Here is a 127,122-nt window from a genome sequence, read left to right on the forward strand (position 1 = left end):
GGAGTAGCAAGTATAATTTGAAAGGCATCCTGATATCCTTTCTCCAGGTTTGCCATGGAGAAATAACAGCCCAGGGCTTTGTACAAAGAGGAATATTCATGCTGATGAACTGATGAAGTGCTCAGGAGAGCTGGTGCACTGACCAACTCCATGCTCAGCATTTTCAAGATCACTAATCCCAAACCAAAGATTTAATCCAGAGGTTTAGTTGGCTCCAAGGGAAATTTTCCACACATATCTCCAGACTCAGATCTCTTTCTACACTGAGAACTGAACTGCACTGTGGAAACCCAGGGCACCACAGGGAATATTTCTCTGTCTGCTCTGGGGTGCCCTGACCCCCAGGGGAGCACTGACTTTGACCCTCATTCATGGAGAAAGTTTCCCAGACTTCATGATAGACTGGAATCCACAAAAGTGTGAAATAGATTATAGAGAGTAGTGTAGGTTTGTCACTTGGTGAGAAATTGAGGTTTTTGGGATTTTTAGTATGTTGTGAATGGAAACAAGATGGAGGGCACAGGGTGTCATCCTGGGTTTCTTCTTCATGCTTCTTCTTCCTTCTTCATGGGTTTGGGTGGCATTTTGTAATTGGGCAGAAAAGTCCCCATTGCAGCTCTGTGGGATCAGTGATTGGGTTAAAAGGGAAAATAATCCAGGTGTCAGCTCTTAATTGGATAGTTTAGTCTTAAAAGCCCTTGGAACAAGAGATTGTTGGCATTTTGTGCCTTCTAATGAAAAGCTGCCAAACTCACAGCAGTGAGACTGTTTTACTGATAAGAAATAATAAACACCTGAGTCTGAACATGAAACAGCATCTGAAGTGCCTTCAATCCAGACCCAGAGAAACCCACAACTAATACTGCCACACTGCACCAGAGCCCAAGGCTTGGCTTTTCCTTCTGCTCCCTCTTGTGAAACTGTTTGCACAGTTCCTGGTGTGTTTTTGCCCCATGTCAGCCACCACTGTCCCAGACAATACTTGGTCATATTTTAGAGCATAATATGGGCCAGGAATGATTCCAGTGGGCAACTGGGTTGCCCACACTCTTGTTTAGAGATAAAAGGCTTTAACCACATGGACGTGAGATGTGTGTTGCCAGCTGAACTCAGGAATAAATAACGTGTGCCACCCCCTTTTGTTTACTAATAGACTCAGAGGGATTTATTCATCAGCTGAAACCCTCTTCAGATGCCTCCTTTGTAAGCCTGATGCTGTTGCAAAGTGTTGCATTAATCTTTTCACCCTCAAGTGTGTGATGAGCAATATCACATATTTTAAAAGTCTGGATGCTGTAAAGCAGTTGAGCAACAGAGTTCTCTACTCATGATCGTGGTTCTGACCCATGGTAAACAACATAATTCAACCTAAGACCAGAAGATAGTAAACCAATATCCTAATGAGGATTTTCAATAAATAAAATAATTTAATAATTATTTTATTAAATTATTTTATTTATTGAAAATAATAACAGTGTCTGAATGACTGTGTTCAAGTTTCTCAAACCCTGAGTGGTTTCCCAGCCTCCTCTAGTCTTTAATAGTAGCAAACAGCTATTAGGAAACTCTGCCCTTGTAATATTTTTAGATGGGTTTTGGTATTTTAGGGTAAGATGTTCACCTGCAGCAGTGGCAGGTCCTGACTGGAATCTCTTTCCTGCCCTGAGAAATCCAAGGAAAAGGATTGCAGAACTGAACTGTGCAACTCCAGGGTGGGATGCTGAACACTTTTAGCTCTGGGGTAACAGAGCTGACAGCTTTGTACTGAACATTGTGCTGATGCACAAAGGTGGGAATGGAAAGGAAGGAGAAAATGGCTTTGACCCCTGGAACACAAACTCAAAATGCCTGTTTTGGTGTTAAAGGCCATGCCAAGGTCCTCAAGCACAAAGCACAGGGTACTGTCAGTACTGCCAGCTGCTGAAAGGCTCGTGCTGTTCTTGAAGAGCTCACAGTGACTGAAGCAAAGAGGACATTGTGAGTTTAAAGGAGCTGAGGACACAGTGGCACATTGTTCTCTCCCTGGAGAGTAACAGGATAACTCCTTGGAAGTGGTGAACCAAATTAGTCCTTTTCAAAGGGTCAGAACTTGCTTCAAGCACTGAAAAGGACTGGACAAATGAGTTCTGCACTTGACACTTAAATGAAAATGCAAAGGAAAACTTCAGGATAGCAACCAACCTTCCTTATAGACAGCCCTGCATGTGTACAAATGTTGGATTTGATAGAGACAAAGCTTGGGAACGGAGCCTTATCCCAAACAATGGAAGGAGTGGTTAAGTTCACCAGAGCAGAAAAATCCCTTCCAGGAGTTATAAACAATCTGTCAGAGAAGTTGTGGTCCTATTCCACATGAAGAGCCAAAACCCCAGAGGATCTGGACCAATCTGAAGCACACTGTTCATAGCTCTCTGTCCTTTCCAGCTTTTCCAAATTATCCAGAGCTTGATTAGATTGTCCATGAGCCTATCTGGAAAAAACAGAGGCTGACCAATCTTCTCAACATGAAGTTTCCATATTTACCTATATAAAGCACCATGAAATAGAAAAGTTATTTTACAAAAAAAAAAACCAAAAAAGAGAATTTTGAAATATTTGCAGTAAGCATAGGTCTGCACATAATTTTATAAACAATAATGGCATGTTTTTTTTCAGATAGATGTCTAACTTTTTACAATATATTGATGAATGTACAGGTTTTCTCATACATATGCCATCTTTCACATGCCATTTATAGCTTCACAGTTCTTACAGTTTTACAGATCATGTGCTTGCCAGTTCTGATGCACAGATTAATGGAAAATCAACTCTTAAAAAAGAGACAAATCAGGCACTAAGCATATAAACCCTGCCAAGGAAGAAGTCAGCCTGGGAGGAAAATTAGTTTGTTTACTTTTCCCCAAGTACCACAACTCTTCCATTGAATCATGACAGCTTAAGTACCTTGTTTCTGATTATATGCTTAGACAAGGAGTGCTTCTGCAATTAATGAAGTACTTCTGTCAGGCACTAAATAAATTTAAACTCTGTCAATGGCATGTGTTGCTGGAAAGCTGCCAATCCAAATCTCTCCCTGGGACACAGATGCCTGCATTTCTCCAAACTTCTCCCTGAAATCTCCAAGCTGATGCTCCGACTCTCACCCTGAAATCACAGCACACCCCTGAGCTCTGACAAGTGCACAAAGCCCCCTTTGTTTTTTATGAAAATCTCATAAAAAAGGAGATTTTATGGGTCGTGCCAGGTGCTAACTGAGCTGCTTAACACCATCCACAAAGGGACACCTGCATGGCTGTGATGGTGACAAACAAAATCCAGCTCAGTGTTAATAAAGAACAGCGTTTCTTTAACAACTGGAAGGAACAATCCCTTGGAGCAGCTGGGGAGGACAATTTATTTATTTATCAGAGGAGCATGAGGGCACTGGCTTGTGGCTCTCCATTTCCAGGTACTGATAAGTGATGATCAGCTGTGCTGGGTGTGCTGAGCTGCTCCAACAGCTTGTTGCTGCAAAAAGAAGTGACTTGTTATCACTCCATTCCTGGCAACCGATCCCTCTCACTTGCCTTGAGCTCTGGAGTCTTTCCTCTCACGGGGTGAAAGGATTTGATTCACTAAGCCAGGGAAAATGTATTCCTACTTTTGCTGGTTGTTTTTGAAAGCTGAATCAGGTGCAGAATTAGAGACCCTGTGAGAGAATTAAGGCTGGAGGAGGAGCAGGACCTCCCCATTTCAGCACAGCAAGTTCTTGAGGGGCTTTTTAGTTGGACATCAGTGTTTACAGAAGTAAAAATGATGTACATCTAAATAATGAACATTTTACTGTGCTTTTCATCCAGTGCTGCCAGTGCCATGCAGGATAAAAGATCTGTTCCATCCACTCTCACACAAATCCCAGCCTGCAGGGAGCTGCCCTGAGCAAACACGAGGAAATCACTAAAGATGGGAACAGATTCCAGTTACAATCTGGGTTACAAACTGAGCCTTAGAGCCATCACACAAACTGCACACAAGTGTTGCTCTGAAAATCCCAAATCCACAAACATTCCCCCACATCCCTTACCAGCAATAGAGTCCTTTGAAGTAGTTATAGCTAGATTCCAACATTTATTTTTTCTTCAACATGTATTTTTTCTTCAACATTCCAAATAATTAAAAAAAATTCTTTTCTAGTTTTATTAAGGTTGCTACTTCTCAGAAAATTTAATATTTCCAGGGCTGAAAAGTTACCAAAAAATTTTAAGGCATTAAAGTACATCTTTACATTTTATCACTACCTTACAATAACTCAGATTATATCAGATCTGGAAAAATTTAAATACTGACTTAAATCATGCAGACTTAATTTTGTTTTGTTTTGTGTCTGTAAAAAATCAGATAGAGCAATACTGCTTTTCTCTTGGGAAAAGAGTAAGGTTTTTAAAAGAAATTATGGCAGAGCCACAGAGCCAAGAGGAATTCAGATGCTGCTGACATCTCCAGCTTCTAGAAGTAGAAAGCTCTTCCAAAACTGTCAAATCTATTAATTCTCCATGTCACACTACAGAAATGCCTGTGAAATTTACCCAGAAGGGGAAAATTTTGTAGGTAAGATTAGGAAAACAGAATTTTCATCTTTTCATAAGTTGGTTTTGTAAAACTTGGAGTGGAAATCTGACTAAAATCACAATCTTTAAGCTTATTTAATGTTATATATTTATGATTTCTATACAACATTCTGGTAAAAGTTTATTGCTTGTTCATATTTCTGTTTCTTGAACATGAGATCTCTCCTCATCTAGAATACAAAAACTTGTGAAAATGAAAGGAGATGAACAAATAAAAAGCCCTACACATGCATTGCTATTAAACAATATTCCAAATTTGTTTACTTTTAATTCTATCAGAATAGATAATAAATTAACTAATAGTACCATCCCAAAGAGTGTGTAGGACATTTCCCCTTTTTAGGAAGAGTTCCAAACCCATCCTGAGGTGTCACACTGTAATGGAGGGATGGAGCAGTGTCACCACTTGGGTGACAACGACCTGAAAAACACAAACATTTCTTCTCTTCTTAGATGTGTGCATTGAGTCAATATTTTTCCTCTCCTACAGAGACAGGATTTAGGGGATACAGATCTCTCATTTTCATAATTTCATTTCTTTACTTCTTTTCTATGACTTTCTCTGGAAAAAAATTAGTGATGCCAACCTATCTCATGGAGAATTTCCTGCTTGGTGCTTTTATGTAAAAACAGTGTGCTGGTGTGTAGACTGGAGAAACAGTTATTGCATCTTGACAATCAATCACCCAAATTAAAAATAAGCCAACTTCATTATTGTCTGAGAAAATAAGAAGTAATTAAAAATGAAGTATTTAGATAACAATTGTAATAAGTATCAAGAGCCTCTTATTTTCTCTCTGCCTGAGTTCTATCACAAAAGACAGAAACAGAGCAGATCAATTTTTTTCCAAAACAATTTCAATCTAGTTTTATAATTAAATCAAAGATAGATTTCCCCATTAGCACAACTATTGCAGTATCTGAGTAATTATGAATAATCAGCCAAGGGTATTTTTTACTGATTTTCCTTGTGCATCATTAATTATCTGAAGTGACAGGCCTAACATAATTTCTATCATGAATAAACAAGTAGAGGAAACACAGAGGAAGTCAAGTACAAATAACAAGAAGATGGCCTCTCTTTGAAAATCAGAGCAATCCTGCAAAATGTTAATGGCTGTTCTATTTAAATGAAGCTGCAAGACATTAAAGCTTGTGATATGTTGCATATCATTAATTGTCAGTAAAAGTGTAGATGGAATTCATACTTAATTCAATGCAATTTTCTGCCAGTTAATGGCCCTGAGAATCAAACATTCACAAATGTAAATGGGAGTTTTTCCATACCAATACTTTATGGGCTTTAAGAACTGGCTTTTACTGTAAGTAGAAAACTATACCTGAGCAATTTCCTTTCTTGAGTGTGACCTGATTTTTATATTTGTAATATGATGCTCTCTTCTGATGATTTACTGTATTACATGTGAAGTTTAAAATATTTTTCAATTTGACTAATTTTTTTTAAATGGATAAATAAGCACAAATATTGCTAACGTGGCTGGACTTCCTTTTAAAGTTCATGTTCCTTTTTGCTTGTTATTCCATTTTAATGCCAGAAGTACCATTTAAGAATGCCCCCATGGTAATTCCATGGTTGTGAAAAAATTAAGGCAATATTTCTTTTTATACATTTTTGAGGCTGTGACACCAAAAGAACAATTTCTCTCACCTTGTATAGTGAGATACTGCTTGAGATTTTTAAAAATACTTTTTTTACTATCTGTTGGAGTAGAGATTGATGCATCTTTATAGCTTTCAGCAGCTCGTTCATTGTCCTGGTGCTGATGGTTCTGGACATTAATCAGTGCTGCCAAATTCTGCTGGGAAGAAATTGGTCCTGGCTGCTTTGAAGGGTCAGGGCTCTGTGTCCTCTGCTGTGTTTCAAAACTCTGCAGCAATGATGAAAAGTGCAAGAAAATGAAGTAACAACCACAACAATTCCTGAAAGTTTTTCAGAGCAGTTTCACTTGTGTCTGTGTGAAGGGGAGGGCACATTGAAATCTCCTTTTCCTGGTCCAAACCAGAGCACTCAATTCAACAACTGGCTGGAAACTTCACTCCCAAAGCTCTGAGGTGACTTATCCCAAAATCCCAGTAATCCCAGTGTGCTGATGGCTGCATTGCTGACTGCTGCCAACCCAGCTGAGCAGCTCCTGCATCCATCTTAAATGCTGGAACATTTCCAAGGGCTCTGTTTACACAGGAAATATCTTTGCCTACCAACCCAAGCAGCTCTGATAGCACCAGGACAGTGGCACAGTAAAGGAGACTAAAGAATAAGCTGGGGAGTCTCTGCAAGGCTTTGCCATAAGAAAAATCAGATGTTAAACTCATAAAATGCTCTATACAACTGTAATGAATAGAGCTGCACTGCATTTGGAAGCACCACAACTTCCTTTACCATCAACATCTTATTTCTGTGAAATGGAAATTCTCTTTTGTGAATACAAGAGGGAGCTTGAAACACACCAGAACAACAAAATCCACAAAAATGGACATGGCTGAGCCCTTGCCTCTGCCTGGCAACTCTTAAATGTAGAATTATCTTTCTTTATGCTTCTTCAAGGTTAAAAGATTCAATGTTTTATAAGTTTTGAAGAGGTGATATTGTTAACGAGGTGATATTGTTAACAAGGTGATGATAATTTAATTCTTTATGTATGATGCATATATGAAAATGTTGTCTAATCACTGTTAGAATTCCTCTTTATGAGCATCCTGTTCATGCCTTCCAAGAGGTATAAATAAATCTGATTGAGGATTGTGACAGATTTATTAATATTTGCCAGTGAAGTGGATAATTCCAGCAGATACATAATTGTTCTGGACTAAATTCAGTTGTTCACATGATAAAGGTCCTGCAAATCATCTGCACAAGTGGAAGATGAAATGAACCTCCTTAAGAAAATGCAGTTTAAACTGGTTTGATCTAGGAGGTGCTCTTCCTTTTAATTTTGAATGATGACTTTCTGTAAACATTATTGTCCTCTGTAATGTTGAGTTCTTACTCCCAGTTATTTTTACCACAGCATTGTTTAGAGTCAACTTATTTCATAATCCTAAAATTTATCATAGGTGTATCACTGCATAAATATTTTCCATTGATAATGAAGGAAGAACTAATATTCTGTTAATATTTTTCATAATTCTTAACTAATTAAACTCATTCACAGATTTTCCTCTGCATTGCAAGCTTACTTTTGAAGCTTACTGATTTTAGGCAATCAATATTTGAAAACAATAGTCCATTGAGATTTTGAATGTTATTCCTTTATAATTTCTGTTGAGTTCTACAGTAAAACAGTTCTGAAAGAAGCCAAAATCTTTCTATTACACAATCCTTCTGCCATACTGAAAAATTACTTGTACAATGGGCTTGAGAAATGTTTAATAACAGCTCCAGTCAAGAATTGCCTGTTTTTCTCCACTGACTGAAAAAAGAAACCTACAACTAGCTCAGCTGCAGCTTTTTATACTGTATCTACAGATCTAAATGTAGAGCAGTCAGCACACATTTCACATTTACATAGGAACCTTTAGAAAAGACTGATATTGCAGGCAAGCTGTAAGTGCTAAGCACACAAAGAGCTTTGAAAAATAAGCATTTAAAGCGTACAGTTCTCTGCAGGATCTGCCAGCTGTGTGTGACATTGTTTTAGTTCCATTGCCATGAATGATAAATGACATTTCTTTCAAAATTCAATACCTGCAAAAGCAAAGACCTGATGTAGATATCATTGTGTGGAAATGACACAACACTGAAGTATTTGTAGTGGGTTAAAGCCCTGGAACAACCACAATATATTTCTGATTTCCTGCCAGTTGTTATGGTTTTAACCTTGCATTGCCAATTACCTGGTTTTTATCATGGACTGATTTTATTAGAAAAGGAAAATCTTCTGTGGACAAACTCTTTTGGACAATCCCTAAAATATTAATTTTAGCTATTTATTACCAATAATACAATTCTATTTTCACTGTCTAATACACAATTAACAGAATAAAATTTTAAAAAGTTAAATTTCAAAAGGTGTTTGCTAAGAAATTTGGCAAAAATTGTCAGCAACCAGTTAAGGATTTACCAGTTTTTATGACATGAATGTGCCACCTTTGTTCAGTGTCACGTGGGACCAAAAATTCTCCTTTGACTGTTTTCAGAAACGTTTTAAGGTGCTAAAACTTGAGCTTTTAAATGAAGACTGTTTCCTGTACAAGAAAACCAACAAGGAAAGAATAATTACACACACACACAAAAAAAAAAAAAAAAAGAAAAAAAAAGAAAAACAAACAAACAAAAACCCACTGGGAGAAGAGGCTGAAAAATCTGAAAGTCCTTGCACCTTTTTGTCACTAGGTCAGGATTTACCTCTTAGTGGAACACTCAGTAAGATCTGTTCAGAAAGCTCTTTAATTCCAGCTTCCTTGCTTCTGGCATATAATTAAATCAAAGTAATTCCAAAGTTGCAACCAGAAGTAAGTAGACATGATGAAACAGTGTTACCCCCAACAATTATTTTATTTTCCCCCGTAGAAACAAATAAACTTTCTTCCTTGTCTGAAAAAGTTTTGGAATAATATAGAAATATTTACTGAAGAAAAATAAAAATCAGTGAATTATCCCAGATTTTATAGTAAACAAGAAATGTAATCTAGATAATTATAAACTAAGGTACAGCATAAATTAGATTTTGCATATTAATATTTATTCATATTTGACTAAAAGTCTGATGATCTCATTTTACTTTTTAATCAGTGAGGCCTTCTGCCTTGCTATGGGTGAAATACCATTGATACACTCCCTCTCAAGATCCAGGAAACATTTTCAGCCTTCTGTCAAGTCCTTCATAATTTTTATCCATTAGCCATAAAAACATTCTTGTATAATATAATTAACTAGTCCCCACATTCTTCCTGTTTCTTTGATTTTCCAGCTCTAAGCCAGCCTCAAAATCTAAAAACTAAAATATTCAAATTCTAAAGACTGAACCAAAAATGTGCTAAATGTGTAAAATTTTGAAAAGTGATGTAACAGCAACAAGACTCAAACAAACAAAGAAAATCCTCCCAATGCTTGAAACACATGTGCAGGGCTTCTCAGATTGTGGTGCTGAAAGCAAAATTGTTCATCATTTGCCAGATTGTGAATGATGTAAGTAAAGCAGTAAGTTTTCTCCTCTAAAAAGTATATTTAAAAAAAATTAAATATTTTTTGCAAAAAAAGCCACACTGAACAAACAATATATATATACATATTCACATACATATTATATATATAGTTCTCCAGTGACAGATCTTTGCTTTCCTAAAATTTATTACCTCTAATGGAATAAATATCTTCTTTTTCTAGTGTCTGAAACACTCTTGAGCTGATGTTCCAGAAACACCCATGCAACCATTTAAAATAAATCCTTAGTGCAGCACGGAATCATCCTCGAGGGAGCCACATGAAAATAAAACTTGGTTTCTCTCTGTGAGAAGACACAATGTGTCACTACAAATCCTGCTATGCAATGCTGCTCTTTAATAATTTATTGGAGTCTCTTTGCCCTGGCTAAGCTGACAAATTTAATATGGAAGTGCTGCTCAAGTGTTGAATAAACATGAGCTAAAGTATTTTTCCAAACAAACAAAACTGCTGCAAAAGAGTGGCACAGGGCAGATTAGGTTTTTCCCAATAATTTATTGAGAGCAGCACTATTTTTGGTGCTAGTTTCTTTAGTAAATGAGATAAAATGCTACTTAAAACATGCCTACATTTACCAAATCACCCCTAGATTTCTTTGGTCCTACAGCTCCTCATTGAACCTGCAGAGGTGGATGAAACACTGGGCTAATGGATCATCAAATTTCAGAGGGCTGGAACTTGTGACAAGTAAAATGTAAAAGCAGAATTTTTTTAAAAAGACCACCTTATCCATATTTTTACACCTTTTGTCATGTCAGTGTGTATCTCTCTTTTCAGACTTTTAGATTAGGAGGAAAACCAGTGTTTTGGGATTTTTGATAACACTTTGAATGATCTTCCAGTGATCATTCACTTTCATAATCTATTTATCTTTTAGCCACTCATTGATATGAATATAACTCAAAGCAGTGCTGCTTAGTTTTCTTAAAAAATACCAAAAAATCTTTGATAAAGCTTTGATGAGGGAGTTTTTGAAATCCAAGCCAGCAGATTGCTCCTTTCTGTGTATTTCCAGATGTGTGGGACAGGGTATTCCTTTATCAGAGCCATGTGGGCTCTTCCTGTGGCATTCACATTCTCTGATAAAATCCCTTCACCCAGGATTTTTCTCCTGGGGAGCTGAAAAGCCTCAGAGAAAAGGAAAACAATTCTTATCTCATTTGCTTCTCCTGTGCTGTGCTCATGTGGAATGTGTTTGGAGATTGTTCACCCACAGGTGATTGTTTCATTGGATTCTGCTGTGAGTTGTTTTCACTGCTTGGCCAATCAGGGCCAAGCTGTGTCAGGACTCTGGAAAGCGTCAGGAGTTTTCATTATTATCTTTTTAGCATTAAGTATCTTTTCTGCATTCTTTAGTATAGTTTAGTATAGTATTCTTTAATATAATATAGTATTATAAAGAAATAAATGAGCCTTCTGAGAACATGGAGTCAGATTCATCATTTCTCTCTTCATTGGGGCATTCCCTGCAAATACAGTATCTTGCCAAGAATATAATACTCAGCTACCCACTAAAAATATTACTTATTGGAGTTTCTCTTATTTTATTAAGGCTTGCAGACCTCCCCTTCAGATCTCTGCTAGAATTTCTTGTGTCTTAGGTTGGAAATGGGTGTGTGCATTCTGTTCCTATCTGATGGGGCAGTTTTTTCTTTCTCTCTCCCACAGCCAATCCTCCCTCCAGGAGATCTCTGCTGTCCACGGCCACTGAGTGTCCCTGCAGGGCTGATCCAATCCCATCATCCCATGGGGAGATGCTCCGCCCAGGGGAGGAGCCAAGCATTCCTCCCTGGATCCAATCTGAGGCCTGGCACAGCCCAGCAGCCTTTGCCCAGTGCATTGCCAGAGGAGCAGCTTGTGCTGCCCTGCATTGCCAGAGGGAGCCCAGGCCCATCTCCAGCAGCCCTGGAGCTGCAGAGGAAAACTCCCCCGTTGTGCAGGATCCCTGCTCCAGCAGAGCCACAGCTGGCACTGCAGGAGGGCTGAGCCCCCATGGGATGGGGCTGTGCCACCCCCTGACACACAGGGGGACAGGGACTGCTCTCACTCTGGCAGTGGTTTGTTTTCTTTTTGTACTATTGCATTTGTATTTTTATTTTTCCTAATAAAGAACTGTTATTCCTATTCCCATATCTTTGCCTGAGAGCCCCTTAATTTCAAAATTATAATAATTCAGAGGGAGGGGGTTTACATTTTCCATTTCCTGCCTTCCTTAGCAGACACCTGCCTTTCCAAACTGACACCTTGTTAAAAATTTGGATGTTTAGAACTTCCCAGGCCCCTGCAGCCAAAGTGCTTGAAGGAAGCAGTACAAAACCTCTGCTTGTGGTGTGCCAGCTCATTCACCTGCTCCTCCAGAAAGATGGGGTAAGTGCCACCTATTCCTGAAAATTTCCTGCTTATTTTCTCTCTTCATGGGCTCTTTCACCTCCACCTTAACACAAGAAAATGCAAAGAAAGTTTTGAGGATGGGAACCTCCTCACTGCACTCTGTGATAAACACAAATGCAAAGAATTCCTCTAGATTACCTTTCTTTCTTTTTTTTTAACTTTTTTTCCCCTAAGTACTAATTTAGTATTGGAATCAGACTCTCTCCTTTGGCATCTACTTTTGGTAAGTCTGAAGAAATGTTTCCCATTTCTGTTGTTTGTAAAAATACAATTACATGGCCAACACTGCAGCTCCTCATTGGCTCACCTGTTACAAAGACACAAAAAGCAGTTTAATACAAAATAGAGCTATGAGATAAGGTTCCCAAATCTACACAGCAAAAAAAAAAAAAAAAATCAGATAAACGTTTGGCATAATTTTTTTTTCTTCTGAATACTTTTATTTCCCATCTGCTCAATGAATGTGATGCACAGATCTGCAGTCACAGCCTAGAGACAACTCCAGGGAAAAGTTACTTAAAAAGGCTCCTGAGAATATCCTGTGCTTTCTTTGGATAAATATGAACCAAAGTGTGTGGATTTTCAAGCATAAATAGCTCCTGAAGTGATAGGGAATGTAAGAATTTCACTTGGAAGCAAAGGCACAGAATGGAAAAAGCAGCTTTTTTTTTTTTTTTTCTTTTTTTTCCTGTTTTTGTGCATCACACTTGAACCACAGAGATTATGTGGATAGATCCTTTGAAAAATGAAATCTTGGAAGTGACAGCAGTACTACCAAGGAGTTTTAATGAAATCAGTACTTTTATACTGAAATGAAAATGTTCATGCAGGAAATATAAGAAACATTTTAAGGAGATTAATATAACAACACTTCCAATTAGTTCTGCTACTTTGAAAATTTTCAGAACTTTTCTATTCATGAGTTAAAGGCAGAATCAGAAGGATCCATCCGAAGTAGAACAGAGTGGGGTAGACATGAAATGTCAGGGAGGTGCAAATACCTCTTAAATAGAAAAAACCCTCTTAAATAGAAATACCTACCCACTTAAAAATACCACAGACTACCACTTGTAAAACAGCAACATTGGACTATTGATTTAATAGTATCAATTAATGCTAAAATTTGTCTCAGCTGGTGGAAACACTATTCTTGGGCACAATTCTCTGCCAACAGAGAGGAACAGAAACACAATATTGGTTAAAAATTAGCAATAACATCTTTTTGGATTATACTAATGGGGATGATTTTTAAAGGCTGTTAGAATGAGAACAGTAGTGGGCGAGTTTGGGGATTTTTTCACAGTTTTAAGCTGTGCCAGGGGAGGTTTAGGTTGGACATCAGGAGTGTGAAAAATGCCAATCACTTATTTTTTTACAATTTTAAAAGTTTAATAGTAATAAAATGGTTATAAAAATAGTAATACAATTAGACTAATAATAATTTGAATTAGGACAATATGAGACAATAAAAACAAAGAGTTTCAGATGTCTGGGTACCTTTTCTGGGCAGCACAAGCCCGAAAAAGGACCCATGTTAACAAAGAATTAACCCTTAAAAGCAACAGCCTGTTGCATATTCATACACCTCATACACGATGCATAAATTCCATTCAAACACAGGATTCTGTCTGGTCAGTGTCAGCTTCTTCCTCTGAATCCTAACAGCGCCTTTGAGGTGGGAAGAAGTTCCTTTCTTCTGGTAAGAGGGCAATAAATTCTCTTTCTCTGAAAGATTCAGGTGTCCTGTGGCTGCTATCTCAGTGCAAGTCCTTTCTTTAAAAAAAGTATCCTGCATAGCATAAGTTTCTATTTTAACTTTTTTTAAATAACTTAAAACTATATTTAACACACTTACATAAGAGAATTAATACAGCATTACTTTCTAACACAACACATATAATATTAATTTTAATATTTGCAAAAAGCCAATCATAAAATACGCATTTTTCACAGGAGGAATTTCCTCACAGAGAGGGTTGATGAGACATTGGGAAGGGGCTGCCCAGGGAGGTGGTGGAGCCACCGTGCCTGGAGATGCTTGAGGGGACATTGAAGTGCCATGGGCTGTCCCCACGGTGGTGTTCGTTGATAGGTTGGATTCAGTGACTTCAGAGATTTTTCCCAAACTAAAATATTCCATAATTCAGCGATTTTGTGATTCTGGGACTCCAGCGCTGGCCTCGCCCCTCAGGCCTGGCCCCGCCCCATCATAGGCCCTCCTCCATCCTTAGCCACGCCCCTTCTCCACCCCCCGCAGCAACGCCTCGCTTCTCCCGCCCCGCTCCCGTCGCTAGGGGGCGTTCCCTGCCGGTCACGCGCCAGGGCGCGGAGTCGAGCCGCGTTCCCGCATCGCTCCGCCGTGTCCCGGCGCTGTGTTCGGCGCTCTGCTCCTCGGGCCTGCGGGGGCGGCGTGAGGGCGCTGCCGGGGGCCGCGGCCGCCTGAGGGCCGGCTCCGCTCGGGTCCGGCGGAGCGCTGCCGGGGCGGCCGCCATGGGGCTGGGCTCCAGCTCCGAGGGCCCCGGCGGCGGCGCCGAGGGATTCCACGTGCACGGGGTGAGGCGGCCGCGGGGAGACGGAGGGAGGTTGGGAGGGCCGCGAGGGGCGGCGGGCGCTGGGGCGGCTCCGGCGGGGTCGCGCCGCCGGTCCCCGCCCGTGCTGGCCGGGCCGCCCCGGCTCCCGGCTGTTGGCTCCGTCCCGGAGCTGCCACGGCGGCAGGGGCGGGGCGGGGCGGCCGCGCCGCTCCCGGTACCTGCGGGGGCTGCAGCGAGCTCGGGGCCGCGACCTGGCGGGACTTGGGTGCCGAGCAGCCCGGGGGAGCCTGTGGGGCTCCCCTCGGGGAACCTGAAATAGTTCGAGAGCAGAGCAGCGCTTCTTCCCTGCCTGTTCCCCTCTTTTTCTCCTGGCTCCCCTCTATCTCTCCCTGGTCTCTGTCTCTCTGCTCTTCTCCTTCTCTCCCTGTTCCTCTCTCTCCCTATTCCCCTTCTTCCCTCCTTTCCTGTTCCCTTCTCTGTGGATCCCCACAATATCACGTTAGGGGGTTAATTCCCCCTGCAGCGGTGTTTCCCCCGTGGCTGCCTCTCCCGGATGCAAGTTTGTTGTAACTCCTCTCTTTAGCAGATTGTGTGCCCGTACAGAGGTGTAAATGCATATCTGGAAGTTTAAGGATGGGCAGATAACCGCTGTTTGCTTGAGTTATCGTCTCTTTTAGTGGGTATTTTCCCTTCCTGGAATAAGAATGGGAGTGTTGCTGCCACGTGCTGTTTCCACTTCATGTGCATTCTGTGTTTCTCAGCATCAGTATAAAGCTGCCTGCTTGCTTTTGATGCTGTTCAGGGCTGTGATAAAAGTTAATACTTCGACTTCAGCTGTGGTTACAGTGCTCAGTGTTTTCTGTTTAAAAATAAAGCATGATTTTTTATTCTTATTTTTGCTTTAGAAACTTTAACTGAAATAACTATGCTATTAAATTTGTTTTTATAACTTTTATAGACAATTCTGCCAGCAAAAGCTCCAATACCAATACAACTTTATCTATTAAAAAAAAGTAAATACATATATATAGCATTTTGGTAACACCAGACCAAATATAAGATGTAACTTTCCTAGCAATGAACTTCCCAGTTTAGGTGATGCCTGGCTTTTAATTTTGTGCTTAAATTGTGAGGTGGCTCTCAGGAGTCAAACACATCTCAGGTTAAGGGCTGCTTAACAAAAAGGTAACAAAAGAGGTAACAAAAAATAAAGTCCAGAGCAAACTGTCAGTAGGTTTGCAGCGATTCCTTAACACCATCTTGCTTTGTCAGTGCACCTTGAGGTGGGTGGATTTAATATAATTGCAGACTTTTGGAAGGGTTTTTCCTGGTATGAATGTGTTTTATGAGTGTTCCCTCTAGTGATGGCATCTCTTCTATGACAGCTTTGGTTCTAATGAAACTGAGATGTCCCAACTCTTAATCTTTTGTAAGTGGTGGCAGTTTTCTTGACCAGAACTTGTGGGCAGGTGTGTGCTTGTGTAAATATTCCTGTTCCAGTGGGCTGGAAATGTGGGAACCCAGCTGTCACTTGTGTTCATGGAAAAATGGCTCTGATGCAAGTGGGGACTCTCACAGTGCTCAGGTTGTTAGAACCACAGGAGGAAATCCTGCAGCAGCACGCTGAAAACCAAACCTTTCTGCAAAGTATTCAGTATTTAATAATTCCAGGTTGTGAATTCTGAATTACAATATTTATGTCTTATATGGGATTCAAAACCTACTTTTTACAGCTTGATTTGGGTATCTGTTCATAGTTATATAAAAGTAAGAGCCTAATTATGGGCTGCTGCTTGAGGGTGCTCATTTGGTGCCTTATCTCTGGCTCAGCTCAAAAGTAAATATTGAATCAAGTGTAAAGATTAAAACTTTCCCTTATGTAACTGGAGGTCAGTGTGGAATAACAATAAAATCTGTGTTCTGCAGGTTCAGGAGAACTCCCCAGCCCAACAAGGAGGACTGGAACCTTTCTTTGATTTCATCATTGCCATAGGACACACGAGGCTTGTAAGTCTCAGATGATTTTGTTTTCCACCCTACATGAACTGTGGGCACTGTAGTGATGATGAAAGGTAAAAACCAAAACTGTCACAAGCAGAGAAGCTTTTCACATTGGACATTAAAAGTAAAGTAAAACTTGCAGTTATTCAAAGTCTCTTTGGCTAGCCCCAAGTTTGAAGGAAAGGTTTTGCTTATGCCTTTACTCAGCTTAACTTCTTAGCAGGTTAACACAATGTTTTTGTTATTGCTCATTTGTACATATTTTCTACCACAAGGTGAATACTGAACTGGTGAGTCAATAGTCAGAGCTCAACATTTGTTTAAACAAACTTGTTTCAACATTTGATAAAACATGGAAAAGAATCAGTGTGTCTACTTAGACTTCTGAGACCAAGAACACAGTTCCTGTGTGTTGAGTTATGAGAGAAGAGTTGAGTTTTGGTTTGATGGGGTTTTTTTGGGTTTTGGTTGGGGTTTTGTCAGGGCTGTGCCTTGTGTGCTCCACCATAACCGCGTTCAAGCTGAATTCATTAAGTTTGTCTTGGTTTTATGAGAGGAGATGTCTTTTTTGGAAGTGATCATTATCAGAGCAGATTTTGGGGGAAGATCATTTCATCTTGTAACATGACAGAAATGAAGCTGTTTTTTCTCAGTCAGTGTGCAGTGACTTTGAAGGGCTGTTGAAGAGGATGGGGCTCAGAGACATGAAGTGAAATGTTGCTGCTCACTGTTAGACTACAGCTGGCATCTGATACTGCTGGTATTATGTAATAGCAGTTGTGAAGGACAGGAATGCCAGTGATGAAATGGAATAACAGGAAGTACTTATGTAAAGGGATGTGTGTTGACAGTACTGACTGCCTTCTAGTAAAAGAAAATTGAACTGGAAATTGCTGGGATTGTTTGTGAACCACAGAGTCTAAACTTTGATAGTTTTGCTTCTTTATATTCAAATTCTCCCACAGATGTTACAGGTGCAACTGGAAATAATGTTAATCCTGCATCTGCTTTACAGAACAAGGAGAACAATATGTTGAAAGACCTGCTGAAGGCAAATGCTGAGAAAGCAGTGAAGCTGGAGGTGTACAACATCAAAACAATGAAAATCCGAGAGGTGGAGGTGATCCCCAGTAACATGTGGGGAGGACAAGGCCTCCTTGGGGCCAGCGTGAGGTTCTGCAGCTTCCAGGGAGCCAATGAGCACGTCTGGCACGTTCTGGTGAGCAGCAGTGCTTGGCTGGCTCCTTATTGCCTGTGTAACCTTGTTTTACTGGGTGGTGTTTAGCAGTAATGTACAGTGGTGCAGCCACACAGAGGAAGGGAACACTGTCCTGAAGGTTTGTCTGAGCTGTTTGAATAGGGACAAGGAGTGGGTGGCTGTCAGGGCTCCCAGTGACAAAAAGAACTCCATCCCAAGCAGACCAAACAGTATAGGTGGGGAGCGTTTTTGCCTTTTTATGTTGAAGAATCAGTGGCAAAAGTAAAAAGATTCTGGCCTGATTGGTGTCTCTGTGTTGGCTAAACTTCACTGAAGTAATTTTAGTGTTACAAAAAGCACCACAAATTTATTTTAAAATTAAAGAGGAAGAGCTGAAAGAGTAGAACTGAATAGGAAAGAACATGTATGTTTCTGGTTGTTTAAGTAAATGCAATTTCTCAGCATCCTCAGAGGATGTAATTTTAAATGGGTAAGATTTTCTTACTCATCATGTTCTACATCGTTCTTACTCAGCATGTTTTACAGGATGTCACAGGTAGATGTAGACTATCTGAGAACTTCTTTTTTATCCCATTAACAAATTGTTCTTTCCCTCCTTGCTCTGGGAGTTAGTTCTTTTTGACCTTGCTAGTTAACCCTGCTGGAGGTGCAGATGACTTGTGTCACTCTTCCACAGGACGTGGAGCCTTCGTCTCCTGCGGCTCTGGCTGGTCTCCAGCCTTACACTGACTACGTTGTTGGATCTGATCAGATTCTGCAGGAGGTAGGGTGCACGTTCCTTCCAGCAGGCAGTGGTTGTCTTTGTGCCTGCCAACTGTTTATTGTTTTGTATAAATCTCATCAAACACATGGGGGTGGCAATGAGGGATTTTGGAAGGTTAATGTTTACCTTAACAATCTTACCTTCTGTCAAAAACATAAACATCATCTTTCTTTTTAGTCTGACAATAAAAAGAATATGCCACTTAAGATCAAACTACATCGGTGATTTTTCTATCTCTGGGTGTTTAATATCTCACATTAAGTAAATAACTATGTAAAATGTTGACTTGCACATATGGGTTTATTACTACTATTTTTTATCTTTTTTTTTTCCTAGTCAGAGGATTTCTTTTCCCTGATCGAATCCCACGAGGGGAAGCCTCTGAAGCTGATGGTTTACAACACTGAGGCAGATTCCATCCGAGAGGTAGTTGTGACTCCCAATGGAGCTTGGGGTGGAGAAGGAAGGTACTGATCTCTCTTGATGACAGGTTTGACACTTGCTGTAAATGAGATCCTGTTAGGAGTATTACTGCTACCACTTATTGGTGTTTCCATGTTAAGCCTTGTTTCCTCGCACTTGTCACCCAAAACTGTTAACCTTTACATTAAAAATAAAAAAACAGCTTAGAGCTAGGAATTGGGCACATTCAGGATCTAATCCTGCCCAAGCTGAATCAAATGGCAGAACTCCTGTTTTGAGTTCCCCATTAGCAGACTCATTATCTGCTTTCTCATAGTCAAAACATTCAGCTAAAGCAAGAACAAAACCCACATCAGGTCAGATTAAATATTTTGTAAAGATATAAAATAGTTCACTGATAGCTAAGCTGTGCATGTCTCAAAGTTGATTGCAGAGCATTCCTTGAGTACTCTTAAGTGGAAATTCTTGCAGGTAGGTGTTTCCTGCTATAGATAAAAGACATAAACTATTCTTGTTTAAAAAAGTCAAAATTTAAAATATTAGCTTTGTTAAGAGCACCTTTTTGTGTCTTGATTTTTTTCTCTTGTACAGTTTAGGATGTGGTATTGGATATGGCTATTTGCACAGAATTCCAACACAGTCCACAACATCAAAGAAAAAGCCAGAAAGCAAATCACCTTCACCCTCACCAGAAACTGGAACTCCTCTGCCATCCACTAATGGTTACACAGAGGTAGGAAAAAAATAAATTCCAATCTCTGCCACATTCTCTGGAGTTTCAGAAATTTCTGCTATTTGGGACAGTGGTAATACAGAATGTTTGAGTACAGCATTCAGTTTTGTTGAATGAAATGCAGTTGGGTGAAGGGAAGGGGAGAGCTGATGCTGCTGAGCAGGTGCCAGATCACTAGTGGCAGCTGCTATAAATTCTTGCCAGATATTCTCTCCCTATTTTCAAGTCTTGCATCCTACAGCTGTGCCAGTCAATGGGGATCATGTTAAAACACCTACTTCACTAGGAGAAAGATACACCTCCAGGAAGCAAGTTCTGAGAACAGACTGGCTGTAAAAGGCTGAGCTGGAACATGTCCTGAGTGGTGTTTGTCTTTCAGTTTCAGCATCACAGCTTCTCTCTTCCACTGGTGCATGTGGAGACAGGCAGGATGCTTTCATTGCAGGTTTAGCTACAAGTGAAGCTTTTGACATAAAACAATGTTTTTACTTCTTGCTGTCTTACTCCAGACTCCACTGTTGGCACCTACCTCTCAGAATGACAGCTCTGAAGCAGTTATGAACTTGGATCATTCCACAGAGCAGGAAATGAGTGGTTACTCACCAGAAAGCTCCCTTTCTCCTCCTCCCCCTCTCCAGAGAGTTATGGATCCAGGTATGTTTTCTTGGGTGCTTTTTTCACCAATTCTTTAAAGCACATCTAAATAAATTAATATGGTCTTGAACAAGCTAGAGATTTAAATCCAGAACTCTGAGCACTGGTGGTGGTTTTCCTTGAGGTTTTTTGACTTCCTTGTATTTCGAAGCTGTAGAATTTGGGTACCAGGTAAGTTAAATTTATTTGCCTTTAGTAAGAAGGAGACTTCACTGACTTCAGTCTGGATTGAACATGTCCTTTTGAATCTAGAATTTTGTGTTGCATCTAACTAATACTTGCTTTCTCCTTCAGGATTTCTAGATATGTCTGGAATTTCCGTTTCTGAGTTCACAAGCTTAACAGAAGTGTCAAACCTGTCCTCATCTTCCCCCTTCAACATGCCAGCAGCAGGGGCTTCTGTAGGCTCTGAAACATTAATGCCAAAGAGTGAAGCCTCTGCTTATTTTGGTAAGTGCAGTCAAGATTTCCTTTGGGTCTTGTTTCTGGAATGGCACCAACTCATGCTCACTTAACATCATCACAGTTTTGGAAACAGGCAGATTTTAATAAAAATCAGCAAGAATGGGATGGAAAAAGTAGCAGAAATCAGGTTTAGAAATGGAAAAATTGAATGTGCTTTTCCTTAAGCTTATAGCATGTGGGTCTCTTTCTTTAAGTGAAAATGCTGAGGCACTGTCTGTTAGCCTGCTATGTTTTGGTTTTTTACCAACTCTCTCAATTTCCCAGAAAACACCTCAGCTTTGGACCCTGAAGGTTTAACCCCATATCCTGAAGGATCAGGCAAGCAGCCCACCCTGGAAAACCTCCTGCCTTCAATTCCATCTTTACCTTCTCTTGATCTTCCTCATGACATTTCTTCAAAAACAACACTAGGAACTGATGCTGATAACCAGGAGCCCAAGATGCTTGTGAACAGCATGGAGAGCTCATTACCCACTGCTCCAGAGACACCAGAGCATGAAGCAGCAAGTGAGCAGAAAGGAGAAGCAGCTGCACGAGATCCTGAGTGAAATGGACCCTGCTGCTGTTTACAGACTGCTGAATATTTTTCTGATCTTGAAAGAATTACAGTTACTCTATTTTGTTAGTGTAGACAATACTAGAAATCACATGAAGTACAGAGCCTGTTGTCTTTTCCAATCACTGTTTAATGCATTGATCTATGTTCAGAATTTGAATGCTGTCCAAAATGACCCAATCAATAGAGAAATTGATGCAGAAACAAGTTGGACACTGGCAGAATGTCAAGTTCAGGAATTCACATTTGCCTAAAAGTGCTCCTGAATGTATTTACAAAGGCACTGTGCCTGAAGAGTGACACTTAGTGATGATTTTTATCAGTATGCTTGATGGCATTAAAAAAAATATTTATAGTTTGGAATTGTTAGAAAGCTTTTCTAATGGTACATCTTGGTTAGACTGTTTTTGTGATTTGCAAGGCATTTCTTACACTAAGATACTTTTACTTACTGCTCTAGTACTCTTACTAGACTTCTTTTTCCTGGTTTAATTCCCTTCTCCGCAACAGTCCTTTGTGTACCTTCTTTATCCCTACTGGGCAGGAAAGAAATACAATGGGGTTTGAAACTGCAGCCTCAAATGGGACAAAGCCATGGTGGTGGGTCCTGTCATTCACTTCTGCTCTTGAGTGGACCAGGTGGGGGCCTTGCAGTTAAATAAACAGTGAGGGGCAAGGGAATAATGGAGGTTACTTGGAATAAATTGAAGATGATTTTAAAGTAGGGGTGATGAATCTTTTTGGTGAAGATTGAATGTGTTGGCTCTTGTAGTGACCAAGAAATAGCTTTCCTTTGTGCTTTCCTATTTACTCATTACTATTTTTATACAAAGTATTTTAAGTTTAAAACAGGGCTGTTGTGCAGCACCAGCAATTGGTTTTTGTAGCCTTTTTTTGTTTGCATTTGCCTCCAAATCACTTCTGAATGTAAAGGCAAGCATGACATAAACAATGGAAGACAGGGATGGTTTTATAATCCTCAGGGCAGTGATTTATCATGGACTTTCAAAGCTGCTGATAGGCAATAATAGAGCTAGTGCAGTGAAAACCCTTTGTAAATGAAGAGAATGGGGTACAAGGCTGGTGTGTGTTTAGGCTATAAACTAAAGTACACTTATTAGCACAATATTGCCTGACTTCCTTTGCCCTGCCCTGGCTCTTGCTCTGTTTCTGCAGTGTCAGTAAGTGACACTGGTACTGCTGCAGGGGGGACTCAGGGTCCCACAGGTTTGCTTGTGACAGCTCAGCTTCAGCCAAAGGGTGCAGGCAAAGTCACAGCACATGAGGGCTTCAGATGAGTCCACCCTGACAAAAAAATCTGTCCTTGATCTGTTGTTAGTCTGAAATACTGCAAGCACAGTAGTTCTGAACAGGATTGTCAAAGTACCTGTTGCTTTAAAGAATGTATTGACTTTTAACTAAAGGCAGTAGAATTGACAGTGGATTCTAGTCTGCTAAAGGGTCTGTTAATTGTGGGCCAGTTTTATTTCCTATGTTGCTAAAATAAATTTCCTATTTTGTTCCCCCAGCTGTTACAAGGGTGAACAGCCAAACACTAAAAATAAATGTAATTTAAACTATTCCTAGGTTTGTTTGATCTTGGAGCCTGATGCCTGAAGACACCTAGGTGGTGTTTTATTCATGTTGTTTATTTAGGACTGTTTCTAGTCCTTAATCTTTCTCAAAAATGGCCATGACATGGTAATTTATTTAAGTGACTCTGTACCATAAACACCTTTTAGAAATCTAAGAGCAGGGAATGTCAAAACTCATGCTAGATTTCAAATGTCACCATAATAAATGGGTTAAACTTCCTTCAGTCTGTGTCCAGCCTCTGCGTGTCATGTTAACTGGCTCTGGGAAGGGGTTTGGAAAACCAAGTAGTTAAACCTTGAGCCAGAGAATGTTGTGTTCTCCAAACCTGAAACCTGATCATTCAAATGCTAAATGAGGTGAAGAGTTGGACCTCCTCATCAAATTTCTTTCCTCTTGGATACTCCCTCCCAGCTGCAGCCCAGCAAGTGAAGAGTATTCCTGTTTGTGAGTGCAAAGTGAGAAAAGTGACTGTAATTTTAGTTTTGAAATAAAACCTAAAAAGAATGGGAGAAGCACCTGAGGGTGGCTGGATTCAGAGCCAATAGCAAACAGCCACTCAGGCTGCTGCTCTCCCAGAGATCTGTTTCCAGGTAAGCAGGAGCTGGATGTGACCGTTCTTCCACTCTGTAAACTTTGAGAGCTCCCTAAACCCGACAGCAGCAGCTCTTCTGCAGACAGAGAAGGATTATCTGGGCAGCATCAGGAGAAGGGTAGAACAAAGGCAGGAGGAGAAGGAGGTCACCTCAGATGTTACAGCAGCAGGGTGGTTTGTATGGCCAGACACAACAGGATGAGCTGCCAGACCTGAGCTGCTCCCTAGAATTACCAGTTGAGCCTGAGGACACAGGCCTGGCAGACATTAAATCCACAGAGGCTCCCAGCAGCTCAAGCATTAGAGTGAGGATTAGACAAAGCCCATCTCCCCTGAGCCCTGCTGCTGCCAATGCCACAGCACCCAGGGATGGCTGATGGGGCTGAGCCAGGAGGAGCCTCTGAGCCCCAGCATTCCTCCCACCTGCGTGCTCAAACCTCTGCTCAGCAAAGGCCACAGAGAGCTGGCCCAGCCCTGCCCCAGCTGAGGCTGACCTGATCCATGGGAACTTTGCATACAGCATAACCCTGTATAGGAATGATTGTAAACCCCCAAGATCATGATAAGGAAATAGAGATAAACATGCAAATCTCATTATTAACAGCAATATGGATGCTGAACTAATTCTGGCTGAACTTGAATGAGTGAATGTGGATGTGTTTATTGTCTTTAAGTTAAGCACCTACTGGTAGAACTATTGTAACATCAAATTCAGGCACTGTTGATTTAATTTTCCCTCTTAAACTTTCAAAGCAGGCCTGACAATCTACTGAAGCTCCTGCTGGACTGCTCTAGGCTCTGTGCAGAGGCTGCTCAGCCACACTTGGCTGAACTTCTCTGAGCTGTAAGTCAGAAATGCTGCAGGAAAATGGATCTGTGCAATGCTGAGCACAGATCACACCACACACATTCACACATGCATTCTCCATCTTCCCCCAAAACTGGGCAAGGATCTTCACCTCCAAGCACTAACACAAGAACAGGCTCTTAAGAGAAAGCAGCTACAGGTTACTCATTGCATTGATTAGACTGTGTTCCATTTCTTGGGCACTGCCCACACAACTTCCTTCTTGGCTTTTGCCTTAAGCAAACACTAACTGGCATTGCTTCTGCTGTAGCAAAATTTCAACTGTTTGCTCAAAGTTACATTTCTAAGCAACAATATGTAATTATTACATGTGTAATATGTAATTAATATGTAATTAAGCATTCAGAGTCCCCCAAAAAAGACATTTAGAATAGTGTCACAATATCCTCAGAGAGAGATCAGACATGTCCCACCCAGGCTCTAGTCAGCACATCTCCTCTGCATGGTGTTTGCACAGCTCTGGACAGAAAAACCTCCACTCTATTACAGGGAGCTCTTTCAATCAACCACTTTCCTGTTAAGTGTGTGTGCTCCCAACAGCTCTGTTATCCAGCTGGGAAGTGACTTTTCCTGGCTCTGTTCAGGAGCCAGCACCACATCTACAGTGTAAGAGCATGTGCTTAATGATTGATTCTAAATGTCACGTTCAATAAATTTCTAGGGATACATTTTGCATCAAGCAGGAGCTCTGTGAAAGGAAAAATCATACCTTGGTGTAATGTCTCTACACCAGTAACTGCCCTGCCAGTCCCTGGCTGCCCCTCTCCTGGGGAATACATGGACGATCCAACTAATAAATCCCAAGACCAAGAGGTGGAATTACACTAAGATCCCTTCCAACCCAAACCATTTATGATTCTGTAATAAACTCATCCAGTTCCAACCCCCTGCCATGGCCAGGACACCTTTCCACTAGGACAGGATGCTCTGAGCCCCATCCAACCTGGCCTGGAACACTTTCAGGGAAGGGGAGTTCACCACCTTTCTGCCTAGAGCTTATTTTGAATATTTTTTCAGTGTTTCTTAAAGTTACTGGTAAATCCTTCAAGCAGTTCCTCTCATCCTAAAATGATACTTACACTTCAGCTACAAGTTCTGAGCCAAGCTCTCCTGTTCTCAGCCCCACCCCATCTAAAGAGAATAAAAAATTACCTGTCATACAAAATTTAAATGCTTTTCTGGGAGACAGGCTGCACTACTAAACACCAGATTTACAACTCCTTCCCATTATGAACTTGGAAATTAATTCATTTCTGCAAATCTGCAGCCTTCTCTATGATTCTGGCATTCTTAAACTCTCTGCTCACAATGTTCCCAGGGGCTGTGACTCTCATATTAACACTCTCCTCCTTCTGCCTTCAGGACTCTTACAGACAGCACAACTCCAGAAAAGGTAACAGAATTTTAAAGACAATAGCAAAAAAACCCTTCTCTCACTTTATACACCATGTAAGTCAGAGCTGGGAATCTGGGAGCACATTTGGGCTCTGAATTACTGTGTGCTCTGAGAGAGCAGCTCAGCTGACAATTCCCTCAGCAAAAGCTCTGAGCATTCTGTCCTGGCATTTTCAACATCAGGAAACCCAGCTGTATTTCCCATGTGCCTCTTACAACCTTTCCACACCCAGACAGCTCAGCAGCAACTGGTACAGGTCACTTGTTAGCACAAAATACTTCCATGGTACAAAAGCAGCACTGCCCATGTGACATTGTCCCCTCAACAGGACTCAGAGCTCACATCTGAAGGTCTGCTCACCTCAAAAATTCTTACATTCAACCACATTTTAAGATTATCTTCACAGGATTCTGCTAAGGCATTGCCATTTCTTCAGTCATTGCATTACTTGAGGCTTCAAAGCACTTTGAAGCTCTTTGTTAAATTCAAGCTCCAAAATCACACAATTTATCTAGTACACAAAACAACTTGAAAATATTTTAACTAAAGCCTTTTATTCTATACAACTGTGAAACATCATTTACCCTTCTGGCATTGCAGACTCTTCCATTAATCTTTCCTGTTACTGTGTTTTGGGATGGTTAGAAAGAAAAAAAACAGAAGGAAAGTTACAACCTTGGGCTGATTTCAAACAAAAAATTACTGTGAGCAACTCCAATGTATACAATAGGACAGGAAGACAACCAGGAAACAAAACATAACCCAAACAGTGCCTATTGGAACAGACAAAGACCCTTGCTAGTAATAAATACAAGTCAGGACAGATTACCAATAAAAGTTACAGTTCTGTTTAACCATTTAATTCACAAACAGCACTAAAAATGTGCAGTTAAAGCACAATTGTGTCAAACTAAGCATACACAGAAATGGGGATAGAAAACTGAACCTGATTCTCAAAAGATGGGAGAAGACATGCTAGCTTGATTCTGAACCATGGTTTTGTCTAAGCAATGAATTTGTTTTGCTGGGTTTAAAGTGCAGAAGGGAATGACTAATTTGACTGTATTTTGACTATTTTTTCAAATAAAACATGAGGAAAAATACTTTGCTTTTGTCTGACCAATACAATCCCAGTAATATAATTTATTGGGACTTTCCTTAGGCCTCAACCTAAATCTTGATCACAAGATACAGGAAGGGCTAGAGCATGTGTCTCCTGAAGAAACTCCAATAAAATACTGCCCCTTGAAGGCACTTGTGCTTCTGCTTCAGACAAGAGTAATTTTTAAACCATTTCTCTATGAGGATTTGTAATTTGCTCAAATCTGGCTACAAATGGTTTTCTGGGATATCCCCACATTTTCCTCACAAAAAGCTGAAAGGCCCTTACCCTCCCTCCCCCCAATAAGTTAAACTTCTATAAAAGATTACCATGAGCCTATGACAGTCACAGATTTTTAGAAATAGCAGTGAAAACAAGATCTGCATAAATCTCTAACAAAAGAATAATTGCATATAAAACCTCAGAAAAGAAGAATCAATATTTTTATCTCATGAATATGAAATCTGCTAAGAAGTTTTTTAAGTTTAACATTAAACATATGAAGTTATAATCAGAATGGTTTGAAGTTTTAACAAAATGTCACATACTTTTGGAGCACAGTTACCAAAAATTAGACTAGTGTGTCTTTAGAACACCTAAGACACAGTGCAGGAAGAAGTTATATATATTTAGAAAAAAAAAAACTCTAAGTTGCTGCAAAGCATGTTCACTCTATTATGATGCACAGCATCACTGGACTCACATTGCTCTGATATTTTTCTAGTGTTCTTATTTTGCATGTCAACAGCTCTCTAAAGCAATTAAAACAATTCTCATGTTAACCCTTGGTTTGCAATTAAATGGGCCCATTCATTCAAGTATGCAATACCTATTTTCTGGTGGTTTTTTTTTCCAAATTTCTTTTAGTGGTAGAAATGCTTAAGTAACCTGTGAGAAATCATTGCTGGAACTTCATGAATGGAATGTACTAAAAACACCTCATGTGCAGTTCTTAATTACATTGTGAAGAGTGACTAATACGGCCAAACCTGTTTGATACCGAACACGAGCAGATGAGGGGATTATGTTCTGGAAAAAAAACCAAAAGCAAAAAGGAGGAAGCAAAAGTCTGCACTGGGTTATCATCCACTCTCTGTACACCTCACACAACACAAACCACTCAGGGACCTCCCATCTCATTGACTGAGACTAGGACAGACTTTAGTTTAAGTCATATAGATTTTTCTTTTCCTCTATATTACAGGTCTATTAGTCACTTCAATTAAATGTTTACTTCCCATCCATACTGAGGCATTAGAAGTCTCCTCTACCTTAGGGGTTCAGGGCTGCTCTAGAACTACTCTTGGAACCAGCACAGCAAGGTCAAGTCAGAGATGGCTGCTCTGGGTCCGCGCTGCCCTCACGTGGATTTCTGGCGGTAGTGAAGCGTCAGGTCCCCGCCACTCTTCCAGATGAAGTGCTTGACAGTCCGAAGGTCCATGTTGGGGTCCAAAACCTGCACAGCAAAAAGGCAGCTTTTACTCAACAATTCTGCTGGGCTGGCAGAAATTAAAAAAATACAAAGCAAACCAAACTGAAAACTGATACCAAGATGAGCCATGCTGTCACCATCACATTTTCTGAAAAATCCCTTTACCAGGATTTCTTCTCCTGGGAAGCTGAGAAGCCTCAGAGAAAAATGAAAACAATGATTTTCTGATTGCTTCTCCTGTGTTTTGCTGCTTTGGAATGTGGTTTGGACATTGTTTGCCAACTAGTCATTGATTGGTTTCATGTGAATTGTTTTTACTTCATGACCAATCATGGTCAGGCTGTGGCAGGACTCTGGAGAGACTCACAAGTTTTTCATCAGTATCTTGTTAAGCCTTCTATAAGTATCCTTAGCATAGTTTTAGTACAGCATTCTTTAATATAATATAATACAATACCATAAAATAATAAATTACCCTTCTAAGAACATGGAGTCAGATTCTCAACTCCTTCCTGCCACAGGGGACACCAGAAAATACCATACCATGCAAAAGCTCAGATTTTTCAATTAGCAACTGAGCCTGAGGCATTACTGAAAGATTTTAGCAGAGTAACATGTAACTTCAGATTACTCCTCAGTGCCTAATCTCCATTACACTTATTAGGCAATTAGTGGTTTCAGACCAATCTTGAAAACTGCCAAAAAAGCAGAAATCAAAAATTCCAGAAATGTTAAAAATACAACTGTATGGAATTGTATTAAGGCCATTTGTTGACTATGAGCAAGTAACCCTGTAAGGGCCCCATGCCAGACCAAATTAAACAGGTTTTTTATGAAAATTTCTTCATCTGCCTATCTGCAACTGTCAGAAACTTGTGTCAGCACTAAGTTAACATTGTCAAGACATTTACTTAGTTTTAAAGTTAAGAGGTAATCTGTAGCATATTATAAGATCAGAACTCAAAAATGCACAACCAATTCACTGCTAGAGCCTGGTTTTGATCGCAGGGAACTTACCTGGTCCTGGCACAGAAGTTCAATCTTCTCCTCTGCTAGCACAGCAATGTCCTCCTCCTTTTCTTGTTCTCCTGCTTTCTCATTGTTGGAGGAGCTCGTTGTCTGAGACTCATTGTCCAAGTTGATGATTTTCTCATACACATGTTCCATCACCTTTCTCACCTGAAGCATGTCACTGGCTGACAGCCGGTCTCTGCAGGAGTTAGAGGTGTTTGTCAGGAAAAAACTTGAGAAACAAACTGTGTTTCTTATCTTCACAACCTCTTCCTTAGCTGTAGCAAACTATGTAACTACATAGAGATCATCTCTATGTTGTCTGGTAGTAAATTATCAGGATCATCCAGAATGCCATGATCATAACAGCAATTTAGCCAAAGAGTCACACAGCAAATAACTCAAAAAATGAGTTGAGATATTCAAAAGACCAGATAAAAATCTGCATTGATTTCTAACCAACCCAGCTCCCAGTTACAGCTCATGTGACTGCAAACTAGTTTGCATTCCCTACTGGCAGTTTTTGTCCTTTTCCTTTCAAAAAGCAATTATTCATCTCTGTTGGCAACAGGAAACAAAGCTGTGGTTCTGAACAGAGCAGCAATCTATAAATTCATCTGTTTTCCAATTAAATACCACAAAAGACAAAGTCCCATTTCAGTAGGCAGTTCTTAGACATTTCTTAGCATAAACTTGAACAACTGCCTGTTGAACCCAAATCCACAGTGCTTTTAAATATTCTGATATAACTTAGTGCTTTAGAGCAATGCTCCTAAATGACTAAGAACTTCTACAAATCCATCGAACACAAAACAATTCTCTGGAAAAATCAGTGAATTGGCTTGGTGTTTTTTTTGCTGTTTGTTTGGTTTTTTTTTTTCCCTTGAGCTTGCAGTTTTTTTCTGCAATTTGCATGTTCAATGTTAATAGTCTTATTTGCATTACTTACTTTTTTAGAGTTTTTGCCCCTGATGATGAATGAGGTTGGAGGTAGAAGGGAATCTTATTGAACTTGGGCATATTTTTCTAGAAGAAAACAAGTTTTAGAAGTGTTAATTTAGGATGAACCATTATCAGCTCCTATTTGCAGCAGCTGCTATGTGAAGTATATTCAGCTCCTAATTATCAAAACTCATGAGAGATTCCTAATCAACATCCCCACCACAGCTAACTTCCAAATTACTCATACTCCTGAGACACTTCAATTTAGATGATGCACAGATCATCTAGCTTTTGAATATAAATTATCATTTATTTCAAAGGCAATTAGATAGTATCAAAAGACAGCAGCAATATGAAGTGTATTCTCTATTCCTGAGCTCCTCACCAGGAAAGGATACCAATTATGCACAGGACTTTGAATTCTTTATCTAAGACAGTCTGTCAAAAGAAATTGAGCAAGAAGTACTTTAACTAGACACATCAAAAAATGATGCATCTCAAAGGGTCTTGATTACAGACCTTGAGACCACTTGTTTTAAATACAAACACAGCGAAAATTTAAAATGTCATTTTAGATACTGCAAAGTTAATTGTACTACATCTTAAAAAAAATTAAAACAATCCAAACTTATACACCCAATACTCACATCCACAGTGATGTCAATTACCCATTGTGGCACTGTTTCATTAAGAAGCATGGATTCAGTTTCACCACCTGAATCCCGACATAGCAACCTGAGACACACAGAAATAACCTTTATTGTAACAACAGTTATTGCCATTTCCATTAAAAAGCTTTCAGGAGAGGTTCTGCCCTTTTAATGGGCAGAGAGCCTGAACTCTGTTAGGATCATGAACTTACTGGGGAAGAGATTATTTATTTTCTGTAAAGAGCAGAAGGAGCTGTAGGAAGACAAATCCCAGAAACAGAGAGTAGGATCTCAGGAGACTACAGCTATGACACAGAAAACAGATAAAAGTACTTTGCTCTGGATTGTGTTATGGTTGTGTGTTAAAATACAGAACTGTCAGGAGAAGGGGAAAGGCACCTGGCATAAAGCAATTCTCTCCTCTTGAGAAAAATGAGCTTTGCATGTAAAGCATCTGCTAAGCTCTCACTTGAAGGAAAGAATAAAACCAGTTTTAGGAAATGTGCACATGCAATGATGGAAAAAAGACACATTTCATTTTATAAATTGCAACGAGGTATTTTGGCAGAGTCCTGCAAGCCACCTTTTAGGTCCCATAAATATGGCTTGCTCCCTCTAATGGGGCCTTTCCAGTGTTCTCTTGAGGAGGAGGAGCAGCTGCATCAGAGGGAAGATCCACCAGAACACAATGCAGGCAAATACTAAGTCCCAGGTATAACATAAATACATTGATACTGTAGGGAAAAAAGTCAGTTTTCCAAGCTGAAAATGGTTTCCTTGTTTCACTGACTAAAAGTTATATCATTCTGGGGCCTGTTCAGCCTGGGAAACAAAACCAACAAATCAAACATGCCCCACCCCTTAAATTTAAAATCCACTATGTCGGTAAATATCAAACAATTCACAGTGTTGCAAGATCAGCACTTGTTTTGCAGCACTGTTAAAATGTCTCTGATGTATCACATATCACAGTTGGGTTTTTCAATGTAGAACAAGAAGAAATAGAAGGGTAACCAGTACACATGTTGCAATACAGAGCCTGTGTTCCTGCCTGCCAGAGATTAGGACCTTCTACTGGATTTATCAACTAATTTTCGGAGCAGAAGCCAATTCTCTAGTGAGTAGCAGCTCCTGAATAATTCATCCTCAGAGATCAGCACAACACACAATCTAAAGTAGCACAATTTCATTCTAAAACACAGTTTAATTTATCAGTTTGCAGAAAGAGGGCACCCAAAAATATCACACACAACTAAGGACTATACACAACTCTTACTGCTTTAAATCCCCACACCTTGCTGATGCTCAAACTCACATGCTCAGTTGGACAAATCATCATCAACAGCTGCTTATTTTGCCTGGCAAAGTTATGTCTTAAATGTACAGAAGAGAGCAAAATAACATTTTTGATAACATTCCTGCTTCCACTAAGAAAGGGATTGCTCAGCCACTGAATTTCTAAGTTTTTATACCTGAACAAAGTGCGTCCTCCAGCCTCACCAAAAATAACTGGTGTATGTGGTGGCACTTGGAAGTATCCATTTCCCTTCTGGACTCTGTTCTCCTGCTCCCCATTCACTGTTGGAAAAAAAACCACATAAAACAGCAGTGAGACTGCACTAGGCCTTAAAACTGGGCACCCATTCCACCTACAGCAGGTGCATTTTGTAAATTAATAAACTCATAACCTCATGAAAACCAAGAAAATCCCCATTTCCAAGATACAGCAAGTATATAAAAAACCACTAGACAGTAGCAAGATCAATACAGGTTTGTGGCAGGTCTGTTTCAAAAGCCTGTGAAAAAAGGAAAAAGTCCAGGAGTCAAAACCCAATTATGAGTTTTTTCCCCCATTTCTTTTGTCAAACTGAACAATAGTAAAATTAGGAATCAACTAATGAGACTCTGCTGAGACAAGACTGTTCTTCCCTCTAGAGTGACAGTACAGAACTCTTGAAGGGTTGTTTGCACTGCTCTTCTACCTGGATTTGCCAGATGTCAAAACACTGTACTAGTAAAGCTCAGACTCACAGTGCCTTGAACTTCCTGTGTTATAAATTCAATTCATTATAGCTAATTACAGCAGTATGGTCTTCAAAGACTGAAAAACCTGATTCCATATCAGGTGGATAGGACAAGATTAAAGAAAAATCAGCATTATTTATACACCTCTTGAACAGTGCAGCTTCTAATCAGTAGGTATCTTGAAACAATGTAGAAGAATTTGGATGCCTGACTTGCACTTGGGAAAATCATCTCCATTACACTGTAGCACCTCATTACTGTATTTGAAGAGATGTTGAATTCAAGCGACATTAAGAAATTTAAATGGCACAGACTGATGAGATGAATGATTCCTCAGCTTTCTAACCAGAAACATGTAGGCAAAGAAAGGTCAGAAATTGTAACAAGCAAAGAAACAAAAAAGAAAATCTGTATTGGAAGGGGTAAACATGATACTGAAAACTCCTATAGTTTGAAAGATTTTTTTCATAACACTTCTCTGAACAATTGAGAGGAACAACACTGCACATAATTTGTGTTTATTTAAATTTGTATCTCTACAAAAATGCCAGCATCCACTTCACCTTCTCAAGTCACTGCTCAGTGCCAATCTCGTAATTTTTTTCTTTTGGAACAGCAAAGAAAATATTCTGTTGGGTGTACTCCAAACATTCCACTAATCCATACCTCTATACAGGAACAAGCAGTGTGGCATCAATAATCCAACACTACAGAAGCCTGTGAGTGACACTTCTCAAACCTTGTCTGGCTTTAAGCTGCCAACTGCCAATCCACAACAGTCTGAGAATCAGCAGCTGGATCCAGAAGAGTCTGCCAAGAGCTCTAAACCTCCTCGGAGGCCAGTTTTGAAAGAAGAAAGCAACTAATTCTTGGCACAGTCTTGTCACAAAGCAGTGAGATATGCTGAATGTGCAGTTTTCTTAATTGCATCATCTATCTATAGAAAGTAATTTCTTGATCACCAAAAATGAGACTTAGTTAACTCTGACCTGGGCTGAATTGAGCTCCAACTCAGGACTTACAGAGTCTCTTATTTTGCCAAATTCAGCCTCTACCTTACATTTGACATGGCTTTCATCTAAGGCCTGATTAGACTTGGCATTATTACCTTAAACACGACTTTAAGGAGTTTTCTATGGAATTACTTCATGCATTATTACACTGAAAGTATTTTTTCCAATAAAGCTTTTATTTTGTTCACAATACCTAGAAGAAAACTGGAATTAAGTCAAGAGAATACTTGCTAATGTTGGATAACTGAATTATTACTATTTACTGCCATTATCTAGTGTTTCTTTTCCAAGTCAAGCCTCAGTTTGCCAGTAATTGTTTTTCATCAATATTTTTCATCATGTTTCTATAACTTCAGAATCATTTATTCACCTACTTTTTTTTTTTACAGAGAGACCTAAGATTTTTGCTGATAATTTCAGAAGTACAATACATTTCTAGTGTAAAGCAAATTCAGAAGTGCTAATAAACATGAGGTCTATAATGCACAGAGAAATAGGTGTAAGACAACAAATGTCTCTGTTTAAGAAACATATAAACAAACAATGCATGGACAAGTAATAAAAAAGGAAAATATTAAAATACTAACCATGGTTTATTTCATTTTCTTCTTCATCCATTGGATTGATATGTGTTCTAGGCCAATACTCCAGAAGTGCTTGCAGCAGAAGCCCTCCAAGGTTTACTGTCAACACACAGTGAGGCAGAACTTCAATCACACAGAAAAACATGGGCAATACAATAATGTCCATTTGATCCACAGCTGAAAATTCCCCATGAGTTTGAGCAGGCCTGTTCCCAAAGCAAACTATTTATGGGCACTGAAATCTGCTTGTCACAATCTGAGAGCTGCATGTTACAATGTTTCAGGAAAAGCTGATTTTAGAATCCCTGCTGTTGGATCACTCTTGTGCTTTAGCATTCTCTACATTAGGTTATAATTACTTTTTCCCTTTTGCATCTTAAAAGTTTAAAACAAAATTAGATGTAAACCCTGAACATGACTGTTTCAGAAAAAAAGGAAATACTTTCTTTGGAGAATATGCTACAGAATTTAATATTAAGAAAGTAAGCCTCAAAATCCAACCAGATACTGACATGGGTGGCACTGGAATACTTCAAAACATATATACTGGAATTTGTTCTGATTTCTTTGTTAAAATAAAACTTTATTATTAGTTAAAACTTACATTTTGGATCAGAACCATCGGGACTGCTAAATCCAGCATCCTTTGCTGAAACCCAGGCTGCAAAGCAGTCACTTTCATCCAAAGTAATTGTCAACATCTGTTGGCAAAAGACCATGAGGAATGTAATAGTTTGGGATTAAGTAAATCTATTAATCTCTAACTTTGCTCCTACAAATCAAAGAATTTCTGAAAGCATGACAGCACACTTTGTTTACCAAACTGTATTAATTCGCAATTGGTATTGGTGGACTATACCACAAATTAATTAAAAGGTATGTTACTCCAATTATTAAGAAATAAAATTTGCTGTTTTATTTGAAAATAAATTTAATCCATCAGATAAGCAATGAATGTTCTTCTAAAGTTAACAAACTAAAACCTTTTTGAACAAACAATACATGAAAAAAAGCGAAACATGACATTAAAACAACAGATGTAGGAGCTGTATCTCACCCCAGTTTTCAAATCCACTGAGAACCAGTTTGGCACATAAACCATTTTAAATCTCTTCTTAATTTCTTCTTCAAAATCTACTTTCCCAAGGTCTTCAACTTTACATGCCTGTTCACCAAAAGAAATGTACAAGTACTGAGTAATATCAACACTCAAGACTTTTCCTTGATTTTCATACACACATGGAATGATTGTGACTTATGATCTCTCCTGAGCACTGCAGTCCAAAAACATCCAAGTTAAAGGTTAAATCTTTTTTAAAAAGTCACACAGTTATTTATATTTTAAGTAATTTTTTTTCTTCATTTATCTCTGAGGGAGTGGAATCAAGCCAGTAGAGAGGTCTGGAAATGTTACTTCAGATTATTAGAAAATATTTTCCCTACACTGAGTAGAATGCTGTCTTCTAATAGCCCCTGTCATTTCTCTCCCCATCAGTACCAATACTTCAGTACTCCATCAAACACCAGTATTTCCAGCACATCTAGCAACTAATTCAGCTCAACTACTGCAATGGGAACAGCAGTGAGTGAATTTCTGTGCAGAAGCTTTATTTCTGGTTTTATCATACTTTTACTTTAAAAGTCCTTTAAGTAATTCTGTTAAAATCCAAATTATTATCATCCACTTGCAAAGTCATCCTGAAATACTTGTTTTAGGCAAACACTAAGGACTGCAACCTTGGAATTTATTCCCTCAAAATCCAGGAAAAGTTACAGGAAGCAAAGACTGAAGGGTGCAGCTTCAGGTAGGAAAACCTCCCTCTCTTCCTCCTGCACCCTCAATAAAGTCTCAGCTTTCAAGTGCAGGGAGCAACACTGACCTGGCAAATCATCTCACCTCTACAGTGAATATGTATTTAAACATATATCAAGTGACTTCTCACAGCCTTACTAAGAAAAAAATACCTGAATGAAAGTAGAAATTACCATTACCATTTGACTTTTGTCAAACATTGCACATTTAAATACAGACATAAAGAAAACTTTTCAAAAAATAATCTAGATAATTTTTAGTATATATCTATATCCTCCAACTTAATTTCTTTTTCACTTCATTTAACAACTCAGTAAGTTGGCTGAGCATGCTTTACCTCATTACTGATCTTGGCTGCTGCACTGCATAGCTCAAGAACAAGAAAATATTTAGAATTTAAACAGGCTTTTGCCAGAGAAGAAATTGCTGACCACCTCACTGATGTGGGATTTGAGTCCTTTCTCTCTGCACTCTTTCCCCTCTCCTCTGAGCAATCATTGGGTAAAACAACATAAAGAAATGTGACACCAAGTCTCCCCAGGCAACATCAGGCTTCCTTCTGTTCATTTTCCTGCCTTCCTGAGTTACCAGCAAACATAAGCCCTCTTTGAAACAAAACTGCATGAAAACATACATTACTATTTCCTGGAACAAATTCAAGGGTCTGAACTTCAGGAGAATGCAGATGTCAATACTGGATTGAATTCAGGTGAATGCAGATATCAACCTCACCCCAGGGAAAGCTACAAAAAAGCTCAGAAATGCCCCTCCTTTTTCAAAAGGCAAACCTTTCATGAAATCCTGAGACAGAAAGATGATTTACTTTCTACCACAGAAATCTCAAACAGTAAAAGTGGATAGATAAAAAAGTGGCACAAAATAATCAATGATCCAACAGTAGAAAATCTGAAATTACATTCTTACCTTCAAGACATCCCAGTATGCCACGTTATTATTTGTGTCTTTGGTTAATATGTGCCTCTTGTCATTAAGAATGTGGCACTGAATAATACTAGCACCCCCTGGCAAACAAACAAGAATTAAGGTTACTGCTGTCATTTTTATCTAATATCACATTAAATTAAATTGCATGACATGACATATGCTGTTCTTTGGTTTCAATTTTTTGTGTAAACCTTGGATACCACCAAGGTTTAAACATGATTTTAACTGTAACCAACAGTGGATAGACAATAACCACATTGTTCTAGTTGAAATCATAGTATCAAGCTTTTAAAAAACTGAGTCAATCTTAAAGCTCGATCACTTGTGCTAAAGAAAACAGATTTTACAAGGTCCTCTGCAAAACAGCTGTTTACCTTTTATAACTTGGTCAGGCTGTGTACACAGGGGTGGTATGGGATTGGTACAATCATTATCATAATCTCCTGATGCTCTAAAATTATGGATTCCCTTCAAAGTCTAAAGAAAGAAAGAAAATAATGACACATTCATAATCATCACATTCAAAATCAAACTCTGCTTTTACCTGTGAGTAACAACTGCCAGTTCATGCTGATATTTAGATGTTATCTACTCAGATCCAAGGAATAGAATTTATTTCTAAAAGCATCATAACCATAGAGCAAATAAAGTAATTCTAAGCTTCATACATTTTGAGCAATTTTAATATTAGTATTTTATGATTTATTCTAAAGAAAATTTACACATCACAGTACATCCAAATGCCATGACTACTCCATTGTATTCACAGACTGTAAAATGTATCACTTACCCATTTATTCACAGAGGATTTAGTTGTTGCTACCCAAAGTGCTGGAGGAGGATCAGCTGATCTATCCAGTTCCATCTAAATAATAAAACAAATTTTCAGTCATGCTTAACTTAGCTTCCCTTTGATAATTTGTATTGTCTTGTATAGACCCACTCCTATAACAGAGTATCTCAGAAACAGCATGACTTTCAGTTTATTGCAGAAATACAAAGTTTAAATGAAAAGTACCTAAAATGAAACTTTGAAAATCCAGAGGAATTATTACAAGTATTCAACAAATGAATTCTAGACTTGGGCAATAATAGTTGCAATGTGTATTAACACAGTAGCTAGAGTTACTTCCAGCATGATGCAGTCTTGCCTAATGGACAGCTTCCTAAGTACAGGATTTTCTGAATTACTTTGTATTCAGACACTTCATATGGTTAAAATGAGAATGTAAGAAGTTCTAATAGAAAAAGCAGAATTTTATATATTTGGCTCTGCCATTACATTTCTCAGATCACTGTAGCCAAGATTAGAGGCCCCTTCTGACCTTTGTACAGCTGACCAGCACTTTCATTTTCCATTTTGAACTGAAATCTCACATCCTGACTTTTCCAGAACTAAATTAATGTATCCAGGATTTTATCTTAACACTCTAAGCTAGAGTTCACTCCCAAGGAAAGCCAGGCTGCTCATATCTATTAGCATATGTTTCAATTGCACACTCCTTATACACCTGCAGGTTCTAAAGTCATGTCACTAAAGTCAGAGACAGCAAAAAAAAAAAAACAAACCAAAACCAGCCTCTTTGAAAGATTCAGACATGTGCCTGCAAATATCATGCTTAGGTGCTCAAAAAAATCCACAAACAACTTTACTCCTGGTTCCCATGAGTATGTAAGATTCTAAAACAGTCCTGTGCACATATGCTGCTGCTAAGAAAAATCCCCTTTTGTATAAAACCTTGGCAATGCCAGCTGAGTTTCTTAAAACTGTACTAGAGCCTGATAAACCCAACTTCTCATGTGTGAAGCATATTCAATTTCAGTAATGTTCAAATTTGCACATTTTCAGTAGCTGCCAGGCATCCATCTTCTTCAGGCAATTAAACTTCAGATGCAATTTAGGAGACAGAGCCAATCTGCTGAAGATGTGGTGTAGTAAACACTTGTTAGCCAATGTGAATTCTTTAATCAATTTATACCTCAAGCCACTGTTTCACAAGAAAACACGCAATTATCCTTTTATACTATGAGAGTCACAGAACACTGGCACAAGTTGTGAATTCTCCACTCTTGGAAATACTCAAAACCCATCTTGATGGGGGTTGAAAACTGGTCGAAAACTGGTTGAAAACTCATCCAGTGCTCTTGGGCAGGGCAGAGAAATGGACCAGATGATCTTCAGCCATCACTCCCAAGCTCAGACGTTCTATGATTCACTGAATTAAACTCAATTACCTTAAGAACTGGTGCCTTTTCTTCACAGATCAGCACCCTGATATCAGGATTTCTTAGATCTGTACAATAAATCTTCCTGTCTCTTCCTCCTGAATAAATATGAGTGAAGGCTTCATTGACCTGCAGAGCCCAAACACCCTCATCATGGACTCTGTACGTGGCTATGCACCTCTGCTGCCCAAGGGACCACAGGCGGATCGTCCCGTCAGAGCTGCCTGAAAGACACTGAGCAACAACCAGCAAATTTCAATCAAATAGTTATTTCAGTATTTCAAAATATTTTTTCCCCATAAAAAGATTTGATCACTCATATATTTATATTTTTCCTCGAAAATGGTGCTAAATCCTAGTCAGGATTTCCAGTATTTTATGTAAACCCACCGCACACTTAAATGAACAGTGGTAAAATCAACTTTCACCCATCAGCCTCCCCCTCTTAACCACTAAATATCTGTAATCTATGACATTAAATAATTACATTGAAATGGACTAATGACTTTTTTCTACTCTGTAAAATGCCTTTGTCTCAGGTTAAAGCACGTACCTGGGTGCCATCTCTGTTCAACAACAAAGCTTTGACATTGTCTGTGTGCCCTTTGAGTTTCATTAGTTTTGCACAAGTCCTTGGATCCCACACCCTTAGAACCTATGGGAACAGACATTGGATAAATGACATTAACACCATTCTTCTCACCAATGTGCTACCTCTGCAAAAATGAAGCCTTTCCAAATGAATCAACCCTTATTCCAAACATGTGGACACCCATCACTGAAAATATATGTTTGAACAAGACAGACATAACTATATCTCATGCAGCTCTAATAATCAGATGTGATCTTCTCCTAATTTAAATTAATTTGTTCTGGCTTCTTTTGTCATAAAGAAATTAAAGAATGGAAGTGACTGGAAACAGGACAGTGTCATGTGGGCATAAACTATGCTTCTGAGAATCTCTAAGATGCTCCACTGGTGTATCCTATTTTCTGTTTTATATTGTCTTGGAAATAAAATTCTCTCAAGGTTAGATTAGGTAAAAAAAACCAACTCAGAGATATAAGCCTGTTTTACCTTCCTTAACAAAGAGCAAGGGCTGTCTCTTGGGAACACTTGAGCTTCATTAGCTTCTTCATTTCCCACCTCCTGCAGGGATCTTGCAAATTGCTGGCACCTTCTCTCCTACCTGCAGCAACTGCTTCAGTTTTGATAATCATCTGAGTCATGTGTCCTCAAAATCAGAGCTCTTGTGGGGAAATGTAATGATCCCTGACAAAGAGGGTTACACAAGATGATCTGACTGTCTCCCCTATGTATTAAAGCTCTATGGATACATCACATCTTCTGACTGAGGCAGGATTTGTATCCTACACTTGCACTCCCACTTCAGAGAAGTGTCTGCCCTCGCTATTGAAAACACAAAAGCTGCTACAGACATGACATTGAAAATGAATAAAATTGTCTCTTTATACTGAAATTGAACTGAAGTGAAATGAACCCCACCAAATTTTGCTTACCTTTTCAGTGGACCCTGATACAATAACTGTTCCCATTTGATTCATTGCAAGGCTGTAGATTGAGTCTTTGTTCCCACTCAGGGAAGAAGCTATTTCAAAATAAAATTCACATTTTCAATTTTAATGCTGTTATTTGAAACACATACTTATTGACTCAAAACTGGTATTTTAATACTCCTTGACTCATGAAAATAGTGCCACTCTGCCCCATATAAAGAGTTGCTTTAAGAAAGACTATAGTCAGCATAGTGCTGGGAAAACCCTTTTCCAATTCTTAATCTACTGCTGCATAAAAACAAAGTAACCCCTCAGATTTATGGTCATTACAATTTTGGTGACCTTTTGGCACCACAGTTCCGTGCCAGGGCCATCAAGCTACTCTTGCTCAACTGTGTCATTGGAATATGACACTTTGTGATCTTGTAACACACAGCATTTGGATTTAAGTGCAGAGATTTTTTTTCCAAGCCAAGTAACAGTAAAATTCTACATTTTGTATTAAAGGCTCTTCTAATTCAGCAGAAATGCAGAGAAGTTACACGGCAGCACTGAAATGTGTTATTTGAGCAGGGATGCTACCTCTGCACTTGTGAAAACCATATGGCAGCTCCTTAGCATCACACCTACCATCAGAGCTGAGGAATTCTATACCAACCAGCCTAACCCTCTTTTGGAGATTAAAGTACCAGTCCTTCAACTCAGAAAAGCACAGACATAGCAAATGAAAATCATCTATTTAGAGAGCACAATCAGGCATTTCATCAAGCCTCAAATCCATACCATCAGTATGCCAAGAAGGCTGAGAATAGCAGCAAACTGCATGGCCAGTAAAAATGAGAAACTTCACACAATGATTTATTTATAAGATGGAGCCAAGTTTTCAACACAGGATTTGTAACCTAATATCATAATTTAATATCACATTTTGTCACAATGGAGAAGCCTGTGTCAGAGGGGTTTAGGTTGGAAATCATGAAGATGTTCTTCCCTCAGAGGGTGGTGGGACACTGAACAGGCTCCCCAGGGCATGGTCACAGCCCCAGGGCTGCCAAGAGACCCAGGAGCATTTGGACAACAGTCTCAGGCACAGGCTGAGATTTTTGGGGCTGTCCCATGTAGGGCCAGGAACTGGACTCAATGATCCTTGAGGGTCCCTTACAATTCAGGATATTCTATAACCCTATACTCTATATATATTCTATATATTCTACAATGCCTTTCTGGGAGAGAAGCAGAACAGGTGACTTCCTAAAAGATGAGGGTGACATTGGCCATTAACCCTGATGAGTAGAATTTTCAGTTTCTGCTTGCCTTCCACTCTCAAGTGAGTTAGATCTCACCTGTCAGTTATCCTTACATGCAATCAGTGCTTTGTGTTACTGTGTGCTTTTTAGTCTAGTTTATCTAGTAACTTATTCTTCTGACAGATTTGACAAATGTATCAAGTCCTGCTTTAGGAGCTGTACTTCCTGTTTTTCAGCATCTATACCAAGAAAAAACCAACCTCAAATCACAAAACACAGAAAAATGTAGGAACAAATAAGCTAAGAGAACATTTCTATAAAAGGCTGGTTGAGAGGTTAAAATCTTCCCAAGTTAAAGTTCTATCAAGTTTCAGAGAAACCAGCATGTTACAGTTCAGGAGAAACAGTTCACAGAGACTTGTCCTCTATTCTAAATGCCATGACTGTTGGCTGCTCTAGATTTCCAGCTATTACATAACACAACAAATGGACTCAATGCATGCAAACCCCTCCTTCAAATTTCTTGCCCATGTTTTATGTACAGACAGAAAAAGGCATCTGTGGTTTTAAGCTGACCTCACAGATTATGCTACTCAATAAAATGGATTGCATTTGCCTCCCCTCCCCAGGTACCTACTTGTGACAGTATTATTTGAGGCAGTCAGTGCTGTGAGAGTATTTACATCCCAGAGGAATATCTGTCTGTCCAGCCCAGCAGATGCTACCAGCTCCTTATCTTTTGCATATGCTAAGGCTTTCACATAGTCCTACAATAAAATAAATACAACAATATGAATCAATGTTATCCTTTTGAAGTCTACATCTTAATAATTGTAAGAATGGCACTGATCACACACAGTATTTACAGATAATGTTTTTCACCTTATGCGTCCTTAGTGTTGACATGCAAAATCCCTTATGTGCATTCCACACTTTAACAGTAGTATCTGAAGAAGCAGATATCACTAAATTGGAAAGAATAAAGACTAAATTTTAATGTCTTATATATTACTTTAGAGCATATTTGTACTAGTCTAAGTTGTTTTTCAAAAGAGATTAAAAAAATTCATGTAACATTTCAATTTTCATTAGAACAGCTGCTTAGACTATTTACCAAAATTAAAATATACATCAAAAATTAATTTTACATGCTAAGAGAAGATGCAAAATAATTAAAGCAGCAGATAATTTACTTGTATACAGTTTCTAAATACTGCAGTTCTGAAACTTTTAAGTACTTACATGTTTTGCCATTGCAGCAGAGCACAATGTCATTTACCCAATCTGTGTGATGTTCCATAGATGCTATATAAGGGTCTTGCTGCAAATTAAGAAAAAATAAGCTCATCACCAATGGAGAAGATTGTGACTATCACATCCTGTTGTGGTACCTTCTTCAACCTGCATATGGATTCAAAGTTTCCTAGTGCAGAGTTGTTTGAAATCACTCTCCCAGAACCCTTTTTGTGAGAACTACACAGTTATGTAACATGCCACAGTACAACCAATACCAAAAGGATTCTGTGATCACAATAATTGGCAGCTGTTAAGAAACAGCATCAGGTACAGCCCTGTAGGCAGCCTACCAGCAGAATAACTTGGAAAAAAAGTAGGTTTAGAGCCAGGGAGGCTGTCCTGACTGACCTTGTGCTGATTGACACTCCATATCCTTATGATGGAGTCCCGCCCTGCCGTGAAGAGTCTGTTTAATGCTGGGTCCAGCTGAAGCGCATTTACCCCGTTCCGGTTGTACTTCTCCACTTCATCTCTAATCACATAGGAAACCTAAAACACATTTGCACAAATCCAATTATGGTATTAAGATATTGACATGGCCATAAAATCTGAACATCTCATTTCATCTTTGTAAGGTTCTTGAGCAGAAAACACAGAGAGTTTTACAAGCATTGTCTGTCAGTTTGAGAGTTACCAGCACCACCAAAGTTATTTGCCCCCAAAAATGGGTAACAGTCAGAGAAGATTTAGCAGTGATACAACTGGAGCCCAGTGGATTATTTTAATCATTGCAACTTAAGCTGAGTTAGACCCAGAGAATCCTCAGTTCAATTCCCTGCTGGGTGTGCATATTCTGGATGATCTTACACAACACACTGAGTCTGTGTGTCACTTCCCAAGGGGGTTCCACAGTTTCCATAGCTGCAATGTCAGTATTTCCCAGCCTCACAAAGGAGAGGATGTGGTCACCATGGCCGACAAAGCACTGAAAGACTGCAGATACAAATTCAATAGGTGTCACTACTAATTTTAAACCAATTTTTTAAGAAATGCCTACCTGCCAATATAATAAGAAACTCAAACTCTTAGTGCTCTTTCAGATAAATTATTCCATTAGTTTCTTTCCTTCTGTGTTTGACAGCACTGTGTGTAAAGGTTATTTCATGGGTTTGCTCAGAAAAACTAAAGGGAAATTTCAGGAGACCCTGAAAGACCACAGCAGTCTCCATTATTAGTGTTCAGTAAATACAATTCTAAGACACTGCAGTTTCTTCAGAGCTCCTGCACTCACTTTCCTGATCCCTGGGTTTACACACTGCTCTGAGGAAAGCCCTCACACTGAGAGAAAAGGAGGGGAAGATGCCAGTTATGCATCCTGCCAGATTCTATAAAATATAACCAGAACAAGGTAAAATTTCATGCTTGGTGTAATCAAACCTGCTCAAAACAGGAATCCTCTGGACACATAAGCACCAGTGTTTTGAAAATGCTTACAAGGAGTAGTCCTGGGCTAGAGATCTGAAATCAATTTTTCACTCCAGTAACTGCATTAAAGTAGTATAAAGAAAATGTTTTCCAGATCAGATCTCAGGTGACACCAAATAAATCCAATAAATTAAGCTGTTCACTGGTCCTTATCACAGAAGTATTTTACAGCAGCTCAGATTCTGTACCATGAGAGCTGACAGGTCCATTTGGTGAACGTGGGAAACACCTCCATCAAATTATCCCATCCTCAGGCAGCACAGCCAGAGCACTGATGCTTCCAGAAAACCAGTCCAGTGCTATTCTCTGGTTGAGAAACAGCTGCAGCAGCTTTACAGACCAGCACTGAAGGACCAAAATTAAGAACCTCCTTTATCCTCCTGCCTCAACACTCTCCATTATCATTCCACAAGTCCTTCACTACACTTAATAATGTGATGTACATAATACATAATTGTATATGTGTAATACACATAAGTATATTATTATATCCCCAATGCTCTTAAAGACCTTCTGTCAGCCACTCTCAGCCTTTTAGTACCACAGCTCTGCCAGTTTTAGACTGTATCCTCATTTCCAATACTTTCAGCTTCTTTCACCCATCCCAGACTCATCCATAACATTCTCACTCTCCATGCTCAAGTTTCCACCTACACACAGCTCCAGAGATGCTGCTGCAAGGAGACACCATCAGCCACACAGAAGTGCTCTGTTAAAGCACTTCAAGCACTTGAGGTATTATTTCTTTGTGAGATGCAGGGAGAAAGATGTGTGCCAATCCTTACCTGGGCTTAATCATATCATGGCTCTATTGCTGAAAGACCCACACAGATTATGTGCACAAAACTCAAGGTTTAACATGATTCCAACACAAGGCAAAGGGATGCCCATCAAATTCATGTTGCTATCAAACTCTTATAAAACCAATGAATACACTCAGGTAAAAATACTATATGTGACCAGCTAAGACACAAACCAGTAGATCAAATTTAATGTTATTCATTAGAGAGAGCAATATTTTCCTGACACAGTATCAGGTTCAAGATCAGCAGGGCCCTCCACCTCTTGTTTTCCCAAATGCTACCAGGATATTCTTGAAGAAATCCTCAATTTTTGGATTTGTTCCTCTTCTGTCAGTCACCTCCCATATTTGTTATATGGTAGGGCCCTCCATCTCTCATTTTCCCAAATGCTACCAGGATATTCTTGAAGAAATCCTCAATTTTTGGATTTGTTCCTCCTCTGTCAGTTGCCTCCCATATTTGTTATATTTTCAGGTATAATTTAAGAGCTCTTCATTCCACTCATAAGTTAGATTGTCAAACTATGTTAGTCACCTAAGCACGGTAACGCCGATGCTTTCTGCACATAATGATGCTACTTCTTTTTAGTTTAAAGGAAGTCAAGAAAAACACAGGCATAAATATTTAAAAATGCAAAAAAATCCCCAAATGATGGCTTACTTTAACAAGTAAGGTACTTTTCATGTATGATTAAGACTTTCACAGGACTTTGGAAGTTGAGTCATATTTCTACATTAATCTTGATGAAATTAAAGTCAGCTCAACCAAATGCTGTTTTTCCCTCACAAAAAGACATAATCAGAGGAGACTGACAACCATTTCTCATTATCAACAGCACTGAAATAGTCAAAAGTTAATTTGCCCTCTATTGCCTTTAATGACTTCCACATATTAATTCAGTCACACATCTCTTGGCAAGTATTGCTTTTATTTTAAAAGAATTGGGCTAAAGAGAGGGGTTATATTGTTTCAGTGTTATTGTTCCCTTCTAGATCTGAAATGGATCTCAGCAGAAGCTGAGCAGGAAATCCAACATCATCTTTCTTTCTCCCTGTGACAAACTTGGGTAAATAACTCTGCTGTAACAACTGAATTAAACAAGATTAAAATACTGTGTTTCTTTTATTGGCGTAAATACAAGAGATCTTTGATGCAAAAAAATATAGCAAAACAACAAAAAGAGCTTGATACAGAATTTCCCATCAGTGACTGCTACTGTGCACAGAATTCAAACAATTATTTTTGTCTCTCCTCAGAATTTTACAGTGTTATTTACTGTCCAGAGAAGGAATATATATATTTGGAATATATGTACTTATCAGGACAAGTATACTTGTCCTGATAAACTTTCTTAAAAATTGAAGGACTAACAATAAGAAAAAGAAATTCCTATTTTATTAGGTAATGATAACTTCTTCCGTGTCATGGGGAGAAACCATGACAGACATTTTTCAATCAGAAAAGTAATTCTAATCCACATTAAATACAGACTTCCTTTTTTTTTTTAATTATGATACTACAAGGACAAACAAAGAAAATGAAAATGAGAGAAAATTATTCTGTGGTCAGCAAGTTGATGGGACAAAACACCAACACTTGAAATGAACGCTGCAATTTCAGCAGCTGGCTAAGGACAAGGCAAACCATCTGTCCTGAAAACAGTATGAGCTGAAAAGGACTACAGCAAAGAATGCACTCTCCAACTCATTTTGGAGACCAAATGATATCCAAGAAACTGTCAGCTGTTTACACCGAAAATACTTATTTATTTGCTCATCCAAAATAATAAATATTGACTGGTCTACTCCTGGTAACCAGTCACTGGGGCTGAAATAAACATCTTGTGTATTAACAAAACTAGATCAAGACACACAGCACATGTGGCTGAACTAAAAACAACCCCATGAGACATTTGTTGCACACCACATGGAACCCTTTGGAAAGGGAGGTATAACACCAGAAGCATCCAGATACTTGCACTTAAATGCATTAACTCCATATTAACATAGAAGGAAAAATTAGGGGCCCCACAAAATCTGTTGAAAGGTTGCTGAAATGCATGGGGAACTTGTGTAAGAGAGGTGGACACACAGTCAAGTCAACAAAACCAAAACATTCACTAATAAGAACAGAGGAAGATTGCTGAAAACCCACATGAGTTTGTCCATTATGTTCTTATTTGAGGAGAAAAAGGTGAGAAAGTGATTTTTTGTTTGGTTGGGTTTTTGAGTGTCACTTAGCATAGACTTAAGAAATATTAGAAGATTTAGTAAGTATGCAAAAATACAAAGTATATTTTCAAGTCTGTGTGTACACAAACATATCTAAACAATAGAAATGCAGTGAAGTTGTGTCTGAGGAGAAACTGCTGTGAATAAAATTCACCTCTGCTCCTGAAGAACACAGATCTTATCACTGAAGATAAAGCACTGGAAAGGGGTGTGGAGACCCCAGAAGTGAGGGCTCTGAGACCTCAGGGGCATTGCTCCTTGGAGCAGGCTGGAGCACATCCCTGCTGTGCCCTTCCCAGCAGAGCACAGAGCCAGGGGCAAAATCTGGGATATACAAACAGACACAAAAACTGGGATATAGATCAGCATTGCTTTACTGCCACATTGGCTGGGAGGAGCAGGCCTTGTGGCATGTGAAATATTTTACTAACAACCAAAGCTTTGCCATGGACGCTGCTGCAGCTTTTATAAGCTCCCAGAATGAGTAAGAATCTTCCACAGCAGCAGTGCACAAACATCCACTCATTAGAAAGAGTTTATGGGATTCAGGAGCCTAAATGGATCAGGAGTAATCATTTTAATGACTACCTAAGAGCTCCACACATAAAGCTACTGCCCACAGATACATTTTGGCACACAAAGCCAAATGAATTTCTTGCAGGACTTACACTTATCCGTGCAGGAAACACTTGTATCAACTGATGTGGGATCATGTTACCCTTGTTACATTACATGCATTATAACAGACTTTATCTTCACAGATGGGTAAAATCTGCTTTTAAAACATCCCACCGAACCACATGGAGGAAATTGTAACCAGCTGAGCTCTGAGGACACTCATTCCTTGTTTCTAAGTGAGCAAAAAACAAAAAAAGGTATTTCTCCAAATAATGGGAGGGTTCTATGAGAGGGTTCTGAACTGCATCAAGAATGAGATAAACAGCAGTGAAATACCCAGGAAAAAAAAAGAACATTGCTTTAATATCTTAGTGGAGCATATGTATTCCTAAAAACATGGCTTTTAATTAAGAAGACTATTTGAATTTTTATCTAGGTTCCAGAATAAAAGTAATGGAAGGCATTAAGAAGCTCATTTTATCTTTTTACAAGGGAATCAACATATTGGCTATGAGTTTGCTTAAGCATTACATGAAATAAATAAATATTCAGAATTCTAATTTTTACATTTATTATATATGAAATATAAAAAGACAGATATCACACCTACTAAGCTGCAGTATTAGTGCACAAATATGACAAAATCAGTTCAAAAAGATCACAATGGTTTGGGTTGGAAGGGACCTTAAAGATCATCTCATTCCACCCACTGCCACAGGCAGGGACACCTGCTACTAGACCAAGTTGCTCAAACCCCCATCCAGCCTGGCCTTGAACACTCCCAGGAATGGACAATGAGATTTTCTTACTCTGTACAAGATGTGAAGCTAAAAAGTGCTTAAAATTCATGCAATCATATTATAAGGATGCTGATCCTTATATGGCAAAACTCTCATGTTGTTTCAACTGTGGGGGTAAATTTATTCTGGCCAAGGAGCAAGTTTGGGAGAGCAGTCACAATGCAACTCCTCCAGGGTAGCTCCTTCAAGGCACCTGCTGGGAAAGCTTCACCTTGACTTGACTGCCAGGACAACATCTGAAACTGCAGCACACGGCAAACAGCAGCATCTGACACAGCCCTGCACCCTCACTGCCTCCCAGATCAGTGCCTGACAGAGCCCTGCACCCTCACTGCCTCCAAACCAGTGTCTGACACAGCCCTGCACCCTCACTGCCTCCAAACCAGTGTCTGACACAGCCCTGCACCCTCACTGCCTCCAAATCAGTGCCTGAGACACCCCTGCACCCTCACTGCCTCCAAATCAGTGTCTGACACAGCCCTGCACCCTCACTGCCTCCAAACCAGTGTCTGACACAGCCCTGCACCCTCACTGCCTCCAAACCAGTGTCTGAGACACCCCTGCACCCTCACTGCCTCCCAAATCAGTGTCTGACACAGCCCTGCACCCTCACTGCCTCCAAATCAGTGTCTGACACAGCCCTGCACCCTCACTGCCTCCAAATCAGTGTCTGACACAGCCCTGCACCCTCACTGCCTCCAAATCAGTGTCTGACACAGCTCTGCACCCTCACTGCCTCCAAACCAGTGTCTGACACAGCCCTGCACCCTCACTGCCTCCAAATCAGTGTCTGACACAGCTCTGCACCCTCACTGCCTCCAAATCAGTGCCTGAGACACCCCTGCACCCTCACTGCCTCCAAATCAGTGTCTGACACAGCCCTGCACCCTCACTGCCTCCAAACCAGTGTCTGACACAGCCCTGCACCCTCACTGCCTCCAAATCAGCGTCTGACACAGCCCTGCACCCTCACTGCCTCCCAAATCAGCGTCTGACACAGCCCTGCACCCTCACTGCCTCCCAAACCAGTGCCTGACACAGCCCTGCACCCTCACTGCCTCCCAAATCAGTGTCTGACACAGCCCTGCACCCTCACTGCCTCCCAAATCAGTGTCTGACACAGCCCTGCACCCTCACTGCCTCCAAATCAGTGTCTGACACACCCCTGCACCCTCACTGCCTCCCAAATCAGTGTCTGACACAGCCCTGCACCCTCACTGCCTCCCAAATCAGTGTCTGACACAGCCCTGCACCCTCACTGCCTCCAAATCAGTGTCTGACACAGCCCTGCACCCTCACTGCCTCCCAAATCAGTGTCTGACACAGCCCTGCACCCTCACTGCCTTCAGAAAGGCAGGGCTAAGCTTCACAAACACCTGCCACTGGACACTTCAAATGCCTAACTCCCATTTAAAGAGTTTAACTACTCTTCTTTTTCTATGCATGGAATTTATTTTGAGGCCTAAAACATCCACTCTGACTAAACCATTAGAAACTAAAATGATATGCAGAAGCACCCTAAACTGACTATTTTGGATGGCTTTGCTTACCAGTAGAACAGGTGCATCCAAGCTAATAATAGTTCTGATTTCCATAAATTTCAACCAGCTCTCCTGCCATGTAAGGAATCAATGTTCCCTCATGCCTGAGACGTGTCTTTTGTAAAAGCCTCTTCTTCCATCCTCAGAGGCTTGGAACAAATTTCTCCAACTCTGTCTCTCTCCCAAAAACTCTCTGTAGAAGCACCCTAAATGCTCAGCCATTGGGAATTAAAATAAATCATGAGTGGTTTTATTTTTTCATTTGCAGCTGATGGATAAAACAGCCACTTAAAACTCATTTACTTGAGCAAAGTCCTGTTACTAATGAAGCAGGTGAAATAATAAGAGTCAAGAAAAAAATCCAGCTTCTAGTCAAGCTTTATAAATGTTTATCATGGAATGGTTTGGGTTGGAAGGGACCTTACAGATGCTCTCATTCCACCCCCTGCAATGGGCAGGGACACTTTCCACTATGCCAAGTTGATTGGAGCCCTGTCCAAGGTGGTCTTGAACACTTCCAGGGCTGGGAAACTACTCTGGAAAACACAACCAATCTGGATCTAAATCACAGTGCACTGCTGAGACACAGACCAGTGTCATGTACATCAAGTGTCATTAGTACATAAGGTGAAAAAAATACCACACAGCACAATGAGAACAGACAAAACATCATAAACCAGCACAAAACCACCTGTAAAAACAAACTTTTGAGCCAATCAGTGCTTGGAATACAAAAAATAGTAGTGACAAAAGGAAACAGTGAGCTCTTTGATGCATGCTGCTGTCAGGGAAATACTACTTCATAAATAGGAGTGTATCAAACAAATATCAAGGTATAATAAAAACCCCCTGCTTAGGGGTGTAACCTGCAAAAACTTGTTCACAGCACAGGCATTCTTTACATTTTAAATCATATCCGGTTTTTTTTTCTGTCAAGGCAAGGGAATTCTTTATATAGAATTGAAAGAGTCCTTCCCTTAACCACAGAAAACACTAGATGCTCTATAAGATGCCCTCTGTGATAAATGATATGTCAAAACTCAAACCCACCTCTGTTTTGAAAGCTCCTAATGCTATTTCAAGCCTAATCAATATTTCATTTGATCACACTGGATAGGTACAGCTGCAACTGGCATTTGCCACTAGGCAGCTTGGCACACTGATAATGCATTAAATCTTTTCCATAGTGAAAGCTGTAAGAACATCTAAAGGGCAGGCAGTATCACAAACAAGAAGAAAAGCATTGAGAACCATAAAATAAACCTATTTTAATGACTTTAACTGTTGAAGTCTTGACTTTTTATACGCACTTTGTAAATTCCAGTCTCCACCAAGGCTACAACAATCCATTTGTAGCTACAATTGGGCCCAAACCACAGGGTTTAATTCTTCCTCAAGTGTGCTGAGAAAGTCTACACCCACCTGACTGCCTGTGCCACGGGTTTCCTTCAACAAATGCTGCCTGGAGCTGGCAAGGAATATCTCTGAAACTTGAGAGGAAAAAAAATCCTGCTCCTCGCTCACGTGTGCGAAAGGACAGAGTGTTTTACAGAAACTAAGCAGAAACATGATGCAAAGCAGATCACAGAATGATGGAATGGTTTGGGTTGGAAGGGACCTCGAAGATCACCGAGTTCAAACCCCCTGCCCTAGGCAGGGACAGCTTCCTCTAGGCCAGGTTGCTCAGAGCCCCGTCCAACCCGGCCTTGAAAAATTCCAGTGATGGAGCATCCAGAGCTTCACTAGGAAAACTATTTCAGCGTCTCACCATGCTCACAGCAAATACTTTCTTCCCACTATCTAACCTAAAAGTACTCTGGCACCGGACACAGCCGTGACAGGAACCCGCAGCTCTGTCGCTGCTGGCAATTCCCGTTCCACCCAAGCAGGTCTGGGGTCACCGTTCTCTCGCTCTCCCGCCGTGCTCCGCCGCTTTTGATCCGAGCTGGTTCAGCTCTGCCTCCTGCGGGCTGCAGAACCCGGCCCGGTTCGGCAGCGAGCAGCAGCTCCCCCCCCTTGCTGCCTCAGGCGGCCGCTCGCCCCCTCGGCCGGCGGAGGCGGGGGAGAGACCCCGGGGGCGTGCGGAGCTGCCTCCCCTCAGCGCAGCGCGGCTGTGCGAGATGAGGCGACTGCGCTGCCATAGAAACCCCCAAAGGCTGACACCCTGCAGCCGCTGGCGCGGCCCGCGAGGCCTCCGGGCTCCCTTTGAGCCGTGCCGGCCCCGCCGCGCCCTCACCTGCACTTTCCGCCGCCCCGCCGTGTTCTGCCGGTGATGCGCCGCCATCTTGCATGTTGACACTGTGGCGTCATGTCCGACCGGAAGTGCCGGCCCCCTCACCCGGCCCGCGCGACGGTTTTATACGCGAGCAGTGGTGGGCGTGACCAATGGGGCGTGGCCAATGGGGGCGCGGCCAATGGGGGCGCGGCCGTCGTTCCCGCCCTCACGGGGTGGCCGCCATGTTGCCGCCTCATGAGGCACCGCCTCAGCCCGGCCCCAGGGCGGGTTAGGTTTGTCTCCTTCCCGGTCCTGCTGCTCTTTCTTCGTCCCTGTTCGCGTCCTGGTGCTCCTGAGGTGTGTTCGTCCCGCTTTGCTTCGTCTCGAGTGGTGGCGAAATGTCTATGTTGAAATAAGAAAGGCCCACTTGAATAAACTAAATCAGCAGTTTCAGCTGTCGGTAATTGTGAAAAACGCCAATTACTTGTTTTTTTAAAATTTTTAAAGTTTAATGATAATAAAATGGTTATAAAAATAGCAATATAATTAGAGTAATAATAATTTGGACAATTTGGATTGGGACAATATGAGACAATAAAAACAAAGAGTTACAGACGTCTGGGTACCTTTTCTCGGCTGCATCAGCCCAAAAAGGACACACATTAACAGAGGATTAACCCTTAAAAACAATAGCCTGTTGCATATTCATACATCTCGTCCATGATGCATAAATTCCATTCAAACACAGGATTCTGTCTGGTCAGTGTCAGCTTCTTCCTCTGAATCCTAAATGGTGTCTTCATGGCTGAGCAAGGCAGGAAGAAGTTGGTTTCTCCTGATAATGGGGCAAAAAATTCTCTTTCTCTGAAAGATTCAGGTGTCCTGTGGCTGCTATCTCGCTGTGAGTCCTTTCATTAAAAAAAGTCGCTTACGTAGCATAGTTTCTATTTTAACATTATGTTATAACCTAAAACTATATTTAACCCATTACTTAAGAAAATTAATACAGCATTACTTTCTAACATAACATATAATATTCACTTTAATATTTATGAAAAGCCAATCATAAAATACACATTTTTCACAGTAATAATCAGACAGTCTTTTAGCAGTAGTTTTATACTCAATAATAGCCAGAGATTTCTGTGTGTGGGATATTCTTATCAATTAAGAAGTAGGGATGTTGGTTAGAGCATGGTGCTGATAACTCACCATGGGTTTGATCCCCATATGGGGCACTCTCTTAAAAGTTGGACTGATCATCCTTGTGGGTCTCTTCCAACTCAGAATATTTTGTATCCTTCTGTATCTTCTGGGTGAGGATCTGTATGAAGTTGTGTGCAAGACTCTATTCTCAGCACACTATTTCTTAGACCAGCTACTTTGTGGTAGATCAGTGAAGGTGCTAAGAGTTAATCAGTGAAAAAAAGAATGCTGTGAGAGGTAAAATGTAAGGGGTTAGGGATGAAATGATGCATTCAGGTATTCCTATTCTTCAATGCTGTTTGCAAGGCTAAGTAGAAGATAAGGATATTTATCACTTCTGCTGATTTAAACTTTTGTTTTTATGCAGATCGCTTTTGCTAGCAGTGCAGAACGCAGTGTCCTCATTGCAGTTGCAGGTGGAGTGTGGGGTTGTGACATGAGATCTGCTTTGGCCAAAGCCCTTCCTTCACTGCAGCGTTTCACAGAATCATGGAATGGTTTGGGTTGGAAAAGACTTCAAAGCTCATCCAGTACTATCCCAGGCTGCTCCAAGCCCCATCCATCCTGACCTTGGATAATTCCAGGGACCCAGGGGCAGCCACAGCTTCTCTGGGCCCCCTGTGCCAGGGCCTCACCATCCTCACAGGGAAGAATTTATTCCTAATCACTGAACTAGAATCCAGTATTTACTGGTGAGATTAAGCAAATTTAAGACAAAGTTAATGCCACAATAGTAATTTCTCTCCTTTAATCCAGCAGCAAGAGTTGCAGTTACAGACACACCACTTCCAGAGAGCCACTGCAAACACTGGGCTCATTGTACATTGTTATGTGAATGTATTTTTGTGGCTTTTACAGCAGACTTTGGACATGATGGAGTCTAAAACTGTGGGTTGTTTTACTCAAATGCCTTGCTTATGCAGACTAGAATATGATATCTCAGGAGATTTTAGTCACACAAAACATTTAAATCATATTTTAGATCACCAAGTTTCTCATCCCATAAAGCACAACCTAAATACAGTATTTTCAAACAGTTGCATCTGAGTCATGCCATAAATTATATATAGCCTACAACACTTTTGGTTTCAAGCTATGAAGAATCTACCATTCCTTTGGGTAATTTTTCCATGATTATCTGATCTTAAAATGCATGTCTTATCTCTTGAATTTGTGTAGCTCTTATCCCAAGTAGAGAACCTATTACAGCTTTTCCTGGAGGATTAGAGAGGTCTTTTTTATGAAAAATATTTTCTACTTGTAGTTGTATAATTATGCCTTTTAAAAATGGGTTTGGGAGTGATGTCCTAAAACCAATTAGTTCTTTTATCCCAAAACAGCATCAACTCCACTGATGTAATTCCTGGAGATATCTGATTAGTCCCTAGTTGCAACAGATGGTGATTCCAATACTTTCATCTGCAATATATTCTATTCCTTCACTGTTCTCACTGCCAAAAAAGGCTTTTCTTGTGCTTCATCTGAATTCCTGAGCTGCAGTCTCAGCCTGTTACTGCTTGGTTCACTCCTTGTGGACATGAGGATGAGTTTGTTCCACATTTCTTCTTAATTATTTGTCATGCTGTTGTGTTTCCTTCCATCTTCTCTCCACTGGATAAAATCATACTTCTCAGGCTACAAATCATTCTTGCAGTGTATTTCTAAAATCTTTCAACATTTTAATTCTGTGACTGTCAAGCTTTATGAGAGAGAGTGCAGCAGCACACAGAGGAAGCTGGGAAATTCCACAGCGTTCTAGAAGTCACTGTTATTAAGGAAATATAATCTCTGTACTCTTACTTACATTGCTTGCTCTTCATTACAATGTTTATTCACTCAATGCTGACATTCTGGGCATTTCCATTCTTCCTTCTCTCCCTGTCTCAACATCCTGGCTTCACTCCTGAGACCTGTTTGGCTCTCCACCACTTCCTTTTTGACTCAGCAGCAGTTTGCTCACTGCAGTGTTCTCAGAGATTCACAATCTAGCCTAAGAAGATCAGATTTTCATGGTAATTGAAAAATAATCCCTAGACTCATATAAACATCATATTCTTTCTCTTCCAAAACCTAAAGCAAACAGCTAATGTTATAGACCAGCTCATCTTACCCCTTTCCTACTAGGAAATGACACAAACATGATGAAAGGCTGGAAGGTTTCCTGCATAACAAAGAAGTCATTACCCACCATGTTTTTTTAATGTAATATTGCCTTTAGTTGGGGTTTGGTAAACATACACACAGAAACCAGAAAATTATCACTATTGTGATATTCATATTTTTAGCTGCCCTCAGTAAAAATATGAGTATCATATTTTTTATGTGATCTTTGTTGGAGCAGGCAATCCCCAGAGATCTCTTCTGACCACAATGGTTCTGTGATACAAAGGCATCACTGTACATTTTTTCTTCTCCTTAAATTTAATGGCCTGACAAGTTGAACAAACACTGCATTATATACACTAATAGCAGCCACAACATACTTAAAGTTCCTTGATGCACAAAAAAAAAAAAAAGAGGAAAGCCCATTTTTAAATTGCATAGAAATGTAAAAAGCAAACTTCTCTATCTATAAACAAAGTCAATTTCAGATCAAACGTGCAAAAGATGCTGACTGCTCTTAAAGACACAGTATTATCTTTATTAAATGAATAATCCATTGGTGATTATGGATAATGAAGTTATGGTTTATGAATGAAATTAGTACTTCATTTTATCAAAGAACAACACAAAATTAACATCAGAATTTCACTACCTCTAAGACAAGACAAGAAATCACTTAAGTGTATGCATGAAAATGACTGTTATGAGAAGAAATAATCTGCTTCTTAATGGACTAATGTGTAGTGAAATGTAGTCAAGCAATTTGCTCAGTATTTAGGGAAAATTTCACTTTGCCTCATTCTTTTCCATGCCAGAATCCAGTAAATCTCCATGCTTTGTGCATGACAGCATCTGAAACACTTCAGCAATTACCTTTAGCCTGAAGCCAGCACATGTCTAAATTGAAAAAAACCAAGCCTTCATTTAATATTTAAAAAAAATAAACAATAAACACATTTCAAGTTTGTCTTAGGAGATACTTTAAATCATAATCTTCCCACTGCTGTAACAAAAATGCTTCCCAGTGTGAGTAACAATCAGGTTCATGACACCTGAATGTACCTAAGTCTATGTGACCTGATGGGATACCTCCCAAAGCCTGAGGGATTTGTCTGCTGTAGTTGCCAAGCCTCTCTCTAATTATTTGAAAAGTCCTGGTGAAGTCCCAGCTAACTGGGAAAAGGGAAACATTTTTCCCCATCCTTAAAGAGGGTGGAAAGGAGGCTGCTGGAACTCCTACCCTGTCAGCCTTCCCTGTGGGCCTGGGGAGATCACAGAACAGATCCTCCTGGAAGCTGCAGTGAGGCACACAGAGGACAGGGAGGTGACTCAGGACAGCCAGCATGGCTTCACCAAGGGCAAGCCCTGCCTTGTGGCATTCAAATTCTCTGGAAAAATCCCTTCGCTCAGGATTTGTCTCCTAGGAAGCTGAGAAACTTCAGAAAAAAAGAAACAATTCTTATTTCATTTTTTTCTCTTCTGTTTTGCTCATGTAGAATGTGTTTAGAGATTGTTTACTTACAGGTGATTGTTTCATTGGATTCTAAGTCAGTTGTTTTTACTCATTGGCCAATCAGTGTCAAGCTGTGTCGAGACTCTAGAAAGGGTCATGAGTTTTCATTATTAGCTTTTTAGCATTGTGTAAATATCCTTTCTGTATTCTTTAGTATGGTTTAGTATAGTATTCTTTAACATAGTATCATAAAATAATAAATGAGCCTTCTGAGAACATGGAGTCAGATTCATCATTCCTTCCTTCATCAGGGCACCCTGCAGATACAATACTGCCTGACCACCCCAGTGGCTTTCTGTGATGGAGTGACCACATTAGTGGACAAGGGAAGGGCTCTGGATGTCATTTCTGTAAAGCCATTGACATGGTCCCCACAACATTCTTTTCTCTGTTATGCCTCAGGTTTTAGCTTTTATATTTTCCAGATTCTGTGCTGCTTTAGAGTGTAGTTCTGAGCTTCACTTCAGGGGATGGTGAGCTCTCTTCACAGAGCAGGGAGACAAAACAATTCCTTCTCTTAACTGGGGACAAGGACAAATGATCCAAATCTCAGGCCCAAGAGCACAAACAACGTGGACTGAAGAGAGAAAAACAAGAAGGATGGGACTGCATGGGCTAAAGCTGGAATTGGACAATTAGCTCCAATATGCAAATGTAGCAGAACTTATAAAAGTGAGACATCCCATGACTGGGCATCCATTTTTTGTGACCATTTTGGATTCACCTGGGGTGTAGCTCTGGCTGGGCTGTTGTGCTGCCCAAGGTGGATCCATTGAGGCCTCCTAATAAATCCCTACTTTATTCTTTAGCTCCATCTAACCTCTGTTCTAGGGCAGCCTTGGCAAGGCATCATCTGAACTGGAGAGAGATGGATTCAGTGAGTGGAGTGTTTGGTGAATAAGGAATTGTGGTTTCACCCCAGCCAACAGCCAAAGCCCCTCAGAGCCACTCGTTCACTCCCCCACCAGCAGGATCAGGGAGAGAATCAGAAGGATAAAAGCTGGGTTGAGTTAAAGACAGTCTAACATGGAAAGCAAAAGCCATGCACACAAGCAAGGAAAACCAAAGCATTAATTCCCTGCTTCCCATGGCTGGCCAGGTGTTCAGCCATCTCCAAGAGAGAGGGGCCCCATCATGTGGAACAGTGACTTGGGAAGACAAATGCCAACACTCTGAATGTTCCCCCCTTCCTCCTTCTTCCCTCACTTTTTCCTGAGCATGATGTCACATGGGCTGAAGTATCCCTTATCGCCGGCTGGGGGCTATGTGCAAATCGTGGATGGGATGGGACTGCTAGGAACGTGCCTTGAGATGTTTTATTTTCCAGCATCAGCCTCATTACATGATTATGACAATGGGAAGATGCCAGCAGCTCATGTCCCAGGCAGCAGACCAAGAACTTCATGTTACAATTTACTTTAAAAGTTTTTTGACCAATCACATGAAGCAAAAGCACATTGACAGTAGTTCCATCCAACCACTATAAGCACACGTACCTTTGGTTAAACAATGCTTGCTTATTCTGAATACAATACCTGCTTGTAAGCCTTAAAACACAATGCACAGAGCTCCATTATCAAGCTTAGAACTTCCTAATATCTTGTTAGATAAACTTTTCTGCAGCTTAGGGAGTTATTCTAGACAAGTGTTAATACACAGACCATTATTCTATTTGTCCTTACTTTTCTACTTCTTACATAATTTTTCTGCTGACCTATCTCATGGCTACTGCTTAGCTCTAACCACAGTCCTGCTGTCTCTGAGGCCTGCCTTTTGCAGCTCTCCCAAAACCCTCTTGATTTTTAAGGATTCCTACAGCCCTTCGGCCAGTTTGGGTCACCTGTCCTGGCTGTGTCTCCTCCCAACCTCCCATGCATCCCCAGCCTCTTTTGCCAGTGCGGCAATATGAAAAGCAGGCTCTGTGTAAGCCTTGCACAGCAATCACAAAAACATCTCCATTTTAGTTTTTTTACAAGTTGCACTCTTGACATGTTGAAGTTTAGACTTTAATCATACAGGGAGGTACATTAAGAAATAGATGTGAAACTAAATATCTCAACCTTTGCTGGCCTCTTGGTGTTTCTCATTTCATGGTTGTGTTTGGAGGCCATGCAATAGAAGGGGAGACTTCATAAACTGTGTTAACGAGACTACATCAGGAATGCTGGAAACCTTTCAGAGGCTGTAACAGCAGTACTTTGCTCTTAGCATCTGACTCTAGAGAAATGTAAAATGCTTCAAAAATACTAATCCTGTTTTTCAGAACACAAAGAAGAAACAGATGGAATAACTCGAACTTCAGGCACTGAGATCATTTTCAGACTTCTTCAGTGTACATTAGGTCATTAGGCAGAAAGCTATTTTGTGTAACAATGCCTTTAATGTGTACTTACCATAAAAGCTATTTCCTGTTGTTCTGTAAAGTCAATTAGCTATTTACCAAATACCAAATTTCATGTCTGTCGATTTCTTATTTCATTGTGCAGCATGAGAAAAGGGAAATGGCAATCATGCAAATTATTGTCTAGATAAATACAGCATGTCCTTTAGACTCTTAGATTCTTTTCTAGGAAAGATTGAGTTGCACATTTTGTTTATCTCACAGATAATTTGCCAAAGCCCCTCTTTTCTGGACTTGTGCCTTTGGAGATTTTGTATGCTATTTTCTCTGTGTATTGTTTTGGTTTTACTGTGTATGTAATATTTAGTAATTCTGTGTTCAAGTGTAACAAAGCAGATGTATTTCTGTATTTTCCCATCCTTTTTTTTTCCCCCCTGATGTTCCCTATTACTTTTGTTCTTGTTCCAGGGTTATGATGTTTTATAAGACATTCCAGGAATCTCCTCTACATCTTGAAATTAGTCACCCTTGAAATTAAGGGGAATCCTGAAGCTTCTGGCCAGCAGCTGAATTAGTTCAGCCCACAAAGGATACATTTGAGTTTGCATTGTAACAAATGTGTGTGCATTACTAAGAGATCACTCTTAATGTGATATTCCAGAGGTTATAGTGCTTCCCAAATTGTGGGCTCTGCATTCCCTGTGTGCCAGTTTCAGTTACAGACAGGAAGGAGGATTGCAAACTCTCTGAAGCTGCAGCCAGAGTAAACAGAAATCTCTGCAGATAATTTTCATTGCAAGTGTCTCCAATGCAAACCCTTGAATTACCAAGGAGTATTTAAACATAAATTTGTAATAAATATAATTTATGAGCTGTTAGCATCAGAGTTAGCAACTTTTACACTTGATGCCTAAAGAGGCTACCTAGAACAGAGGCTAGACAGAGTTAAAGGAGTAAAGTAGGGATTTATAAAAGGCCTTCAAAGGATACACCTTGGGTAGGACAAGAGCCTGTCCATGGCTCTACCTAAGATGGACCCAAGATGGACTCTGAGTCATGAGTTTTTACACTTTTATAAGTTTTGGTCCATTTCCATATTGGGGTTGATTGTCCAATTACAGCTCCAGGTTATGCTGTCCCATCCTCCCAGTTTGCTCTCCTCAATTCACTTTTGTTTTTACTTTTTGGGCCTGAAGCTTCAACGGTGTCCTTGGTTCTGGGACTGGAAAAGGATTGTTTTGTCTGACTACACTGTGAGGAGAACTTGCTAACACTTGATATGAAGTTCAGAGTTATATACCAATGCAGTACAGAATCTGGAAAATATGAAAGCTAAAACTTAAGGTACCACACTGCTCAAGATCTGTGTTATAACAAATTATTGCCCTATGAAAATCAGCTGTGAATTCCTTGTCTACATAAAGCAAGGTGGGGATGCAAAAACAAAGGTCTACTGACACCATCAGACACCAATGATTTTGTATTTGAGTATTTGAGAAGGCCACGGGTGCTCACAAGCTGTTTTGGTAGGAAATGATCCATCCTGTTAAATACTGGTGCCATTTTACTGGTCTGCATTGACTAGTTTTAACTTCAACTTGAAAAGCCATCCAATATTAAAGCTCTCATTCATCTGCAAGTCTTTATGATTTTCTGTTGAGAAATTCTGTCTGTCACAAAATCACTTGTTCAGGTTTACAGCATTTAAACAGTTCCTCCTCTTTAATGCAGCTTTCTGATTTTTACCTTTAAAGTTACTTGGAAATATTTTTTCCTTGCATTTTGTAAGGAGACAAAAATAACAACTGATTTTTGTTAATAAAAGCTTTTTACTATGATTATGATTTGTGTTTATTTTCATTATGCCCAAAAAAGACAACTTCTATTCCTGTGGTGGATCTATCTTTAACAAAACTCAGAATCTGCCTGTGCTTGCTCTGACTTGATTTCCATTCCCTGCTCTCCAGAGTCTGAGATTTTGCTTTCAGGAGACTATTTTGGTGTCTGTGTTCACACCTCTTTGCTTTTATGTGCACAGCTGAATTTTCTGTGTTTTGAGGGGTTTTCTGTGTGAAGAGTGATTTCCATTTGCTGATTCTAATGGAGATCATTGGCATTGTTGTGTTTGTCTCAGACTCACTTGTGGTTGGTGCTGGCTAATGGACAGTGAACCATAACCATAAACTCATAACCATAAACTGTAATTAACAGTTGTGATTTGCCTCTGTGAGAATCTTGACCTAAATTAAAACACTCAAAATGATACTTTATATCAAATTTAATAGCATTCTTTGTCAATGGATGACATGATCTAGTTATGGATTGTATGATTTTGTTTTGCAGGAGCCATTTCTTCAAAATATGAAATATGTTTCTCAGGCTTTATTAGTTTTCCTTCCAGCTGTTATGGTCAAAGTTACTGGATGTTTTTAACTTGCAAGTGAAGGAATGTTGATTTCTCCATTAAATCTTCGGTAAATGTATTTATTTTGTCTCTGTAAAACACTTCTTTACTCAAACTTTCTGTGCTTGTATGAATCATACAAAGAGACTCTTGGAAAGGTCAGTGCACACATTTCAGGATTAGGTTTACAGGTACATCAACTGATGGCAATGATTTTTTTGTTTGAAATTTTTGTTCCATTCCCTCTGTTATCCATCTGGGATCTTGTGTCCAGCTTTTGATTTTAGCCAATTTGAGACAGAGTATCTTAATAATACAGATATATCTTGGAGGATAATGTAGTGATAAAGAGATTTTTGATGATCTGAATTTCAGGTGTCCCATGGTCAGCAAGCTATTGAGGGAAAGTCTCAAACACACAGGAAAAATGATGGAGGTGGCTGGATGGAACCTAAGGATGAGAGGGTCATGCAGTGTGCATGAGCTGTCAGATGCCTTGAAATCTTTCATGACTGCATTTCTGATCCATAATTTAAAGTAGCAACTAATGTTTAGAGTTATGGCACAGTTACAAGATACATTTAATTATGCAAAAATCTGGTTTATTCAGCTCTTGACATCTGTACGCTCTTAGTCATTAAGCTAATGGTAGTGTGCTAATGCTACCAACAAGAAATATTTGTCTTGTGCTCTGGCAATAAAAAGGAACAAGAAAAGTGCTGTACTTTGCAGTTAATGGAGGAAACAGATCCACGTCAAGAGCATGGTGAATAAATTAACAGTAATTTCTGTAATGAATTTAATTTTAGTAACTTATATGACAAACATTATCTTTTTGTTGTTAAACGTCAGCTTTTTTATTTCCTCAATTTTCCTCCTCCTATTTCCACAGGAATAATGAATGAAAAAGGGAAGAAGAGAGTGTTGTTACTCTGAGGCTGGTTTTCTGCCCTCTCCCACTGTAAGAAACTGTCTTCCTAATGGGAGAAAGGAAATTTTCCACTGTAGCACAAGAGAAGTAACTTGTCTGAGTGTTTTGTGGTTAGCTGCAAGTCCTAAGCTGCTGCAGATAAAAAAATCTTCTTCTCTGAGCTCTCACTTTTTGGATTTTAAACATTACAGTGTCCAGAAGGAGTGGAATCCTTTTTGCTGTGCTGAGGTCTGTGTTGATCCCCTGTGCCCCATTTTTCACAGGGCCAGATGGATGGAGAAGATACAGCAGAATAAATACATGCAGGTAGGGATCTTTATTGCATTTAGTGGTACAGCACTGTAAATGTAGTACCTTTTATAGAGTGATGCTTGAGTGATCTTGAAAATTTTGCTCTCTTAATTGAACTTGTCTTGAGAACATAATCTTGCTTTCTAGAAAAGCAACTTACACTGGCACTTAAAATGTCCTGTTGCTGCTTGCACCACAGAACACTTGGAGTTTTATTTCTTTTAAAACTATCTGCAGTTGTACTTATCCAGAAAAGTGTTTAATCACTGTTTGTTTCTTTGCGTGCATTAGTGCTGCCTGGTTTTTAAGGACAGCGTAGTTCCTCCAGTAGAATTCTTCATGCAAAGCCCAGAGTAGCTCTCTAATCATCAGGAAAGATGATAGGAAAGATTTATATTCTACTTAATAAAGAAGAAAAGAAATTTCAGACAGTAATGGGTTCTGTTGATGTAATTAAGAGAAATAACTGTACTTACCATTAGGGCTTACCATGAATGTGGGTGTGTGTTACTGTCCAGTACTTGTTGCTAGCAGGCTTTATACATCACTTTTAAATAAATAAGTAATTTCAGATATGAGGATAAATGCTGTGATTTTCATTTTGCTCAGACAAGGTTTGTAGGTTTTATTGGAGGTTATGACATGATATTGAATGTATTTTGGGCTCTGGTCTTGTGTATTACAGATAGTATATTTGAATTTTAGATTTTGTCTGTACAAGATATAATGAACATATATCAGAGACTGGGAATAATAAAAAAGTGGAAATTAATGAACAAAAAATAGTAATACATACTCTAATTTCTAAACAAAAGGTTTTAATGAAAGATAAATTTTGTGCCAATATTTAATGCATGACTGCATGGTTAAAAGCTTAGAATGAAATGTGAGATAGGAAACCTTTTGCTTTCTTACCATTTTACACATATATTTCCAATTGAACAAAAATCCATCTTTGCTTTTAATAAATGTAACTATGATTTCAGCAGAAAGAAAATAATTAATTAATATTTAAGTGGTTATTCTTCAAAAGTATCACCCAAACACTTTTCCCTTTCTTACAGTGTTGTCAGTGAGAGCACAAAATTTCATTTACTGTTTTCAGAAATGCAACCAAGCTCCTCCCTCCATCCCTCCCACAGGCATCCCACTACAAAGAAAACTTTCTGCATGGGAGCTGGCTCAGGAGAAATGATGTTGTTGGGAATGGAAAGGTGAAGGTGAGAAAAACCAAGACTTTGTGTCTCCTTGGAGATAACAGCCAGCCAACATTACCTTCAGAAATCTGTGTGAAGGCTTGTCTAGTTTGAAGGGGATATTGTAAGTATTTCGTTTTTGCTAAGTATTTGTGTACTAGAGAAATCTCAATTGCTGATTATCTTAATTTAATTCTATGTCTAGTTGATCAAAATATTTGGGGATATATGTATACATGTGTGTGTCTGTATATAAATAAAATATGTGCAGACATGTTTCCAAGTATTAGATGTGGTTTTATTTTAGGTACAGGGAGCATCTATGTAAGAAAATCTGTCATGAATGTAAAACCACTACATTGCTGTGAACATGTAGCCCTTCCTATAATTAACATGTCTCAGTGAAACATTTTACTGAACATTGATATATTTGTCATATTAATTACTATTCATTATTGTCATATTAATTATTATCATATTAATTACTGACTGCTCTGTGTTGTTATATCACCTCATGCAGAGTATTCCTGAAATTTGCTTTATTATTATCAAATCTTATTTACACTGAACTTGACATGCTAAAATTTCTTTACCTACACAAGTCTGGAATGTTTTTCTCACAAAAATACTGGTGAGTGATTTTTTTTTCAGGATGTTTAAGTAATGCACAGTCTAGCCCATTGCATAGATTTCTGAATTTGGAAGTAATGAGTGAGTATATTATATTACATTATATTATATTATATTATATTATATTATATTATATTATATTGATATTGTGAATAACTTTGTCTCTTACATGTGTTAAAAAATCAAACCAAACAACACCAAAAAAAATCCCAAACAAACCCCCAGAAAACAAAAGAAAAACCCATGGAAAAACTGCACTGGTAGGAAAAAAATCCCCCAAAAACTGCATTGGTAGATATTTATCCAACCCATCCAAACATAAACTTTTCCTTGAGATGAGGTGATGAATGTGAAGTGGAGAATGGGGGACAAAGTTCTGGGTGGAAGAAATGGCCTTGTATTTTAGAAACAGCAGTTGTCTTCTAAATGTCCAAGTTGGATTTTAATAAGGACTAAAATCTGTTGGATCTGTTCACCATCACTGGCAGTTAAATAGACGAAAATCGTGATCAGAAACAGAATTTTTTTTCTGCTTATTGAAACTGAGTAGATGATAGCAGAAGCTTTTGGCAAGGTACAGAATAGAAAACAGGGAATTCCTGTCCTGTTTCATAAGGTATTGCTGTGAGCTCTGCTTTCTCTTTTTTTTTTTCTTATTTCAGGTGAAGAGGTGAACACACCTTTATTCTTTATCCTGTGTGAAAGACTATACTAAATGCACACTAAAACCAAACTACAGTTGGTTTACTCTTTATTTTTTTTCTAGATCCAGGTGCTCATAGGAAATATTCAATTGGTGGCCCTTGACAAGGGATTTGATTTGAATAATTTGACACTCAGAATTAGTTATAATCTATGCTAAAACTAGATTGAAACACAAATAGGGACATTTTTATATTTACATTCCTATTAATTTTCCTATTTTGAGAAACATCTCATAAATGCCTCTTACAGACTTTTATAGTATTTTACTGAGCAGTTTTATCAGTTTCAATTATACTTTTGGGGATTGTTGATATCTTATGGTCAATAGTTTGGTGGCTGCATTTAAAAGGAACTCTGTGCTTTTAGGGAGCTGAAAAGAGTTCTGAAATTCATACAAATGGAGCCAAATCAAGGAGTTGTATATAAGGCTTGAATTTGTATTTTGCTTTTCAATCCAAAAGTCTAAATTTGTTAGTTATCATCTCTACTGATTAGTCAGTACCCCAGCAAGCATTTTGTAATTCATGTCTCTAAAACATTGTATTAATAGACTCATTTTTTGGCATTGCTTTGCTATTCTAGAAAAACTCTTTATCTTAAGAAATTTTAGTAACAAATTGTACTTTAGTAGTGCCCAGTGTCTGTTTCACTTAATGACTATTTGTTCATCCCTTTCTAGTACCTTGCAGGTCATTTGTTCAATAAATTTCATCAGTATATCTGGAATTCCTTGGGTTTTGACATAAAAATATTCTGTGTCATTTTCACAGCATCCTTAAACCAACTAGATTAACCTCAAACAATGCCTAACTTTGTACATTGAATGCAATTCCTCTCAAGATGAGAAAACCAAGTCATTTCCACTTTAATTAAAAATGAAAATGTCTTAATGCATCCCTGATCCTGTGTGTTAATGCATCCCTGATCCTGTAGAAAGTGGTACTTCAGTAACTGAAGGTACCAGTGCATTTGTATCTGTTATTGATGGACTGGTCTCTGCTACAGGACCAGAGATATCAAAACCTGTTGTAGGATTTCCAACTCTTAATTTAATTTAAATGCAAATTTCTTTCATTTGCTATACTGGAAATTAGCAGATCAGTAGTCTTGCATGTGCCTCAGCAACATATTGACATAGTGCATATTGACCTACAATTTCTTTGCACTAGCTTGTAGTCACACACCCAAGTTGCTTCTCTCAGTTTCTAGAAAAAAGCTGGTGCTTATGCTACTACTAAGAAAACTTGTTCTGTATCTTCCCTCCCAGAATCAGTTACTAGGGAAGCTTTTGTGTCCCACACAAAAATTGAAATTATTTCTCAGAGTAATACTTTACCTCAGAGTCTTGCCTTAAAAATTCAATTAATTCAGCAGAATATGGTAGGTGGCTGAGTTTAGCTGAGCCTCAGGAATCCCAAGTTGTCACTCTGTCTTTTTAATATAAATTCAGTCCTTTGTATTAGAAGGATTTTTCAGTCTCATCTTCTTACCTTCCTTTTTCCTAACCCAAGTCACAATCTATAAATACTTGGCAGTTGATCAAAGGCCAGGAACTCTGTTGTTCCATGTGAGCACAGTGCATTTCTGGTACAGGTCTGCTGAAGAAATCCTCTCATGAATGTCCGTGGAAGTTTATCCAATTATGACTTCTGGTCACAGTTACTGAAGGGAATGTGTTGCATATTTTTGCTCTTGATCAATACTTGTGTCTCATTTTTTTTTAATTATTTTTTTATTCAGCTCTGAAATCCTTAGTACAAAACTGATATTTGCATTTGCTAAAACCATTTTCTTTGCTTAATTTATTTCAGCTGACGTAGTTCCCTAAAAGCCGAGTTTCTCTATTGTCCTTAAAACTACTTTGAAGATAAAATTGATCTTCTTAGAGTTATTGCAAATTAAAAAAAAAAGAACATCTTGATTTTCAATTTATCTTTTGAGCTTTCAATTGGAAATGGGTCTGTGTGGTTTGGCAAAGTAACAGTTCTTTGGTTATATACTTCCATTTTGTTACCATGGTAAATTCTAATCTCTGACTGCGGTTCCTGATCAGATCTGAACATGCTTGGAAGGTCCCAGAGGAGAAAAAAAAACCCTCCCAAGTCCCATAAACCCCAAAAAATCATTACACAATCATTTTTGCTTGCATATTCTTTTAAAATAAATATATCTGCATCTAAAGATGAGAGCTGTAATTGCAAGAGAATATTGATTCTCTAACATGGTCTACATGTGAGCTCACAAGGAGTAGCAGCACAGCTGGATCTCAGCAATCAAAAATGCAGAGTGTTTTAAAGACTTGGCAGTGACCAAAATTGTTTATTAAATGGAAGTAATTGGTTTTGACGTGAGTCACAAAGGACAAATCATTCTGTAACGGGTCAAAATTTTCTTCATCTTCTGTGGATGAGAACTGGTGTCATGTAAATTGCTGTCATCTACAGCAATGTTCTGTGGTAAATTTGGGCATTAGTAACTGAATACTTACAGTATTTGCCTTGTCACCTCAGTGCTTCTCACTGCCACCCTTCCCCTTTGTCAGGGGTTTAAACCTCAAGCAGAGTAATTGAAAATGCAACTGGATAAAGCCTTGAGCTGATTTTGGTGTTGGCCTTGCTGTGGAAGGGATGGATCTGATGAGCCTTAAAGATGGGACATGTGGAACTAAGTTCTGTTTTCAGAAAGTACAGAGGAGCAGTCGCTGAGGTGCAAGGCTGCTGATACTTTAATTTACAGTGAGAAACAATTAGATGATTGTCAGAGTTGTGATAGAGGCGTGATCTTGATGCTTCCAAGCTGGAAAAGCAAAGGAAAAAAAGTATCTCTTCTGTAACCTGAATCATACATGGTGGATCCAGATGAAGTAGTTGATTTTATTTGGTCTGGTTTTCATTACTCATTCTTCTGAATCCATGTATTCTAGTTGGTTTTGCCTTATATCTTGGGTGCCTCATATATATCCTGATTTGCCTTTCATCATGGGTGCCTCACAGCAGGACCAGCTGCTCAGAAGAGGTGATTGTCCTGCTGTGTCCATTGTTGGTGTGGCCTCATCTGGAGCACTGTGGGCACTTCTGGGCCCTGCAATTTAGGAAGGATGAGAAGGTCCTTGAGTGTGTCCAGTGTTGGTGTGGCCTCATCTGGAGCACTGTGGGCACTTCTGGGCCCTGCAATTTAGGAAGGATGAGAAGGTCCCTGAGTGCGTCCAGAGGAGGGCGCCAAAGCTGGTGGAAGGGCTGGAAGGAATGCCCTGCAAGGAGCTGGTGAGGGCTTTGGGCTTGTCTGCTTCTGGGAAAAGGAGGCTGAGGGGTGACCTCATGGCTGTCAGCGACTTCATCTACAGCTTCCTGAGAAGGGGAAGTGGAGAATGAGGTGCTGAGCTCTTCTCCCTGGGATCCAGTGATAGGACATGTGGGAATGGTCCAAAGCCACACTGCAGGGGGTTTACATAGGACATGAGGAAACATTCCTTTGCCAAAAGGGTGGTCAAACACTGGAACAGGCTTCCTGTCAGCTCCTTCTTAAACACTGACAAGCCTGGGGCATCAACCATCCAGATGGTTGATGCCCCAGGCTTGTCAGTGTTTAAGAGGCACTTGGGCAATGCCCAAGACCTTTCAATGGTCAGCCCTGAACTGGTCAGCAGTTGGGCTGGATGGTCATTGTAGATTCTTTTCAATTTAAATAGTCTATTCATATTCTATTTTATTATATTTTGACATGGTGTTTCAGACAAGTAAAAAATAATTTATCTAATAGATATTAAAGCAGTGTGTTATTTCTGGTATTCTGTAATTGTCAAGAGCTTTCTTTCTTAAGTTACCTCTAGTACTGGAAACAAACAGTCAGAAGGAAAAATGGATCCCTTGTTTTGGCCATCAGAAGCTAACAGGTTTCGACGATTCACCCCCGAGTCCTTGGCAGCAATCGAGGAAAGGATTGCCAACAAAAAAAAGGAGCAAGTCAAAGTTAAAGAGAAGGCTAAGGAGACTAAGGAGCAAGGAGTTGAAGAAGATAAACTTACTCCTCAGCTTGACCTGAAAATCTGCAAAACGTTGCCATCTCTGTATGGGGACATTCCTGCAGAGCTGGTTGGGGAACCCTTGGAGGATTTTGATCCATACTACAGTGATCACAAGGTTAAAACTTCCCAAAGCTTTTTTTTTTTTTTTTTAATTTTTGCCTGCTGAGCTCTTAAGGGATAGTAAAAGCTCTGTTCAGGAGGTGCTGGGGTTTGATTGCTCTGTAGACAGAGCTTTGAACATTACTGACAGCTTTTGGGGGGGAGTTCTAAGATATGTTCTGCATCATGGAATGAAGAGGTATTTTAAATTCCAGTCAAGAATCAAAGTTAATTATGAAAACATGATATGTTAATGGTGCACTTTAATAGTAAATATATTCTGGGATTAGTGATGCTTTGTTTTCTAGAGCAGTTTCTCTGATGCCTGTGGGCTTGAGCTCCCTGTTGTGTAAACAGTGCCTGCCCAACAGTTGGTCATGCTGGAATTGCAGATGCTTTCACTGAATTACAAATACTATACAAATTAAGGGAGGCACATTTGAGATTTTCCATTACTCTGTGTAGCAAACCTATGTACTTTCATTGTCTTAAATTAATTTTCTGTAACTTTATGTCTCACTAGTTTTGTTTATTGTTCCATCTTTATATTGCACATACTCCATGCTATTCCAAAGTGGTTGGTGATGCTGACTATAGCAGTGTATAAAGTATATAGTCTAGGAATCCCTTCTAAATTAAATACTTAAATTATTACTACTGTCAAAGAAGACTTGATATGAAGAGCAGAAGGTTCCATCCAGTCCTAGTTGCTGTTTTAATGTATGCCAGCAAGGTATTGGAGTGTAATAATTTTATCAGAGAGCATGCTTTAGACTTTGATCTTCCAGATACCTTTTTCTTAAAGTAATCAAAGTGATACTGTTGATGAAGAAGAACTGAGGTTGACTGAGTTGAAGAAATTTATATTAAAGTTAGGAAACTGTGTTTTTCATTCAAGAGATTTCATTTTTACTATGTGGCAAATGTGCTGAGCTGCATGGACCTTAAGGTAGCTTAGAAGGAATTATGTGACAATATGGAGATATTTCAAAATTAAAAATTTGCTTTGACTGTCCAGGATTTTGACAGTACTGCACAATCTGCATCTTGTAAATAATCTCTTGTAGCCTGTAACACTGTCCAAGAGTAAGGTATTAAGGCCATTGTTACAGTCCCAGAGTAGTAATTTAATTACTTTGACCAAATGAATATGATTACTTGCTCTTCATATTCATTCCCATTATGGATTCTTCCTCTCAGGCAATAATGAACTTCAATAGAGTTGCTTTCCTTCAAAATGTGAATAATCAGGTCACAGCTCCAAGTTAGAATAAAGGAAAGCTGTGCTCCTAACTGCAGTTAGATATAGCTCAAGATGCAGAATTGAAAAACTGAACATGTAATTTTTGCACAAATTTTTAATTCATTCAAATGTTTCATGTACTATGAATCTTTTTTTTTTAATAGACTTTTATGGTGTTAAATAAAAGGAGGACTATTTTCCGGTTTACTGCCACACCTGCCTTGTTTATATTTGGTCCTTTTAATCCAGTCAGAAAAAAGGCAATTAAAATTCTGATCCATTCATATCCTTTCATTGGCTTCCATGATTTGAATATTAAAATATTCTGTGCCATTTTCTGTCATTCTGTCCCTCTGTTTCTGCTTCTTCTGCTTTTATTTGGAATTATTAATGAGTGGAAATTGGTCTTTTTAGGTGAACATACCTGAGCATGTCAAACATGTTATGTCCCACTAGTGTCCTAACTTCCAAAACCATCTTCATGTGCAGATAATTCATTTTTAAATTTAAAACATGAATTTTACCCAGCTGAGAAGATTTGATCTTGGTGGGAGGTTCTTGGGATGGTCCTTAGCAAGAATAGGAATTGGATTTTGGTAATCCTTGTAGGTCCCTTCCAACTCAGGGTAATTTGTGATTCTGTTATAATTTTCTTTGGAAAACACACGATAAGTTCTGAATATATTCAAATGAAAAGTTATCTTTTGAATGCTTGTGTGGTGTTTTTGTGTGGAAATCAGCAACTTGCATGAACCTGATTTTGTATAATACAGAGGTTTTTCCCTTGACTTACTATTCACAGTTTTTCTTGGCATTATTACATTTACTGTGTTACTCAATTGTATGGCTATGACTATCCCTCACCTTCTTGTAGAAGCCTACTGGACTGAGTAAGTACCTCAATGGCCATGTGCTCACTATTTTTCCAAGGATACTAACATGTAGGACTGAAAAATTTAAATAATGTGGTGGTCTAATTCTGGGGCTTGAAAATTCTTGGATAGACCCCTGAGGAAGGCTGAGGACTGTTATTATATCACCCAGTCTTTTGTGGAGATTCAGTGCCTTTTCTTAGAGGTTCTCACCATATGCCCTTTTTTCTATCTTGCCTAATTTTGCCATCTGGTGTAACATAGGAGGTTGGCCCATTTTTCCTTTTGAGGATTAAATCTTTCTGAGAGACTGTGCAGCAGGATTTTAACTTAATATCTCTCATTCTAGAGCAATAACCTGAATGCCTGTTGTAGTTGCCTCATGCAAAAGGTATAAAGGAATAAATATTTATTCTGTTCTTTCCTCTCTTTCCTGGTGACACTCCTAAGTCTGTTGTTCCCACTAGGAAGCCACTTATTTGTAATGTCTTGCTTCCTTTGGTACTTGAGCACTGTATCCAGTGTAACTTGAGTTCATATTCCAGAATTAAATCTGGAAAATGTGCCTGGAGCCTCAGAAGTTCTGTAATTTTTAATTCCTTTTATTTTGGGGTAAGCATGGTAAGAACTTAATTTTCTGTAGGATTTCTTTCAGTTGTAGTGTATTTGTCAGAATAAATATATAAAATGTGCAAATTTTACGGACTGAAATAAATCTTTATTGTTTTTGTTCTGCCAGAGGCTTTGAGCTTTCCCAGCCTGCTTTAGAACTTAAACACAATCTTGAAAATGTTTCCTAAGGAAATGTGAGCTATGTTTCATCCAGAAATAGCATCATATGCTTATGTGAATGTTTGTGTTTGTAGATTTATATGGAAAAATTACTAAAATTCAGGAAGACATCTTGTTCCCATGATGCTTCTGAAAGTAATGCAACCTGTCCTATTTTGCTTCACATTTTCTACCTTTATCTCCATGCAGAGACTAAACAGAGAAAACATAGAAATGTGTCTGAATGTGTATCAGTCCATTGATATTTTTATTTGTGTAACTTTAATATACACTTTCCTCCTCAGACATGTTTTCACTGCTGTCTATTCTACTGAAATATTGATTAAAGTAGTAGCAAGAGGATTTGTTTGGAATGAATTTACTTTTCTAAGAGATCCATGGAACTGCTTGGACTTTTCTATTATTATTGTAATGTAAGTAAAACTCAGTATTTCTTTTACACTCAGGGGACAAATAAGAGAAAATAACATTTGGTGTTGCTGAAATTCCTTACAGTTGTTGGCATCCTCCCTGCTAAACTGTGCTTGAATAACATTTTGCATGCCTGCAATGAGAAGAACAGACTTTAAAGTAAGACCTAAATTAAAAGCTCATCTTAGAACTGTGTGATTGTTCTCAATTTAGTCTTTATTTGAATTTTGTCAGGAGGTAATTGCATAAACAGCCCAAACCAAGCCAGCCCCTTTATGTTGTCTTAACTGTACTCTGAATCAGATGAAACTCATTTGAGAAGGGTCCAAAATGGGTCACAAGGTGTTGAATGGTGGTAAATAACTGATGAAATCCCAGTGTCAAATGATGCTCAAGGAACAACACATATTGCTTTACATGCAAATTAATGGGCTCTGGAATAGCCTCCACTTGTTGGGAAGATGATGTTGTAGTTTAAACAGACAGTTTTGTAAAAGCACCACTCCAGCATGCAGTCATGGTCAGAGAAGGAGGTAGAAAATGAAGACGTTGGGGGTAAGAAGTAAAGAAGCAGAATACACATTATTTCTCTGTGTAGCCTGTGTTTTAATTCAGGACCTTGTGTAGTTTTGTTCCTCACATGTCAAAAGATGTCAGAATTAAAAAAGCTGCAGTGAATATGTATATCTGCAATTCCACATACCAAAAAACTACATAGAGAAAAACTGACATGAAAAGACAATCGCAGAGCAGGAACACAGTTGAAGTGTACAGCACAGAGACAAAAAGAGAAAAAATAATATTTTTCTTCCTACAATGAGAGCTAAAGGCACCAAATGAAGTTGTCAGGTGGCAGAATAAAAAAGAAGGGAGTAGTTTGCAGCACTACAGGTAGGTTTTTCCTCATTTGTGAAGTAATAGATGATATGTACCCAGGTGTCATCACACACATCAATATGTATATGAACAATTAATCTTACAGGTAAAAATGAACTGCTAAGGAACTTGAATACTGTTGATCATCAGCATCTATCACTAGATAGTTACTGATAGTTACAAATATCACAAGACAGTCCAACAGTTGCATGAAAAATTAAATTATGGTCCTTTCACCCCTAATTAATTAATGTTCAACTTTACAATACAGTACCTCCACCTGTTTTTTTCCATGTCTTATAGTACAACAATAAAAACTATTTAGAAATTAGCTCAACTGCTAACTCAAGTGTTGTTATTGCTTAGGGTACTTGATAATTATTCAATCTTACAGACTAGGCAAAGCCAATGTGCTCTGATCTGCTGCTGACAAAGTCATGCTTTGAGGGGGAGGTTGCCTTTTCAACCATTGTTGTCTCAGATTTTTCTATAGAGACTTTATTTTTTAAGGAATTCTGTTACCAGTTATGAGCTTGTCATGAGATGAGTCACAATTCATGTCCTATCTGACATAAGAAGTCTTAGAAAATTTGGGGTAACCTGTTAAAGTGCTGTATAGACTATGCAATGCTTTAAAATACTGATTTGATGAAACTTTTTAATTGTTGAAATGTTAAAATTGAAACAAGTTGCAATACTCAAGTTCTCAGTGACTGTTAAAGGTTAGAGAGCCCCTGTGGTACAGAATAAACACATTATAAATCCACTGTTGCTCAACTTCCTTCTCCTGAAGTGTGTATTTTGTTTTGAGATAGCAGCAACATGTATTTTCATGAGAGAAGTCTCAGTGTAAGAGTGTGGTTATGACATTGGCAGTTTTATATTTATTTGAAATTTTGATGGATAAACTCTTCCAAAGTTAAAGCATCCACATCCACCCAAAGTAGGAACTTACTGTATATTTTTTCAGAGGCACTGCTCCAAAGCCCCATTACTTTAGATCCATGCCGAGAAATTGACTTAGATTCCTAATTTTAGGCATGTATCTTAGGATATATTTTATGCAGTGAATTCATTACTGCCTGTTCCATAAGGAAATGCTTTGAAAAGCTCCATCTTTGTCATTCAGTTGAGTATGGGTTAATTTTGCAGGTACATGGCTGCATTTCATAGTGTTGGCAATGTTTCAATTCTTCGAACTTTCAGAGTACTGAGGACTTTGAAAGCTATTTCAGTAATACCAGGTAAGGAACAATACACCTTACTGATTTTCTCTCTGCTTCACCAGAATGCAAATTCTAATTCCACTCCTGTTCTTGTCTTCCAGTTCTCTGGTCACTTTTTGTGACCCCAAGGTGTGACAGTTTTGCACCCTCAGCAGCACCCTAACATAATTTTTTAAATCATCTTTCCTTCAAATGGTTTTGACAAAGGCAAATTTATATTCTGCATTATTATTTTATTATTTTTTTATCCCATTACTGATGTTCATTTTTATTTAGCCCAGTGCCTTTGTTTCTTTAATTTGTCTTCTTGGAGCAGCCCACTGTATGTAATATATTTTCTTAACATAATATATCTAAACCACCATATTTCTGGTTTCATGTTCTACCTCATTAGCTAATCCTTGTCTGGTTTATTTCCCAGAATGCTGATTTCACAATTTGAGAGACTTTCATTTGTTTCCTTACTGACCACAGCCACTGTCTAGATTGTGTGTAATACTTTCAACAGTGTGTTGCATATGCTATCCAGAGTTCAATATTTTTTGTAAGTTGTGTCCTTAATTAGGGTACCAAAGAATGATTTCAGAGTCCAACTGCAAAAATTGGCTTGAAAATCTATAAATTACAATATATCTCATGGTCATAATATTAACTTTATCATTTCCATGTAATTGCAAATATATTTTGATTTTTTATGAAATTATAGCATTAATGAAGCATTGAAGGTGTTTAATTTTAGTGCAAAAAGCCACAGATCAATACTTTGTCTTTAACAAACCTGCAGCTGTCATGACTTGTCATATAGGAATATCATTACAGTCTTTTTCTCACTTACTATGTTATTGGATCTTATCTTCCTAGGTCTGAAAGTCATTGTAAATTCACTTGTTGAGTCTGTTAAGAAGCTCTTGGATGTGCTGATCCTGACTGTATTTTGCTTGAGTATATTTGCACTAATAGGCCTTCAGCTCTTCATGGGCAATTTAAAATCCAAATGTATCCTCAATAAAACTCTGTACGATGACTCATTATGTAAGGATCCCAAGATATATGTACCAAATGATGAAGGTAAATGTTTTTCTTTTCTCCCTTTACATAATCTGTGTATCTTCCTATGTATGTATTGATTTTTCACAGGCATGTTAATGTATAGTTGAACGTATTTCTGCCAAGAAGGTTTGTCCTTCCAATTGCACAAGTAGTAGTATGAAGTCTCTAGGACAACTGAATATGAGAGTAGTGAATCTTGGATTTGGAGAAAGATCAGCACTCTGTGGGATAGAGGGACTGAGTTTCTATAAGCATTTTCTTCCTTATCTGTGCATTGCACAGGGATATTAATTTTAGGGTTACTGCACAGAGAATGATTTTTTCCAATTACTCTGTAATTAATGGATTTTGTCTAGTTTTCATAGAGATTCTTATTTTTACCCAAGATCAAATAGAATCTTACATTGTTAGTTGTGCAGCAAATTGTTACTATTTATTTTAAATTGCCAGAGACAGATCTGCTGAGACTCAGTCCTGTTGGGAAAGGATCTTTCACAGAGGTTTGATCCATCAGAGTGTTTATAAAGTGTAGTAATGTTTGGTTTACTGTCAGAAAGCTGTAGCAACTGAAAACTTTTAATTTTATGATTCTTTGATTGTTTGGTTTTTTTTTTTTTTTTATTAGAGCAATGCTTTAGATTGAAAGACACTTCTGAAATATTGCTGTGTGAGTACAGTGAAGATTTCAAGTAAGTGAACAAAGCAGTTTTAGTACTTTCTTCATTTTTTCCTTCAGAACTATGGTTTTATTTTGGTCTAAAGGAATGGTGATGATTCTTCAGGAGGAAGAAATGGATCAATTAAATTAAAAACCACATATTTCACACCAGAAAAGGAATGAAGAACAAGAATGCAGCCAATTTTATATGTACTTTGTTGCTAACTGCTAGGAGTATAATGATAAGGTAGAATGATAAAAATGAGAAGGGGAACAGATCACTAAAGACTTTTTAGATATTAATAAATTCTGCTCTCTTCATCTTGGTGAATTATTTAAAAATAAAGGTATTTCCATTTTCCCCCGCTCTCTGTATTTGTTAGGACATATCCTACATCAATGAGAGTTTTTGTCTAGTCCCAAACTAAGGTTTCTGTCTAGTTTTCTTTACTAGACAAATGGTTTTCTGGGATGGTCAGATATGAATCAGCCCTTCTGGCAGGAATATTTTGGGGAATAATGAACCTCTTTTCAGACAAACTGAACAATTCTTTACTTGTTGCCATGTATTGGATTCTTTCAAATTCAATTGAATCTCCACATAAGTATTGTTTAACATTTCTTTTGTGGTTAGAAGTGGGTGTCCAGAGAACTACACCTGTGAGAAGATTGGGAAAAATCCTGACTTTGGTTATACAAGTTTTGACCACTTTGGCTGGGCTTTCCTCTCTGTGTTCCGGCTGATGACCCAGGACTACTGGGAGCGTCTCTACAGACAAGTGGGTGCTTTTTTTACCTGCTGGAATGACTTTGGATGTGCAATTCAGAGCTTTATGTCCACTAGAAAAGTCTGTATTGCTTTTAACATTACTGACACCAATTTTCTCCTAAAATCAATGTAAGTATTAAGGAAGTAGAATCAAGTGACTGAGCTGTAGCACCTTCGGCAAGTGATGTTGGGTAGGAGCAACCCTGCTGTGAATGCTCCTAGTTTTGTTGGAGAACACACTCAGGTGGTTAAGAGCTAAATAAGAGTTAAAAATTTGTATGTAACTACCCAAGGACTGAGATATGGAGCAGATCCAGCCAGGGAGCTCCCTGCTACTGCAGGGAATGTGACGATTTGTCACATTCTCTGTTTGTCTTCCTTTTAAGTGCTGACTCCTCACCAAACCTTTTGGCTCAACATATACACTTTCATTTTTGACAACATGGTACTAAAAAAATTGGGGACTTTATATTTTAATTCTGAGAGTTGAATGTAACTTTTCAATTCTGTGTTTTTTTTTTAAAATGATGTAAAAATACCTGTAGAGAACTTCCTGGATCCCCTACATCTATACAGTGCCTTTTCCAGACAGGAGCAATATTCTCTGCCTTGTTCTGTACCTTTCATATTGATCCATTTTAGCTCTTTTTTCCATCAGCCTTTATTAACTGGGACTTTTTAAATGGATGCAATGTCTTTTGCCATTTGCAGGTCATGTTACTTTTAGTTTTTAATGTTTCAGAGCTTAATTTTGAATCATCTCCTCTGCTACCATTAAAAAAAGAATAAGATAATCAGTCTAAATGTTGCCTCTGATTCTGTAATTAAAACATCTGTCATGATTATATAAAAAATCCTAGGTTTCATCTTTATTACTGAATTTTATTAATTTCTTCCACAGTCATCTATGTCTTTACAGATGAAGTTGTCTTCTCATAGCTTAAACTCTGATGGTCATTAGCCTGATTTGCTGGAAGATATTTGATTTATTTTAAGAATGAGATTTGTTAATTCTTTTCTCCAGTATGCGACTTTTTCATGTATGACTTAGACCAGAAGCAGATCCTACTGTTGTTCATTGAAAACACTGCAGTGCATTAACCTTTTGTATTGCATAGAAAAATAAATTCTTTATAGTTATTGTGAAATTGCTTTGTAAATATTAGTTTAAATTTGGAATTTATTACCACCTTTACCTTTTCCTCACAGACCATCCGTACCTCTGGAGTGTCCTGCATCTTTTTTTTTATGGCAGTCATCTTCTTCTGCTCATTTTATCTCTTCAATCTGATCTTGGCTGTGGTAACTATGGCATATGAAGAGGAAAACAGAGCCACTCGTGCTGAAACAGAGGCAAAAGAAAAGCTGCTTCAGGATGCCAGACAAATTATAGAGAAGGAACAGGTTTGTAAATGATCATATATGATCTGTAGTTCCTTCTGTTTTCTTCTGGTTGTGAATTAGGGAAATAATGTTTTGAATTAAACATGGGCTTCTTAAAATACTTTCTGACACTGCATTTCTCTTTATGTCTTTCCAAATGCATATATGCATATATACATATGTTTAAATACATAAACATTCCTGTGATACAAAAACCCATCATAAATCCAACTTAAAATATACTAAGTTTTAGGATTTGCAGACCTGACATTGTACAGGAATGTCTTTCTGGCAAGAAAGTAATTTTTATGATATTGCTTGAATGCTGCACTCCATAGTTTGCCCTGTTCTTGTACAGTACCATTATTACTGTGCCCAAAAATTCCTTTCTCTGGGTATCCCTTCCTGATATTACTGCAGGAAGGAAGCATTGGTAGATGCAATTTAACTCCTACCTTAAATGAAAGATTTCCCTGGTTTACTGCTCACAGTCAGAAAGGTCAGACTTGTGAGAGGACAAACAAATATTCTCTAGCAATTATCAAATTTCATCATTTAAGTGTTAGGCATCACCATTTTACCAAGTTCCTCCTCTACAGTTGTTGACAGCTCTGTAATGTTTCTGTGCCTGACATTCCACCTTGACAGGCCTTTTTTTCCTTCTGTTTTCCTTTTTTCTTCTTTCTGTTTTTCTTTCAACAGGATTAGGATTTAGGAAAATTTAACATTTTAGGATTTAGTTTGAGCTTTCTTGGACTCAAGGTCCTTTTCAAAGCAAGAAAAGGAAAGTGAAAGGATAAGCCCTCATACTTTGTAAATCAGATACAAAATACAATATTTAAAGTGACAAGGGCAGACTTTAATTAGAGTAGCTCACAGGTAACCCTGCTTTGTCTTTCAGAATTGTGAATAGCATTTTTTACTCCTGTCTTTTGATGACAGTTTAACATTTGAAGCCTAGGAATTGTCAGTGCAAATAATTCAGATATCATAATAATTACATGTATATGATCTTAGTCCATGCATTGGAATTTGCTTTGAATTAACAGACAGATGTTCTGCTTTTCCTGTTACAGATGTTGGCTGTGGAAGAAAGCAGTAAGGCCTTGCATGCTGCATCTGAAATGCCAGTTGCTGACTTGAAAAATTCAGAAGGAAAAGAGAGTAATAAAGAAACACCTACTTCAAGACAAAACTTAATTTCAGATGACCAGGAAAATGAGGAGCAAATTTTTCGTTCACAGCCTGATCGCTGCCACAAGAAGCTCGTAAGTATTTGCAATAGAAAATACATTCATTAGATTTGCATGTGATATGACAATTCAAGGATGAGATTATCGGAACAGAGGGAGCCAGCATTACCTGCACCTGAAAGGGAAGTTGGAAGTGGCTGTCACTTATGGCACATCATAGACCTGTGCTCTGAGAGCTGTGGTAAAATATGTCAATATCTCTGTTTGTGCTGCAGAAATAAATGTGTAAAATTCTTAAGTTTAAGAGTTTTCCTAAAGACCTAACTATTTTTTAAATTTTATTTTTTTAAATTATTATTCCTTTCTACAGACAGCTAATTCTCTGATCGAAATATTTAGGGTAGGGTTTAGTTCAGTATGAAGATTTCTGATCTTTGGGATGTGATTCACTTGCTGACTTTAGGCATCTGGTGCCAGTGTAGATGCTCTTGCATATGGTGGATATTCTAGATATCTTTAATATCTGTGGCACATCTTCCATCACTTTGTGGGTATCTCATAAACCTTACAGCATCCTAAATGTTGCTAAATATCTACATTTATGCAACTAGATTGTGAATTTTTGGGGTTTTTAAGGTTTCTCCGTGTGTTTTAGGTTCTAAACTCCCAGAGTCAAGTGGAGATTTAATTTTTCAGGTCACAAATTGATACCTAGTGACATTAGAGCTTTTCTAGTGTCTTACTTGGCTTTCACCTCCTCTGTGGAAGGGCACAGATGTTATGTGCCATGTCTGCTGCTGTGGATGTCTCAGCTACCAAATGTCTCAATAGTCCATCTCAAATGGCTTCAGAAACATTTATTTATGTGAATCAAACTTATCAGAAACATGTGTCCCATATACTGGGATTTTAAATGCATTGCACACATGGATAAATTAAGCATGGATATCTAAAACATTAGGCTGAATCCCACACATATTGTTTCACATGTTGTTTACAGCAGTGATTCCTGGCTCCTCTGCTGATCACTCATTTTTAAGTCCATTAAGAAACTTCTAATAAGACTCATTATTCTTTCTTTGCTTAATTTTGGAGATTTTTTTTCCACAGTACCTTTGCCACTGACAAAATACTGTATCTTCTAGAAGACCATCCCAGCTTGATTCTTTCTCTGGCTCTTTGTCAGCATCTTCATTTAGATACCTATATTTAGATATTTTAATCCTGAGCTGAATCTTTCAAAATAATTCTCAGGCAATTATCCATCTTACTTAATTATTTTCAACAATATCTAAAAAGAAAGCTTCTAATGCCCTTATACTGGTTTCATCCTGTGACAGATTCTCTTTTGCTTCTGAGAGAGCATCAGAAGTGTTCCACACATCTTACTGAAAATGAAAATTTTCCAATAGCAGAGCTAAGAGAAATCATGTTCCAACTTTCATCTGTTTGAAAAGTATCCTTGAAGGGGAGTCTTTCTCAGGCATATAGTCCTAGCTAAAATTGATTAAATTCTCATTCTGACAGTCATCATGGTCAGAATTTCTTCTAAATTCTATAATCCCAGCTATAATAAATTCTATATTTGAGCTGAACGAATCCAAATCACCCACTTGGCAACCACCTGTCAACTCCTTTAGTAAAGCATTTGCTTCTTGTAGTCAATAATGTTTCCCCTGCTGTGTTAAGAATGTAATTCAATTTTGTGACCTAGTTTGGTTCTGCTGCACTTAAAGGAAATGCTGTGTCACAGCCCATGGTAGTGTTTATTGTACCTATTCAGAAAAAAAATAAATTCATAATAGGTGTCATATCTTCTGTAAGTATAAAAATCATTTTTATGGCTGTTTATTTCTATTTAACTTTATTCTTCTAAGTCTGTGACTCTGCTGCAGGAGATGTATGACACAGGAGATAAATGTGGATTATTTGCTAGACCTTACTTCTGGCAAGGCTACAAAGTCTGCACAGATGGATGCCAAATGTAATTTGGATTTTTATATCTCAGAAATAACATCTTCAGACCTTTCCAAGGTCCTTTCCCCTCTCTGTGTCCAGGGAATGACAAAGTTCTAAAGATCTCTAGGAAAACTTAAAGCATGATCCAAGCAGTGTGAGCTTCTCCAATGCAAATTTTTACCTTTAGTCAAATAAGAATAATTTATTCCATGTTATGACAACTACTGGTAATACAAGCTCTGCTGTTTGAGGACTCCTCAAACAATGTCTTCTCTACTTCCATCACAAAAAGAGGCTAAAGGTGCTAAGTCGAAGAGAGAAGCACATTGGGTAGAAGCTTTTTGGTAGGACAGAATGAGTTTATAAACATTATTTCTCTAGTGCACATCCCTATTTTAAATCCCAATTTGTCAGAGGACTTCTCATGCCCAGTTACTTCCTTCAGCTAAAGATCAATGAGCAGCAGTAACAAGTTCAGTGTAAGTGAATCTCCTTGTCCTTTCCAAAACCACAACTCTGAAGGTTCCTTAACACCTGTGGATTTCAACAAGAAGACTGAGAACTTTAGTAAGGGTGGCACACAAATTATTCTGGGTTTCTGTTTTCTGGGACACCAAATCTTAGAGAAAAGGATGAAGGGTGACTTGCATGGGCCATGATTACAAGAGTCTTTGGAGCCTCTTGGATTCAGAACAAAAGAGGAGAAAATGAGCATTTTAGCACTGTACTATAAATTCATTTTAGAGGTTTGTTCTCTGGCAGCTCTATCAGCTAAGTTTTGCTTAGATTTTCATTAAAATATCAGAGTGAAAAAAGATATAATTGTTATTAATCTTTTAAGGCTAAGGATATCAGTTTCATTCTTTGAATAACAGTTTTACAGAGTAAGTTAATAAAAATCATAATATCATAAGAGTTTGAGGTAACATTATGATATATTTTTAATCATTTATCCTTCCCAAAAAAGAAAATTATGCAAATCTAGTTTTGATGAGAGGGAATACTAAAATACAGTGCATTGTGATGTGGTCAGTCTGTCCACTCCCAGGCTGTCAGGTTCCTTGTCATCTGGTAGTTGTAATGAAAACAAAAGTAGTCCCATTCCTGGTTTTAGGCAGTTCAATATTAGATCTTGAGTTCAAATGCAGTTCAAAGTTAGATCTGGTAGGCTTAATAGGGCTAAAAATCCCAATAATTTGTATTACTAAGTGACTATTTTTCATATTAATACATGATTATTTATTAATAATCAGTAGTTCATAGTTAAATAGCCAATAGTTTATTCAAACTGATGGTCAGTGTTCTTTTTGTCTGTTGTTTTTATCATTCACTGGAAAAGACAGATTGATTATCTTCCCTTGCCCCCTGTTAAAGTTTCTGTCATTCTTTTATAATGGAAATATAACTGCTAATTAAATATCTTCAGAAAGAAAAAAATTCTTGAAATATTGTACTGCTTTTGATGACATGTTCTTTGTCTCCAAACATCTGATTTTTTTTTTGTTTTGTTTTTTTTTTGTTTTATGTTCTTTCAGCAAGTAAAAGCTTTGCTATAATGTATATTTGAAAAGGCATACTTATCTCATGCTGGATGTAATTTTTGTATTGCAAGTTTTTTAATATTTGTATTGTAATTATTATATCTTCATGGTCCCCTGTTATATTATCCTCTGCTGTCTTTCTGACCAAAGAGGCAGATCCTGCTGGACTATGAGGTCTCAATGGATGCTATCAATGATCCCGTCCGAAGACAGAGGTTAATGAGTGCAGCCACAATTCTTACAGATAATTCAAGTAAGTCATTCTTCCTGTTTTTCCTGTGGTGATGGTGTAACTTGACCTGAGAGATCAAACTGTCACAAACACCATTCTTTTCAAAGCCACTAGGGGAAATTGTGCTGCCAAATGTAAATTTCAGTAAAATAAATATTCTCGTATCTCCTGTAACTCGCAATTACCAAGGGTAAATTTTGCCTGACCTTTATTAGTCTGTGATTAGTTTGTGCAGAATGAGCTAAACAATTTTTTCAATGATGCCATTCTGCTCATGTGAGATTGACTTTTCAATCCTTTTAATGAATTATCATCCCATTCTTCATTCTGTGATATTCTACAAATGATTATTCACATGTCACTTTCCCTCTTTGTCTGACAGAGTCAAAACTGAACTGTCCTACATTTTGGAAAAATTTCCCTCAAAAGTATCTGATTTGGAATTGTTGTCCATTCTGGAGAGCAGTCAAAGAGAAGATGAAATTGGTAATTTTGAATCCATTTGTTGATCTCTTAATTGTGGTTTCCATTATCTTGAATACCTTGTTCCTGGCTATGGAGTACCCTGGCATGAAAGACGAATACCAACAACTGATTTCTCTGAGTGACAAGGTAAGTTAAGTCTATATAAGATTAAAAATTGAGTTATAACCCTGTATTCATACTGGGACACTCCCATGAGGAGACAGCCTTGTTCAGTGACTTTTTTTCTGAATTTCATTTTTGTCTTCCCAGGTCTTCACCCTGATTTTTACTGCAGAAATGATCTTGAAAATCATTGCTCTAGATCCTTACTACTATTTCCAGGAAAAGTGGAATGTTTTTGATAGCTTGGTCGTTTTAATTGGCCTAGCAAGCTTTGGAACAAATCTGTCACCTTTCAGGCTGGTAATTATTTATTTTTAAAAAATTATTTTTTTAAATGTACATGTGTTATATAGCAAAATACCCTCATATTATTTTACTGATGAATATGTTAAATCTGTTTTATTTATTGGTAAAACAACATGAGCTTTTAACTGGAGTGATTTTAATTGCATCAAAACAATTAAAAGGCTTTCTTTGGGGAAAAAATAGTGATATTACTGCAGTAAAGACATCATGTGTAAATCTGGCTTTCTTGTATGCTGTGCTATCTGGGCCGTTTTAACTTTTTTTTTTTCCCCTGTGTTTTATTTACAGCTCAGGATCTTCAAATTGGCAAAGTCCTGGCCAGCCTTGAACACTCTTATGAAAATAATTCTACACTCATTTGGTGCACTGAGTAACCTCACTCTGGTTTTGGCAATCACTATATTTATTTTTGCTGTAGTAGGAATGCAGATTTTGGGTGGTGATTATGGCAAAAATGCCTGTAAAATAAGCTCCAGTGGCAAATTACGCTGGCATATGATAGATTTTAGTCATTCAATCCTCATTATATTCCGAATATTATGTGGAGAATGGATTGAAACGATGTGGGAATGCATGGAAGTGGCTGGAAAAAGGAAATGTGTCACCATTTTCTTGCTCGTCCTGGTGCTAGGAAACCTGGTGGTGAGTTTCAAGTCCATTTTCAGTCCCTACTGAATGCATCCAGTTACTTTTTTCTTTGGAGGAAAACTTAACTCTTTGAAAAGTATTCACTTTATTCTCTTTTCTGGGTGTCATTTGACATATGGTTTTGTTCTGTCTCCTTTTTTCCCTTTTCCCCTTTCGTTCTCTTTCTCACACAAGACATAGAAGCAAAATAAAATTATTCCTTCTAGCCAGAGTATAGGAGTGCAGAGCTTATCATAATTTGGTGTCAGATGTCTTCATCTTTTGTGTTGATGAGACCAAATCACCAAACTGAGTTCTTTTGATGAGTTCTGAGTTCTTTAAGTTCTTTCAATGCTTAACACATTGCCCCTATGTTATCAAAATTTACAGAAACCAGATTTTTGGGTTTTTACTAGATGAATTGTAAATTTGCTGGCAGACAAAATCTTTTTCATCTGCTTGGTTTGTTGGTCTATATCAGATCCTTTTTGATGGTGATGTAATTAAAATTCATCTTTGCATGCTGTTTTTCTACAACTGCCTCCTCATACACTATGGACATCAAAGCATGTGAAAATATATTTGATATACACAAACTCTCACTTCCCTCCTTTTTTTCTGCTGCCATTCCTTCCAGAAGGAGCCATATCATGCTATTGCAATATTCTAGAGTAATAGTAAATAATTTCATTATTTATTAGGGGTTAATGAAAGCAAGTCTGAAGTGTCTCTTCTGTTAGCAATAGCATCTCCAACTTACTTTATTTTAAGGTGCTCAACCTGTTCATTGCTTTGCTGCTGAGTTCATTCAACATTGATGGCCCAGAGGGACAAGAGGAGCCTGGAGAAGGGACTAAATACCAGATTGCCATTGCACAGATTCACAAGAGCCTGAAGGCTGTGAAAGACAGAATTTGGGATCACTGCTGCAAGAGAATGAGGGGAAGCCTCAGAAGAGCAGACAAAAAGAAGACTTTGGCAGAAGTTTCTGGGAAGGGCACAGAGGTTACTAATTGTGCCATGACAGATGTCAGGAAATACATAGACAACAGCTCCTTTGATATAGAGTGTGGCCATATGGAAGAGAGTTCCTCACTAGCAAGGAAATATGAAGAAATTTTGACCAGCCCCAGTACCTGTGTTCCCATTACAGCAGCAGAGGCTTACCTCAAGGAAGGTGATGATGGGCACATTTTGCACACAGCTGTAGAATACAGGAAACAGGTAAGGAATACTGATATTTGAAAAATTATTGTGACTTGCTATTGTATTTGCAGGAATGCCCCGACGAAGGAAGGAATGATGAATCTGACTCCATGTTCTCAGAAGGCTCATTTATTGCTTTATAATACTATATTATATTAAAGAATACTATACTAACTATACTAAAGAATACAGAAAGGATACTTACACAATGCTAAAAAGATAATAATGAAAAACTCCTGACTCTTTCCAAAGTCCAGACACAGCTTGGCCCTAATTGGCCAATGAGCCAAAACAACTCACAGCAGAATCCAATGAAACAATCACCTGTGGGTAAACAATCTCCAAACACATTCCACATGAGCACAACACAGGAGAAGCAAATGAGATAAGAATTGTTTTCCTTTTCTCTGAGGCTTCTCAGCTTCTCAGGAGAAAAATCCTGGTGAAGGGATTTTTTTCAGAGAATGTGAATGCCACAACTTGCATCTGTAAATACAATCTCAAAGACTCAACAGTAAATATTATCCTTTCTGTCATCTCTGCACATTTACTTTCTTCTTACAGTAAAAGGGCTACCAAATAGTCTTGGTTATTCAGTGATATGTTGAAGATTCACTTTTTCATCATTCTCCTCAATGACAGCCAAAATTCTGCTTCTGACTGTTTTGTTTCCATTTATTTCTGTCAATTGATAAACAAAGCTCGATCAAGACATTCTTTCTTTTTGTCTCCTTTGCCTTACACCTGGATTTTTTGGAAGGCAGGCCTCTTGTGTTGATTATATGTTGCTTCTCAGTTGCATGGAATCCAAAGAGAATGTAAACAAAAGCTATACCTTTAAAAAAAAATTCTTGGTATTATTTGGGGTTTTTTTAATCACCTGCTCACCTCCATGGTACTTTTGACTCCCCTTTATATCTCTTGATTTTGTTGTGTTGGGCAGGATAAAGCTCAAGTCTTTCTGCATGTGAGTGAGACATTTTTACTTCCATGACAGCTGTGCAGAGGCATTTAGGAATACTGGAGACATTTCAGGTGTCTGTCACATCCACACAGGTTTGTCAAATATGGAACAGAAGATATAGGAACTCTTTTCACAGAATCAAAGAATTGTAAGAGTTGGAGGGATCTTTTTTGGATGGATTTGTATGGTTTTGGTCATATTAGGAAGCATTATCAGTGCAGTCTCTTTGGACAAATTCTCAAAGAAGCAAAAATCACTGATCACCCTAGAATCATCTGTGGCTGTTTCAAATGTCTTGCTCATAAGCATTTGATGTCACAGATTCATTCCCCGCTGCAGTGGAATCTGGTATTTCTTGAATTTGGAGGGTCAGAAGGACTGAGGACTGATTCTGATCACTTAGATCTTCTGCCTATAACTGAAAGCATAAATCTTTTACAAGCATTTTAGGAAAATTATTTATTTATTTGTAAAAAGAAAAACTTGCTAGTGAAAGATTCTCTTCTCATTGAACCTACATGATCTTTAAGGCCCCTTCCAAACCAAACACCCAAATCATTCTTTGATTATATGTGTCTAAACTTCATGGATGTTTTACATTCTGTTAAATAATTTTGCCTTTCAAGAATCACTGTCAGGAAAAAAAATACGTGGAAAATCAACTGATTTGCATCATTTGCATCATTTCATGCAGGGAGACAAATTAAGACACAGAGAACAGTGGCGGAATTCAAACAGCTTCAATCAGAGTTCTGGGACTTCTGAAACGGCAAATGCTTCTACAGTAACACACCCAAAGAAAGATCAAAAAGAGGTAATTATAAATTTTATCATTTTGCATTAATATGTTGGGCCTTCTCCTCTTCAAGCCTTTTGATACATGATTTGTATCTCTAAAGATGAACTGTCCTGAAGAAATCAGAATTTTCTCTACAACTGTAGCATAATAGATAATAATAGCATAAAAATAATAATATTTTCTAAACATTTCCCTTCCTTCAAGTCCACTGTAGATAACTAAAAGAAACTAAGAAACCTGTTAAAAAAAAGTGATGGAAACAAAAAGTAGGGATTGGCTATTTCTGTACTATTATTTATAATTTATTTTGGTAGTTCAGCAACATAAAGATACTTTATACACTGCAAATTTCTTTTGGAGAGGGAGAGGAGATTATAATTTTCATTTATTTTAGGTTTGTTACCCTTATTAATGAAAAGCAAATAAATTCTTTTCTTAAATTCCTAAATTCTTTAATTCTTAAATTCTTCTCCTTTGCAGAAATATCATTCTGTTCGTAGCTTTTCTGAAGCCAGCACTGTGGATCCAGTTGTTCTTCTGGAGATGTTTTCCCAGACTAAAAACTCCCAGCTGCCTAAGGACTGCTTTGTAGAGAGTAGGAGTCTTTTTTTTTTTTTTTTTTTTTTTTTGCTATTGCACTAATGCCAAATGAACCAGTGTTCAAAAATATCCATTTGGAGTATGTCCAGATTATCAGGAACTGTTTGTCTGCTCATCCCAGTGTGGACATCTGCAGTGTGGATATCTGCCTTTGATCACCTGAACTTCTCCTTAGACTCTGTTGGTTTAATCCTGCTGCCTTTACAGGTTAATGAAGAGTGTTTCTGGCACAGGGCAGTGAACAGAGTCCAGATGCAAAATCTCTGCAGTGCAATAAAGTTAAATAATTAGTAAAAATAATAATTTACTGACCTGCTAGTAAGGCCATATCTCTTTTCAAAATAAAAAAGGGAAAAAATGCAGAAAATAAACACATTTTTAGATAGAAGCAAAGGCTTCTTTTGTGCCCACAAACCTTTCTGCAGAAGGACACAAAAAGATGTCTGGTATTCCATGGATGTGTTGCTTTATTAAAAGAGATTATTTTGGCATAAAAACCTTTTCTTTGGCTTCAGATCATTTCAATAACGGCATCTCCTCATATATAAAAGAGCATATTCTTCATATAATATGTAAAAGGACTTTTTTAGATGTTTTATACTTTTTAAATCTGTATCTCAACATTTTCCATTGAACCAATATGCTGTTCTCTCTCTTTTCAGGTTGTGTTGAGTGTTTCCCATGTTGTGTAATGGATACCACCAAGTTTCCAGGCAGAACTTGGTGGAACTTTAGAAAAACCTGCTACAGAATTGTGAACCATAGTGGGTTTGAATATTTTATGGTTTTTATGATTGTGTTGAGCAGTGCAGCACTGGTAAATTTCATTTAATTTCTCCACTTTTGAATTAGTTGTTGTCAGTAAAGGAATAGTATTGAATTGATTTCTCCTACTCTGACATTCCTTTCCCCAGGGAGAGACAAGAGTGTAATAAATATAACCTTTAGAAGTTATAGTGCTTTCCTTCACTTGGATAAGATATTTAAATAGATGGATTTAAATATATGGAATCATAGTTGTTCATTGAACATAGTTCTTCACACTTTTGTGTTAATTACAAAGCTAAACCAGAGTCTGATATTACTTGGGATAGCTTGAAAAAAATAATAGCACTTCTAAATTTGTAAAGCAGACTAACTACTCTGAAAAAATGTAGATTGAAAATCATCCAAACATTATGATCAGAAGCCAAAAGTGAAGGTGGCTGTAAATTGGCAGGTGAGGTAGTGTTTTATTGCTACCCTGATCATATCCATTTCTACTGAAGAATAAGGGAAGAATTATTTTATTTGAAAGTATATTCACTGTCTACTGAGAGTAACTTGCTCAATAAAATATTATATAATGCAGAAGGAACATAACCAAATAGTCTGAAGGTGATCTATGTGGCAGATGTCAAAATTTCCAATTAAAGTCAGTTCTGTGTACATTACATTGTGGTTGTTCCATGAACTGTAAATTTGAACTGTCTGCTTTAAAAGTCTCCTGACAAAACCTCCAGGGAACTCCCTGGTGTCTTGGTTTGAAAAGACAGGTGACTGCTAAGGAAGCCTCCTTTGAAATGGAAAATGTAAACCCACTCCCTCTGAATTATTATAATTTTGAAATTAAAAGGCTCTCAGGCAAAGACATGGGAATAGGAATAACAGTTCTTTAATAGGAAAATTAAAATAAAAATGCAGTGATACAAAACAACCCTGCCAGAGTGAGAGCAGTCCCTGTCCCCTGTGTGTCAGGGGGTGGCACAGCCCCATCCCATGGGGGCTCAGCCCTCCTGCAGTGCCAGCTGTGGCTCTGCTGGAGCAGGGATCCTGCACAAGGGGGGAGTTTTCCTCTGCAGCTCCAGGGCTGCTGCAGATGGGCCTGGGCTCCCTCTGGCCATGCAGGGCAGCAGAAGCTGCTCCTCTGGCAATGCACTGGGCAAAGGCTGCTGGGCTGTGCCAGCACCTCAGATTGGATCCAGGTAGGAATGCTTGGCTCCTCCCCTGGGCGGAGCATCTCCCCATGGGATGCTGGGATTGGATCAGCCCTGCAGGGACACTCAGTGGCCATGGACAGCAGAGATCTCCTGGAGGGAGGATTGGCTGTGGGAGAGAGAAAGAGAAAAACTGCCCCATGGACAGAGAGAACTGCCCCAGCTCTGACAGATGGAAATAGGACACACACCCAGCCACATCTTCTAACCTAAGACACCTGGAATTCCAGTGAGGGCTCCTTTGTGTTCATGGGGAACCAAAGTGAAGTAAGGAAGGAACCTGAGTTATTTTTAATGTCCTGTTGAACAAAAAATTAGTTGGTACCCAGGTGCAAAATAACAAAACAGTAACAATTTCTTGTCATCAAAGATGATTTGCAGTCTTGAGAACTTTCCCATTTCTAAGATACACTTGATCTCTTTCAGAAAGGGACATGTTAATTTTACAAAGTTTACAAGTTTATAAAGTTTACTGATATGAAATTTTCTGAATGAGTATGAATGAGCACCAGACCACCACACATGTCCATGGCTTATAGTGAAAATAAATGAGATGGTGATCATGGGAGAATGCTCAGAAAAGCAGGGGAGATGTGGATGAAAGGAAAATTACAGACATTGCCAAAGTCTTGGTGAGAAAATAATGCAAGGTGTTAAAAGCAATTGGGAATAGATTGGCAACATAAAAAAATCTAAAATAAATTAGCAAGGCAGCAAATACGTTAAACTTGAGCAAACACTGATGTGAATGACAGCAATCAATGAAACATTTTCCTAAAACCTCAAGGTCAAGATTTAGGTGAAAAAACCTGTAATTTCAGGAATGAGCAGTTCCAGATGAGGTGTTCATCACATTTTTCCATAAGTATAAAAATAAGTGGTGGTTGTCCATAATTTAATATGAAATGGTTATAATAAGCCAAACTATTTATTCTTGTGCAATTCAAAAATAATCTTCCATTCATAAAACTATTGACCTGTTTTAAAACTGAATTCTGAAATTCCAGGCATTTGAAGATGTTCACCTGCAGGAAAAGAAAAAAGTGAAAATTATCCTAGATTATGCTGATATCATATTTACCTACACCTTTTTTACGGAGATGCTTCTGAAATGGGTAGCTTTTGGTCTGCACAGTTATTTCACAAATTCTTGGTGTTTGCTTGACTTCATCATTGTGTGTGTAAGTATTATACTCAGCTTGTCATGCATTTTGATTTTTCATATTTTCTATATAGAGAACTACCTGTAAATTGTGATTATGAATTAATACAAGTCTTAAAGACAGTTTCCAAAGCATAAAAAACTTCAATCCAAAAGAGGTTTTAGGACTTGAAATGGAAATTGTCAGCAATAATCAAGAAGTTGCTGAAGGAAATTTTATTCGGTATCACCATCATTGAGGACCATGATGGTTCTAAAAACCTTTTCAATTGTAGAGAGAGAGTTCAATTAGGGATCAGAAAATTAAAATAAAATTAAAATAAATTGATTAAGACAATAGAAAATGTGAAGCTATTGACAGTTTGGGACTAGATGATTTTAAAGGTTCCTTCTAACCCAAACCAAATCTGGGATGCTGGCATTTAGAAAGAGAAAAAAAGAAAGAGTTCCTTCCTTGAAGGAGAAGAAATTTAGATGGCAACGACAGTTGAAAAACATGGTTGGAAAAATAATTTACCAGGGAATTAAAGATAGGGAAGTATCTTTTGCTTTGTATAGCCCTAAAGACAAATGCTGGAATTACCAAGAGTGAGGTAAGTGCAGTGTTCAATACATTTGCTCTGAATGTAGAAAATGTTAAATATTATAATCTTGCTGTATAAAAATGAAACATTTTTCTTGTCAACATCACAGTGGGACTGTTCTGAAGTTAAATATTTTAGAATAAGAATGTCTAAACTGCTAACTTGTGACATCAGAGTAGCTTTTGATAGTCAGCATTGAAAGTTGTGAAGTACTAGGAAATTTCAACAGAAAGATCTAATATTATGACAATTTGTAAAGAATGCTTGAGCAGTTACAGTTTTCTAATGTAAATAGCAGTCCAAAACAGAGGATAAGCATGGAAATATCCAATGGCTGAACATTGAGGCAGCAAATTCAAATAAGAAGGAAGAGACAAATCATGAACAATGAAAAAACCTAATTATTGAAATTATTTTAATGTCATCATTTCTCTCTTAGAAATAACAAAAATGAACCAGATATATTTTTTTAGAAAAAAATTGTTTCCACATCCCCATCCTCTGTTATAATAATAAATTCCTGTATACACTTTTGAGAATAACTATGTAGAAAATGAGAGTATTTTATCTGAATAAACCTTTCTGGTCTGGTAGTGTATGGCAATATCATAGTTACCAATTTAATTGTTATACTAGTATTAAACAAAATTATGTCAACTGTTTTTAAAAAAGTCAAATTAGAATTAATTCCATTTTTTTCATATGTTAGAAAAGAATGAGGTAAAATGATATCTATCTTTATATTATATTATATTATATATTATATTGTGATATATATATTAACTTTAAATGTGAATTTTCTTCATTTGACTTAGTGGTGAAATATACTGTAACTTTCATCTCAAGACTGTCTACTAATATAGACAAAATGAAATTTAGTATGCCATTTAATGATGCCAGTTCCAATTCAATGAACACAGCTGTCCTTTGTTTCCTGGGGACGAAATTCTGTTTCTGAAAATTCCTCACCTTGTTCTTCTGGGACCAGCCTGAAATCTCTCAGGACTTTCAGAGCACTGCGGCCTCTACGAGCTTTGTCAAGATTTGAAGGGATAAAGGTAAATATATAGGGGGAGGTCTGGGTTTTTATATGGATGAGAGTTTTTAATAGATACAGAAGAAGTAAAAATCAGTAGCTTCTTGGGAAAAGTGATCTATTGAATTCAATTAATGAATTATTTTCATTAATTTCATTCAGGTTGTTGTGAATGCACTCTTTGGAGCCATCCCCTCCATCTTCAATGTTCTGCTCGTCTGCGTTGTCTTTTGGCTCCTCTTTAACGTTCTAGGAGTCAAATGGCTTGGAAGCAGATTTTGGAAATGCACACACAAAGAAGAAAGTACTGATCACATTCATGGCAGAAATGATTGTCTTTCCTTCAATGGGACATGGACAAATAGTGCTGTAAATTTTGACAATGTTGGCATGGGTTACTTGGCCCTTCTCCAAGTGGTAAGTTCTATAAAAACATGTTCATTTTTGTTTTTCTCAAGGAATGGTTCGAGCGGCCCAACCAGGGCACACCACTGTGGTTCTGTTTATCTCACTGAAACTGGGGTTTTTTTAGCTCCCATTAATATTTTCCTAATCTATGAGCTGCTCACCTCCTCCTAAAGAACACTTGGGCACATGCAGCCTTATGTAAAAACCAAGAACTCTTTCACAGCTTTTCAATTTTGTTTTAAATTTCACTTCCGTTTTAATTTTGATTAACAAAATAAGCCTGAAATAGTCTGCCTGGTACTGTATTTAAAGTTATTCTTGTTTTCTCTAGTTCATAGTGGATAAGAAAGAAAACTCATGGACCAATTTATTTAGAATTCTGTGTCTTCTTTTGTTGTAAAAATCCTGACGTGTTGGGGTGCTAATTCACTGAGCTCCCTAATACCCAACAAAGGAGAGAAAGGCATTGTTAAAAAGTTTCCATTATCCCTGTATCTTTTCTAGATTAAGTTCTTTGCCTGGATCCTTCAGAATGTTCTAGGATTGATAAAAATTGCAGGATGGAACCATCTGTTGTTTTGTTAGAAATTGTTTTTTTCCTTTTAAGTTATATTTGCTAGTTGAGCTGAAACTTTTTACAAAAATTTCAATTTAACAGTAGTTAGCATTAAAGCATTTGACATGAATCATGACTTTTCTTTTATTTTCTTTTCAGGATAATTTTTTCTCTGCAATAAACTCCAGTGAATCATACTTCCAAACATATCTTAGAATTGATGCATACTTTTTACAGCACACTTCTTATTTTTTCCACAACTATTAACACATTTATATTAGCAATAGCTTTTCTTTTTCTTAGTTGTAACAAACAATGCATTTTCTTTCAGGCAACTTTTAAAGGTTGGATGGATATTATGTATGCAGCAGTGGATTCACGTGAGGTATATCACTGAAATGAAATTTTAGTTTTTTCCCTTTCCTTCTTCCCTTTTCTATCTATACAGTCAATTTTTCAGCTTTGTTTGCAACATCAGGTCAAAAATACAAGTGGATGAGTTTATCCAGCTGCACAGTGAAACAATAATCCTTGGAGTACCAAATATCTGAAACTTAGGTAAAAGAAACTGGTCTCAATAGAGTGATACCACACAAAAAGAGGGCAAGATAATATATAATTTTTTACAAGTCTGATTTGGAAACAGAATATGACTGTGCCTCTGAAGCAAATTCTCTTCCTTCTTAAACATGTGCAGTAGAACTGAAACAGCCTTCAGCTTTATCAGTTATTTGAGGTTTTCTTCCCTACATTTGACACCCTCACTGTTTCTTCCCCATTTGCATGTCCTGTTTCTCACTCTCATACTAGCAGTGAGTTTTAACTTTTCTATATTTAGTTGACTTTGCCTTTTTTCTTGCTCATTCCATCACAGTACTCTTGACTATAGTTAAATAGCTGCTAAATAACAATATTGTTCTTTGTACGGCTGGTTTAAATTGCTTCTTGCCTAGGATGGCATCCCAAAGGAGGGAATTCACCATTAGGTTTAATCCTGTTTTTCTAATTAGAGCATTCACAGGATCCCTTCTGATTGGAACTGTTTATTTATTACTAAAAAAGAAATTGCTAGAACAGGATTTGGCTTTGTTTTTCATTATCTCTACAAACAGTAACAAGATAGAGCAAGACAGTTCTACTTATACATCTAGATAAAGGCTTAAATGTGCAGAAATAATTTATCCTTCATGATAACAAAAAAATCTGCTATAATGAATTGGAAATGCTAAAGCTGAGATTATTTCATTTTTATCAATATTTTTTTCTGGTTTGTTTTTTGTTTGTTTTTTTTTATTTTAACAGATTGGTCAACAGCCACAGTTTGAAGCACGCTTAAGCATGTACGCGTTCTTTGTGGTTTTCATTATTTTTGGATCTTTCTTCATGCTGAACCTTTTCATTGGAGTGGTTATCAGCAATTTTAACCAGCAAAGGAAAAAGATAAGTACTACATGGTCTAACCCATGGTGTCCTGTAATCCCAATTTGATTAAGTGAATGCTGGCTTGACATCTAGAGGTCTAACATTGTGAAATAAGTGTTTGACTAGATAAATTTAAAATAACATTTCAAACCAAGTTTTGAAAACAGGAATCCCCTCTTCCTCAAGGTTTTTACCTGTGAATTCTATTTCCCTGCCAAGTCCTGAATTTGTTCTAAGTAGAGGACAAAGAGGAAGGAGAGAACTTCAGTGTTGCCACTGAGTAGCATTAGAAATGAGAAATCAAAAAAGTTACCTAGACTTTGCTACAGGAGAGTGGAATTATTTTCTTCTGCTTTGAAGATTTGCTTTGGGGAACAGAAAACCGCTTTTTGCTGAGAGTGAACACCTCACAAATGTGAGTAGGGTAATCAGTCATGGAAGAAGCAGTCATGGAAGGAGTAACCTCTGCTTTCCTGATAAAGAACCTTGAAAAGGTCTTGTCGATAGAATTTCTTCTAAAGCTAGCTACACTTTACAAAGTCATTCATCTACAAAATAAACCTACAGATTAATTTAGTGAAGTTTTAAAAAAAATCTTCATTGGGATCCAAGCCATGACCCCAGGAGGAAGCTGAGTAGAAATTTAAAGGCTGCTTAAAGCCTATGAAGCAATGACTGCTTCCACTTTTCTCCTCCTAGTTGTTATATTCCCTGTTCTTGTTATTCAGTAAGAACTGGAAGGCAAAATCTTAGAATGGAAAATGCAGCAAAGAAAAGCAATAGTCATCTCTGCCTGGAATACTTCACCTTCCTTGTGCCAAGCTTATTTATCAATTGAGTCCTGACTCATTAATGGGTTTAAAGTGTCCAGAATATCGGGGGAAATTGGGTCAGTTAATCCACTTGGAAGTCTTACAAAAAATAAGCATCTTGCTCATTGAAAAAATACCAGAAAAGCAGACCCCAACAGGAGGTTTACAATTTCAAGGTTCCCATTGGAAGACAGAATTTGTACTGGAATAATTTATTGTTTCCATAGGCTGATTTATGCACCAAGTGTCAAAGCATCACTGCCTTTGGTAGAGAAAAATAGAAATAAAATCCACAGGAAATTCTTCTGTTCTCTGAATTTGGACAGAGAAAAGATGTGTAGGGATTGAGGAACAGCAGTCCAACTTCACTGTAAGAATATCCTTTTATAACAAAGTCCCAGTTACAATAATCCAAATAGATAAAAAGGTTAAGTAGTTGATAAGCTTGAACATTTGCTAGAAGTTTATGTGAATGTAACACTTTTTTTCTTAGCACATGCTGTAACTGACTTTTTTTATTTTTTTATTTTTCTCTTTCATTTCTTTTCTGCTTCTTTTGGGTTTTCAGTGAGATTCCATGTAGAGAAGTTAAGCAGAATTTTCAGAGGTTTAGCTGGAGTGATTCCAATTGCAGGTGCCCTGCTGAACATTGTTTTGTGTTTGTTGTACAAGTGCTGATCGCTCAATGCTTTTATGATGAGTGATTTATGATTACTGGGTTCCAAGTGGTTGCTCAGTAATACAGGTGGTGTGGATGACAATAAGAAATTCATTGCCAGGAAATCCCCATAGAACTTGGTCCCAAAATTCTTACTCATCATCCTCGATTTACTTGCTAGTCCAGCAATCTCTTCTGCTTCTGCCTTTCCCAAAAACATAAAATATTCTTCTTCTTAATTAATCTTACGTAATTTTTAAAATAGGAACTAGATTTGCAAAACTTTGAAAAGTCTCTCACTGCCTGGACTTGACTTTCATGATCAGCTCAGATCAGATCAAAGATCAAGGGGAAAAGGAGAGATGGTGAAGACGCATTTGGTCTCTGTGCTCTCTTAGGTCCCATTCATGACAACAGTAACTTACTGTCTTTAACATAAATTTGTCAGTATTAATTTGACTTCATCTGAACAACAATGTTTTTTTTGTCTTTACTTAGGTGGGAAAGATCTGTTTTTGACTGAGGAACAGAAAAAGTACTATAGTGCCCTAAAAAAACTTGGATCCAAGAAACCCCAAAAACCCATCCCAAGACCAGCGGTGAGGCCACCTTAAGAAGAATATGACAGAGGATATAAAGAGGATGATATTTAAACTCAGTAGCCAGGAATTGGGAAATAAACCTTGCATTAGAGCCCCTCATCTTCCTCAGTCAATATAGTATTTAGATTTTACTCTCTTTTATTTAAAAATTCTATCCAACACAGTCATCTTTGAGGGTATTAATTAAATAAATTTACAACCTATTTATCACCTACTCAAATGTACAAACTTTTAAAACCAGTTCTTATTAGGTATTTGATATTCATAACATGATCTTGGTTATTTAATTTGCATGATGTTGCTTCTGCAACTAGATTGGATTATTGCAGGTTAGAATGAATAGAGAGCAGCACATGCCCCATGGCTGTTATTTGCTTTTAAATAATCTTATGCTTTATTTCTTACATTTTCTTAAATTGAATTCCAGGCCTGTCTTTGCACAGTAACTACTCAGAGTTTTTCCTGCTTATGACATTTTAATTCGAATTGCTTATCCTAAAATATCTGCTTCAATAAGTATTTGTATTAAAGGAGCAATCACAATGTACTCTGAATGTTTTCCTGCTACATATTTTTTCCTAAGCCAATGTGTTTGCACAATGCCTGAAAAAACTGAAAATGTGGTGAGTTTTCTTTGAGGGTCTAAAGAAATCACCAAAAAATGCTTCTAGCAGCTTGTTGTTAATTTATATTATCTTAAATTCCTTTTCTAAGCACAAATTACTGATTAACATTTGAATGCAGGCTGGGTCTCAGAGCTGGCATTTAGTAGTTCTCCTTCTCTCTCTCCACAGAATGCATTCCTAGGATTGCTGTTTGACATCGTAAATCACAAAGCTTTTGATGTCACCATTGTGATTTTCATCTGTCTCAATATGATCGTTATGATGGCAGAAAACAACGACAAAGGCACCAAGGAAGTTCTTAATAAAATCAACTATTTTTTTGTGGCTGTATTCACTGCAGAATGTGTCTTAAAAATACTGGCCTTAAGGCACTACTACTTTGGAAGTGGCTGGAACGTGTTTGATTTCAGTGTTGTGATCCTTTCAATAGTGAGTAAGTATCAACCACTAGGTCAGGTAAAGTATCTTACTAATATTAAGCAAATTCTAGTTTGAAGTAACCACCTACATGTGTTTGATAAACAAATTCCAGATCCATTGTAATACTTCAAACTATCTGCTAAGTGATTCCTTCTAAAAGGATGCATTTTTGTTTTCCCTTATATTTTTGCAGAGTACTAAAAGGTAAACGGAGTTTTTGAATTTTTTTAAGTATGATTTTTATTAAGGCATTAACAGAATATTAGTTTAATTCAGTAACATCTTTTTAAAGTTATCATACTTAAACTGTTGTCTAACGGTTTTATGCTTTCAATTTACACGTTGTCACAGGAAAAGAAAATTCAGGTTAAAAATACATTTGCATCAAAAATGGGGTTTAATTTAATTTTCCAGGACTTCCCTTTAAGAAGGCAGAGTCCAGTTGCAGATTTGGAAAGGTTAGGAAAATTTGGCTGCTCAACACCATACTAAACCTGGGCCAATATTTGTGACTAAAAAAATTATTAAAACTGGCTTGTAGTTTTTGACTATTTAAATAAGACTAGATGCTGATCATTGACTCTGCAAAAGGTCATATACAGGTCTAGTTTCTTGTACAATTTATTTTGTCCTTCCTACTCAGGCTTAGGTCATATAATATAATAAAGGATGGGAAAGAAAAACTGCTCTGAGTTCTCTGCTTCTTGCCCAAGCATGGTAGCCTTTTGCCATCCTGTACAACCCAGAAAAATTATGACTTCTTAGGTCTTCTGTTTGTAATCATTTGCATTGCTACTGTGTCATAGAATGAGGTGTTATGGAGGATAAACACTGAGAGACAATTTTCCTTTATTTTCTTCTTGCTCTTCTCTGATCTCATCTGAGTGCCAAGCATTAGTCAAAGTCTCACATTTAGGCTTTGGCCTAAAGAAGAAGCAGCACTCAGACAGTGGCTCAGAGACAGTCCCAGAACTTCCAGCACAAGACCTGAATGGGTTTTAAAGGATTTTTTTAGGTACTTGAGCAATGAATGCATAAATTCACTCCCCAAATTAGAGAAACTGGGAAGAGCACAGCTTCCAAACTATGCAGGAATCTTGATGCCTCTTTTATATTGAAAGCTATTACAATTTTTCTTTTTTTACCTAAGCTTTTATCTGAGCAGTTTCAGAATTGATTATATTGAGACCAGTGTAATGTGATCAGTGTTACTGCCAACACCTAAAGCACAGAATATAACAAAACAGACATTAATTTGACTAACTTGACCTGGCAACATTTTGTTTTCCTTTTCCTTTCAAAGGTCTTGGAGTTTCTGAAGTGTTCCGATCTTTCTTCTCCCCAACGGTTTTGAGAACTCTTCGTTTGGCACGGGTCGGCCGAATCCTCAGAATAGTTCGCCAAGCCAGAGGGATTCGAACTCTTCTTTTTGCACTGCTGATGTCCCTTCCTGCCCTAGTCAACATTGGCCTTTTGCTTTTCCTGATTATGTTCATTTATGCCATCGTGGGCATGGCAAACTTTGCCTGTCTCCCTCACGATGGTGGGATTGATGACATTTTCAACTTCCAAACATTTTGTGGCAGCATTCTCTGCCTCTTCCAAATTACCACATCAGCTGGCTGGGATAGTCTTCTGGCCCCTGTGCTAAAGGAATCTGATAAATGTGCTCTCCAATTAAATGTAAAAGGAACAGAGAAAAATAATTGTGTAAATAAGGGCTTTGGTATTTTATATTTTGTAAGCTATGTCATTATATCGTTCCTCATTGTTGTAAATATGTACATAGCTGTCATTTTAGAGAACTTCAATGTTGCCACTGAGGAGAGCACAGATCCTCTTTGTGAGGATGACTTTGATATGTTTTATGAGACGTGGGCAAAGTTTGACCCTCTGGCAACACAGTTTATAGATTATTCTGTTCTCTCAGACTTTGCAGATGCTCTGGCAGACCCCTTGCGCATCCCAAAGCCCAACAAAATCCAGCTCATAGCCATGGACATCCCCATAGTTAGTGGAGATAAGATCCACTGCTTGGATATCCTGCTGGCTTTCACTAAAAGGGTCTTGGGAGAAGCTGGAGATACGGAGGGTCTTGAATTAGACATGGAAGAAAAGATTACAGCTGGCAATCCATCTAAAAGTTCTTACAGCCCAATTTCTTCTACCCTTAAAAGAAAACAAGAGGAAGTGTCAGCTCTTGTTATTCAAAAGGCCTTCAGGAGGTATTTGAGACAACGTTCTCTTGAAAATACGTCCTTGTACCATTGTAAACATAACAGTGCTGTCTTTGGACGAGAAATACAGGACAAGCAAAGTCTTCTTGAATCACTGCTTAATGAAAACCATGGTAGGAAAGCAGATAAATTACGTCCTGCTTCTTCCATATCCCTCCCTTTATTTTATGATGGCTTTGCTGAAACAGACAGCAATAAGCTTGACACATGAGGTCACCCCTGGCTGCAGCATTTCCAGTTAAACCAATGTCACTTATTTTCAGATGGAGACCATATTTTGATCCCACAAATACTCTAAATTTAGAATAATACTGGCAGCCTTCAAGTATTGTAATTGTTCAGATTTGCAAAATGCTCCTTAAAACACTTAAGATTGGAACAACTATGTCATAAATATTAGAGGAAAATCTCTAACCATGGAATTTTTTTCCTCAGCTACTGGAGTTGGTGAGTTAATTTTTTCAGCTGTCATTTTTATATTAGTTCATGTGTTTACAGAAGAAATCTATAAAAAATCAGTTGTAAGCACTTATTTATAAATTCACAAGGATATAGGATAAGGTATATGTCTTTAGGGAGAACCAATTTTTCAAAAAAGGCTTTATTGTAGCAAAATTAAGTAATAACTGCACTTCTGTAAAAGACTCGCTCAAGACACTTGAGTATAATCAGCCTCTAATTTTGATGTTTTTGGGACAATCCTCCTCCTAAAATCTTTGAATGGATTTATGTCTAAGAATTTTTGAGGTGTCTTTACACAACCACCTAAAGGGATTTAACAGATCATCCTCAGTTGCCTGTGCCTGAAAGTTGTACCTAATTTGTTCTTTGTATCTTTCAGTGTACGAAAATTGTTGTAATCATAATTAAAATCAAAGAATGTTATGCAGGAGATATTGTTTCCAGAATGGAATAATTGTAAATAAAATTCCATCATTATACTTTATCCCTAGAAAGCACTACTTACTAATCTGAAAAGAAGTTCCTGGTGTATCTTGTGAGGTAGCATTTATTAAATTTAGAGACAGCATTTATTTCATTGATTCTGAAAAAATATATATGAACAATGTGTAATAATATTTTACTGAGTTTTTTTTATTTTGCAGTTTGGAATATGACTGGTTTAAATTCTTCAATAAAGACTTCAGCTGCTTAATATGTTTTTGTCTATTTTTTAAGAAGTATCTTCAATTTCATTTATTACAAGACAATCTATTATTGTTATTGAATTTTCCCAAAGTAGATATCTATTAGCACAAGAAAACTGAAAATATTTTGCTATTCACAGGGAGTCAGAAAAGATTTAGCATTTTTCAGGCCAAGAATATAAAGAACAATAAGGTAATGAACTTTAATTGTCATTTACCTTTTTAAATACTATTAAAATAGGACAGATTTAGTCAAGACTAAGCTATTTTCGGGACAAATAAAGGCACAGGCAAGCTAAGAGTTAAGGAGCTCAGACACAGTAAAGTCTGAACTAGATTTATAATGGCCAAACATTGGAACAGCCACCCCAGGGAAGTGGTGGAGTCCCTGTCCCTGGAAGAGTTCAAAAAATGAGTGGATGTGGCACTTGGTGCTGTGGCTTGGTGGGCATGGAGGTGTTCAATCAAAGGGTGTGATAGTATAGGGATAAATGTTTCTAAAATCATGGGATAGTCAGGGGAGTTAGAAAGGAAGGCTAGGCCTGGTAGGCCCTGGGAAAATGTTAGGCTACACCTGTATAGTAATTTAATGACTATGATAACTGATATGATTGTTAAATGTGATGATTTTTTGGTAATTGGATATAACTATTGTTTAATCCCAACAAGAATAATGAGAAACTGTGTTGGGGGGGTTTGATGGAAATTACAAAATCTGTGCTTGGATGAAATCAATGTATACAATAGAACAATATCAGTTTAATAATTAATATGCAGTTATATAATGATAAGGGTATAAAAATGTGTTCATCCTGAACCCATGTCAGAGTCAGATTTGGGTCTGTACCCCTGACACCCAGAGCTCTTCAACAAAAGCACCTGCATATAATCATTCTGTGACTGTGTGTTCCTGAATGCTACAGAGGGACTTGATGATCTTGGGGGTCTTTTCTAACCTTAATGATTCTATGGCTGTTTTCAGAACCAGCTTCTGTTCATAAAGAAAGATCTGCAGAGATCTCAGGAGATGCAAAGATACCAGGTGGGTCTGTCTCCTGTCCAGCCTGGATTGTTTCATGCACAGTGATGCTGCTCAGGTGAAACTATAAATTTTTTTCAGTGTGAGCTGGAATGAGCTCTTGAATGAGCCAACAGCTTTTGTTCAACGATCAGGCTCCATTAGATGGCAGCATTTACTGTGGTTTAAGATGTGGCCAGTCTTCAGTGAAACAGGTGAAACTCACACATTACAGCATAGAGGTACTAAATTAATTCTAAATTTTTCAGAGGAAATGTCACAAGTCTCTTCTTTTCCTGTCCTGGGCTTTCAAGTTAGCCACAGGTCTCAGTAAGTGCTTGTTTGCTGACTGTTCTGGTGTCTGATAGACCTTAATTGTTGAGAAAAAAAAATAAAAATTGTTCTCCTGTGCTTGGACTTTCCAGATGGGTAGTTCAAGCATTTCTCTATAGCACTGTAAAAGGAAATGTTTCTTAGAAAAGAGGTAAGACTGCTTTGTTCTTGCATACTGGAAAAAAAGGGAAGATTGGAAAAACTATGTTAGAGAATTTTAAACATTAATCACTCTGATCTTTGCAATTAAAAAATATTTGTTTGAATGCAACACTGGGTTCTCTGTCCATACCTAGAAATACTTCAAAGATGAACACTTCATTTCTGTTGCAGGGGCAGAAATTTTGGCAAAATCACACCTGGCCTGAACACATCCTTAGTGATTATGTCACCTCAGCAACATACAAACCCACCTGAATTCACCATGGGGCTAATTTAAAAGTCTGACTAATTCTTTAGCATTGCTTAAGCATTAAAAATTGCCTTAGGAGAATGGAAGTTGGAAGGAGAATGGTGATATCCAGCTGCTGCAGCTTCTTCCTGCTGGATTTGTCCAAAAGCCAGTTCAGCTCCTGAAGGAATGTAGAGTTTCTTTAATAAGTCTGTAAATGGTGATGAGTTAAAGCAGTGAACAGGTGGGAGCTTTTGACAATTCTGTTAATCTGGAACTGTGAATTCCTCCTGATAAATCTGCCTGGATTTCTGTGAACTCTGTGAGAAATTCAAGAATGCTTGGAACACAGAGGAAGAATATTCCTTTCTGTTTGTAAAGTTTGATACTTAAATCAGAAAACAGCAGAAACAAAGGAATATCAGATCCCTCCAGTGAGGAAATACTGGGAATGTGGAGCTCCCAGGGAATTTCTGAGGGTCAGCAGTACACTACAAACCAGCATTGCCTCCTTAGTGCTGATGCAGCTCTCTGTTTTACATTTCCATGTGTCACTGTTCCTTTGTCAAGATAGAATGAAACAGACCCCTGGGAAATAAGAGGTTTTTCCACTTCTGTGGTAGTACTGTATCCCTCAGAGCAGGATCCCCAAAGTTTTTGTGAAAATTGTCCTTTTACTTTCTGGAGTTCCTCAATTACTGCTCATCTTGCAATGTTTGCACTATCCACTATTTCCTCGGGACTCAAAAGAAACCCCAGATGTAAAAAAATAAGTTATTTGAAAAGAAATATCCTCTAGTGGAAGGTTCCCTGCCCATGGCAGGGAGGTGGGAACTGGATGATCTTTAAAGTCCCTTTCAACACAAATCATTCTGTGATTCTATGAAAGGCACCAGAAAGAGAATCTCATCATTTCAGCTTATCCCTGAACCTACCAGAGGTTGTTGTTCTTGACAAGTGTGTCATCTGCAATGTCACTGTCCAAAGCCATCAGTGAGCTAAATTCTCTCTCAACATGAGAAATCCTCACCACCTAGGTGGTGCAGGAAGACATCCCAAAATATGCTCTTGTAATTCATGTTTATAGGGAATATTCCCATAAGAAGAGCACACCAAACAACCTGAGCAGCTTTAGGCAGAGGTCAGGGTCATGGCTAGAAGTGGTGGGGAAGAGATCTGTTGTGTTGGAACCAAGCAGAACAAATTATTCCATATTTATGGTGAAAGTTTCAAAGATGCAGGAACTGTGTTTAAATACTTTTGTTAGCTATCACCAGCTAAAAGCAAGCCTGACAGCAGCCAGATGCTTTTCAAACTTAAATATTATGGCTAAATAGACACTTTAATCAACAACCTGGGGGTCTATCAGTTGATACTATTTGGACACGCACTTCTATTCTCTAGTCTAGGGCAAATTACCAAGAGATTTCTCACCTGCCCATCTCTAGAAACTAAATTATGAGTCCTCTGTGACATCTACAACATCATTTCAGATTTCTTTTTCCAAGTTTCTTCAGCACCCTCATCCATTAAATCTATTTGGATGAAGGCACTGAGCGGTGTCAGAGCTGAATGTGGTGGCACAAGTTGTGACTCTTTTCTCTGCCAGTTCCAGGGAAAATGTGTGAAGGCATCAACTTAGTAAGTGGTTTTATTGATCTTCAGAGACTTTTGAAAGAGCAATAGAGATGTTTTGGCAACTCCTCAGGAAAAAATAGCTGTTTGGGCAAATCTGTTGCAGTTCTCTGCTTTATGGTTCCATGGAGTTAAGACAGACCAAGCTGATTTTAATGCCAGTCCTTACCTTAATGCAGAGCTGTTCTAGCTCTGGGCAGACTGAGAGCAATTGAAGTTTCCTCTCCAGTTTCCAGGGAAGTTGGGTTTGTGCAGGAGCATTCCAAAGTTAGATAGCCTTAGGTTAGATTTCAGACAACAGCCACCCTACCTTGCTGCCCTAACATTGGGTAGAATTTGTCCTTAGGGACAATTTAAAGTGGTCACCAGGAAGAACAGCTCTTTTTAAAGTTTTATTTTATATATTCATACCTTTTTTGAAATGAAGAGGGTTGAACTGGAAGTAGTATTTTAGTAATGCTACCAGTCTCAGCAATCTCTGCAGAATTCATCAGCAAATATTTCATAGCCTTACTCCAATTATCTCTTTTTTGTGCTTGTGGCTGAAGTAATAACACAGACATGGTGAGGCAAATAAAAAGCCATCCTTGTGTTCTTCACTTGGTACATTTTTTGCTGCTGCTACCAGTGAAGCCTGTAACTGCTGCAGCCAGAAACCTGTGTTTGCAAGAGAAGACAGACTCTCCAACATCTGTGCACAGAAATTCACCAAAATATTTCCAGCTGTTCCTTCCCCCCAATCCCATCCTGAACAGAGAGAACAGGAAATTTCTCCCCCTTTCAATGAGATAAGAGTAAGCTTCAATAAAAACAACAACAGGATTCCACCACAGCATCTTTAGAGAATGACATTTCCTTCCTAAACATACATGGTGCCCATCACTCGTTTATCAGGCTCTCTTGACATCCCATTCAATAAAACACTTGTGCTTATGTCCATTATGTCCATTGCACTTATCTTCAGCTTCCTCCTATGAATTGTTTTTTCTGCCAGCTCTGCACAAGACAAAGCCCATGGCTGCCAGAACATCAAATATGATGGGTGGTAGTTAATGTCCCATCCTTTCCTAAATGGGGGGCTCACCCCTTAACAAACAGCCAATAATACAGACCCCCAAAAATCCAGATAGGAAAGAGAGAATTAATGCACAAGACTGGGTAAAATCAGTGCAAGCTGCACTTTCTAATACACCTGGGAATCCACCAACAAGACGGCAATGGAGCTCACACAGGTATTGTGATTGAAACCTTATGTTGCTGTATTTTGCTAAGTGTAAACTTATGTTTGGACTGTGATTTTGCCATAAATGAGTGGTTTAGGCTGCTCAAAGAATCACTGGCAAAAGCAGGTTCAATATGAAAATGAAAGTGTGATGAAGTTCATTAGCAAGGTTCTCTCTACTACTTACTGGGTGGTTAAAACACACAGAGAAAAATCAGGCTAAAACCCAAAATCAATCAGTCCAAAACTAAAATCAACCTAAAAGGACCTGTGTGAATAGAACAAGAGTAAGCTGGGAAAGCATAAGGATAAAAAGGAATAAGGGAAATTCTCCTATTGAGTCACAAGGTTCACAGTGGCTCATCCTGCCAAATTTAGCCCAGGACTTGACCAACAGTTTAGGCCTAAAGGTTTCAACAATATTTGAATTTAGCAGGGTTTAATTGATAACCTAATTTAAACAATTTAACAAAAGATTCTATAGAATTTGCTCCAAGCACAACAGTAACTCACTTATGGGCCTACTCAGGACTCTAATGAATGCAAGAGAGCGCCATTCCTGGTACATTTCTGCATCAGACTCACACTCGCACACACACAAACCTAAAGGAGTCTGTGCAAGGAGAAAATTCCCACTCAGGTTCAGTGAAGTGCTCAGGGCACTCACAGAAGATGCCTTTGCATCTTCTCAGAGGATGAAATGTAGAGTCTTGAGGAGTGGGAGTGTCAGTCCAGGCTCCATCATCAGCTTTCAGCAGTGATTCTCTGAGCACAGCAGCCTTGAGAGTCCACAAACTCCAGGGGGAGATTCTGGTCACAGCCATCTGTGACCAGGAGAGCTCAAAGGGTCTCACTTTGGATGCTGCTTAGGTCACCATCATATTTTCTGAAAAATCCCCTTGCCAGGATTTCTCTCCTGGGAAGCTGAGAAGCCTCAGAGAAAAAGGAAAGCAATAATTATCTGATTGCTTCTCCTGTGTTTTGCTGCTTTGGAATGTGGTTGGAGATTGTTTATCCAACGTGTGAATTGGTTTAACTTAATGACCAATCACAGTCCAGCTGTGTTGGGACTCTGGAGAGAGTCACGTGTTTTTCATCAGTATCTTGTTAAGCCTTCTGTAAGTATCCTTTCTCTGTTCTTCAGTATACTTTAGTATAGTAACATAAAATAATAAATTAGCCTTCTAGGAACATGGAGTCAGATTCATCATTTCCTTCCTGCCACGGGGAAACCTGAAAATGCCACACTGCTTAGAGGGTTGCACGAGTTTTGCCTTCAGTCATAATGATATTCTGTCCTGGACAAAACTTGGGTTGGTAACTTTCTTGGAAAGTTCAATAGCAAACATGTTGTTCCACTTGGGCTGTTTTCCAGGCAAGATAAATAAGTTTCCAAGGCTGTTGGTTAAAAAGCAGGAGCTCATTAGGCAGCCCAAGTTCCTGGGAGCCCAACAGTGTTCCAGGAGCTCTTCATCAAGGCTGAGCCCTAACGAGCATTTCTGAGATCTCAGTGCAGCCTGAGGGAGTGGGAGGGGAACAGATTTCAGGATATTATGTATCATTCAGCTGAATCAAAATCCCAAGTAAAATGAAATATATTGAAATAAATCAATTTGACATTAAACATCTCATGCTCCATGCTTGGAACAGCTGAAAGAATCTGTTTGGATTATTGGACTCTGAGAACCAGGCATGGCTGTTCTTCTTTCTAAAATGATCCAGGGTCAAGAGTACAAATGAGCAAACATTTAGAGAAAAGCTTCTCTATTTGTTAAAGACAGGGCAATGGTAAAAGCAAAAATTATTATTTTAGAACTTATTTCCTCATCTTAATGCTTATGGAAACAGTGACAACAACTGTCTTCATTTAAGGTTTTAAATTTTGCATGTTAACCTATGTACACAGAAACAGGTATTTTAATTGCAGTGCAATTAAATTAACTCCATGATATTTCATAGCACGCCTTGAATAATATATAAGAAGAAAATTGAAATCTGTCTCCATATTTCCAGGTTTGGTGATGAGAATTAATGGGTTTGAATGCCACACTCAGCTGTAGTAAAGGGAAAACAACGGGCTGGGTTGGCAGAGGCTTTCATTTCCAGGGTGCCACCTCATGGCCCCCCTCATCTCAGTGCTCAGTGCCCAGTGGGCCATTCCTCACTGGAAAATCACATTTTCAAATCTGGCTTTGTGGCCACAGTGCCCATCCCTCATGGGTTAAAGCAGAGGATCTCTGTAAATGGTAAGTGAGGGGTAATAAATTAATTTAAATTAAAATGGTAAGTGAGGGGTAATTTTCTCACAAAACACTTTCTGGTTTTCTGAAGGTGATTTAGTAAACCTGCTTCCCTGCATAACCAAATGTTATTCCATCCTGCTTGCAAGGCTTTTGTCTAATTCAATTTTCTATGGTGTGGAAGAGCACAGAGGAATTTACTCAGTTTATAAGGCTGGTGGCCTTTTCCTGGTGCCAGTTCTGCTAAATTCAAAGTTGAATTTTCAAGTCCTTTACCCTAGTAGAGAGGAAAGGCTTTGCCTGGCCTCAGACTCCAGGAAGAAAAGTAAATCCCCAGGAATCTTGCAAAGTCTGCCCTTCCCAAGCACTTAGGAATCACATGATTATATATAATGTACCCCAAAAAATGAATAAGAGATTCCTAAAGTTGTCCAGCACTGTAAGTGAAAGGTGGGAGCATGCTTGTATGTTCCCATAAATTGCAATAATTTGGGGATTTTTGGATGTAATCAAACCCAGCTATTAAGACCATACCTTTAGCTTGTGCTTGAATTTTAAACCAAAAACTGTTGATGGCCCCAACATCTCACAAATAAAAGTTTTTATGTACTAACAATGTACTAACATTGCTGTAAGGGTTCCTATGGACCCTCTGTCTGTGTGTGTGTGTGTATGTGTGTGAAAACTATCAGATTTTACTACCTTAAAAAGTAATCCCTGATGCACCAGCTCTGGTATTGTGAATTGATGATTTTTTTGGAAAGGAGAAGATCCTTTATGTCAAAAGTCAACCTCACACCCAGAGAAAAAAGAAACTAAATCCAGTTTCAGCAGAACTGAGTAGGCTCAGTAACTGAGTGGGATGTTGTATGAAGTTTGTTGATAAATACAAGCATTTCCTTCCCTTTACCTCTCACCTTTTACCATCTTTTTCCATTTTTCCAGCCTTAATTTCTTTATATTTTATGTGTTGCAAGAAATTGCATGATGAAAACCTGATGGACAAGATATGAGAATCAAACCAACCTCTACAAATTTTTGTTGAATGTGTTTCATGTCTGGCACCCAGCAAATGCAAGTATATAAGAATAACAATATTCATAACATAAAAGTGTGCCCACAACTACATAGCCTTTGATTTATCTGGGAAGAAAACAGCCAGTTTTGGCATTTATAGGTGTAAATAGTCTCGTGTGTCCATAGTATGTTATACCAGGTATTGACAACAGGAGCCTTGAACTTTCTCCTCTGGTGGACAGTGAAGTTCAAATCTTACAAGAAATATTAGGCTGACACAGCTGAGACACTGATGTTATTTCAGATCATTGTTTCCTCCTGCTTTTATATTATTTTGACACAAAGACTCTTGCAGCAGGTGATTTGAACATTACATATTTCATAACAGGAGAAAATCCCTTTGACCCTTGAGCTGTGTGTTCCGGTTGCCACAGACTCAAAGCTCCAGTTTTAGCTTGAAAAGGTGAGAGTGAGATGAGTGATGAAACAAATTCTAGGCATTTTTTTCCCATTCTGTTTGCTGAATTTGATAGACTTTTAAAGCCTGGCTTCTGAGAGGCAATTTCAGACACTTCTCTTAGCATCATCCAATTATGCATTGGCTGCAGCTCACTGCATCTATCAAAGTGTCACGGATGCTTTCATGTAGGCAATATATTGCTTTTTCAGACCCAAGAGAGGGGAAAAAATCAAGCACCCCAGCATCTTCTCCTTAAGTAGGTGTGGAGCAAATTAGCCCCATTACAATCCAGCCTGCATTAGTCCATTAAAGAGCTGGAGGAAGATTCCTTTGTGTAAATGACTGGATGGTTTCACTGTATATTTGTATTAGTCATTTCCTGCTGCTCTTTAAAGAAAGTTCTTGATCACTGATGTTTAAAAGGTCTTAATTTCCACATAAGCATAACTAAAAAAAAAAAAAACGACAGGAAACATTCTCATATATTTTAAAAGGTAGTTAATTATTTTTAATATCATTAATTAAACTTTGTGGCTCAAAGGACATAACAATTTGCAGATACCCAGAGGATTATCCTTTGATTAGGGTGGTGTTTTGTACACGAAACTTTTCTCCTTTCCCAAACCATTTGTGCTGCTGTTCCCAGATTTAATGGTAGATTATGCACAGCAAGAATTTGGGCTCTCATTTGGAGGATTTACACATCCCACCTGGAATGGACCTGCTGAATTCAAACCAGCAGCACTGGCTGGACCTCTTCAGCAGTTTTGAGACACTGGATCGGAAAGATTTGTGGTAATGAATTGATGCCTTGCCCATGAATTTGGCCTCTTTTAACACTCCTGTTACACAAGAAGTGTAAAGACAGACTTAAAATGTACAAAAATTGGGAAAAAAAATCTTTAAAAAATACATACACTCACTTCTGTTGTACCACAGACTACAAGACCCAGCAAGGTCACAATTGCACAGGAAACCACAAAACCAGAGGTGGAGATGCCGAAAAAAAAAACAAAGACCTCACAGAAACATGCCATAGGTGCAGAATTACAATATCAAGATTACTAAGGAAAAAGTGAAAATTCCTGCAGAAAAATTCCTGTTGAAAAGAGCAGGCAGGGAGAAACTCCTCTGTTCCAGGTAAGGTGGAAAGAATAAAGGGTGTAGTTCCCAGTGCATCACCTGGCACACTGATCTGTTGGGGGTTGTGCAGTTTAGATCTTCCTTTACAATTGTTTTGTGTTGTAAAAGAGGGCAGGCACCTCATTTTCTAGACAGTGCCTGACACTCAGGGGTTTTTTCAGCTCTTCCTGTCTGATAAATAATACAGACTCTAAAAAACCACACTCTGCCAAACAGATGCTTTAGTCAATCATCTTATTATGTATTAAATAGCTCATCCACTGTACTCTGTGTTTAGGTCCTTAAAATCTGCCTCTCCTGAAGGCTGTGGTTTATTCTGACCCATCTGGACCTTAATTCCAGGGTGTGATATCTACAAGTACCTAAAGCTGCCTCTGGTTTACCTCAGATAATCAAATTTTTGCGTTTTGCCTCTTCATTAATAATAAAAAAAAAAGATATATTGGATATAAAATAAAGAAGGATTTTCAACATGTAAATATCCAGTGTCTGGGACAGCGAGAGAAATTTCCAGATACACCTAATGCTGCTTGATGAAGCAATATTAAGAATATTAATATTACAACTTTATTTCCTTCACTACTCCAATTCTCTTATTTATTATTCTGATAGGCCACTGAGGAGAGAGAGAAGAGCAATCCATATTTTTCCATCTGAGTAGGTGATAAGCAAATTTTCCTGATGGAAACTTGCATCGGACCATTTAGCAAGCTGGAGACTGCTGTGTGTAACAGAATGATTTTAATACGTACTTACAGGGAAAGCAATTTCCTGTTACTCTGTAATAACTATTATCCATACAAAAGAGTCTGAATTTTACATCATCATGATTTTTTTAAATATAATTTCATCCTCTGACAAAAGGAAATGAGATTCCTTTATCCTAGGTCTTTTATTTTGACAAAAATGTCAATTAGCTACTTTATACCATTAAAGACTTCACTATTATGTGGGTCAGAAAAGGGTTTCAGCTATTCTTTTAAAGCAAAGTAGCAGTGTAATGTATGATAAAAGCTATTCTAATCTCTGTGCAGTAAACAGCCTACATAAATCACTGGGAGCTCTCTGCAGCAGCATTCCCTCAGTTTCACATTGGGCCACAAATCCCACATATGTTAATACTCATCCCATAAACAGCAATTTATGGGGATTTCCCCTCTTGGCCAGGAGGTCTCAGTTTCTCTTGTGTTATAAAAAAATCACAAAACACTGAAAAGCTTCAACATGCACAGGTGAACATAACTCCTGAGCTGACAGGCAGCATTTGGGAGGTGAGTTTTCATACCATGATTTCATTACCAAATAAAATCAACAATACATCTCAAAAAAATTGAAATTTATTATATAAACCTCATCCTAGTGAGGGAAAAAAGCATAAGGTTCTTTATCTTATCTATGTTAAACTGTGTCAGTTAAGCAATTCTAAATTTACCATAATTTTTATACTGAAATATTACTTTCATTGAAGTTGCAAAATAATTCATTCCAGTCTGTGCTGGTTGGCACTGGAAATTACAATGCTCTCAATTCAAAAGCTATAATTTATTATTTTAGTTAGAGGGATGCTGTTCAGAATGTGAAAGCTTCCTTTTGATTAAGGACTCTGTAATTCTACATTGCATATCCCAAATAGCCAACAGTGAAGGAAAGGCATCACGACACTGATATTTTTTCCTTTTCCAGATGAAGAATTCAGATCTGTTTTTACAAACTAGACATTAACACTTCCTATTTGGTTTTCATCTCCTTTCTCCCATACCATGCAGCTGAAATGGTTCTGTTTGATGAATCCTTATGCCATGAAAAATGAGGATCAGTTACCAAACAAAACCCCACACTGTAGCCTTAAAAGAAGGGGACTGTGAAATGTAAAAGGATTTTACAGCTGAGATTTCCAAATCATGTCTAACTTCTCAGGAAAAGCCAGAAATTAATCTTTACCAAATCTGGTGATGTTGTAAGAGTTCAGAAATAAATTTAATATATTTCACTCATGACAAGTATCCTCTTTCTCCCAATGAAAGCTGCCATTGTATTCACCATTGTGTTTCTGTTACTATAGTGATGAAATCTATGTAGGAACCTGGAGAGATACAGATTTCATATATAATTTTTCATAATCTACCTTCCATTCCTTACTTCCTAAATGGCCATAAAATAGCATTATTTATCATAACAGATGGGTGTGTACACACATATCAATTACAGCAGCATCAGGAATCACACAGAAATAAGTTGGCAGTTATTTTTAAAAGAACCAAGAAATGAAATTATTTTGTATTGGTTTTAAGTAACCATTCCCTACCTCAAAGTTATTGCTAAGCTGTGGAGGGTAAAACTGAAGGACAATTTGACTCTCACTTGAAGCTGACCAGAGATTATTTATTTTAGATTAAACTGCTTTATATTAAATGAATATTCTTTTCTAATAGCAAGCACACATCACATGAATGTTTCACTTGTCTTTAAGTATTAATTTTTCTTAAGTTCAAATATCCATTTCTATCAGCTATTTGCCCCCTTCCATTAAGCCATTTCTGTATCATTTGTGAATGCAGACATCTCTCAGCTCTTTAAATACCTCTCCATATTTCCCCTCTAAACACCTTAATTTCTAATGGACTATTTCCATATTTATTCTTCACAAATGGGGGATGCATTTTGGTTTTCTTCTTTATTTAGCAAGGTTTAGATTTTGTGATGGCAGCATTCACATTTCTACTTTTTAAAGTTTCTTTTAGCTTGAGGTTTATTTCCCTCCAGCTGCTCTCTGGACTTGAATTTGCTGGGGGTGGAGGAGATTTTTCACTTTTCCTATTAATGGGGTAGAGGGGACTCAAACAGCTTTGCCCTGAGCCCAGTAGGAAAATATAAGGATTTAATTTTGGACAGGGAAGGAAAAATCAATGCCGAAGGTTCCTCACCCTTCCCTGTCCAGCAGGGGTTGTCTCTTTTCTCCCCACACATTTAAGAGGAGGTGGGACACATCTAAATTCCAATTTATTCCCAAGGCAGATTTCATCAGCACAGCCAGGAGAGCCCAGAATTCTGCTTCTCTCACCTTCAACTAAATTTTTTTCAGCTCCTGCAATTCAGCAACTCCGCATTTTTTATGCATTTGCTGCCTTTTGCAGGGAGCTGTGACCCAAAGCTACTTTGCCTCACAGAGAACAGGAAATACCTGATTTTCCAAGCAGCCACTGGGATAAACCAGGCTGGCTGCCAGGGAGGATTTAGTGACCTCCTGACCACGAGCAGCCAGTGGGCTTGGACAGCTCAGTGCACACAAGGATGTGCCTGGAAAGGAACCTGTAAAAGAAAATTCCTTTCAGAATCAGCCTGGGACGGTTTTAATTTCTGAGAGCTGATCTTATCTCTGATTCAGTCTGGGCCATCTCCTGGTTAGCACAAGGACCTGGGGGAGCCAGAGATAAACATGAGATGCCTTCCTGCTTTCTTCACCCAGGGGTGACAATAATTATTTATTGCCTCTTGAAAGTGCAGGTTCTATTTCCCCCTCAAGTACAGGAGATTTACTCATGGGGAGAAGTGTGGTGTTTTTGGGGTTCCTAGACAGAAGAGGAATTGAGAATCTGACTCTGTGTTCTTGGAAGGCTGATTTATTACTTTATGGTATTATATTATAATAAAGAATACTGTACTAAACTATTCTAAAGAATAGAGAAAGGATACAGACAGGAGACTTAACAAGATACTAAATGAAAAACTCCTGACTCTCTCCAGAGTCCTGACACAGCTGGACTGTGACTGGTCATTAAGTCAAAACAATTCACATGTTGGATAAACAATCTCCAACCACATTCCAAAGCAGCAAAACACAGCAGGAGCAAATGAAATAATATTGTTTTTCTTTTTCTCTGAGGCTTCCCAGGAGAAGAAATCCTGGTGAAGGGATTTTTCAGAAAATAGGACAGTGACAGAGGAGGCCAAGCCCAGCTGCTGCTTCAAGTCTGCTATTCATCTCTAACTTTGGATGAAATGTTATGAACTTGAACTTATGAACTTCAGGTGAAATCTCTAAATTTATGTTAAATGTAATTTGAAGTTAGCACTGGAGATGGACAGGAAAGCTGTCTGTGTAACTGGTGCTAGAGACCCTTTGTGGTGTCATTCTCAAGAGTGTTCAGGAGCTTAAGTCACATTGATTGCAATGCCATTCTCACTGAAAATCCAACTTTGCATCTATGTATTTCTTTGGGGTGCATAAACATATTTTAAAATCTACCCTTATTATTTGTCTGTACATTTCCTATGAATGGAAGGTGCAGACATTTGTACAAAGAAGGTGAACTTCACCGACCTTCATTGATACCTAAGCTTCAAACAGCTCACACTTCATAAAATGAATATCAGATGGTTTAAAGGCTATATTGGAGCTATGACAGAAAGATAGCTTGGAGGAAACAAGAGATTACATGAATTTAATTTGTTCTGTACCTGATATCCCACTTTGAAGTGGGATAGTGATGACAATTTGGATGTCAGAAGAATTAATAAGTGTTTTATCTCTTTCACCTGCCATGAAATTTCCTAATTTCATTTGTGGGTGGTCTTCCTCACCATCTCACATGTGCATCTTCCAATGAACTCAAACTTTCTGTGCCCAAAGCCTCCAAGACAGAGTTGAACTTTTTACAGCAACACTCATTACATTTTGAGCCTAATGAAGCAAAGCTCTGCCCAAAAGACAGAAATTTTCCACCAGCACATCAAAGGTGGAGATCTGGTGTTCCACCATGGATTCTTTCCCCCATTCCTCACAGCCCTGCCTGTTTTGAAAGAAGGTAACTTTAAAGATTCGGCAAGAAACTGAAATTCATAGAAAAAAAAAAATAGAATTTTTCTCAGGATATTGCAGGGCTACTTCTTTCCTTCAAAGTTGCTCTCCTACCTTAACCTCTGCTTCAAAGCTGCCAAGGATTAAATAAGGAAGAATCAACAAATTATTTTATTGATTCTTAGAGTACTTGTTATAGGGAAGGATCCAGCACCATGATCTTCTTTGTCAGAACTGTGCTCACATTTTTAATGCATTCTCTTGCTGGAGAACCTCAAATTCCACCCAGATGTCAGTTGGCTTTTCTTAGATACATCTCATTTTAACCAGTGCTGACATCCTGAAAGTGAAGTATTATCTGTAATGATTATATGATTCTTAGCTTCTCTCTTTAGCGTCTAATAATTAATCTATTGTATTTGCAAGGATCCCTGTGGCAGGGAGGAATGATGAATCTGACTCCATGTTCTCAGAAGGCTCATTTATTATTTTATGATCCTATATTATATTAAAGAAGGCTATACTAAACTATACTAAAGAATACAGAAAGGATACTTACACACTGCTAAAAAGATAATAATGAAAACTCGTGACTCTTTCCAGAGCCTTGACACAGCTTGGCCCTGATTGGCCAATGAGTCAAAACAACTCACAGCAGAATCCAATGAAACAATCACCTGTGGGTAAACAATCTCCAAACACATTCCACATGAACACAACAAAGGAGAAGCAAATGAGATAAAAATTGTATTCCTTTTTTCAGAGGTTTTTCAGCTTCCCAGGAGAAAACTCCTCGGTGGAGGGATTTTATCAGAGAATTTGAATGCCACATTAATCCTTTTCTTGTGCAGCCAATGCTTAATGCAGAGATGATACCTTCTTTCTGTCTTAAAAGTTCATCAGCCAGTGTAATTCAGAAATACCGATCCTTTGGACCAGACTAATCATGATATCACACTCCCTGTCCCTAAGCAAACCACATGGAAAAATGATAAGAGAAACCCTGGTTCCCTTGCAGGAGAGGGAGGACCCTCTAAAATTGCTGGAGTTCCTCCTCAGAGAGGTGGCCTCTTGCTTTCCCTCCCTGTTTTTGAAGGATAAGAAAACTTAGTTTTTTGGGCAGAAGCTCACTATGCTATTAACTTCAGGGCCAGAGACTGAGCCCCATCCCATTTTATTAGGAGAGCAGGCACAGCCGTAAAGACAAAGATCTCTCCCATCCCACATGGGCTTCAGCCAGGGAGGAGTTGCAGGTCTCAGGAGTGAGTGAATTTTCCCAGGCTTCTGACTTACTTCTTGTTAATATCATCATCTGTGTAAAATTAATATGAATCTCAGAATCCTAGAATGGTTTGGGTTGGAAGGGATCTTAGAGATCACTCAATTCCAAGCCCTGCCATGGGCAGGGACACTTTCCACTATCCCAGGTTGCTCAGAGCCCCATCCAGCTGGCCTGGAACACATCCAGGGATGGGGCAGCCACAGCTTCTCTGGATAATCTGTTCCAGTTCCTTATCACCCTCACAGTAAAGAATTTCATCCTAGTATCTCACCTAAACCTGCCCCTTCTCAGTGTCAAGCCATTTCCCCTTGTCCCATCCATGCCCTTGTCCCAAGTCCCTCTCCAGCTCTCATTGGGCACTGAGAGAGGCTTTAAATCTCCCTGGAGTCGTCTCTTCTCCAGGCTGAGCAACCCCAGAACAACCATATATACCCTGAACAACCCATATATATGAATCTTACATATACACTGACATTTAGGTTATGTATGTGTAAATGTTCATACACACACACACAGACACAGAAAGATAACAACCACCAGTTTTCCCAGTCTTCCACTCAGCTTCAGTCATAGTTGTTTAGTTCACTTTATGTGAACCCAGGGCACAGGGAATGTTTCTCTGTCTGCTCTGGGGTGCCCTGACCCCCAGGGCAGCACTGACCTTGACCCTCATTCATGGAGAAAGTTTCCCAGACTTCAAGATAGACTGGAATTCACAAAAGTGTGAAAGAGATTATAGAGAGCAGTGCAGGTGTGTCACTGGGTGAGAAATTGAGGTTTTGGGATTTTTAGTGTGTCTGTGGATGGAAGCAAGATGGAGGGCACAGGGTGTCATCCTGGGTTTCTTCTTCATGCTGCTTCTTCTTCCTTCTTCTCCATGGGTTTGGGTGGCATTTTGTAATTGGGCAGAAAAGTCCCCATTGCAGCTCTGTGGGATCAGAGATTGGGTTAAAAGGGAAAATAATCCAGGTGTCAGTTCTTAATTGGATAGTTTAGTCTTAAAGACCTTGGAACAGGAGATTGTTGGCCATTTTGTGCCTTCTAATGAAAAACTGCCAAACTCACAGCAGTGAGACTGTTTTACTGATAAGAAATAATAACACCTGAGTGTGAACATGAACCAGCATCTCAAGTGCCTTCCATCCAGACCCAGAAAAACTGACAAACGGTACCCCCACAACTTTATAGATCCACCCTTGTATTTTTTGCACTGTACCAAAGCAGAGAATTGAAACTGATATAATAAAAGAAAACATAAAGGCCAGCACCTTTTTCAGACAATCTGTTAGAGTGCAGACATCCCCCACTGTGAGGTTGACAAACACATTTTCCTCCGTGTTTCCCACCCCCTTTGCCCAGCCTCACTCCCTGATTTTCTGCGAAAGCCTCTCAGAAACCCAGGGATGAAACAGGATCACAGAGGAATGCTCAGCTTGGAGCCTCCCCAGCTGAGGCTCCTGCCTCTCCCAGGAGATCCTGTGTAATCACTTCAGCTCCTTCCATGGCTCTCACAGACACCTCCCTCAACACCCCCATGTACAAATAGCACAGTTCCTGGAGGAACAGCATCTCCAGAGTGCTGAGGGATCGCTTCAAGGGGACACAGGGATGGTAAAGGCAGTGGGGAGCTTTTTCCAACTATTTCTGGGGATTCAGCTGGGCTGAGATAATGCTCCTCCTGCACAGAAAGAAGTGACTCCTTGAACCTTCACTTAGAGGGATGGAAAATAATGTAAGTCCTGTGGTTTACTGCACTTTCTCTTCTTAGGAAAAAAAAAAGGTGGTTTGTGGTAGACTCTTCTATAGGATTCAGTCACCTTTTATTTGCCTAAAAATCATTAAAAAACCTGAGCGGCATGATAAAAAGTGGAATTGGGGAGGAGTGGATATTTATTTATTCCTTTGCACAGGAGTTTCCCCAGTGTTTTTGACTTGTTATTTGGCTGAAATAAGTTAACTAGGATCAAAAATAGAATCCTGGAAAGGTGAATAGACATATAAGGAAGTTTTTTTCTGAGCATGAAAATTGTAGATATATATCTTATCTACAAACTTCAGATTTTATAGTGATAATATTTATTTCAAAGCAAAGACAGAAAAATTTCAATAACCTTAAGTTTTGCAACATTACTCTCTCTTACATAGGTTTATGTTTAGTAATATTGTTCTGACACAGACTCACATTTGGTTTTGAGACTTAAGAATGGATCTCATTTTAAATACTTTTTTGTGCTGTGTGTGTGAATAAGGCAGAATTGCATCTGTTTTATTTGTGGAATATGCTGTACTGTGCCTGGTGATTGCTTTTATCATGATAAACTGAGGGGTAAAATAAATTAATAAGTGAAACCTGGGAAAACTAGATGCTCTGGAGTTCCCCCTGTGGTACAGGTGCTGCTCCTTTTCCATGTCTCAAAGGTTTTAAATTTTTTTGTTGTATTACATTTTGGATTTCTTTGTAATTATTTGACTATCTTGTAATTATTTGACTGAGATTATTTTTCATATCCACAAAAAAAAGTTTTTTGAAATTTGATTTTTCAAAATTTCAAAAGGGGAAAATAGTGAATTTAATAAAGAAAAGTGAGGAACCTAATGACATTATGCATGTCCTTATTAAGTGACACTATTAAATGACATACCTAGTGCAAATGGTTTGTTCAGAATTAACTTCTGATTAGATACATTTTAATATATTTAGAAAACTGTCAGACAAAAAAACATGTCATTTGAAAATTTCATTAAATTATGGAACTACAAAACCTTTGGCAATCCAAGTTAAAATTGAGATTGTGTATTCAAAATAATTTTTATCAAAACTTATAGTTAAAAGCATTTTTCATTGTGTTTTAGTGACAGATGAGGGGTGTTCTTTCATGGACCAGCTAAATTTTGTAATGGTCTTTGGAGAAATAGTTCTCTTGCATTTTGTCCTAAGATTTTTCCTCCATATATTTAGCTGCTGAGAGACCTTTTTGTATCAAAATGTACACAATTAAAGGAATCTTCAAAATGACAAAATTACAAATCTGGGATACTTTTGGTGCATTTACTAATTTCTGTTAATGGCAACAGTGCAAAATCCAAACCATGACTATCTACAGCTTTTGTTTGTTGTAATCAAGTCATGTTAATGTAAGTTTAAAGAAATATTAATCACATTAACCACTTTTGAAACACTGCTTACCTGTGGAAAGACAAAAAATCTGACTTACTCTTAGTGTAACCTGTAAAAACCTAAATCTCAAATGCTAAAAAACTTAAGTTAACAACTGCAATTCTTACATGGATGTCCTTTAGCTCTTGGATGTTAGAGGCAAGGAGAGCATGGCTCTCATTCCTCAGGGTTGAAGACAACTCAGATTCCCTGTTTGCTTCAAAGCTTGAGTATCCATAAAATCTGCAGATGGTTCAGTACAGCACTGTAGAAAATTTATGGTTAAAGATCACAGTTCGCCTCCCTCCCTGCAGCCCAGTGTAACCTGCAGCACGTTCTCCTTCCTTCCACTGTCCTCCTTGGGCAGCACCCTTTCAAGCTGGGTGAAATGAATGAATTTCCCTTTCTCCTTCTCCTTTTCCTCCTCCTTTTCCCCAATTCAGACTGATGAAAGTGAGTGATTCACACTGTCTGGTCACACTTCTTAAATCTGCCCCCAGGCCTGCTGATGTTTCTTGGTATGGCACTTCTACATCAAGATAGATTCAATTTCTTATTCAAGTTAGGAGAGGGCTGGGTCCTGTCCTGTTTCTTCTCTTTGTTTTGTAAAACCTCACACCTGAGGTTTATTTCCCTGTCATCTGACCAGCAGCTGACCAGTTTGCTTGATAACAGCAGAGGAAAGAGAGTATCTCAATTAATCTCAATAAGAGATGATCTAAATTCTTTGTGCAGTTGCCACCATGTAAAGCCACAGTATGGAGGATCAGTGGATTCAGATATTATCACACTTTAACCACAAATCCATGCAATCTTATGAGTTAACTTTCCTGTGAAACAGTTCCAACCATAGTCCTGGAGCTGTGGGGGTTCCTTGGGGTCCTTCTCCGCTCCCTGGGCTCCTCAGAGGTTGGAGAGATAATTCCAAATCCTGTTGTTGGCTCATGGACTGTCCAACCAATCTTTCCTTGTCTTCTGGTTACACCCACTCTCCTTAGGGACAGGGAATGCCTGGATGATGATGACTCAGTGCAAACCACATTGCCATATTTGCTGTTGGCTTTTACAATCTTGTCCTGGCCACTTTTGGAGGCTTTTGTGCTTCTTGATGACCAACAGGTTGATTCCATGCTTTGGCTATTTCCCTGGGGACACCAAAGCCACCAGTTAAAGTCCATGGGCTGATGTTTGTGGCCAGGTGATTACACCTAACTCATCCTAACTCCAGCAGCAATGGTCATGAACAGCTTTTCAGCTCTTTTCTCTCAGGTTCACTCCTGTGCTGCCACAGAGTTCCTGTGCTTCCTCAGTGCTTGCAACTGGCCATTTGACAACTTGTCAATTGACTGCTCAAGCACTTACAGAAAGTGATCGCTGCACAGATTTAAATTATTTATGATGGCAAAGTAGCTGAAAATTAGTGCCCCCTTACCAGGCAAAAGAAAATGTGACTTAACGCTTCACTAATTGCTAAGAAGGCTCGTGCTGGAAGTAGTCATTCATGAGACAATTCAGAATTAGGCAATCATGGAATTTTTATGTGTTCACAGTCTGCTGGTGACTAATGATGTTTGCCCAGTCCCACCACTGACTGTAGAATCACCAATCTTTGGAAGTTTAGCAGGTGCCCATTAGCAGGGGCAGTGAGAAGAGTAGGTGTAATGGGTGCAAAGAGTTGAATTATCTCATTGAGACATCTCAGGTCATCAGTTGTAGTCAAATGGCATTTCTTTCCTGAAGTAAACGTGAAAAGGGGTCTCACCAGGCAATGTTGGAGCTCGTGGAGGTGTAGCTGTGTAACTCCAAGGTGTCTGCACTGAGGTGAAATGAATCCCACCCAGAGGGGCTTTCTGGATGAATGCTAACTGGCTTTATCAGGTGAATTATTTTGTGAAGCTCCACACTGTTTGCCACCTTCGTTCCCCAGCCCAGAACAGTAAATCCCAGTTTAAAGAGTGGGGATTTATCTCACACTAGTGAGAAAAATTTGTTGTATTTTTTTTGGTACTCTCCATGTGTGTATGTTAATCTCTGTGTTTACCCATCATTAGCTGCCCTGAATTCACAGTTTTGCTGATTTCATGGAGGGTGTAGGGTCTGCCTCCCTTGGCAATCTCAGTGGAGCTGCTCACACAGGATGGTGGCAATTAGACCTGGGAGAAGTTCCTTGTAGGCTGCAATGGAGGAGCAACTAAATGGGCTGAAGAAGGGGTAATGTGTTCTCTCCTTATAGAAAAGCATTTTGCGGGCAGCCTTTTACCTTTCAAATAAAAGACAGACTGAGAGAGCTGATGCTGTTCAGCCCAGAGAAGAGAAGGCTCCAGGGAGACCTCAGAGCTCCTTCCAGTGCCTAAGGGGCTCCAGGAGAGCTTGAGAAGGACTTTGGACAAGAGAATGGAGTGACAGGACAATGGATTTAAACTGACAGAGATTTAAACTGGATATTAGGGAGAAGTTTTCCCTGGGAGGGTGGTGAGGCCCTGGCACAGGTTCCCAGAGAAGCTCTGTCTTCCCCATCCCTGGGAGTGTCCAAGGCCAGGCTGGACAGGGCTTGGAGCAACCTGGGACAGTGGAACATGTCCCAGCCCATGGCAGGGGATTGGAATTGGATGGTCTTAAGGATCCCTTCCAACCCAAGCCATTCAATTATTCTATGAATGCAGTATTTTCTTTCTTTTTTATTGTGACAGTTTTGTATAGAGGGAAGGCAAGAGGCATAAATTAAAACAAGGGGGATCCAAATGGGTTGAGACAGTCAAGTGTTGGAACAGGTCACTCAAAGAGGTTGTGCCTACTCTGTTCCTGGAGATCTGTCTGGGTAAAGCCCTGACCTCGTGATTTATCCATTTTGAGGAACCTCCTAAGTTCCCTTTCAACCCAAATTATTCTCTGATTAAAAAGTTACACATGTTAAGATGCAAGTGTTATTTTAATATGTTAAATATCTTAAGAGCCATTAAGAAAATGTCAGTTTGGTTTGATTAAATCATCTGCCTCAAAGCACAGAAACGTTTTTAGGGAAAGAGTAGAACAGTTCTACAGAAACTTTGATCTCCTATTACTTATGTTTTTTATTTATTTAGTTCTAGAAAAATTTGACTTCTCCTCTGGAAATTCAGGTGCAGAAAGATGCAATACAGCCCAAGTCAAGCATAGTAACAATCTGCCAAGTTAAAAAAATCAAACAAATGAAAAGAAATAGGGTAATCCTGGCCACTCTGATCACACTAATTATTTTTGTCATGCTGAACACAGGAATAATCAACATTTTTCACCTCTTTTTATAACAGTTGATGAAGCCATAAAAGCAAATAATTGAGAACAATTTTATTCATTAAGTGAGATTGACTTGGGTGATTGTTATCACAATTAAAGGAGAGAAAATATCTTTGACAATAATCTTCTTTCCCAGTCTATTCACAAAGAGTATTCCTAAAGAGGAAAACAAATTTGGAAGAAGGCATCCTTACTAACTTGGAAAATATATCCAGCTACACATTTTGGTATTTGAGAAATAATTCATGGAAAGTATGTTTGACAGCTGATAGAAAAAATTATAAATGCTTTTTTGTTTGTTTCTTTGTGTTTTATCATTTAAATGATTATTCTTTTATCATGGTGATATCATTATCAGTGTTTGGTCTTGAGGAATTCCAAGGATAAGAAAAATTTTAATTTTCAAGAGATATCAAATATCACATTGTTTTGTAGGTATTTCAAGTCTTGAGAAAAGGCCAAAATGGTACTTTGTTTCTTCTGTGACCTGAAGGGGAAAAATGGTTTTGAATTAACATTTTTTTCTATTTTAGGTCAGATTGCTCCATTGATACCTGCTCACATAAAAACTAAATACATCTCAATTGTCTTTTGTGTGCCATCCTCCTTGAGACTATGACTAACAGAAATTATTTTGGGGATATTTTTAAAGATGCTTGAATGAATCAGGGACATTTTGTCCCCAGTTACTCAATTTCTAACAATTGTTAGATTTTATTCAGCATTAGGCTGATTTGCTTAGAATTGCCCATGGATGAAAAGTGCAGTTTTAGCCTTTTGCTCCATGGCTTGCAGCTGTTCTCATGGAAATTTTGCTGCTGACATGTGAGACAACAAGCTCAAGGCTTGGTTTCCTTCCCTTAATGTTTGAAAAATTAATTTTTCCATAATTGTTTGAAGCAATTTATAAAACCACCAGGAAAGATCTCCCTGCCTGCTCTCCAGCTCTGGCAAAGGACTCCAGGCTCTATGTGCCCTCCTGCTTCCTTCTAATTCCCCATCCTTGGCTTTAGCCAGCAACCTCTTGTTTTCCTAGAATCTCCTCTGCCCCGGAATAGTCTTGAGGGAAAATGGTGTGAGAATCAAAGTTTATTTTCTGGAAGGTTACGAGATGGTTTCTTGGAAGGGAAGACATAAAACCACAATGAAATCTGCAACAAACACAGAATTTTAATGGTGAACTTCTGAGATCAGGTAAACTTTTATGGAAGTGGAGGGATGGGTATGTTTGGGAAATTTGGCACAAAGCCTAATAAAGTAATTACTGTATTCCCTCTGTGCACTGCACAGAAATTGCATCTTTTCATGCATCATTCACAGTGCCCATTACTGCTACCACAACATCTGA

The 127,122-nt window shown here is 38.4% G+C and overlaps 3 protein-coding genes across 3 annotated transcripts; 2 read left to right on the top strand and 1 right to left on the bottom strand.

The window, feature by feature from the left end:
• The first annotated feature begins 14,601 nt into the window (after positions 1-14,601).
• GORASP1 (golgi reassembly stacking protein 1) lies at positions 14,602-23,347 on the top strand. Its single transcript, XM_036400021.2, has 9 exons — positions 14,602-14,736; positions 16,641-16,721; positions 17,731-17,934; positions 18,611-18,697; positions 19,034-19,164; positions 19,712-19,853; positions 20,363-20,507; positions 20,802-20,957; positions 21,237-23,347. The coding sequence occupies exons 1-9, from the start codon at positions 14,674-14,676 to the stop codon at positions 21,518-21,520; spliced, it is 1,293 nt and encodes a 430-aa protein (XP_036255914.1). The 5' UTR covers positions 14,602-14,673; the 3' UTR covers positions 21,521-23,347.
• A 3,166-nt stretch (positions 23,348-26,513) lies between these two features.
• WDR48 (WD repeat domain 48) lies at positions 26,514-53,517 on the bottom strand. Its single transcript, XM_036400008.1, has 19 exons — positions 53,439-53,517; positions 44,133-44,273; positions 43,731-43,809; positions 43,371-43,453; positions 43,126-43,255; positions 41,245-41,333; positions 40,277-40,378; positions 39,733-39,957; positions 38,288-38,362; positions 37,872-37,974; positions 37,477-37,574; positions 35,797-35,904; positions 35,344-35,440; positions 34,743-34,838; positions 32,590-32,695; positions 31,115-31,202; positions 30,475-30,551; positions 29,532-29,724; positions 26,514-28,538 (listed from the first exon to the last, which is right to left on the bottom strand). The coding sequence occupies exons 1-19, from the start codon at positions 53,484-53,486 to the stop codon at positions 28,443-28,445; spliced, it is 2,034 nt and encodes a 677-aa protein (XP_036255901.1). The 5' UTR covers positions 53,487-53,517; the 3' UTR covers positions 26,514-28,442.
• A 17,077-nt stretch (positions 53,518-70,594) lies between these two features.
• LOC118684053 (sodium channel protein type 5 subunit alpha-like) lies at positions 70,595-102,930 on the top strand. Its single transcript, XM_036378735.1, has 25 exons — positions 70,595-70,876; positions 72,268-72,386; positions 72,904-72,993; positions 74,052-74,180; positions 76,207-76,298; positions 77,142-77,348; positions 77,977-78,001; positions 78,623-78,767; positions 79,967-80,161; positions 81,217-81,408; positions 84,984-85,086; positions 85,448-85,677; positions 85,801-85,953; positions 86,248-86,601; positions 87,358-87,810; positions 90,036-90,150; positions 90,818-90,972; positions 93,139-93,377; positions 94,866-94,935; positions 95,076-95,330; positions 96,209-96,262; positions 97,180-97,321; positions 99,268-99,368; positions 100,166-100,430; positions 101,721-102,930. Exons 1-25 carry the CDS (start codon positions 70,595-70,597, stop codon positions 102,863-102,865), a joined length of 5,310 nt encoding a protein of 1,769 aa, XP_036234628.1. The 3' UTR covers positions 102,866-102,930.
• The last annotated feature ends 24,192 nt before the right edge of the window (positions 102,931-127,122 follow it).

This window comes from Molothrus ater, chromosome 1 (assembly GCF_012460135.2).
Source record: "Molothrus ater isolate BHLD 08-10-18 breed brown headed cowbird chromosome 1, BPBGC_Mater_1.1, whole genome shotgun sequence".
NCBI classification, from domain to species: Eukaryota; Metazoa; Chordata; class Aves; order Passeriformes; family Icteridae; genus Molothrus; species Molothrus ater.

Coding starts and splice junctions, on each gene's coding strand:
- GORASP1 (XM_036400021.2), top strand. CDS start 14,674: ATGGGGCTGGGCTCCAGCTCCGAGGGCCCCGGCGGCGGCGCCGAGGGA. Junction 14,737..16,640: donor AGGGATTCCACGTGCACGGG/GTGAGGCGGCCG, acceptor TGTGTTCTGCAG/GTTCAGGAGAACTCCCCAGC. Junction 19,854..20,362: donor CCACTAATGGTTACACAGAG/GTAGGAAAAAAA, acceptor GTCTTACTCCAG/ACTCCACTGTTGGCACCTAC.
- WDR48 (XM_036400008.1), bottom strand. CDS start 53,486: ATGGCGGCGCATCACCGGCAGAACACGGCGGGGCGGCGGAAAGTGCAG. Junction 38,363..39,732: donor AAAAGGCACCAGTTCTTAAG/GTAATTGAGTTT, acceptor TTTATTATTTAG/ATGGAACTGGATAGATCAGC. Junction 28,539..29,531: donor AACTTCTGTGCCAGGACCAG/GTAAGTTCCCTG, acceptor TTTGCTGTGCAG/GTTTTGGACCCCAACATGGA.
- LOC118684053 (XM_036378735.1), top strand. CDS start 70,595: ATGGATCCCTTGTTTTGGCCATCAGAAGCTAACAGGTTTCGACGATTC. Junction 96,263..97,179: donor CAGCAGTGGATTCACGTGAG/GTATATCACTGA, acceptor TTATTTTAACAG/ATTGGTCAACAGCCACAGTT. Junction 100,431..101,720: donor TGTGATCCTTTCAATAGTGA/GTAAGTATCAAC, acceptor TTCCTTTCAAAG/GTCTTGGAGTTTCTGAAGTG.